Here is a 130391-nt window from a genome sequence, read left to right on the forward strand (position 1 = left end):
TTTCAAAGAACTAGCTCCTAGTTTTGTTGATTTGTTCTGTTGGTTTTTTGGTTTCTATTTCATTGATTTGTGCTCTGATCTTTATGATTTCTCTTCTCCTGCTGGGTTTAGGGATTATTTCTAGTTCTTTCTCTAGCTCCTTTATGTGTAGGGTTAGGTTGTGTACCTGAGACCTTTCTTGTTTTTTTTTTTTTTTTTTTTTTTAAGATTTTATTTATTTATTTATTTGACAGGCAGAGATCACAAGGAGGCAGAGAGGCAAGCAGAAAGAGGGAGAGAGAGGGAAGCAGGCTCCCTGTTGAGCAGAGAACCCGATGCGGGCCTCGATCCCAGGACCTTGAGATCATGACCTGAGCCGAAGGCAGAGGCTTAACCCACTGAGCCACCCAGGCGCCCCCTTTCTTGTTTCTTGAGAAAGGCTTGTACTGCTATATATTTTCCTCCCGGGACTGCCTTTGTTGTGTCCCACAGATTTTGAACCATTGTGTTTTCATTATCATTTCTTTCCATATATTTTTTTACATTCTTCTTTAATTTCTTGGTTGACCAATTCATTCTTTTTTTAAATTAAATTTATTAATTTCAGAAAAACAGTATTCATTATTTTTTCAACACACCCAGTGCTCCATGCAATCCGTGCCCTCTATAATACCCACCACCTGGTACCCCATCCTCCCACCCACCCCCACTTCAAACCCCTCAGATTGTTTTTCAGAGTCCATAGTTTCTCATGATTCACCTCCCCTTCCAATTTACCCCAACTCCCTTCTCCTCTCTAACACCCCTTGTCCTCTATGCTATTTCTTATGCTCCAAAAATAAGTGAAACCATATGATAATGGACTCTCTCTGCTTGACTGATTTCACTTAGCATAATCTCTTCCAGTCCCATCCATGTTGCTACAAAAGTTGGGTATTCGTCCTTTCTGATGGAGGCATAATACTCCATAGTGTATATGGACCACATCTTCCTTATCCATTCATCCGTTGAAGGGCATCTTGGTTCTTTCCATAGGTTGGCAACTGTGGCCATTGCTGCTATAAACATTGGGGTACAGATGGCTCTTCTTTTCACTACATCTGTATCTTTGGGGTAAATACCCAGGAGTGCAATGGCAGGGTCATAGGGAAGTTCTATTTTTAATTTCTTGAGGAATCTCCACACTGTTCTCCAAAGAGGCTGCACGAACTTGCATTCCCACCAACAGTGGAAGAGGGTTCCCCTTTCTCCACATCCTCTCCAACACATGTTGTTTCCTGTTTTGTTAACTTTGGCCATTCTAACTGGTGTGAGGTGATAGCTTGATGTGTCTACGGCCATACCACCCTGAACGTGTCCGATCTCATCTGACCCATTCATTATTTAGAAGGATGCTGTTTAGTCTCCATGTATTTGGGTTCTTTCCTCTTGTGGTTGAGTTCTAGCTTCAGAGCCTTGTGGTCTGAAAATATGCAGGGAATGATCCCAATCTTTTGATACCAGTTGAGACCTGATTTAGGACCGAGGGTGTGATCTATTCTGAAGAATGTTCCCTGTGCACTAGAGAAGAATGTGTTCTGTTGCTTTGGGATGTGATGTTCTGAATATACATGTGATGTCCATCTGGTCCAGGGTGTCATTTAAGGCCTTTATTTCCTTGTTGATCTTTTGCTTGGATGATCTGTCCATTTCAGTGAGGGGAGTGTTAAAGTCCCCCACTATTATTGTATTATTGTTGATGTGTTTCTTTGATTTTGTTATTAATTGGTTTATACAGTTGGCTGCTCCCACATTGGGGACATAGATATTTAAAATTGTAAGATCTTCTTGTTGGACAGATCCTTTGAGTATGATATAGTGTCCTTCCTCATCTCTTATTATAGTCTTTGGCTTAAAATCTAATGGCTCTGATGTAAGGATTGCCACTCCTGCTTTCTTCTGATGTCCTTTAGCATGGTAAATTCTTTTCCACACCCTCACTTTAAATCTGGAGGTGTCTTCAGGTTTAAAATGAGTTTCTTGTAGGCAACATACAGATGGGTTTTGTTTTTTTTTAATCCATTCTGATACCCTCTGTCTTTTGATTGGGGCATTTAGCCCATTCACATTCAGGGTAACTATTGAGAGATATGAATTTAGTGCCATTGTATTGCCTGTAAGGTGACTGTTAACTGTATATTGTCTCTGTTTCTTACTGATCTACCACTTGTAGGCACTCTCTTTGCTTAGAGGACACCTTTCAATATTTCCTGTACAGATGGTTTGTTGTTTGCAAATTCTTTCAGGTTTTGTTTGTCCTGGAAGCTTTTAATCTCTCCTTCTATATTCAATGATAGCCTAGCTGGATATAGTATTCTTGGCTGCATATTTTTCTTCTTTAGTGCTCTGAATTTATCATGCCAGGTCTTTCTGGTCTTCCAGGTCTCTGTGGAGAAGTATGCTGCCAATCTATTATTTTTACCATTGTATGTTACGGACTTCTTTCCCAGGCTGCTTTCAGGATTTTCTCTTTGTCACTGAGACTTGTACATTTTACTATTAGGTGATGGAGTGTGGACCTATTCTTATTGATTCTGAGGGGCGTTTTCTGCACCTCCTGGGTTTTGATGCTTGTTCCCTTTGCCATATTGGGGAAATTCTCTACAATAATTGTCTCCAGTATACCTTCTGCTCCTCTGTCTCTTTCTTCTTCTTCTGGAATCCCAATTATTCTAATGTTGTTTCATCTTATGGTGTCACTTATCTCTCGAATTCTCCTCTCATGGTCCTGTAGCTGTTTGTCCCTCTTTTGCTCAGCTTCTTTATTCTCTGTCATTTGGTCTTCTATATAGCTAATTCTTTCTTCTGCCTCATTTATCCTAGCAGTGAGAGCCTCCATTTTTTATTGCACCTCATTAATAGCTTTTTCATTTCAACTTGGTTAGATTTTAGTTCTTTTATTTCTCCAAATAGGGCTTTTATATCTCTCGAGAGGGTTTCTCTAATATCTTCTGTGCCTTTTTTGAGCCTGGCTAGAACCTTGAGAATCGTCATTCTGAACGCTAGATCTGACATATTACCAATATCTGTATTGATTAGGTCCCTAGCCTTCGGTACTGCCTCTTGTTATTCTTTTTTTTTTCTTTTTTTGTGGTGAATTTTTCCACCTTGTCCTTTTGTCCAGATAAGAATGTATGAAGGAGCAAGTAAAATACTAAAAGGGTGGCAACAACCCAAGGAAAATATGCTTTATCCAAATCAGAAGAGATCCCAAATCGTGAAGAGGGAGATAGCGGATAAAAAGAGGTTCAGAAAGAAAAAAAAAAAAGAAATGAAAGAAAGAAAGAAAGAAAGAAAGAAAACAATTATAAAAATAAAATGAATAAAGAAAAAAGATAAATATATATATATATATATATATATATATATATATATATATTAGATAAACTAGTTTAAAAATGTTAAAAAAGAAAAGGGTAAAAGTTAAAAACATTTTAGCAGAAGAGAAAAAAAATTGAAAAAGAAAAAAAATTAAATTAACTGCAAGACTAAAGAATCATGGGGAGAAAGTCATGAGTTCCGTGCTTTGCTTTCTCCTCCTCTGGAATTCCGCTGCTCTCCTTGGTATTGAAACTGCACTCCTTGGTATGTGAACTTGGTCTTGGCTGGATTTCTTGTTGATCTTCTGAGGGAGGGGCCCGTTGTAGTGACTCTCAAGTGTCTTTGCCCCAGGCGGAATTGCACCGCCCTTACCAGGGGCCTGGCTGAGTAATCCCCTCAAGGTTTCTTTCAGGAACTTTTTTTCCCTGAATGCTTTCCGTAGAGTTCTGGAGGACAGGAATGAAAATGGCGGCCTCCTGGTCTCTGCCCTGAGGAGCCGAGAGCCCGGGGCCCCACTCCTCAGTGCGCCCTCAGAGAACAGCACCCAATAACTCTGCCTGCCTGACTTCCGGCCGTGCTCCAAGCTCACCGAGCCTGTGACCAGTTCAAGGTAATCCTGAGCTGTGAGCTCACTCTTGGCTCTGTCTCTGTAGCTGGCTTCCCCGTTCTAATACCTGTAAGCTCTGTGACACTCAGACACCCCCCATCCTTCTTTGACCCTGTAGGACCTGAGGCCACGCTGACCCCGCATGGTCTTCACCCCGGTTTAGCCTCTGGAGCGATGTCCCTCAGCAGAACAGACTTTTAAAAGTCCTGATTTTGTGCTTTGTTGCTCCGCCGCTTGCCGGGATCCGGCCCCTCCCTCCGGAGTCTATCTTCCCATGGCTTTGGATTCAATTCTCCACTAGTCCTACCTTTTAGGAAGTAGTTGATTTTCTGTTTCTGGAATTGCTGTTCTTCTGCTCTTCGATATTCCATTGGTTTTGTACGTGTTTGCAATGTTTAGATAAGCTAGCTGATCTCCTGCTAGCTGATGTAGTCTCAGCCTGCTACTTCTCCGCCATTTTGACTCCTCCTAAAACAGCTTTTTAAATGCCTTTTTATGTCTAGCACATGGCCTGTGTGGTCTTGAATCAATTCAAGTTGAATTGAAACTGAGACTGGGGTTCTCTTGAGTGAAAATAGAAAGAGGAAAGGAAGGGCATTGGGGGTAATGTGCAAGGGCTGATTAAAAAGATGGGTTGTGGAAACCAAATAGGAGAAAAAAAGAAGGGAAGACTTGAGCCTTTATAGATAGTGACCAGATGGTGGGGTCTTTGGGTTCAGAACCTGGTAGGGTTGAAGAGTTGCTGGAATTAGCTTTCTAGATGGTGAGCAGGGACAAGGGGAAATGGCAGGTGACAGGACCCCCAGACATGAGGAGGTGAAAAACAGTGCCTGGGTCTAGGGTGTGGTTTGGGCATACCTGCATGGTGGGACAGGGTGTGGAGGACAGCCTCCTTGCAGTGTGGAAGTCAGGTATGACCTTTGCAAATGCTGAAATCAGTGCTAGTTACAAGAGAAAGAGTGAGTCAGGCCCTGAAATCTTCTGTGAGTATGCCGAGATGAGCGAAAGACTGTGTGCTGCTCGGGTGGGTGGGCTAGTTAGCATGCAGACTGGTTGTGTGACTAGCAGAGAAGCGTTGGTGTGCATGAGGGGAAGCACTGCCATGGTCTGGATATTGTAATGTGGAGCAGGGAGGATGCCGACCTCATCTTAGGTCTGGCAGTATGTGGGAATAATGAAAGACTTATCTGGCAGTCTACAGGGAAGCAATCCCCTCAAGGGACTCCATGTTTTAGGTGGAGCCAGAAGAGATTTGGAGCAGGAGAGGGGATTTGGTGAGCTTTATTGGATCTCGGGCGTGGACAGGTTGTGGTTAGGAAGCTGGGGTGAGATTAAGTGATGCCCAGAGCCATATGGAAGTGACAGTCAGAAACGCTGGTCATGTGGGAAGCTTGGATTTCTAGGAACATGGATGAAAACCAGTGAAAGACCAGAGAGGACATCCCTGCTGTGTGCCTAGTCTAATGGTTGTCTATTTATTGATTCTGGTGTCAAGCATCTTGTGGGGAGGTGAGGAATAGGGGCTGGGTTTCAGGCAGGAGAAAGGAGAACATCTCCTTATGTTGCCATGGGGTGCGGTAAGGGTTATCTTCAGTCCGTTATTGCTTAACTTCTGGATGACTCCAGGAATAATTCCGTGTCAAATATGTCCAGTGATGTTAATACCTAAAAGTGGATGTGGATGGAAAACATGGCACTTGAGAGAGTTTTTCTGAAATTTGAAGTCTCCATGGCATCAGAAAAAGTGTGCTTGCAGACTTTTTGAAAAGTCTGGACTCTTTTCTGTTCCAGACTCTTCTGGACTTTTCTCTTCGAGTTCTTAATGCTTTCCAGAACTTAACTAGAGATAATTTTACATGGTGGCATATTAGGTGGTATGTCACGCCAGGTGTCCTTCCATGCAAGCTGACTTTAGGGGATGACTAGTCCCGACACCTGATTACCCTTTTCCACCAGCCTTCTCCCACCATGTCCTTGACCACATCCCCTTTCACAGCACTGATGGACTGAGCTGAACCTTTCATCTGCTAGGTAGTTAGTATTTCATCCACATTAGAATTTTGTATTTGTATATAATCTGTATAAGGGACATTTTTAGGTCTGTAAATAGGTGCATTTTTCAAATGTATATTTCTCTTTCATAATAATGATGATAATAAAAGTGTTGATTTAGCATTGAAGCACAATCAGCATACCTGCTGTCTTATGATCTGATTACTCGCTGAGTCAAAAGGGCTTCCCTATGTGGATTTTACCTCCTTACCAGGTATGAAACTCCAGGTTGTTCATCTGCCCTTGGCATAGTATACTGCACACAAAGGAAGTTCTAAAATCTACTGGCCAGTGTCAGGAAAAGGAGTCTTTCCTGCACCCTGATTAGCATGGATTATTGTTGACAGAAAGTTTGTATCAGTGGGCAGCGTCTGTTATTCAGATTCATTTTTTTTTTCCTGCTTTTCATTACTGTGTTATCCTTGGGGTTATCTCTTTATGGGCTTGCTGACCTTCATGGCTGGTGAAGCTCCTTGGTGTGAGTTTCTTCTTCCCCGTTAACATTTCCACAGTAATGTTGAAAAACAGCTCCTCCCAAACCCCATGACTTACATAGGCCTTATGGCAACAAGTGTCTGTTTTTCTTCCTCACCAGTCTCCATTGGTTGGGGTAGTTCTGTCTCTGGCTGCTGGTTGCTTGGGGTGGGCTCCATGATGGGTTGGGTCCAGATCTGCTCCAGGAGTTTCCTTGTATCCCTTAGAGTAGAGACTGCCTGAGATTCTCCAGCCATAACTGGATCATATTTCTAAGGACTGCCTGCCCCAAATCATTTGTGGGCGTGTGTCATCCAAAGGTGTGGCTTCAGCTAAAGAAGAATTTGTGGCATTTTTACAAACTATCCCAAGAGGGAAAGAGGACAGGGACCAAGACAGTTGTTAGAAGGTGAAATCACCGGAGTCATATTAGCTTTTAAGTAATAACAGTGCATCACTAATGACATTTATCCTTGTCAGTGTTTTCTGTCTTATGTCTGACGAGGTTATTTTCCTTGTTCTCACTGTTCTATTTATGAAATTCAGTTTTATTTAAGTTGTCAAGTTCACCTTGAATGTTTATTTCCCCTTTTTCTGTATAGGCCTGTAATCTTGAGCTTTCATGATTTCATGCCATTGTCTAGGGAATTTGTGTAAGCTAGTAAATGACACCATCTTCATTTACACTTGGATGTGTAGGCAGGGCTGGGAAGGCTCTTAGTTCTCTGGTGTGGGGTGGGGTTGGCAGCAGGAGGGATGGAGGGATAGGAAGGACTGGGGGGTCATTTCCTAGTAGGGAAGAACCACACTGAGCTCCTTCTTCCTTTTGAGGGTTTCCACTGGGGCTCCCAAGTGGGATAAGGATCTTTCCACTTCCTTTGGTGTTTCCAGAAGCAGGTTTTGTGAGGCTCTGTTATGATCCTTTCAAGTAAAAAAGAGGGGAAATGGTATGAAAAGTATTATATGTGAGGAAATGGAGGGATAATCCCATTGCTTTCATAGGTTTGTTTATTGGTAGTGCTTATTGCTGTATTGGGATCAAGTGGCATTTAATAAGGCCAGTCTCAAACATTACTGAATTGTACCTGTGAAAAGAAGTTGGAGTCTGCTGTGGCTGGGCCAAGAAACAGGTGAGGCTCAGAGGACCTGAAGCAGTGTTAGATACAGTCCTTCATGGAGAAACCCACTGTGTGTTTTTGTAATTGGGGTGTCAGGACCTGATAATACAGTTGAGTAGATGTGAGTCAACAGGCAAGCTTCACACTCTGCAGTGGCCAGATTTAGGAAACCTTTGCTTGAGAAGCACCAACATCCATTCACAAGAACACACTCCTCCCAGCACATGCAGATATTTCAGATTAAGTTCCCCAGATTTCGATGGGGAACCTGCCCCTGGGAGAGAGGGAGTCTCCAGGGCAGTTGTGTAAACATTCTTCCCTCCCACTGTGTCCACCTTCATTCCTCACTCTTCACCTTCACCAGACCTGCCAAGTCCAAGACTGAAGGCCCTGGAATCCTGGCAAGCAGTCTGGACCCCAGAGTAAGACAAAGAGATGGTAGATCATTTGCTTTTAATTGAGAAAGGGCTTCCATGTGAATAAATAGAGGGCATGAGTGAATATTCACAAATGTGATTACTTATTAATATCATTACTTACAAGGGAGAGGAAAGCAAGCAGAAAAATTAATAAACACCATTGAGTTCGCAAATGATCATCTGTTTCTCAGCAGATAGCACTATTAAAAACTTGGCTCAATGAAAATATTGTAATGCATTTGAAATCTCAAAGACGGACTTAATTTCTGACTTAGGGCATCTCATTAAACCCGATGGTTTCCTACCACAAGCATGCACAGATGTGTGAAAACGTGCATGCGCATATACAGACACAAGTTCTGTTGTCATAGTGGCATTTAGAAAGCTTGTCTCATTTGATTTCCTTTGAAATATCTGCTTGCTGGAAATGCTGGCAAACGTTATCTGCTGACGGCCCAGAAGGGACAGCTGGAGCCTGGAGCCTTGACTTAGATGCCACTGTGGCCACGAGGCACTAAGCACCTGGACTGAGGTGCTGTGCTTGGTCCAGGAGATCACCGGGGCACATAGACCTCACAGTACCTGCTGAGGTAGAGCTGTTTTATCAATGAGAAAACACTGCACAGCGTGTCCAGGGTCTTCGGCTAGGAGGTGGCACAGCTGGGACTCAGACTTCTGTCTGTCCGTCTGCACGGCCTATGCTCTGGCACAACCCTTTTGGTGATAGGGATGATTCAGATGATTTTGCTAAAAATATCTCATTGCTAGAAATTATTTGGATTTTCTACTTTATAAAATTTTACTACAACTGCAATCTCTTCCACTGTGAATTCAGAGCCCTTTATACTTCTTTTTTTCCCATAAAGGAGTTTTTATGCTTTTACTTTTAATTTGTGGATTGAAAGATCACAAGAGTAACCGGAACTGGGTCCTGATTTCCTTCCAGTTTGGGCATTCGTAGACCTCTGCTTTCTCATTCCTGCCATGGGTATTTTCATCAAGCCAGGCATAAAGCATTTTTATCTCACCAGGAATTCGGAATTTGATGCTGTCCTTGGGGTCTGTGGACTTCTGTAGATAACAGGAGTGAGGGAGGGTCTGTTAAGCTCTGCTTTGAAAGCCAGCAGGGTGTTTGTGGACGCTGACAAGCAAGCGAATCCTAAAATGCATGCAGACATGCAGAGGACCGCACTGAAACGGTCTTGGAAAAGAACACTGTTGGGAGACTCGTGCTTCTGACTTCAGAACTTCCCACAGAGCTACAGTGATTGTGATAGTATAGGACTGGCCGAAGGCTAGACACACAGATGCATGAAAGTCCGGAAATAAATCCTTATATCTAAGTGCAGTTCATTTTCGGCAAGAGAGCCAGAACAACTTAATGAGGAAAGAATGGCTTTTTAATAAATGGTGCTGGGAGACTGGATATCCATGTGCAAAGGAGGAAAGTTGGTTCCTTACATCGTACACCAGAATTAACTCAAAGTAGATCCTAGGCCTAAACGTAAGAACTAAACTCTACAGCTCCTTTTTTTTTTCTTTAATTAATTTATTTATCTGAGAGAGCATGCATGCAGGGAGGGGCAGAGGGCAAGAAGCAGACTCTGCTAAACTCTGTGCCTTGTAGAAGAAAATACAGGAATAAATCTTCGTAAACTTGAGTCAGGCAAAGTCTTACTTGACACAACACGAAAGTAATTTTTGGTTTGGAAACTAACCTTTGTGGAAAAAACAGAGCTAGAGGGACTGGATTCAGGAATCCGCTTATTTTTAGGTTCAATAAATTAAAGACAGCATGAAACAGGCTAGTAATAACTTTTGATATGTGTTAACTTACAATAAGCATTGTCAAATTTCTTTCTGTAATCCTGTGCTTATTAGGAATTTGTCAAGGTCCTTCCCATAGTTTCAAGGAAAATAGGTGGTTTTGTTTTGCTTTCTTGCATGTCGTGTATAGGCACTTAGGGGCATTTTTTTCCTGCGTATGCCTGTGTCCAGAGAGTCACAGCTTCTCTGATGTCCTGGTGCCCAGGTTGTTGATTGGGAACTCTCAGGCCCTGCCGTGGCCCCTACAGACAGCACAGAGAAACTTGGATGCTTGAGATGGTCAGGGCCTTCATAATCTGTCTTTTACCACTCAGCTGTATTTCAGAGATAATATTCAGATATTTTCAGAGACCGGTTAAGCTTAGATTTTAATAAACATTTCCTGAGCTACCACCCTATTTCATCCGTGTGTCAGACACAGGATGAATGAAATGCCCTGGTCCCCATGGAAGTCAGGGTCTATGTGTCACCGAGTCACTGAGAGCCACCACGCTGGGCAGGGGCTCAGCTTTCCCTGGGCTTCCAATCATTCTCTGGAGGCCACAATGCGGAGGGGAGGGCAGACCAGCTTCCTACCTTGTTCTCTTCCTCGCCCAGTGCCCTCTCCTGGCCAGTCTCTTGGGAAGGACTTTCTGAAGAACCAGATCCTTGGTGGTTGACTACAAGATGGGTTGTGCATGCAGAGAAGGGCCCCTGGCAGGCCAGGTGGTGCTCTGCTCGCTCTTGAGTTCAAGAACTTGGCTTTGGAGTACAAGCGCGTCTGTAACTGAACACTGTCGACAGTTTCAAGTACACCTCTAACTGCTGTGATTCTCAGAAATCGTCTTAGGGAAATCAAAGGTGGTGGCGGCAGGGAATTAGCCAAATATTAATGTAGTTTTGCATTCATTAATTTTTAACATGAAAACATTCCCAAAATGTATCTTTCTCGATTGTTATTTTTTTCTGTGGAACCAAGGCTTGGAGAGTATCTGTGCGTATGGGATGCCCTGCCATGGCCTGGAGCCCTCAGCTCCCAGCGGTGGGGCAGGGGGTCACTTCCCCCTGGTGAGAGGGACGCGGCATGTCTCACCTCAGGCTGGGTACTGAGACTAGTTGCCGCCTGATTGTCATGTTGCCGATGGAGAGGACGGGGCATTTCCCGGGAGCACGGGATGGTGCCTTCGTGGCACGTGAGTGCTCCTCGGGGCTCCTCTTGATGACCTCTATAGCCCCACACCTGTGAAATCGCACCCCTCTGCCGGCTCCACGTCTCCTTCATAAATGTTGAGTTTCTGGAGGCAGTGAGGAGCTGCTGAGAAGGAAAGTGACCTCAGATGCCCCTCACCTGGGAGGCCTCCTTCTGAGGCACACAGTGAACTCCCAGACCCTGTGGGCGGAGCCAAGTCACCAAGGGCCACCACGCTGGGCAGGGGCTCAGCTTTCCCTGGGCTTCCAGGGAGCCTGGAAGGCAGAGGGTGTGGGCGGAGCCTGGTGTCCTGCTGAGGTCGGGGTTCAGGGAAGGGAACTAGTGGCTCATCTGCTCTCTTCTGCTGAAGCCACAAGCCCCGCAACAACCCTGCTGAGCTCCCACCACCGATGCTTGCCTGTCTCCCCCTTTCCTCCCTTCACATCTGCGTGCACGCTTCCTTGAATGCAAACAGCAGAAACAGACTTTGGATCATTTGAGCAAACACAGCAACAAAGAGCCTTGCGGTGTTTTCTTGTCAAGCTGGAGTCAAAGCTGATGGTCCTCATTTCAGTGAGACCAGAGCTGCCAGGGAGCGACAGGGTGAGGACAGGTGCACCCCGTCCTTGGACAGACGCATGGGGGGACAGCTATTGGCTGCTGAGCTCGCTCCTTTCAGGAGTCAGGTGCTCTGGATCTCCAGGGCCCAGCTCACACATGGGGACCACGAGCTAGTTTCCTAGACTGTGTGGTCTCCCTGGGAGAAGTCCCAGCACTCTTAGAGGAAGGCGAGTGGATGTGGGGGAACCATGGGGATAATGCCCCTGTGCCTCTCCCCATGGGACGGTCATCCAGCACCTGCCCTGTGCCAGGCGGGTGGGCTCACGGTGGTGGCTATGCAGTCGGCAGCGGGCTGGCCCATCTCCCTTCTCAGGGTCCGCCAGCTCTGACCCGTGGCTTCACAGATGTGCTCACTCATCTTCGCACGGCTCTTTGCCTGGGTCCTTCTCTGTCTGGGTGACCTTTGGGCATAGCCCGCATGGAAGCCTTTCGTCACCCCGCCTGCCCCGGCTCCCATGTGCCTCTCCAGACTTTCTGTCCTGGACCGTTGACTGTCGGTGTTCTCACTGGCCTTGTCTGTCCCACTCTTCTCTTCAGGCTCCTCATGAAGTCCTCCCTCTGTCCCTGGCTCCTTGCTCAGTTTCTAGTTGACGCTGCATCAGTGTTCAGTGGGTGAATGTTGGGGGGCTGCCCATTAGGAAGGCCATGGTGATAGCAGGAGTGTTGGCCCTGCCCTTACTTGGGGAGCCACCCCCCATCCAAAGCTCCAGGTGGTGTCTGAGCACTTTCCTTGTGCTCGTTGGGACTGCACTAGTAAAGAAGAGTAAAAACGGATCATGGGGTAGAGCTCGAATAGGCCCTTGGTTACTTTGTGTAAGAGCAGGAACTACAGAGAGTGCTCCCGGAGTCCAGAGACCAGGTTCGAGTGTGTACTGCGTCCCCAGCTGCCTCTGAGATCTCGGGATGTCCCCGCGCTTCCCGGGCCTAGCTTCCCCTTCCTGCACATGTGGAGTTGACCCGTGCCAGCGGCGCCTCACCACACTCGGTTTTTCTGAGTTCGTGGAGAGATGAGAACACTGGCCTTTGGGCCTTCTGTGAATCCGGGGTGTGACTCATGGTCGCGCTGCGGCCATTCTTGGTGGGCGCCTTGTAGGCGGCTCTCCTGGCTTCACTCAGGCACTTCCTTCTGTTCAGGTCTGATCACGCTGGGGCCGCTTCCCCTCTGCATTTCCATCATCCTTCCCAGAGCCCCAGCAGGGACTTGTGGTGAAAAGCACCCAACCTGCTTCCATGGTCCAAGCTGTCCCTTTGCAGAGACTGGGGCTGGGGTTCTGGCAGGCCTGTCCTGTCGGCAGACCGCCCTCCAGCTGGGCTGCCTCCCTCAGTCCCGAAACTCGCCGCACCCTCTCTGGGCTGTTCAGGCTCTTCCAGGAGAACACGGTCTAGCAGAGGAGTGAGGAAGAGAAAAGACTCTGAAGCCAGCTCTCCTGCTTCTTCCCACAGGTCACCAAGGAAAACAGAAACCATCTTTTGCCGGATATTGTCACATGTGCAGAGCGGCAGGAAGTGAAGACGGTTTGCGTCCCTGCGCTGTGCGCTTGAAGGAATGTGCTGGTTCACACAGAGCCTGGTGGGTGCTCCGCCTGTCAGAGATTTACGCCTTTGGGCTTACCAAACCTTGTGGGCTTTTCCAGAGAAAGCCCGACAGCTGTTTTCCATAAAATGTTTAAAAGCTCACATTAGCCTGAGTGCTGGATTGGCCCGATGAGGTGAGCCATCTGCTGTGGCTTGTTTTTGCTGAATGATTTCTGTTTATTTCCTCTTGCAGTTGTGCATACGACTTTGGCAAATTATGAAATGAGGAATGGTTTTCAGAGTATTAGATGGGACTCGCCCCCATTGAAGTTTGTAAGTGTGTTCCGGGGAAGGGGGAGAAGGGCGTTCACTACCTAATCAGTTTTTCCCGTTGTGAAAATTAACCCCCTTTCCAGGGGCAGCTTTGGCTCCCAGGCGTAGGAGTTAGTTTTTTTATTTTTTTAAATGGTTACTTCAGAGAAAAGCCATTTGGGATCCTTCCCATGCATCTCATTGTTCATGTGATTGCTTATTGCTTAATAAAAAGAAACGAAACACGGTGGTTGCAAACATGGGAGTCCGGTGTGGGAGGGGCACAGTGTCCTTGGAGATGCTGAGAGCTGCAGTGCCCCCATGGGCTGGGGCCTGTGGGTTCCGGTCAGAGCCCCCACTTCAGACACATCAACTTCGATGTGGCCTTAAACTCTTCTGTGCCCCATTTCCCTTCAGAAAAAGGAGGAGATGAGTGTCGTCAAAGGAAGGCAGGGCCACCGCATGGGAGGACCCATCATCAGCCGCCTGTGGGATCCCCTGGAGAGGGCCCTGTACCTCTACACCAAGAGTAGTGGTGGGGAAAGCTCAGGCTGAGCCCACAGCAGGGCAGCTTCAGGAACGCCAGAGTCCCCGAGGGGTAAGACTTGCCTTCCTGGTGGCTGGTGGTCACTGCAGTGATAAACCGCACATTCCTTTTAGGTCATTTCAGGTGAAGATCTATGAATTCCCAGGATATTTTAGCAATTAGCCTTAGCTCCAGTCCAGCTGGTGTTAATGCCAGGTGTGTCTCCATCTGTCACCGAGGCCCCATCTGGCCATGTGGAGCCTAGACTTGTGTGTCCTATGAGCCCCGCGCGGGGTGCACTGTGCCGGGAGCACTTGTGTCTCTGACCCAAGATGGTCAGGAGCCCGTGACGGGCTCTTTGGTCAGGATTCCTTCCTCAGCGCTTTCCACTAAGGGAGCCTCCTGAAGCTTGGTGTGGATTTGCTAAGCCTTTGAGGGCTCACATGTGAAGGGCCTCCTAGACTGCAAACTAATCTCATATGAAGCATGCCTTGCCCAGTGTGGGGAAGAGGGCACCTCTGTCCCACTGGTTGGGTTGTTCAGGGAATCCGAGCTCGTGCTGATAGGTGGATGTGACTTCTGCCAAGCCCTCGGGGACCGAAGGAGCGAGCACTGCATGCAGGTGTGGTCGGGCAGTTCGGCCTCTGGATCAGACCTACTCTCATCCAGCCCCGATGGTGCAGAGAAGCCCTCCTTAGCCTCAGGTGACCTGAGAAAGGGGACAGGCTGGGGAAGCGTCACCTGTGTACCCCTGAAGACGGAGCCAGCAGGGAGCCCATCAGATGGAGGCTTTCTTGGCCTCCAGGGGTGTGGGCTCATCAGAGCTCTCTGCCATGTGGAACAGACTCGGGGCTGCCCCCAGCATGCGTGTGGGACAAGGAGCCTCTGCACCCTCTATTTAATGGTAGAGAAATGTGCTTTTCGTGACAGATGGAGAGTTTGGGCTAAGTCCCTGTGGCTCCAAAGCCCATGCTCTTTTATTTTTTAAAGATTTTATCTATTTATTTGACAGAGATCACAAGTAGGCAGAGAGAGAGGAGGAAGCAGGCTCCCCGCCAAGCAGAGAGCCTGACGTGGAACTCGATCCCAGGACCCTGAGATCATAACCTGAGCAGAAGGCAGAGGTTTAACCCACTGAGCCACCCAGGCGCCTGCCCATGTTCTTTTTCTTCTTCCCATTGTTCTGGTGTTTTCTGTCCTTTTCTGTGCATCCCGTGCCCCCGATCTCGGCATTGAGGTGTAGCTGCGATCAGCTCTAGCGGCCGTCAGCTAGAGGATCTCTGGGTGCTCACTGTGGCAGAGTCCCTGTATGCCTCTGGCAGATGGAATGCTCAGGGGCGTATGTGAAAGTACCCAGTGCTGTCCCTGTCTTCTAAGAAATGAAGCCTAATAGAGGATACAGTTATGGTCTGAGTATTTGTGTCCCCCACAAATTCGTGTTGGGCTCTGATGCTCGGTGTGGTGGCATTAGGTGGGGCTTTGGGAGGGGCTGCGGTCATGAGGGAGCCCTCAGGAAGGGAATTAATGCCCTGATGAAAGACCCTGGACGACTCTCTCTCTTCCACCCCTGGAGGTCATGGCGAGAAGTGGCCATCTGTGAACCTGGAAGCACGCCCTCACCAGACTAATCTGCTGGAGTGTTCACCTTAGACTTGCCAGCCTCCAGCACCGTGAGCAGTAAGTGCTGTTTAAGCCCCCGTCTGTGGGACGGAAGAGGATGGAGTCACGGATATGTCCGACTCGGCTGCACACATGTAGCCGGTAGTAAAGGCTAAAGGGGGAAGAGGCGCCGAGGCGGAGCACCATCCCAGGCTGCTTGCCCAGCTGGCTCGGGCCCAGCGGAGGGGCTGACGCACACCCAGCCCTGTGGGTGCTGTTCCTGAGAGCAGGTGCACTCGGTCAGAGACCGGTGTGGGGCCGGGACAGGCTGGCGTCAGGAGTTCACATGTATTCTTGAGCTTGAAACGCCTGCCCTCCAGCCAGGCCCAGATGCTTCGCAGACACTTGGTCTGAGGCAGGACTCGAAGGAAGAATTCGTCTTGGAATGCACGCAATGGACGTCTGTGCTGCAGTGTGACGGACTGACGCTGGAGTAACATGGCTGGATAGACCAGAACAGAACCGATCTGGGAACGAGTTTATGAAATCCCCCTCCTCTCTTCCCCTGGAGCAGACCATTGCACCAGCTACTTACCACATACATTTAAAAAATGATTTCTTTTTACCTCTGAATAAGCACGCAGGCAGGGATGGAAAAGTTTTCAAAGGCACAGACTGTCCCCTGACGGCCAGCCTTCTGGTCAAGTGCAGGTGGGAGGGCAATGCGGCCCGGGAAACGTAGAACCGGCCAGACTCCTGTCTGTCTTTCTGGGAGTTCACGAGGGGGTGTCTGGGAAGGTCGCCCATGTGCGCACACGTGCGTGTGCAGGCGTGCTGGTGGCAGGTGCCACGTCCCTGGAGCATAATGATTTGGACAAAACCCTGAGGCAGCGGAGGGGGCTGACGGGGCTCAGGAGATGGGGGTCTGTTCATCGCCCACTTGATGGCCAAGGAGAAGCCAGAGCATCGTGTGATTTTAGAACAGTACTTGCCAGACAGATGGTCTCAGTGCACAGTGCAAAATTTAGAATCAATAATGCCCGATTAGCCCCATGATTTATATAAAACCAAGCACTACAGTTTTCAGATCATTTTTAAAGGAGAAACAATTTCGTTCAGTGTCCAAATGCAAAAAATAACCCTGTGGTTGTATGCCAACTGCACGTTGCAGGAGCCCCAGCCTGAGATGCCACCTTAGGAGCATTTCCTTTAAGTGCTGGCGAGTCCAGTCTTTTGCAAGGAATATCCTGGACAAACACCCGACTGGCTGAAGATCAGATTAACCAGCGTGTGCGTGTGCGTGCATGTGTGTGGTGGGGGGGGCACCTGTATGTCTCAGTCGGTTAAATGTCCGACTCGGCCTCAAATGGGGTCAGGATTTTGTGGGTGTGGGAGGTAACCCCGAGTTGGACTGTGCGCTCAGCGTGAGTCTGCTTCCACACCACGTGCACATGCACCCCTCGTCCCAGTTTTCCAGCTGTCAGGAGATCCATATTCTGCAGCACAAAGTGGCTTTCTGGGGTTTTTACTGCCAGATGCCCACAGGGGTGGTCAGCCCACAAGATGCCGACTTAATTTAAGGAGATGCCCGTTGTGGGAAGGCCATGTCCACAGCTCAGGGCCAGCCATTTAGTCCTTCGGGCTTGGCTGTAAGGTTGCCCAAGAGGATTTCAGGGACTGCCCGCCAAGTTAGGTCTGGCTGATTTCGATAAGTGCAGTGAGGTGCCAGCAGCCTCTCATTGGAGACACCTGCATTTCAGTCAGTTACCAACTTTGCATCTCTGGGGCTGGCTGGTTTGAGAATAATGCACTGTGTCTCTGATTACACAGACACCTGTTATTATTAATTGACGATTCTTTTCTTATTTTGGGGAAAAAATTACCATCTGCTTCCAGGAGGAAAGAAATTCTCTGCCATGCCCTCCCCTAGTCCCCACACTTCAAATCATAGATACCTTGAAGAAATAATCTCCAAAATGATATTTCTATGATCCCATTTCTATGTTTTCTATGAACCATCCCCAGAAGGGCTGGTTCAGTGATGCTATTCTTCACAGACTGTGTTTCAGAACCCCTTCACCCCCCCGTACATCCACAAGGAGTCAAGTTTCTGCTTTCCCCAGGTTCCACTCGGGGAAGTTCCCAGAATTTGCCCAAACACCGTTCTCCCAGTAGGGATGCAGCAGAGCTCATACAACCGGACATAGCAGTAACTATAAACATTTTAATTCCAAAAACACAGATGTGTGTGTGTGTGTGTGTGTGTGTGTGTGTGTGTGTGTTCTGTGACATGGGAAGGATGGCTTGGCTTGGAAAACAAGCGAACATTCCTGCGAGTGGACAGGTGAGCTGGGCAGCACAGGCCCGGCTTGTGGGAAATCACGTGAGTGCGTTCCAGCGTCCTGTGAATCTGAACGGCTTTCCGTGCTCTCGCAGGCCTCGATGTTTGCCCTCGGGTCACTAGTATCGCTGGGTCTTGCGCGGGATACTTTAGACACGACTGCATGCACTACCGTGCTTCAGTAAAGCTGGTTTGTACTTAACATCTGCGTAACGTGGTGGAAAAGGTGGGGTTTTCTCTATGCAGAGATGGATCCCTACCACGTCTGACTGGCACCTGGCAGGACGCGTGCTGCTGTCCATTTCTCGAACATGTTTAATGGGAATGTATGAAATGCCCATCGGTTCACATGCAGCTGTCGTATGTTTTGCAGGGCAGGAAAGGTCAGGCGCTCTACTTAGCCTAGCTGTTTTCAGAGATTACATGGCTGTGGTTAGAATGTTCAAAGCCTGGGAGTTGTGCATGCCCTGCCCGAGAGCTCCGCAGCTTGGAGCGGCGTCAGGGTGGGGGAGGGAGGTGTGCTGTCAAGTGCTTTATCATTGCGGGAGATTTCCTGTGCAAACCTGAGGTACAGTCGCTCTGCTCTCTAGAGCAGCACTCATGGCTGCAGAGCCGGGCCTCCGGCCAGCCCCGTCCCTACTGCTCATCGGAAGCGCTCTGCTGGGAGGCCGTGTTGTCCAGGCCCATGTTCTCCTGGCTGACTCTCCTGCACAGCAGCTCCCCGTTCTCTGCCATGGCCCCAGCCAGATGGCAGTCATGACGCTGCCCCTGCTCGGGCCTCACACGGCTCAGAGAAGTGCTGGAGAGAAAGGAGAGGCAGCAAACATGTAAGGGCGGTTCTGACCACAGCCCACTGCTGCAGGGGCTGACCTACCCTGCCCACGGGGTAGGGGACTGAGGGCAGGGGTGGGGGCCCAAGGGGTTGGCCTCCACCGAAAGGAAGGAAACCATGGGTCTGCCATGCCGGGGTGGGTTGGGGGCTCTGAACATGGGGACTTTCCCCCCGGTGATGTGGACGTGCTGGGCACATGGGCCCTCGGGTAAGAGGTCACTGTGTGTCTAGGCATCTTGGGTTCCAGCAGCTTGGTGCCCCAACATTGATGCCGGTACCCAGAGTGCCAGGGACCCTATTGTCCTGCAGGAAAGAGGGAGCGAGAACGTGCCAGAATCCCAGAAGCACACCCACAGATAGTATCTTAAACGGATTGGGCAGGTAGCAGGAAAGTACGATTTTTCTGAGGAAATGGAATCACAGAGGGAAGTTTGTTTACACGTGCCGTGACCTAACTAAACCTAGTTAAAGCTCCGGAAGTCAGCAGCTTCCCTTGCTTGCCCTTGGCCCCTGCCTGTGGGCCTCCCCCGTGGGTGTGGCCCCATCATCCACATCCATGTAACCAACCACGAACTGAAGCCAGGCAGGTGGTGACCCTCGTGCTCTATAGAGCGTGTGAGTCTCTGGCCCAAGAAGGTGTGAGCACACAGAAGGGGCACACGAGACCTCCAGTGTGACACCCGGGTCTGCCTGGGGCCTCCCGTTCTCCCTCCTGACCCCAGAATGGAAGGCAAGTGCTGGGGGTCTCTTTACTTCCTCCCCGCTCCCCGCCAACAAAGCTCCAGGGTGAGCTGACTTCAGCTGGCCTGGACTGTGAGCAAGTGCCCATGTCATTAGGGGAGTCCCTCAATCTCTCTTTTTCTGATGTTTGCATACATGGAAGTGGAAGCCCCCTCAGCAGCTGGGACGTGAGATCGGCATTCGGAATCAGTGGGGGTCTAACTGCAGTGCTGGCATGCCCTCTCCTCTCCCTCAGGCCCGAGTGATGTGAAGAGAGGCTGAAGTAGGACATGCCACGCTGTGGATGTGGGAGCACATGCCCACTCCCCTCGCTGGTTCAGGGCTCGGGATGACTGGTCTGTGGAGCAGGCTTCGGGCCCCCTTCAGTGCCACCCGCCATGACCTCATCACCTACAGGACGTGTGCTGTTGGTCTTGTCTGCCTCTGAGCACGGCCAGAACACCTCCTGTCTAGCACTGCCCGGCACCTGTCACTCTGGGAACCCCGTGGATGGGATGATGGGAGTCTACAGGCAGCTGGATGGGGGGCATCAGGCCAGGAACCTGCACGCCTGCTCTGGATGGTGGGCAGAACCCCTTACCCATGTGGCCTGGCTGGTGGCCCTGGCCAAGGTGCCCATGACGATGTTGATGCTGCTGGACGACTGGGTGTCGCTGGTGTTGTCCCCTTCCGCAGCAGAGAGTCCAGAAATGACCAGGGCACTCAAGAAGCTCCTCTTGCCCAACAGGAAGCTCAGGGTAGAGCTGGTGGATGAGCCCAGGCTGGAACAGATCAGCGCCTTGGCCCACTCTCAGACGCTCAGGTGGCCCATGGTGGTGACGGGTGGGGGCTGTGAGTGCTGGGATGCGGCCGAGGTGTGTAGGGAGAGCCGGCTGCCCGAGAGCCTCTGTGCCAACTCATGGACTGACGTGTATTTCTGCAGGAAGGCCTGGTGGCTTTCTACAATCGGGCCGGATGAGCTCAGCGTGTCTGGCGTTTGGCTTAAGGCTGCATGGGCCTGGACAGACTGACTCCTGCCTTTCCACCTGCCTTTAAAAGAAATAAGAACAGGTTGCCAGAGCATAGGGGCTTAACCTGCGTCAAGGTCCATGCGGCAGGGTGACAGCTTGGACCCCAGGCACCCAAGGTGGTCCACTATTGACAGGGCCAGGATGGCCCCATGGGGACCCCTGAGTATGGAAGAACTTGATCCCAGGGCACCTGGAAGTCCAAGGGCGCGTGAGAAGCACTGCCACAGGGAGCCCAGACCTTGGACCCCATATGCATGTGATCGGCAGTATAAAGAGAAAACATGCAGGCTCTTATCATTTTTAGTCGCCTTAAAAAATGTAAAAGGGCCTGGGCTGAGCCACATGCCGGTTGAACCTTTGTTTTCTGCCAAAGTTTTTCTTAAAATCAAGGTCTTAAAGTAAGAAGCCCTCACACAGGCCCCTCACAGACGTGACTGGCCAAGCCCAGGCCTGTGCCGACACACGCCCCAGCCCCCTCTTGCCAGCCACCGCTCCCTGCAGGGCCCCTCCTGTCCCCAGCCTGTGTCCAGGCTTGTCGAAACAGAAGGGTTTGGGCTGCCCCAAGGACCAGTCCTGTCCATGTCTCGGGGAGAAGGAGCCTGCCCATGCAGCCTTACGGAGAAGCGGGGGAGGAAAACGTGTGCTCCTGACTTAAGCCTCAGGAATCACTGGGCACTAATGTCCAGCTGTCACTTTGAAGGGAGCGGTCAGTGAGGTCACAGTTCTACCAGCTGCCTTATCCACGTGTCCCAAAGCTTCTACAGTTAGGCAGACAATCGATAAGAAAAGAAGTGAACAGGTGGGCCTCCCTGAGGTCCGTCCCATGCATTTTCTCACGTTAAGCCTCACCCGATAGGACTGATTGTGCACCTGGTGATTCCAATATACTTATGTGTGTCTAGAGGAGGTCCTGAAAAGTGACCTCCAAGCGGCTTCTTAGCGGGAAGTGCCCTCTGCCTCACATGGACATTAGTGCTGTGTGGACACTGGGATGGTGGGGTGCCCATTCCCCACAGGGGTCCTACCCAGTCTCTCCTGCCTCTTGCCCACTGGTCAGGACTATGGTGTGTGTGGGGGGATGCCCCCCATGGTGCATCTCGCAGCCCCGCAGGATGAGTGTGGGCAGCCTGGGGCACGTGGGCTCTCCCAGGGAGCGGGGGCGCATCTGGCCAATCCCTGCTGCAGAGCTGAGTGAGTTACTCTTATGGAGGGAAAGCGGGAGAAAAGGGACCCTGCCGGTCAGAACTAGCAGAGCCTGTGGTCTGTTAGTCTGTTCATTCTGACAAGGCTGAGCATCTGTGCATGATTTACCCAGTCCTGCTGACTGCTGTCCAGAAACACTCCACATCTACCCGCAAGTCCGTGGTTTCAATGCTGGATCACAGACCGCCCGTACATGATCGGGGAGCTTCCCAGCTAATTCCAGGAACAAGGGGACAAAGACTCATCTACGTGTCCGAGGGGAATGGTCTATGCTCGAGGCAAGACAGGGGTACCTCCCCCCCATTTCCTTGCTTCAGACTTTTTTGTTCTCTCTGTTGCTGCTGTGGTTCTTGATGTTTTCTGAATTAATTTTGCAAGTGGAACAAGTAAGCAAACCATGCAGGGGCACGTGTGCTGCCCAGGATCGTCATCTGATCATCGAACTTCCTTTGCCAATTATATCAGTATCAGATCATGAGTGTTTCCCCAGAAAATCTCCTCAGAACCTGGGTTTTGAAATAACCAGACAAATTCTCTCTCGTGGTTCACTAGCCAGCGCCATTCTCTCATCTCGGCTGGTTTACTGGAAGGTGGTGGTTCACATCCTCGCCAGCTGAAGGCTAGTGTCTTCCTCGCCAGTCTGGGATTCAGACTAGCTGGGAATTCCTGACTGCCCTCCACAAGGAGGTCACTAGCCTCCCCCACGGGGACCAGCCCCCTCCCAGCTGGGACGTCTACTTCGTAGCGAGGCAAGAAAGATGGCAGGCTGTTGGGCCAAAGTGAGGACGTATGGGGAGTGCTGGGGAGTGCAGACGCACAGGGCGGTGGGCTGGGGACAGGGCTCCTGCCCGAGTGGGACCCCAGGCCTCTGGGAGTCTGGCAAGAGCCCAGGATGGGGACGCTTGGCTGGGAACTGACGGAAGGAGCAGTTGGGTCCCCAGGTACGGAGTTGAGCTTGGACACCATGAAACAAGATCCTTTCTTCGAATTTGGTTCATAGTCACGCTCCAGACTGTTGCATCACTGCTACTCGGCTTCTCGGTCATGCCCTTTCAGAGAGTATGGTCCCCACCGAGACCCCGGGGCCTCCCTCCCACATGGCGCTTAGCACGTGGTGGTCACTGTCTGCTTTGTGGCAGTGTGTGGTACAGGCCACCACCCTCCCAGCCCCCTTGCAGTGACAATGACTGCATCATCCTTACAGGCTTGGTACATGGATTGGCAGTAAGGGACAGCAGGGACCAACTGCAAAACTGACTTATCCTTGGCTGTTAGAACTACTTGGGAAGCTTAGAAAATGCTGTGCCCGAGAGGCTGAGACCCCGGATGTGCACCTGCAGGCTGCCCCAGACCCTCACTGCACGGGAAGGCGTCCTCTGGGAGGGAAGCTGGGACAGGGATTTCCCTGTTGTTCCAGGGGCCAGAAAGATCCGGGCGCAGGAGGCACCAACCCTTGACTGGCAAACAGCCTAATGGCTGTCCTCGTGCTGGCTGGGCAGGCTCCTGACTCCTTTCTGGGAGCTGCACTCTCCAATCCTGTGGGTGCAGGAGAGTAAGGAAGCCAGAGCAGCCACAGCTCCACAGGAGGACCCTTGGGGACTGGGTATTGGGGAAATGCTGGCCTGCTGGGAACGGGAGCTGGGTGGCTTTCCACCACTGGCTATGCCTCATGGAATGTTCGCAGCAGCAGGTCGGAGTCCCCCAGGACAGGGCCAGCCAGCCACGTGGGGCTGCCCCTCCCCAAGGGTGACTCCTTCTTGGGGCCGCCTGTCCCTGCGACCCTGGAGCTACTGCACACATGGCCTCAGAGTGGAAAACATTGTGCCCTGAGCCAGAAACCTTCCCTGGGTGCCCATGCCATTAGCCAAGGAGAAGGTGGGTAGAAGGGGTCCCGGCAAGTTCTCGGAGGGCCAGCTGGGTGTGGCTTCCCCCAACACCGTAGGCCCTTCCTGGTCCTTGCTGTTTACCAGGTGCTAAGGGTACATAGCATGGGAGCCTCAGGAAGCTCTCACCATCCTGTGCATTGGTGCTCCAGGTCCTGGGGCTCCGACATGCTGCTTACAAGATAGCACGTGTTTCTAACTGCTGAGGGATGGGGAGAGAAGAGTCGAGGGTCCCATCCTTGTACTGCCCACAGGGAGAGAGCAGGTGCAAAGGACCTCACTGGAAGGTGGCAGATATCCCTGTATGGCTTCAACCATGGTGGTAGGAAAAAGAAATTGACATTGAACTTTTCTAGGGGGCAGGAGGCACAGAAAGGTGTCTGCATCTTTAGTGGGAGAAACATGTTGTCCCCTCTTGTGTACCCATTTTGGGCCTTCCTGGATTTCTTTTGGGGGATCTGCTATGCCAGTATGTCTCCAGATTTCCCTGTATCAGCCAGAGATCATCTGGGGAGGGGGTTAAGGGGTGATCCCTGCCATTTCTTGTCTGTGACCCAGGACCCCCAGCTTCCCTCAGTTCCCTGGGCCCCCTTGGGGGTGCTACTCCAGATGGTTGGAAAGGGTGGCCCCTTGCATAACTTGGACCTTTCTGCAGACTAGCTGGGGAACCTGGATGCCTCCAGAACCATAGCCTGGATGTCCTGGGGGTGGCAGCAGTCTGCGGGAGACCAGGGATCTGGTCCTCAGCTGCCCTGTGGAGTCTGCCTTCCTAGGACTGTGCCAGCCCTGTGCGGCCAGGGACATGCATCACCAGGAGTGTGTTCACAACTAGATTTCCTGGAGAACTTCCGAAAAATGTGAAGCTGGGCCCTGGTGGGATTCTGGTGGGGCCTTGGGGCACCAAGGACGAGCCAACAGGATCAGCAGCTCCCGGTGCTGCTGCTCAGGGCTGTGAAGAGCAGATGCTGCCTACAGATGAGGTCCTGCTTGGGAAGAGGACTCAGGGTCTAGCCCTAAGGGAAGCCTCAGTGAGTGGCAGAACTCAGCTGTCAGAGTTTAGGGTGGGGGGAGGGAACCACCCTGCTGAGCGCGGGGCCACCGCAGACCTGAGCGGCCAACTAGCCACCATTTTAGAGGGCCCCCCTCAGGTCCTCCTCCCGCACGCCTCCCCCCACAGGACCAGAGAGCCATAGAAAAAACAGACAAGCTGACCACTCCCACTGAGAGCCCTTGCCAGCCTGGGGACAGAACAAGCTCGGGCCTGGCAGGGACCCAGCCTGCGGCACAGATGGAGCTGGGCCAGGTGCAGGATGGTGGCTCCATTGGCTGGATCCTGGGCTTGGGGACAAGGTAGTGCTCAGTGAGGGGACTCAACGTCCCTGGGCTAGAGTGACGGGACCATGCACGGTGGTTAGGATGGCAGGTCCTAGGCTCATTTTCACCTGGGTATGTCTGAATGGCTCTGCTGGGTGACTGTGCAGTGACTTCTCTGTGCCCGTCTCCTCAGCAGCAAGATGAGGACAGGGAGGGCCTCTCTCTTTGGGTCACGGGGAGGACCAGTGACCCTGCACTTGGAAAGCACGTAGGACAGCACAGTACAGTTGTGAGGGTTGGGGCTGGGGGGCTGTTAATACTATGCTTTGTCACTGCTGCAGGGGTGGGCCTGTGGGCAGGAGTATAGCAGGAGGGGACAATAGTAAGCCAGGTGACTTCAAAGCCACTGGTGCTTGGCCGTGGGCTCTGTCAAGCCAGTGAACAGGATGACAGCAGGTCTCCGAGCCTGAAGCGGACTTGGGCTACAGGTAGGGACTGATGGTCACACGGGCTGGGAGCCCAAGGCCCGTGGGTGATGTCCCCAGCCTGTCTTGGTACCTTGTAGAGCAGAGAAAGCGAGGAGTGGCCTTGGTAGGAGCAGTTCTAAGAACCAGTGATGACAAACTAACAGCTGGCTGGGACTCTGGAGGATCCTACTCCCAACATCTGCCACAAAAATCCTGTGTTCCCAGCTGCAGGCCTCTGGCTGCGAATGGGAAGCAGAGTCACTCTCCAGGGTGTCCGGGTCCTGGGCAGAGGGAGGGACACTAACGTCTGCCTGGCCAAGCAGCATTTCTACTCGTGGCGTCTCACGGAGTCTCAGGCTCGGCCAGCGCTGCCGCCTCCATCTCTTCGAGAGCTCGGGTGCCTCCGACCAATCCCACCCTCCACCCCAGACTCTAGACTTTCACTGGGGCAGACAAGTCACCCAGACAGATGTGCCGAGCACACAGGCCCGTCTCCATTTTGAAGCCACCTTGCATTTTTCCATCTGGAAAATCGCTTCAGTGATTCTGAAACCTAACATCGCTCATGCCGTAAAACACGTGCTAACAAAGCAGGAAGATCGTTCCCTCGTGGGGGCCTCGGGCTGGTAGGGGCTCTGCTCCGCGCTCAGGGCAGGTGGATCCAGGCAGGAAGAGCTGACAGCAGGCACTCTGCCTCACCGCCCGTCTCCGTCTCCCTCTCTCCTTGCCTCCTCCTTTCCTTCCTCTCTAGCTCCTGGCATTCCATCTCGGTCTCATCTCGCTGTTCGTCCATTAGTCACCTGTGTCTCCATCTCCCTATGTATCTGCATTATTCTACCATCTGTCTGTCTGTCTTTATCTTTCTATCTATCTGCCCTTCTGTCTATCATCTATCTACTGTTTTGCCCGTGTTTTATGTAAATCCGGTTGCAGTGAAATCCTCACCCTTGTTGGGGCATTTCCAGGAGGCGGGGACTGTTCCCTGCTAACTCGCTGGGTACAGAGTTGGCCTGTGGGACAGCCACACAGAGTCACTTAACGAAGGCTTCTGGATGGTGAGGAAGCACACAGGCCAAAAGACCAAATCCCTCCCAGGTTGTGAAGGAAGAAGCCCAGTGCCAAGATGCTGGCAGGAATCAGGACAGAGCACCTGCTTCTCCCATGTCCATCCACCTTGTATGTCCTCTGCGAGCCCTCAGTGCCCCATTTCCAAACCCCATCCCCCTCCCAGTGGCATGGATTCTAGAACTTCATCCATCTGGTTGAGCCTAACTAGGTGGGCATGAGTTGAAAGCAGTTTTAGACTTTAAACTCATCCCAGACGTGGACCAGTGTGCCGCCTCTATCCCGTGTGCTGGTGCCCCTCCCTGCTGTTGTTATGCTCTGAATGTTAGGTGTACAGGGGGAGGTGGGAGCCAGAGAGGAGCCGGAATGGGGGAGTAGGAGTCCTGTCTGCATCCCACAGGTTTAGAGAGGGACGAGGCACTCTGGGGGATGCTCACAGCAGGCTGGATCGGTAGTTACGGATCCTCCAGACACAAGACACACGATACAGTGGCCACCGGACGAGAGAGATGTAGGAGGGGAGGGTGTTGCCAGTGGACAGATGGACAGATGGACAAATGGCTGTCTAGGGTAACAGACAAGAGAAGGATAAAGGATAAAACCACAGTCTAGGGCACCTGGGTGGCTCAGCGGGTGAAAGCCTCTGCCTTCAGCTCAGCTCATGATCTCAGGGTTCTGGGATCGAGCCCCGCATCAGGCTCTCTGCTCAGTGGGGATCCTGCTCCCCCCTCTCTCTGCCTGCCTCTCTGCCTAAGTGTGATCTCTGTCTCTCTGTCAAATAAATAAATAAAATCTTTAAAAATAAATGAATAAAAAACACAGTCTAAGAGTTTTTTTTGTTGTTGTTGTTTTGTTTTTTGTTTTTTTTTTTTTTTTTTTTTTTTTTTTGCAAGTAGAGTCAGTAACTTTGGGGCATCCTTTGGCCTAATACTGATTTTTTTTTCTTTTTTGTAAGAAGGAGGTGTTACGCATTAGGAGGACAGCATCACTAGGACCCAAGGAGGTTCGATCAGTACCTATGAGGCCCTGCTGCACCCACCTGTCTTCTGTGTCCCTTCGTGGGGCGACCAGTGGCGGGTCCCACCATTTCTGGTCTGTTCCATGCTGCTATCCTGGCTTTTGCCACCGGGAGCATGGCTGCCGCCTGCAGAGGGGGCAGCCCTCCTGTCTGCGTCTTCAATGTTACCGGTACCTGGCTGGCCGGAATCACAGCCCTTCCGCACCCTGTGAGGGGAGAGGGGCCTCAAGCACTCTCTGTGGACAGTTCTGCCCCATCCTGTGCCCCACTGCACCCATGTCAAGGTCAGGGTGGGAGACCATGCTCCATCGATGAGCAGTGCACCGGGGAGGTGGGCAGAGGGCGCTCCTGCTCCCAGACTCAAGTGTCCTGGGATGAGTGAGCTATAGCCCTGACCTTCCAGAAGCACCCCAGGCTCTGAGGCCTGAGCTAAGCCGCTCGGCCACCCTCCGGCCACTCCTCCTTCCGTTCTGGCTCACCAGAGACCTTATGAGCAGGCAGAGGGCTCATGGGACGAGAGCCTCATTTTGTGGGGGCAGGGCTCAGGCCCGGTCTCCCTGACAGCTGTGCTCTGTGACCCCCAGCGACCCACAGCCTCGGCTGCTCTGCAGGAACACGAGAGGACCCCAGGCCTGGCAAGCGTGAGGAACAGTCGTATCTGTGTGAGTTTCCCGGGTGTGAGTTTCCCACCATTGGAAACCACTCGCAGAAACAAATGATCTGCTGGGCCGCTGGGGGAGAGTAGTTTTCATTGAACGTGGAAATGCTGGTCAACAGTGAAACTCTAACCAGACATCGGGGAGCTCTCCATACCACACTGCCCTCCACCCCCCAGGGCCCCCCTCCCCAGCATCTGGATGAAGGTCTGGGGGGAAAGACCTACCTTAGCCACTTGGTCAGGAACCACGTCCTGATGCTGTCCAGAGGGACCGGGCCACTCCAGACACTCTGCAGCTGCCTGTGGGTCCCGAGGTAGGACGTGGTCAGTGGGGACACATACATGGGGTACCCCAGAGGCTGGTCGCAGGAGGAATTGATAAAGTTTCGGAGGACCTCTTATTGTTCTGGATGCTTCCACGCTCTGGTTTGTGGTTCCGAAGGAATATGAGCTCTTGCTGCTGTCCGGCCCAGAGGCCGTGGACACATTCTTTGTTAACCTGCGGGTTGGGGAAGGAACAGGGAGGAGAGTGGATGACAGCGCGTGTTTTCAGTCCGCTGGTTTTACGCTCCAGACCGTGAGGAGGGCTGCGGGCCAGAACATTGGGGACCACACCGCTCGGGCCTGAAGCTATTTGCACGGTCAGGCCGGAGGAGCAGTCCTAGAAGATGCGGGTCTCCCCACTTTTGTGGGGAAATGGGGTGAAGAGAAAGCTGTTGTTTTGGTCCAGTAGTTGCAAGTGATATGAAGAGAAGAAATACTGAATAGAAAGCCTTCAGGTCCAGGACTAGGCTACTAGAGATCTGAAAGTTTGGAGAACTAGAAGGTGTTTACAAATAAGCCAGATCCTGACCCTCACCTACATGGGCATCTGCCAGGACTTCTGCCCAAACCCCATGAATGACCCTGGCCTCCCAGCCCACCGCTGCTCCTCTAAGACCATGTTCCTGCACGAGAGGCCGGTGCAGGGACGCGAGCACCAATGCCAATCGGCAGGTGGGGCCACTGTACCTTCTTGACCTTGAAGCTCAGGAAGCCCCTGTGCAGCATGATGACCTTGTACTCATCCGTGCCCTCGTCCACCACGTGCTGCAGGGTGAGCAGCTCCTCCTTGTTGGACAGCATGGTGCCTCTCCAGGCCGGGCCACCCTCCTGGCAGATCACGACTTTCTTCTCAAAGGATTGGATGGCCTCATAGAGGGCCCCTGGGTCTTCATACTCGTCAGGGCAGGTGAACTGGTCCTGGGGGAAAGAAGTCTGACTGTGGGCTCAGTGTGGACCAGAGAGCTGACTGCAGTGACGGCAGGGGGCGGCGGGGGTTGCAGTGGAGGTGAGTGTCCAGACAGCGACCAGCTGATGACCCCAAGTGCCAAGTCCACATCTGTGTGGACTGTCTTCCCACTCTCCTCCTGCATCCCGAGCGGCAGGAGAACGTGCCCAGGGAAACAGCTTTGTGGCTTGGGCTCAGGCACCCGAGAGGTCATTTTCTCTGGCCATTTCCTTTTCTGTCCTAGCAGAGTATCACCACCTCCTAGCCACTCTCGAGGACCAGTGGCCACTGGCTGATGTCAAGGATACCTGGGTGGCCTCAGTGTTTAGATTCCAAGTGACACACCCACTCACATAGGTCATGCCGTGAAAAGGGACCTACCTGAAAGGTCTTGTTTGCCCCTTGAGAAAGGATTTTTCAAAACTTCTTTTTAAAAAATAGATTTATTATTATCTTTTTAATTTTTTTTTTTTTTTTTAACCTGGTGAAGCTTCAGGGACATCCAGATGGCCCAAGCGACGACCTTATGCAGAAGGTCCATGTCGGCAAAGACCCACTCGTCTCGTGCTGTGATCCTGAAGTCACCTTTGAAGAGGGCATGAAGGCCATACAGGAAGTAATCCAGGCTGCAAAGTAGAGTCCTACTTACCATTCGCTCACCCTGAACCGCGTTCGGAAGCCTGCCTTTGGGAGCCAGATCTGAGGCTCCCATTTGCGCTGTCAGGAATGACCTTCATGCCTCTCAAAGGTGGACCGAGGCAGAGCCCACGCATGCCTGGCCACAGCCCGCGTCCACACTCTCCCGACACCCAGCGTCATGGCCAGCCTCAGTACCATGGGAGGCCCCAAGCCCTTTGTGCTGAGCTCCAAGAGTGACGGTGCAGGTCCTGGTCACCGCGTCTCCGCATGCAGGGGGCCTGTTCCAGGACCCCCAGTGGAGCCCTCCTTGGTGGGGGGGCAGGGGGAGCTGACAGGGCCCCCTGAGGACAGCCCAGAGCTTGTGGTGTTCTCAGCATCCATGGCAGGCTGCGTTACTCTGTAATGCAAACTGGATTCTACCATGGCGTGGAAAGGAAACAAAACCCAGTGGGATCTCAGATGGGTCATCCGGACCCTCCGAGCACGTCCACTTCCCAGCCGCAGCCTTCGGTGAACGGGTGTGTAAGAGGCATCATGGGGCGGGGGGTGGGGGTGTTTAAAATGAAAGACTGGGGGTGCCTGGGTGGCTCAGTGGGTTAAATCCTCTGCCTTCAGCTCAGGTCATGATCTCAGGGTCCTGGGATCAAGCCCCGCATTGCGCTCCCTGCTCAGCGGGGAGCTTGCTTCCTCCTCTCTCTCTCTGCCTGCCTCTCTGCATACTTGTGATCTCTGTCTGTCCAATAAATAAGAAAAATCTTTAAAAAATAAAATAAAATAACATAAAATAAAATAAAATAAAATAAAATGAATGATGAAGGGTTTTCTGGGTTTTCACATTCCGAGGTCTTTCCTGCCCTGCCTCCATTCCCTGCACATAATTGAGCACCGCCTGGATCGCAAACACGAGCATCCTCCCAAGGGAAATTGTCCATGTTCTGGACACTTTACAGTTGGGATGACGGTCAGGCACCCAGGTTTGGGAAGGCAATGGATCCTGTATAATGGGAACAGGAAGAGGGTTCTTCTTTATTTCTGCTGCTAGACTCCGTCCAACAGCCCTGGCCTCTCGGATCCCTGAGTGGCAGTTAGGAGGCGAGTACAAGCAGCAGCAGCCCTGATAGGGCTGAACCTGGACAGAATGAGCTGGAAAACGTGTGAGAAGCAGAGTGTCACAGGACGGCTACTCACAAGGACTTAACGAGCTGGCTCGCTGCACAGGACTTCTGATTCGGCGCAGCCCGTTAGACTGCACATCAGGGAAATCGCTCCACTGATTGCTATTTTAGCATTCCGTGGCAAAACGTACCACTATCATTAATTTCCTTCTGGAACTCTCTGGAGAGGAACGCCAAGGCTTTGAGTCAGAGCAGACTGTGGGAAACAGAAGCAGCTGAGGTCTAGGCAGGTGGGGCTCGGGGTGCTGTGGTCTGGCGGAGCCCGGAACTTTCCAGAAGGAGTTCCAGGAGGCAGCCTTTCCAAAGGGCTCTCCCCTCACAGAACAAAGACTTCCTGGGCTGTGAGCTTTAGTGACCACCTGGGAGGCACCTAGGAGAGAGTTACGGGACAGCAGGGCCGGGCTGCAGAGGGCGAATGCCAGTGGCGATGCTGTCAGCTGAAAACGTCCGAAAATGCCACTGTCGTCGGATGGAGGCTGAGCACTGTGAAGGGACAGCTAAGTTGCAGAACATGGGTGAGCTGTTCTGTAAAGGTTCAGAATGCCATCTTTATTGCATACACAGGAAGACAAAACACTGATCCAGACATAGGACGGGTTTGGTGGCAAAGGAACATTAAGGGACTTGGCAGATACCCAGAGGGGCCTCTGCAGACCAGAGGGCAAACAAGGAGTTCCGGGTGCCAGGCTCTCGTGCTCAGCGCAGGTGTCCAAAGGCTGCTTACTCATCAGGAGGGAAAACTCTCCTTCCTCAGGAAGTCCCCCAGCAACAGACACTTTACTTGTCATTTTGGGGGGAGAAAGTGACGCCGTCGCACTTAATGCTCTTCTTTTGAAATAATTCTCGGTGTAGGAAACAAAGCCTGAATCAGAATTCCACTGGACTGGCAGTATCATCCCTACCGCCTTAAAGGTAACGGCGTCCTGAAAGAAAGCTGTTTCCTCATCTTTAAGAGAATGAAGCTGAGGAAGGCAGAGGCGAGTGATGGGCTGGAAGAGACGCTGAGCGGCAGAGAGCTGGGCTCTGGGACACCTGCGGCAGGTTTCTGATTTGGAGCTTCATATTGCTCTGTCTTTTTAAGATTCCACTGAGAGAGGATGAGCTCCCACCCCCAGGCCAACAGCTGGAATGGGGAAAGACGACCATATCTGAGTCAATCAAGGTTGGCCTTCATGGGGATGAAACAGCCACCCCCTCGCCCCCACAGCCCTCCCTGACCTGACCTGGGATATTAGTGAAACAGGCTGTCATCCAGGCAGTCCCCCAGTGCAGAGGCAACTGCATCCATATGTGCGGGATGAGGTAGGGACCAAGGCAGACTGGGTTCCAGAAGGAACCTGACAGTAGGTATAATTGTGTGTTCAAGATGCATAACGAGGTGCCTGGGTGGCTCAGTGGGTTAAGCCTCTGCCTTCAGCTCAGGTCATGATCTCAGGGTCCTGGGATCGAGCCCCACATCAGGCTCTCTGCTCAGTGGGGAGCCTGCTTCCTCCTCCTCTCTCTGCCTACCTCTCTGCCTACTTATGATCTCTGTCTGTCAAATAAATAAATAAAATCTTTAAAAAAAAAAAGATGCATATCCACATGTGAGCACCAGATACCATGGTGCTGAGACAAGCCTGGGCTTCCAGGCACTAAACGCGGGCTCAGATGTCAACAAAAACAGCACTAGAAAAATATTACTTCTTAATATCACGATGAGCGGCTGGTGCTTGAGTGCACTTTTTAAGGGAAAAGCAACAGCACGCCGCCAGACCCGAGGACACACCCAGCATCCTGGCCCTTCAGCTGACTCCATTAGAGGTAGCGTGTCTGCACTGCTTCCCGCTTGGCCCTGGGCCCTGTCCTGCCAGCCTCCACCCACACTCCCCAGGCCAAGGACCAGAGCCACGATCTTGCCTTTTCCACAGCACGTGCATTTGTGCGTGCGCGTGTTACAACAGACGTGCCAGCCACCACCTCAGCATGACTCTGCAGCCCCACAGACACCAGCAGCCACAGAGCTGGGTCTCCACGGATTCTCTGATTGCCCGAACTCCCCCATGCTCGTCTTTCTAGTTCCTGACCCAGCTTCCTCTGAACGAAGACATAACTGCTGGTGATACATATAGATGAGAGAATGGGCTCGCTGGTTCTTAAGCACCCTTGCTCCCAGCCCCTCTAGAAAATGCTGTTTTCTGGCTTGAGGCTCTGGATGTCCCTTGCAGAACCAGCCCCTGCCAGTTTGCTAGCTTGTCCCTGGCCCGAAGTTTATGCTTTAACTAGTACTACTCATTTCAGCGCCTCCACCATCACCGTTCCTAGCAAGGACAGAATGAGGACAGCCAGTTGAAACAAAGGCTGTTTGTTTTCACCCTCTTGTAACTCCGCTTTCTTTATTTACATAAGGGTCCTCCTGGCTCCCTTCTGGCCCGAGGCTGCTTATGCCATCCCCCTAAGCCCCACTTTTGCTTGACATCACTGATAGGTTCAGCCTGCCCCTCACCTGAACCCTCTTCTCACTGGTTCTCAACTGCTGGCAATTTGGGCCCCCGGGAGACGTTTAGAGACCTTTTTGTATCTCACAATGAGGGCGGGGGGTGGCAGGAAGAAAGGAAATGGTGTGTTCTGGCACCTGGTGGGGTGAAGTCAGGCAGGTTAGAACATGGGCTGGCCCCCACAGCAGAGAGCCACGAAGCCTAAAGTTTTATCAGACCTCTGCTGAGAAGCTTGCTCTTTTTGAGAAAAAGCTCCACGGGAGGTTACAGATTTCCAGTTTTGGACAATGAAATCTTGGATCCAGCCTTAATGAATTTTAGGGTTGAGGGGGAAACAGCTTTATGGCGGGTAGTTTCTTTAGGAATCGCAGTGGGCTCCCCAGAACAATGACTGATTCGTTCCTTTTTTGCTCCTTTCCAAACAGGCCATAGACTGTGTGTTTACAGCTCAGCCCTGAGAAGAGCCTTCTGCCACTGAGCATCGCGTTAAAGGAGAGCTGGTAGACCATATGTGAACAATTAAGTGTGACTTGTGGGCTGGGCTTCCCCATGCTTACTGATTAGTAACAAAGCTGCAGAGGGAGCTCTGCCTATCCTCCTCAGTCGGGACTCCAGGCTCCGAGAGCACGTCTACCTCGGGACCCCAGCATGCCTTCGTGGGCTTTGCTCCCTCTGTGCAATTCAACAACTGCCCTGGTTTCGTGGCTAATTCCATCACTCCGGCCACACTCTCCTGCTAAAGAGTCCCTCCCCCAACACACACACTAATGAACAAGAATAGACCAGGTGACGAGCATCACCTCTAAGCAAGTGGGCAAGAGGCGGATAATTTTCCATCTTCCTGGTGGCTTGTGGATTACTAAGCACTTTCCATCCCATTAGCTCAACTCATTTGCATGGGTGCTTGCACTAGATGTATTATTGTAGCCTTTCCTTTAAGAGGAAACAGGCCAGGGGCACCTGGGTAGCTCAGTGGGTTAAAGCCTCTACCTTCGGCTCAGGTCATGATTCCAGGGTCCTGGGATCGAGCCCCACATCGGGATCTCTGCTCAGCAGGGAGCCTGCTTCCTCCTCTGTCTCTGCCTGTCTCTCTGCCTACTTATGATCACTGTCAAATAAATAAAATCTTAAAAAAAAAAAAAAAAAAAAGGAAACCGGCCAGAAAGGGATAAGAAAGAGGGTAAGCGAGGTGGGAACAAATACTCGTATCTCATCCCTCTGAAGACACATTGGAGCAAAGCCATGGCTGCCTTCTGGCTCCCCACCCATCCAGGAAACCTTGCTCTGAGAGCATGCAGCTGGAGCCGTCTTCTTACCGACCAGCCCAGAGGCTGTGTTAGAAAGAACCGGCTCTTGAAGTCAACCCCATCTCATCCTCCTGAGGTCAGCTGCCAGTCATTTTTGAAAGTTCAGTTTGGTGTATATACTCAGCACACACCCTGAATTGATATTGTATTAAGAATGCTTTCATGCACGCTTTACCTAGGAAGCTAGTCTATTGGCTCTAGGATCAAACCAGCCTGCGGTCTGGATCCCAGCGACCTGCCACCTGAAGGGCATGCTGACAACAATCAACGGAGTCCCTTGGGTAGGATCAAGGTACTTCACTCAGTTTCAGAGTTCAGGAACCACACGGCGAGGCAGCATATGGCCCAGAAGAACTGGAGGGATGGGAGCCAGAAACCTAAACCCAAGATTCAATTTTGGCTCTGATACTTGTTGATATTGGCAAGTCCCTCAACCTCACTATCATCTCTTTCTTTCTGTGTTCATCCTTAAAATGGAACTTGTCCAGGGAGATGTGAAGCCTGGGTGAGCGGCCAGCGAAGATCTCCTTATGCCAGGGACTGAGTGGACGCACACGTGTGGTTTGAGGACAAAGGACACATGTCAGTGCTGGGGAGGGAGCCAATCCACCCTGGTGTCCAGCATTCATCTGCTCCCTGGGACCCATGCCTGAATCCTGAAAAATGCAGAAGTCAAGTTCAAGAGAATGGGAGACTTGAGAGCGCAGGCAGAAGCAGCTCCCACTGGAGAGGGCCCAGCCAGCAGGACAGGGCAAGGTGCAGGCCAGAGGGTGAGGCATCCCTGAACACAGAGGGCCGCATGCCCGGGAGGCACGTCCACAGGCACCTTCAGCAGCTCTCAGCGGTACACACCATGGACAAGCCGTCCACGAAGGAAGCCTGGGTGTGTGGAAGGTGGGAACACAGGCCACAGGGATGAGGGCGCTCTGAGAATTTCCTACAGGACAGATGGGGTTCAGAGGGCACAGAGGTCAGGAGCAGGACTCTGGAGGCTGGGCGGGACCCCACTGTGGTGAAACACTGAGCCGGCCACTCGTCCTCATCCTGGGACTTCCAGCCAGTAACTACCTACCTCATCCTCTCTCAAGCCTCGACAGTGTATAAACTCACGTCGAGCATGGAGCACTGCCCCTGTATGTGTGCAGGGAGCACATCGTAAATGTTCCCTGCTACCTTTCGTCTCATTTCAGCGTAAGCTCCAGGTGTAAACAAAGGGATGTTTATGCTGCAGAATCCTGCCTCATGACTGGAGAGCAAGGGGGTGGCCTTCAGGGATGTTGTTTCAACTGAATCCCGAACAAATGATGAAACCGTAATTCCCAAGTAAGAAATCATTAAAAGGCAAGATTTGATGAAAAGCTTTTTAAAAATGCGTTTGACCTCATGATGTTTTTACACCAACGCTCTGTGCTCCTGAGCCTCCATATCGATGGGTCACTACCATTAGCCAGTGAAAGTGCTTCTTGAGGCCGCCCAGGGACCCCAGGGATCAGGTACATGGCAGCTGTTCAACGTCAAAAGTAGATTTTCTGACCCAGTTCCTGGAGATCCTCTGCTGGTGGTTTGTGAGGGGGCCTGGGGTCTATATTCTGACCAAGCTGCCCAGGGAATCCTGAGATAAGGGACCAGAGAATCTGGGTGTCTCCTAAAGATGTCCAGCCATGTCAGAGAAGAAAGGGAGTCAGGACCACAGAGTTTAACCCCTACACCAGGCCAAGGAAGAAGACCGTCCCACGTAGTATCACAACCCAAGATCCCAGAAATGCTTGCTCCTTTTTCTAACTTATAAACTTGCAGATTTTCTATACAATCCAACCCTCTGAGCTGAGCTGGATGGTCCTGATTTTAGTCAGGATCTTGCATTGTATTTATTTTGTCTCTTTCTTTTCTAGATTCTGGCTTCTGAGTTTCCAACCACAGTCGAGCAAGGGGACCTCAATCTTGTTCTGCAAGGTGATCCTGTAGGACGTCTGGAATTCCTGGAATTCTGAAGAACACTGTTTTCCTCTGTCCACTGGGGGTGAGAAGGGTGGGCATATGGCATATGTGACCTCAGACCACAAAGCGACCTGCCATAGGCCACGTGTCAGGGCTCCCTGTCTCCTGCATGGGGCTTGGCACAGCACATCTATGGCTGGCTTGTTTGTCTACCATTTTTCAAGACTGTTGACCTTGGGGTTCTCAATCCTCTTGGAACCCTAGTCTACTCCAAGAGCCAGTAAGATTTCTCCTTCGAGCAAACATGTTGCTACTATAAAATGCTGCCATCTTCTCACCTTTATCTCTATAAATGGCACATTGGCCAGGATCTGCTCTCCAACTTTCGTGTAATAGAAGGTAACAATCAAGCTATCTTTTAGCTTGGGGTCAGTGAAACTATTTTGACTTCCTGCTAAAGCATCTCTTTATGGATGTGTGCCTTTCTTCAGTCGCAGACACAGTTCTCCAGACCAAATGGGCCTTAAATTCCAAATCCAAAAAAATTATCAGTATTTGCTTGAGACATCCATATTAATCCATTCTGTCTCCAAAACATATCGATATTTTTTGTTAAGACATTGTAATATGTTTGTGCTCCTGGCTCGCTTGCATCCAGCATATCGTTTTAATTGATTCTCAATTTACTCTTTCTAGTTTTGCATGTACACGTTTTTATTTCTTGAGGATTTCCATCGTGCTGTGTTCCTGGTCGTAAGGTCAAAAATACTTCGCCAACAAATCCATCAAATAAAGCAGAGTCTATGACTTATGTTAAGCTGCTGTGTAAGACCCCTCTGGGAAGTCAGAGTTTGAAAATCCTCTGTTTACTCTTTAACATTAAATATGTGAGAATGACCTGTGAGACTTCATCAAGTACAGCTAAGGGCATATTCCTGATCTTAAAATGACATAATGGTAGATTGCCCACATGCGCACACACAGAGGTCACGGGCCACACATCCTTCAAACACAGAAGTAACTACACTAAATAAAATATTAGCAAGTTGTGGGGCACCTGGGTGATTCAGTTGGTTAAGAATCTTGACTCTTGATTTCAGCTCACATCATGATCTTGTGGTGGTGAGATCAAACCCCACAATGGGCTCTGTGCTGGGTGTGGGAGCCTGCTTAAGATTCTCTCTCTCCCTCTGCACTCCTCCCCCTCCCCCATTCAAAAAAAATTGGCAAGTTGAATTCATCACTGTATAAAAAGAATAATATAACATGACCAAATAGAGGTTATCTCAGAATTGTAAGGCTACTTCAACAATGAAGAACCCTATTAATGTAAGTCATTACATTAGTAGATTTAAGGAGAAGAATATCATTTGAATTTATGCTCCCACATTTTAAAATAACTTAGCATCCTTTCCTGATAAAAATTTCATTTAGCGAGCTAGGAAGGGGAGGAAACTCCCTGACTTGATAAGATGTCTATTACAAACCTAAAACAAACCTTACTTTTTAATCCTAAAGTGTTACTCTTATTCCCTGTAATACATGGATTAAGGCAAGGATGCTATGGTAGCAGAATAGCAGAATAAGGGGTCCCAAAGGTGTCCATATCCTAATTCCTGGAACCTGTGATCATGTTACCCTAAACAGCAGAAGGAATTTTTCAGATGTGATTAAGAATTCTGAGATGGGGAGATTGTCCAAGACTATCTGGGCAGACCCGATGTACTCATAAGGATCCTTGTGAGGGGAAGAAGGAAGCAGGAGAAGTCGAGTTTGAGTCAGACCGAAATCAGAAGATGTTGTCCTGCTGGCTGGAAAGATGGAATAAGAGGCAGCCTTTAGGACAGGGCATGGGCCCTTCCTCAGAGCCTCTAGAGGGAACGCCGCCCAACAGATATCCTGATGTTAGCCTAGTGAACCCCACTTTGGACTTCCAACCTCCTAAACTCTAAGATAATTAATTTATATTCCTTTAACCCACCAAGTCTGTGGTAATTAGTTCCCGAAGTAATAGGAAACAAACACAGATTCCCATTTCCAACACTGCCCTGGAGGTCATAGCCTAAGTAATAAGAAAAAGAACTGAAGATAAATATCGGGGAGAAAAAAAAAAAAGCCATAACCATCATTAATTGCTGATATGTCTTCCAACCAGAAAATCAAAGAGAATTAATTATAATATCATGTTTATAACAGAATTCATAGGTGTGCCACAAATGAGAGCAAATATAAAAAGAAATCACCTTCCCATATGCCAACAGTAACCAATTAAAAATGTGACAGGAAAGAAAAATTCTATGCCCAATTAAAATAAACCTACAAAATATCTAGAAATAACCCATTCAGAGATGAAAAACCTCAAAAAATGGTAAAAGTTTACTGAAAGACATTAAATAAATGGAATGATCTCAAAGATGCGCCATGTCACTGAATGACATTTGTGTTTTCTCAAGCAGCAAATTCAATACAGTCTCAATCAAAAAGCCAACAGAGCTTTTTATAAAATGTGAGTCTAAATTTCACCTGAGGAGAACATGAGCAAGAAGAGTCCCACCACAAAACAACAAGGAAAAAGCAAAAACAGGGGGTCTAGACTTCTCAGATATCAAAATGACGTTATCACTCTAGGAAACCAAACAGTATGTTATTGCTATAAGACAGACAGATTGATCACTTTAACAGACCTGTAAATCCAGAAGTGTACCCCCTATGAATGGGAATATAGACTATGGCAAAAGTGGTATTTCAAATGAGTGGTGTTTTTAACTCACTGACTGAATCACTAATGAGCTACTTAGCAAATGGTATTGGACTATTAGTTATCCTCTTGGGGGGAAAAATGGATCCCTCTCTCCCATCATGTATGGAAAATACATTCTAGTTGATTTGTTAGGAGCTGGTAGTCTAGTGGGCTCCTTCTCCAACAGATCCTACTGCTTTGCCCAGAATGCAAGATCCAGGCCATTGCCCAGGGCCAGGTTTCCAATGAAAATCCTTGAGGGATGAAATGGCATCTCTTTCTGCTACAAAATGGGTGGTTCCTTGAGCTAAATGCTCTTCTCCTGTCATGGAAAATAGTGCTCTCTGGGTCTTAGGGGCCAGGGGAAGAGAGCCAAACACTCTGAATCTTATGCTGCCCCTGTTTACGAGAAATAAAGTCCTTTGTCTCTGACCCACATGTCTCGCGTCCTCTGCTAGACTCCATGAAAATATAACAATGTAGGTAATTACCTAATAAGTAGATTATAATCAAAACCTAAGACCCGATAGGACTCAAAAACTAAATAGAAAGAAGTAAAAGTGTAGAATTATCAGAGGGAAATAGGGGCTATTATTTTTATGTCCTGGAGCTGAAAGAAAAACACTTCTAAGAAAGACACAAAATTTAGAAATTATAATTTTTTAAAAGGGGTAGTAGATAGAAGACAAGTGTAGCTTGATGGAAAATATTTTTAACATATATTAAGATCATAAGATGAGAATACCTCCTAAAAATCAGTAAGAGCCTAATAGAAACGGGTAATGCACATAAATAGGCAGGCAATTCACAGAAAAAATATGTCACCAATAAATATGTAAAATGATCTTTACCTTTGCTATTAATAATAGAAATGCAAATTCAAATGAGAATGAGATAATCTTTCACCCATGAGACTAGAAAAATTAAAGACCGAATCTCCAGCATTAGTAAGGATATGGCAAAACACTCTTGGTTAGACTATAAATTGGGGCAGCTTTTTTGGAAAGCCATTTAACTGTATCTATAAAAATTACATTAAAACATTTTTTTGAACTATGGACTTTTTTCTTTTTTTGCAAGCAAAACCATTTATTGAATTCTAGCATATAAAATGTAGAGCACAGCTGTTCGGCTAAAGTAGAGCTGGGGGTGCCGTCGTGCTCCATCCCCTGCCCCATGACACAACCAAGTCAGAACTCTGTGGGCACCAGGCCCCGGAACCACTGGGCCAGGCCCGTCTGTGAAATCTGTCACCTTTATTATTCCACGGCTAACATGGAAGTGTACTGTCAGACTTTGCTGTGCTGTGGGACCGCTCAGTAAAGGGAATCAGTCCCAGATAATCAGAGCTTTCCCCAGAGCACCGAGAATATTATTCCCAGATTTATCTCATCACTATGTTTGGAACGAGCAGAGGTGACATGGAGTATGAGAAACTGTTTGAGACAAAGAAAATCCCATCAATGTGAGGTTTATAAAAGCAGCTGGTGAGCCTGGTGCTTAATCAAGAAAAAAACAAATAAAGCTGACCTGGCAAGAAACCCCCCAATCAGGAATCATGGAACGAGTTCCTCAAGGAGCAAGAGAGAAGAAGTCTTCGCAAATGGTGCTCAGGTGGGAACTGAAAGAACAAATCCTCAAAGCATCTTATCTGCAATTTGTACAGAAAATTTGGAACTTTTTTTTTTTTTAAACCAGCTTCAGATGGATCAAACAAAACACCACCTGCCTGGATGCTAGGACTATCTGAAGACTCCAGAAGTCTTCAGAAGATTCCAGAATCCTCCAAAACCCTTGCCCAACTGTGTTCCTTCCTTATAGTTCCTCCCTACAGTTTCCTAAGGGGCTCCTGATGCAACCACATGATCCTGTTTCTGCAAAGCCTGCCCCGGAGCCTCCTGCTGGGCTTCCCATCATCAAATGAGGCCCTGGACAATGGACCACAGAGGGCACCGTCAGGGCCTTGCTGGAGGCTGAGTGCAGCGGGAGAAGCCCGTGAGCATCTCCCCGGGGTACTTCTTAGGACAGGGCTTCACTGAGCACTCACACGGGTAAGTCACTGAGCATTTCTCACCTTGAAGAAAATCATAAAATTCAGACATGTGGGCAATGAAAGAGTCACACGTTCTGACGTCCTAGGTGCTGACCTTCTACTCAGAGAAATGAGGAGATGTGCCAGCCACACCATTGCACCCCTGACGGATGCACGACCAGCAGTGGCCAAAGCCCACTGCCCACCCTGGGGAAGGGTCAGCGAGGCTGCCCGGGCTCACTGATCCGACGCCCAGGGCTTGAGAAGGTTGTTAAGCTAAAACGTGAGGGGGTTCTGCCCTTCAGAAGCTTATACTCCAGCCTAACAATGCGCACTTCAGTTGAGTCCCAAAGGGCCTGGTGTCAAGGACATGATACAGAAATCCTGAAGAACATGCAAAGCAGACGAGAAACCAGTGAAGGGAGCCTATGTGGAACTGATTTTGAGCTCCCCGGGTCTCTATGATGCTCAGCCTTGACCACACACTGACATCACTTGGGGGGGGGGTAATCCTCATGCTTGCCCCACCCCTTCAGGGTTCTGATGTCACTGGTCTGGACTAGGGGAGGGCATGGGCTACTATTTAAATATTTATAAGTCCCCCCAGGAGATGTTAATGTGCAGCCATCCAGGTGATCCTGACAGACAAGAGGAATCCAGAACACTTAGCCCCTGGTGCTAAGTGCCAAAGGAGAAGTCTGAAATGGCCAGTGATTGGGGGATGAGAACCTCATCTCACAACAGCCACTTCATGGGTGTAGCAGGAGTGGAAGGTCAAGTGGCAGTGGGGTGGTGGGGGCCACAGAGTTCAGTGTCATTGGTGACAGAAAGTTCTGGAGCTTGTGCGTGAATGCAAGAGAAGACCAGGTGACAGAGGGTGAAGGGTGAAAAAGGCAGGAGAGAATTTAACCTTGTTTTTGTTCTTTAAGAAGAGAAACTTGAAAATATTATTTATCCATAAGAAGGAGGAAATCCTACCATTTGTGACAACATGGATGGACCTTGAGGGCATTATGCTAAGTGAAGTCAGTCAGAGGAAAGCAAATACCATATGATCTTATATACATAAAATCTGAAAAACCAAGCTCATAGATACAAAGAACAGACTGGTGGGTGCTGGGGTGGGGGTGGGGGACATACAAAATGGGTGAGTGGACAAAAGTCACCAACTTCGTGGAGCCTCTTTGGAGAACAGTTTGGAGATTCCTCAAGAAATTAAAAATAGAACTTCCCTATGACCCTGCAATTGCACTACTGGGTATTTACCCCAAAGATACAGATGTAGTGAAAAGAAGAGCCATATGTACCCCAATGTTTATAGCAGCAATGGCCACGGTCGCCAAACTATGGAAAGAACCAAGATGCCCTTCAATGGATGAATGGATAGAGAAGATGTGGTCCATATACACTATGGAGTATTATGCCTCCATCAGAAAGGATGAATGCCCAACTTTTGTAGCAGCATAGACGGGACTGGAAGAGATTATGCTGAGTGAAATAAATCAAGCAGAGAGAGTCAACTATCATATGGTTTCACTTATTTGTGGAGCATAACAAATAGCATGGAGGACAAGGGGTGATAGAGAGGAGAAGGGAGTTTGGGAAAATTGGAAGGGGAGGTGAACCATGAGAGACTATGGACTCTGAAAAACAATCTGAGGGGATTGAAGTGGCAGGGGGTGGGAGGTCAGGGTACCAGGTGGTGGGTATTATAGAGGGCACAGATTGCATGGAGTACTGGGTGTGGTGCAAAAGTAATGAATACTGTTATGCTGAAAATAAATAAAAAATAAAGTTAAATAAATAAATTAAAAAAAAAGTCACCAACTTCCAGTCATAGATAAACAAGTCATGGGATGTAACGTAAGACATGTGACTCTAGCTAACAATACTGTATTGCTTACTTGCAAGGTGCTAAGAGAGAAGATCCTAAAAATTCCACCACAAAATAAAAGGTTTGTAACATAATAAAAATACATATGGGGATGCACATTAACTAAACTTACGGAGGCGATCATTTTGTAATATATACAAATACTGAATCATTATGAAAGTAATACAAAGTTATAGGTTAGTTATAGCTCAACTGTTTGAAAAAGGAGAGAAACTTGAGCTATGTACATACAGGACAGGAAGATCTGGGTAGAAAGAGAGCTTGAAAAACCAGCCAAAGGGACATCCAATTAATCAAAGTCCCACAGAGACAGGGAATGGTAGTCTAGACTAGAGTACAGATGTGCTGCTTTTCTCTTGTGTGGAAAAACACAAAAAGGGAATGAACCTTTATTTTTTAAGATTTGTTTATTTGAGAGAGAGAGAGGGTGTGTGAGTGCAAGCTTGAGGGCGGGGGAGGCAGAGGGAGAGAGAGAGACTATCTCCAGCAGACTCCATGCTGAGTGCAGAGCCAGGTGCGGGGCTCGATCTCATGACCCTGAGATCACAACCTGAGCCAAAAGCAAGAGTTGGATGCTCAACCGACGGAGCCACCCAGGAGCCCTGGGAACAGACCTTTATTAAGTATTCATTTTGCTAGAGACCAGGCTAGGTAGTTCTAATAAATGGTTTCATTTCATCTTTCCAGCAAACCCACCAGGACTCTTGTGACACAGAAGTTCCTGTGTCTAGAATCCCGGGGATTTAGCTGTTCTGTATTCGTGCTATTTCCAAATGTAGAGTTCCCAATGGTCACAAAGCCTCCTTATGGGCCCAGCACAATTTATTATGGCAAGAAATAGCTACATAAACCGTCCAACTTAAAAATAAAGAAAAACAACTGACAAAAATACAAAATCTTGGTGCCTGTACCAATGGTTTTCTCACATACCTGAGAGCCATGTTGTGGGTGGCCGTTCCCAGAGCTCTCCACCCCAGGATGCACAGGGCAAAGGACAGGGTCACTAAAGCAGAGTCCTTATCACTGTCCAGGTTCTTGGAGGGCTGGAAGAGCAAGGATGTTAATTCAGCTTTCCCAGGGATTCCATCACACAGCGACACAGAGTCATATCTCAGGGGGCTTTGTAAGTCAGCCATTGGGGTCACTTGGTCCCATAGCGTGACCCAGGGATGGGGGAACTCTCTGATTCCTGAAACACTCTCTCCTGTGGTTGGAGAGGGAAAAAATTGAAATGAGGGAGCTACTTTTGAGAAGCTGTCATTGTCCTTGGTTTCATTCCTAAGAGGCTGTGTTCATCTCCAAGTGTCCTCAGTGCGGGAACAATAATGTTATGAGACCCAACTGTGGGAGTGGGTTGAACCATCTTGATTGCTAAACAGATTGGTTCCCCGGTCCATGATTCAATACCCTGCATTTTGGCACAGATAATCCTTTTTATATGGAAATCTCAAAAAGCAGCTCTACACAAAGAGGTTTCCAGAGCTTCAAATCCATGCCAAAGGCTTAAAATTGCACTAACCCTGAGCACAGCATAGAGGGAAATATACCTTCCAAGTCTCCTTCGCTGGAGACAGGGTATATGGATTCTTCCTTTAAAATTCCGCTTACGTGTTAAACAAACACTTATCCAAACACCAATGTTCTTGCTGCCCTATTTGATCATTGTCTACCATACAGCCTAAGCAGGAATGGACTTTATAAAATGCTCCTCATGTTTCAAATTTAACCCAACGCCTCCAGCCCCGCTTCCCTGACCCACCTCCTGTCTCTTCCGTGCACAGTACTGAATCCATTCTAGATATACGTTGCAGAAGCTGGTGCGGGTTATCCCCTGGAGACACGGGAGGTAGTCATCATCCATGTTAATGTTGAAGATGGCAAGGTCACGCTCAATGTAATGCCACTTGGAAAAAGGCTGCAAGGACTTCAGAAGGGATTCGTTTTTGATCCAGGAGAGAAGTTTGGGGGACGTTACCATATATTAGATTATGCTCTGCAGAGAGAAAGCAAGATTATGAGCCCTTCTAGCCAGTCTAAAGACAGAATTTTTTATTTATTATATCTCATAAAATCAGTCAGTGTCAGAGATTGACATGTGGTGTCACTGTGTTTCCTGCTAGGTTTTTTGTAAAGATTTCTTTATTCATTTATTTGAGAGAGAGAGAGCACGTGAACAAGGATGAGTGGGGGGAGGGGCAGAGGGAGAGGGAGAAACAGACTTCCAGATGAGCAGGGAGCCAGGTGGGGCTCGATCCCAGGACCCTGGCATCACGACCTGAGCAGAAGGCAGAGGCTTAACTGACTGAGCCACATAGGTGCCCCTTTCCTGCTAGATGTAATGCGTAGAACTCACCTGAGACATTCTAAAATGTCCTCTCTTATGGGTCACCACAGGGATGAGGGAAGTGAGAACAGAACGCTAATGGAATGTGCCAGAACAGAAGTTCCAGAGTGAAGAAGAATGACAGCTAGCCTGATCCTTTCTGAGAGAGACACACAAAAGGGCCCTTGGGATACTGCAGGCTTCCTTGGATGCCCAGCTGTGTCTGATCCGACTGAAAGAGATGGAGGCAAACCCTCTTCCAGGACCCCAATCCAGGAGTGTTCAATGAACGAAAACACCAAAGTTCTTATGGAAAGTACTTATGACGAGGCACTGTCGAAACACACATGCACATGTAATCCCGGGTGCCCAGACAGTGGACATCTGCGATGCCTTCCAAAATAACCCGTGTTCTCCCACCATCAGACACGCCACTTAGGAATCCCAACTGGTGAAAATGCCACCCTCAGGCCTTCTCCTTCTGAGTCACAGCTTTATCGAAAGCCATCTTGTAGCTCATGAATGAACTCATCCTTCAGAAAGGCTAGCTCCAGGCCGGGAGAAGTCCAAGCACAGCAGAGAACGTGAAACTCCAGCTCCAGTACGGGTGCCTCTGCGTGGGTGGGAGCATACCCTCCCTGCAACCTTCTCTGTGCTCTATTACCATGGGCAAACGGACGTGGTGCTCACAGCACTGAGGCTGGGCTCCCCTCCCCCAGCAGCCACCTGCCCCCCCCCCCCCAGCCTGGCTCGTATCTCACCTGGGAATCACCAGCATGGGGGGGGGGGCGGTTGGTGCCAGGAGGCAGTGCTGCATGCTCTCGTGGCCCCAAACCCTTACCCAATGGCCTTATCTGATTGTACACACATGTTCCTCCAAAGGTAGGTGACAAACAGGAATGCACACAGCGTGGGCCTGGCCAGGGCATGGGGACTATCACCTGTGACCACAGTGGGAAGACACTTCCGGGCAGCCTCCTGCCCTCTCGCCTGCTCTTCCCTCCCCTGGGCTGGGATGTGGAATCTAGAGAACCAAGGTTGGAGGTTACTAAGGAGGGTCTGGTCTCAGGGTCTGAGGAGTCTGAGCAGGTGACGGGACAGACACGCGTGGTCCCCGGATTAGGGCCAAATCACCGCAAAGGCCTGACTCAGCCGTTCTCGGTTGTTGGGACTGCCGGCAGCCTGGACCCTGGGAAGGTCAACCCGTGGCTCATGACGTGTGGCCTTCCTCTGCAGCATATTCCCTACTAGGCTTCACAGCCCACCCGACCCCAATGGGGAGAACAGGGGACCCCAAATGACATCTGCGGTTCTCACTATCCCATTTCTGCAGCACTGCACCCAGGACAGCCCTGCTGGCCTGGATAAGTCCCTTCTGTGACTTTTCCCTAAGGAAAGAGGGACAGAGAGGGAGGGAAGAAGGCAGAGGCCCAGGAAGCTGAGAGTGGGAGGTGGGAAGGACAGAGCTGCAGCGGAGCCCAAGTCTCTTCATTATTTTGAGGCTTAAAATGAGTGAGTGTGCACAAAGGACTCAGCGCGAGGCCTGGTGTCTTTGCCTTACCCCCCAGGAGCTGAGGCGTGGGGAGGCCACAGTGGTCTGGAGCAGTGCCGAGGCCACGGATGACGTCAGGGGCCAGGAGACAGCTGAGTCTACGGTTCTCGAGCCAATCTACTTGCTGGCAGGATAATTTAGAGCCCATAGGAGGCAGGCAGTGCAAGCAGTTGACCCAAAGCTACAAGCAGGAGGGGACCCATGACCTTGGCCAGAGGCACGATGTCTCTGTCGATGGTGACAAAGGCCACAAAGAAACTGGGTCTGCGTGAACATCTGGCTCTAGAAACATCTGGTCTAGTTTTTCCCAGTATGTCCTAATCCATGTACCAGACAGGAACAACAAAAAAAAACTCAAAGAAGTTTACCTTTTCATCCACTTCTAGGGAGAGAATGGAAATCATCCCTCAGCCGAGGAAGTCAGAATAGTGAATGAGGACTTCGAATCCCAGAGGCTAAAACTTCCTCCCCCAGGTCTGGCAAAATCTTGCAGTGTCGACTTCCCAGCACACCCTGCAGCTTGGCTCCCCCTCCTCTGCCCCGGTCCCCCTCCCCTCCCTCCACCAGGGCATGAGGAGAATCGATTCCTCTCACCCAGAGAACACAGAACATGCCCAATCCTTGCAAACTATGCCCCGCTTCACTTGACGTAGGCAGAAATTCCGTGAGGGAGACAGAGTCAGTGAACAGTGTGAAATCCTTCAGAATCTGTCAGGATGGAATGGGTACAGCACTAAGTAAACCTGATAAGTGAGGATGGGGAAAATGAGTCGATGACAAGGAACCTGATCCATGTTGAAAGCAAAACCTCTTCTGAATGCGTTCACCATATCTGTCCTCCAGCAGGGATTCTCCCGGTTCCTCATTTTAATTGTAGAATCGACCTGTTCTATCAGACAATTGCCCTGTGCACATTCTAGGAGAGGGGCCCTGGCAGGAAGCTCCACGTGTCCGGGTTTCACGCTCCCCATTTTGCAAGGTAAGCGATAAGCCCCTCTCCTTTCTGAAAGGCCTGGACGGGAACAATGGCAGCGGGAAAACCCAGCCCTCATGGAAAGCTGATTTCTTGACTGCAAAGAGGGTTTTGAACACTAATAAACCGAGGGGAGGCGGAGGAGGCACCAGAGAAAACCTCCAGTCATCAGGAAGGAAATGATTTCAAATATATTCATAGAGGGTGGCAGAACTGACCCAGTTTATTAGGAGATTAAAAAAAAAATTCTTTTGTGTAATGGAATGATTCCAAGCTTTTCTTCCTTCTTGATTTGCCTACCCAATAGAAGTAATAATAGTCATGACACAAAGAAAGAAACTCTGAGCTCTTGAAACTTGAAGCAGCCCAGCACAACAAAGGTCATTTTGTTTACCACGTAACCAAGGCTATAGAAGAAAACACTCATTAGTTTTTACCCTAAAATGCTGCTTCTCCTGCCACTCAGCACTCCTGACACTTTCTTTAACTAACTCCACGGGGTGATAAGCCCAGGTTCTGAGCTACCCCTTACCAAAGGGCGGGCAAGCCCTGAGTGCCGTATTTAGAGAAAGCCTCACTGGAACAGTCCCGTCGGTGGTGACGTGAATTAACAGGACGTGCCAGGAGGACCCATATGCCCCCAAGTCTCAGCCCCTCCTGAGCACCGACTCGGAATTTAAGAGAAATCTGTTTCTATGGAGCACAAATATATCTGTAGTCACTCCCAAGCCTCATTGTGTATTAAATCACTTAGGAGAGTAATTTAAAAATACAGGTGCTAAGGCCCTTCCCCAGGCCCAGGGAATTGGAATTTCAGGGCAGGACATGCAAATCCATAATTAGCAGCATATTCAGGGAGTGGGTTGCCACAGGGCTGCCCCCGGCTCGTGAGGAGACCCCACAAGAGAATGCACCATCGCTCTGTGTGCCTCTCCCACCCCACCCGAAACTCTCATGTTGGCATCAGCCCCCTTTTTTGGAAAACAGAGTTAAGGACATTGTTCTCCCACAAACTAAATACTACCTGGCAGATTCCAAGGGTGGTCGGGGCTCCTTCAGCCTCGCCGTTTGCATATTATCCTGGACTTCTTTCTCAGATTTCAAATTGCCATTTTAGAAAACATACAGGAGGGCACCTGGGTGGCTCAGTGGGTTAAGCCGCTGCCTCCGGCTCAGGTTATGATCTCAGGGTCCTGGGATCAAGTCCGGCATTGGGCTCTCTGCTCAGTGGGGAGCCTGCTTCCTCCTCACCCTGCCAGCCTCTATGCCTACTTGGGATCTCTTTCTCTCTGTCAAGTAAATAAATAAAATCTTAAAATCTTTAAAAAAAAATGTAAGGAATTGGGAGACATGTTTCTTGGAGTTAGGAGAGGAGGGAAGTGAGTATCAATTTACTTACTAGTGCACAGGAGGGATTTATTAAGAAGCAGGCCCCGGAGGGTGCCCCCAAGGCCTCTGGAAAAGCCAAGAGGGTAAACCCAGAAAAAGTATATCCTTCCTTCTCCCTCACTCTTGGTGACTTGCTCTGTGGCCACCCACATGCCTGGCTCATGGGAAGGCTGTCTCTGGGGGGGTCCCAGTTCACAGAGATGTGGCTCAGTAGTGAACCCCATTCTCAACACGAAGACCTACAGTGGGCCGATCAGACTGTCACCAACATCTGAATCCCATCTGTGTAGACTGCTGTGGCCCAGACCCAGGACCCATGTTACCTTTGTTCATTTAGTCCAAAAAAATGCCCTGGACACCGCCCTATGCAAGTCATCACACTGAACCCTGGGGACCCAGAGAGGAGTCCGGTGCGTGCGGCTCCTGTGCTGAGGGAGCTGCTACAGGGTGAGTAGGAGAGATTTCAGAACAAGGCGAGGTGAATGTCTGCACAGCCCCAGGGGAGCTTGTGTGCAGAGGGGCAGTGGAGGTAGCTGGAGGATACCTGGCAGGGTGGGGGCAGGGACCACAGGGAATGTGTGTGCAAAGGCGGGGGTGGGGAGGATGGGGCAGAGTGGAAACCACCGCAAACAACACGGGGGCTCTGGGCAGTTTGTGTGGGTTCCAGGCTGCCCAGAATGCACATTCCCCACCCTGCTCAGCTGACATGGACAAGCTTCTAACCACCAGGATACAACAGGGACCTACTGTGGCAGCTGCCAGGAGCCTTTCTCGGGGACCACAGGTGCATGCCTGTGGATTTCCTTTCCATCCTTTTAAGCTTCCATCTAGGAGCACGAAGTCTCCAAAGTGGTGCAGCAGGTAGCAGAAGGAACCCAGGTGCCTAGGACTTCCCGGCATGGAGCTGCCACCCCCTTCCTCGTTCACTTGTGAAACAGACAGACTTCTCACAGGAGCGTACCACGGCTCTTTCAGGACCCACTGACAAATCCAGGTTTGGCTCTGGAAGAAAACGTCTTGCAGCCTAGTTCATAAAGCCGAGGGAGTGAACTGTGGGGTCAGAAGGCAGAAGATCACAGCTCCCCGATCTGCTTTCCAAATCTCCCCCCACGTATATGAGACTGGGTGAAACACTGATGGTTTGGGTGGGGTAGGATGGAAACTTGTGCATCAAGGTGGTGACCACGAGCCAAAGACCCTTTCTTACAGAGTCTGTGCAGGAGAGCATGTCACGAACATTTCTCATTGCAACTGCCTGGGGATGTGATAATTAACGAGTTACTTAACCTTCTGACTTTTTGCAACCTGTCTTTGATTTCCTGTAAACCTTAGTGGTACTGGTGCACGCGTGGGACCCTCCTCAGTAGCTATTCCAAGTCTCGAAATTTCTTCCTTTCCAGTTGGTGGAAACCCCCGAAGCTCCAAGCCCCCGTGTTCTCTTTCTGTTTCGCATTTCCTCATCTCTGCCGGACCCCCTCTTTCAGCCTCAGCGGGTGGGCATCTGGGATCGCAGACGGATGAGCATCTCCGTGGGAAAAGGCATTAAGATGTGGGCCCCTCTGAGGCCAGGCTGCAGGGCTCCCGCAGGCAAAGTGCTCCCACAGAGCAGGAGCCAACACAAAGACCTCCTCAGCCTTGGCTGCTCCCACCTGTCCCTCCCACTTTGGAAAATGCTGTCACCCCCCTGGCCCTTTGCACCCTCACTCAAAGCTCACACTCGTTCTCTGGGAGACTCAGCTGCAAACAGGGACATTTTCTGAGGTTGGAGCGGTGGTGCAGACATGGATCCTGAGCTACAGGCAAAGGATGCTCTTGTCTCCACCCAAGTGAGGATGAAAGGCTGTCGAAACTAATCCTAACTGGGCCATTTCGCTCTACTTTTGGGGCTTTCCTATTAATAGGCTCCTATTATAAAACCATTCTGGTTCTAGGGTTTTCCTATTAATAGGTTCCTATTATAAAACCATTCTGGTTCTAGAGTGGAAATGGCTGAGCATCTAAATCAATACTTGGGACACATAACCACGGAGGCCTGGAGATGTCTGGACACTGCCATTTACAATGCCCCCTCACCAGGACTCAGCTGGGTTAGAACAGACGAAACAGATCCGGGTAAGAAAAGGAACTCCCTGTGAGTGTCCAGACTTAGACAGTGACTCGGGCCATGAACCCCAAGCAAAACAAAAGCCCTAGAGGATTTTTCACAAAACCAGTGGTTCCCAAACCTAGCGGGGGCTCTGATTCAGAAGATACGGGGAAGCTTCAGAATCCAGCTTTTTGCAAAACATCTCAGGAGGCCCTTGACCCAGCCCAGAACTATTCCTCAGACAAGCATCCAGGGCCCAGGGCAGCAATACCTTGATGTAGTAGCGAATGAGGATCCTCCAGAGGTCGAACACCTGCAGCATGGTGGCTGCGCTGTTGTCTACGATGCTGCAGCCCTCCAGGATGTACTGAGTCCGTGTGATCTCCCAGGTGAGCCAGCGGAGGTGAAAGGACAGCAGGTGTGGCAGGTGGCCGGGCTGGCAGCAACAGCAGCCTCTGTCCTCCTCGTCGCCTTCCATGATGGCCTCGACCTCCCTCTGCTGGCAGTAGGTTCCTAGCAGAGGACAGACAGGATGGAAGTTATACAAGGAGTCATTGGGTCACGTCGGTTCAGAATGGACTTTCCCCTTGGACTCGTTAGAGGGGAAGATGCTAGAGAAAGTCTGGGAATCAGTGTTTAATTCTTTAATTTGCATGTGAGTTGCAAAGCTCATCGTCACTAATTCCTGTCTTCATTCGTATTCATTCTTATGGCCATCTCCTCCCCAATTTGTGTGTGTGTTAGAGGAGACAGGTTTCATGGTGCTCAAGACACCAATGGCTGAAATGTGGGATGGTTATGTCCTTGAGTTCCCCTTTCCAGAAACACACAGGTCGTAGCTGAGTGCGTAAGAGGTTACGTAAAGGTGGCAGGTGGAGATGTCTGAGAGTGCGTAGGAGCCTGCTCAAGAATTTTCAGGAAGGTATGCTTCCTCCTTGCTGCTTTCCCTAGAAGAACTCCATTGCCTAACTCTGCGGGCACACCACACATGCTACCCAGCCTCGAAAGTCACCTCACTTCACGTGTCTGAGGGCAGCATGTGGGGGCCCCCAGGTACACTACCAAAGGAATTCACTCCAAAAACAGGAGACGATTATGGGTGTCAACCACATCTGAAAAAGAGACAGCCTATCTTCCTCAACATCTCTGTCAATGATTTGAAGGGAAGCACACACAGTATGCCCATGACATGGTTCCTGGTACCACCTGCAAGGCAGAGCCGAAACCTAAAGTCATCTCTGCAGATGGGCGGGAGGACTGAAGGTGACCTCCTGAAAGTTAATAAAATACATGAGGTAGCCCGCATGTAGTTTCAAAAAACCAGCCACAGGGTTTGTGAATATCTAGTAGTGCATTTAACAAACACTTCAGTTGATTGTATGTATGAACCAGAAGTAGGAAAAGAGAAAGATCCTATGTGGAATGGGTTGAGAAGCCCTTGGATGTTTTTAGCTTAGGAGAAATGGAGTCTGATTTCTGTCAGAGGAGATCATGCTGGCTGCTGTTCAGAGAATGGGCTGGAGAGGGATGAGGGGTGGGAGCCGTGGCATCAGGGAGCTGCTAGCTAACACAGATGAGACAGCAGTGATTTGGACAAAGGCCGTTGGGGGAGGCAGGGAGAAGTGATTGGGTTCTGGATCTCTCTGAAGGTAGCCTGATAGCATTTGTGAAACAATTTGGATATGAGATGTTGAAAAGATAGACAAAGAATGGTGTGAGGGGTTCTGACCTGAACGAGGTGTAAAGTGAAATTATGCTTCACAGAAGAGGTAAGATTGCAGGGGTGGGGCAGGGGGAGCGGCCTCTGGACGGGCAGATGGAAAGACAGGGAATTTTCTTTTGTCTATGTGAAGTTTTAGCTGTTCACTATTAATCAAAACGGAGATGTGGGCAGACAGTTGGATGAAGAAATCCGAAGTTCAAGGGAAAGGTTCTGGCGGAGATTCATAACATCTGAGAGAATTATCAGGAGAGAGGGGCTATTTAAATTAACCTGTGGAGAGGGGAGAGGTCCTAGAGCTGAGCCCTGAGCATTCCACTCAGAGGCTGGGAGCATGAGGTGCTACCAAAAAAACGACTGAATAGAAGTGGCCTATGAGATCATAAGAAAACCAGAACATAGCAAAAGCAAGTTAACAAAGAAAATAAAGAGTTTCAAGGAAGAGGGAACATCAGCTATGCTAAATGATGCTTAGAGGTCAAATTACAAGAGGAATTAACTGTTAGATTTGACAATACAGAGGCGAACGATAATCTTTGCAAGAGGTTTCGGTGTCATGATGGGTGGGGGAGGGGATGGCCACTTGAGCAAACTCAAAACAGTGGGAGAGAAAAAAGCAAGGGCAGTTAGTGGAGGCAACACTTCTGAGTAGTTTAAAAATATGACTTTATTATATTTTTTACACGTATGTCGGATCGCTTGCTATTGTCCCAGAGATCACTGGTTTCTGTTCCTTTAAACTTTTTATTATTTGCATCAGTTTGAACAGTTTCTATTGCCTTGTCTTCAAGTCCACTGATCTTTTCTTTTATCCTCTAAATGTTTCACCTCAGACATTGCATTTTATTCACTTTTAGAATTTCTCTTTTTTCCTGCTGGTAGTCTCCATCAGATCATTCATTATGATCATTTTTCCTCTGACTTCCTAACAATATTAATAACTCTTTGAAACTTGTTTTCTTTTCCCTTCAACCTCTTTGGCTGTGTTTCTATTTATTGTTTTCTTTTCCTGGGATCACTTTTTTCAGCGTTTTTTCATATCTAGAAACTTATATTACACGCTGGATACTGTTGATGCTCTAGTATTGACTGTCTGGACTTTTCTGTTATGTTCTATTAAGTCGTTAGTTTGTTTGCACATCTGCTTGATTCTTCTGAAACTCCTACTTAATCTTGAGAGTTTCTAGAGTAGACGTCTAGCGCAACGATATCTCTACTCCTGCAGCTTGGTCTTTCCAAGGTCCCGGTTGAATTCCTGGGATGTTCGACAAGGTTTCTCCACTGCATGACTGGAAGTGCTACACCTCGGCTCTGTTCGACCTCTATATCCTCCAGTGAGCTCACACCTCCAGTGAGTTCACACCTCTCCAGTTACTATTCTCTGCCACAACTCGCCTCCAACTTTTAGCAGGTGAACATTTACCCAATCACTAACGAGGATCCCTGTACAGATCTCTGCAGGACCTTCTCTGTGAAATTTGCTCTTATCCACTCCTCTGACCCACAAAGTCCAGCTTTATTAGTGATCCAGAACTCAGATTCTGCCTCGCTAGCTCAGTCCAAGAACTGTATTCTGTTTGGATGCTGCCTCTCCCTTCTACACATAAGAAAGGGCCTCCAGGAGGAGAGCAAGGGTAATGTTAGGGAGATTTCAGTGTCTTCTTTCTCCCAGTTAACTGAATATATATTTTTTCCCCCAGTTTTGTAATTGTTTATGGCAAGAAGGATAATCCAGGACCTGTTAGTCAGTCATGGCTGAAAGGGCAACTCTCTGGATCCTTCGACATGTCTTCTGAGACAATTCTAACATGAGAACTCTCCCTATGTCCATTTCCATACCATTCACTTTTTCCAAGACCCCACAGTGCCTGGTACTTAGTGGGTGCTAACATCCCCTCAGGTGAGATGCCTGAATGAATGAATGACTGAATAAATGAAAGAGAGATGTGAATCCTGATCATTGCATGCACGGTATTGAAAAAATGCTCAGCAAATGGCATTATGCACGTGGCTGATAAATCCAGTGTCAGTACTAAGCTGCTCTACAGTACGAATGAGATGGTCCTGATGGGTCAGAGATGGAAAACTACAACCTTCAAATAATAACATACCCATGGAACTCTTAGGAAAATGGGCAATGAGATGGGAGTTGACCAGGAAAGGGACGGAGCAGGTTGTGTAACGCAAAGTGTAACAGTGAAGATCTGATCCCAGATCTTGTGACTCTGCTTGTCTTTCCCCAAGACTTAACTGCTTTTGGGTATTGGCTGAAAACACTCTTTTTAAAAACATTTCCAGGATCTCTTAGCTCATCTGCAATATCAAACTGGTAGAGATGTATATAAATACATCCCTGAACTATAAACAGTGAGTAAGTCCGACTGCATGCTCTGGGCCTTCCAGAATGAGCAACGACCATGGAGTCCTAACCAATCGTCCACCGGGCCCCTAGGACTGTGGCCACTAGACTCTGAGGATGGGGGATGTCTGGTCCCACCAAATGGCACACTGACCACCCTGGAGTTCTCCCAGCAAATCATATAATTCAGCAAGAAACTCTCGTTCCATGAAGAAGTGAGACTGTTCTTAGGCTACACAAGGAGGAAGCAGAGAGGAGGATTTTCACCTTGAATAGGTTAGCAAAACTGGTTAAATGCCATGTCCCCCCAGATCTGCATTTCTTTACAATTTCTCTCTCTGTGAGAGACTGGATGTCAGGGTTGGTTTTCTCTCCCCTTACATCAAACAAACTGGAGTGTGTGTGTGTGTGTGTGTGTGTGTGTGTGTGACAGTGCAATGCAGAGTTTAGACTTCCACCACGTGAATGAGGTAAGTAAAACCACACACCATGAAGAATGACACCGATAAAAGGACAGGTGGGGACACAGTGCGCCATGAAGGACCACCATCCACAGAGACATTGTAACTGCTGTGGGATTTTAATAAACACTCAGTTAAGGTAGGTCCCAGCACCTTCTCTTAGGAAACACCTTTTGTTCCTTTTACAGGATCGTACTGTAAAAGAAGAGGAAACTAAAAGACCCAGTATCTTCCATACGTGCACTAATTTGCTGCTCACGGGCAAGTCAGGACCCCAGTCTTCTCGGAGAGGCTCATGCGGTTCAGAGCGTGTCCCCTCCAAAGGGAGCACCAGAGGCCAACTGTCCCCACACTGTGACCTCTTGCACCATCCGTGTCAATGAATGACGAGTGGGCTGGCTGTTTCACTCTGCGTTTCCACTGAAACTGACTCCTCGCATTTTTTCTATCACAGTGTTCTCATGATCTAAGTCAGCGGGCCACAGGAAGGCATTCAGTAAATAATTTTTGAATTATTTTGACAGTGTCCTAGGGTCTTAGTTCTGATAGACAAGAATGCCTACTTAAAGCAGCAGGAATTAATGTTTTGAACTGAAAATATATCTAGTAGATCCCAGATATCTTGCCACACAGGCTATATATCCATTTCCTGAGTGTGGCCACAGTGTGAGGCAGCTGTTCCTGCCCAAAGACACTTTCTGCCTCTCTTTGATGGTTCCTCAGACAGCAAGCACTGCTCCCCTTTAAGTGCTGTCTGCCATATCTACCAGCGACAGGCTGGGTCTGACTTATTTTTTCACACTTATTTCCCAAAAGGAATGAAGTCAATTTAAGAAGACATATACGGTACAATGGAAAATGATACAATTTAGGTAAAAAGGGGGATAAGAAAAAAATAGACGAAGCCAGAATGATGTCGAGGGACACTAACTACATTCTGTGATACCCTATCTATTTACTGAAGGTGGGCCACAGATCACACCGGGGCTTTCTAGAAGCCAATGTACAAAGAGAACATGCATAGTTTCTTGTGTCTTTGAGACGACAACAAAATAATTCCTTGCAAGAGTCATAGCTATTTCTGGCAAAGACACCAAAAAGATAATATTCCCAGGACCCTAATAAAAGGAATATTTCAGAACACAGTGAACACCGTCCTTAATGGCATTGCCCAGAAAGTACAAACACCAGCTTCAGCGAGCTGTTCTAATACGGCCCAAGAGCCATAAAGAAAAATCATAAAATCACCTCTATGGGTGGCCAAAGAGTTCAGCCTTAAGTATGTGGTTCTTGCGTCTTCCAAGGGCAGATGTCAGGGACTCCTTAGGGACAGGAGAACTTCATCCTTTTGAGGAAATCCTTGCAATGGACGGTTTCTCTCCACCCAGTTCTGACAATTATTGTGTACTGAGTGGCAGTGGATTTTACTGTGTCCCCCCCAACAAGCCCAGAAATGTAGATATTCTGTGTAGCTGGTGAGAGCAAGAACCCTGCCCTCACTGTCAGCCAGACCAGAGGTAGAGCCGACATTCTCTTGGGAAAGTCGGAAAGCCAAAGTGAACAGTTGCCTGAACAGAAGGTCCCGTAACCAAAACTCAATTCGAAGCGTGCTCCATTCCATTCCAGACAGCCTCATGGGGGAAGGGCCATCCAGGCTGGGAAGGCAGGCCCAAGGAGAGAGGACTTGGGGAAAGGAAGTCAGCCACTTCCCCTGAGGGGAAGCAATGGGAATGGGGATTAGGGAACGGGCTGTTCACCAAGAGGTCAGAAGACATTAAGGAGATGCTGGGCCATTATGTGATGGGGACTTCAAAGGGACACATTAAAAATGGTTCCCTGCAGCCAGAAGGCTTCCCTGATAGAAAATGTCAGCTTGCAGTACGATTTTCTGGTGAGAACACGCAGGAAGAAGCCTAAATGCATGACAAATTGTACAGATCAGGCCTCTCGACCCTACAACTTTCCTTACCCGACGCATGTACTTTGAGAAACACCACTCAGGTGCCCCGAAGCGTCCAACGGGATTCCACAGAAAACCCCACGTGTTGTCCCTACTGCATGCAGCGCTCTCCAGGAACAGCGTTTCAAAGCAACTTCACTGGACATTGATCTGAGCTGCGCTTCCATACGGTCACTGCCTTCATGGGCCCAGCGTGCCAGACACCGGGCTAGAGTTTTACAGATGCTGAGCAACGAGGCCACCAGGAGGGGACTGACAGGAGAGAACCAGTCCCTGGCCACAGTGCACCGTAATTAGGCAAAGATCTGATTTAGTCCGTGCGTTTCAAGCTGCCAGGGGGACTCAGAGACACACACTTGGGGATGTGTGTGGATTTTATAAATGGTATTCTCTCTTTGGGTCACAGTAAAGATCCTTTCTGAATTGCCATGGCCACTAAGGAGGAGGCCACCAGATACAGTCAAAGCTAAGCTCAGAGCAGTTCACTTCCATGAACATTTGGACCTTACACGTGCATGTTACATGTGTGTGACAGAGCTCGGGCCCAGTCAGCTGCAGAAATGCCGCACCCCCCAACAGTGAGCTTCTCATGTGGTGCCAGACCCGTAATGATAGGCATGCTAACGGGGGAAACCTAAACCAGCATTGTCTCCTGTTAGCGGGTGATATCAAGGAGCTGTTATGTGACCGGGCAAAATAATATCAGAGAAGGCTTTTTAAGGTTTTTGAATTATGGTCAATTTCAGGAAAGTCACAGTGCGATTTGCCTACCCCACCCCACCCCCAGCCCCGCAAACCTCCTCTACAGTTTTAAAGTCACAGAGATGCCTTTCTCTGGCCCCCCTCAGCCCCACTGCTTCTCGGGGACAATGCTGGTCATCTATCCCCAGCTTCCTGCCCTGGGAGGAGCTCTCTGTATCTGCTAGCCTTCACCAGATTTAATTTCTGGGAAGAAATAATTATTCTAACAAAAATATGTATTTATATGCGAAACTATCCTATTACACATCCCGTCTCTTGCCGGCTACACATCCATCCGATAAGCACCCCCTTGAAATTAATCCGAACTTAATGATGGAGAAAAAGATGGCCAGGAATGTGTGCAACACAATGGAGGTCAGGAGCCGAAGTGAGTCAAGGGGTAGGACTGGTCTCCTGAGACACTGAATGAGTTTAGTTCTTTATTATTTTACTGGATAGTTTCTCCTCTAGTCCCAGGTTCCAGACCTTCAGCAGCATTGGACTTGGGCACCTTTTAAGTATCACAGGGAGAATCTGGAAGTGTATCAGGCCAGTGTGCAGTAGGGGGGAAATATGTTGGGTTAATTTATACACATTTGATTCTGTGGGCCCAGCAGAGATTTTTTTTAAAGATTTTATTTATTTATTTGTCATAGAGAGAGAAGTGAGAGAAAGCACAGGCAGACAGAGTGGCAGGCAGAGGCAGAGGGAGAAGCAGGCTCCCTGCCAAGCAAGGAGCAGGATGTGGGACTCGATCCCAGGACGCTGGGATCATGACCTGAGCCGAAGGCAGCCACTTAACCAACTGAGCCACCCAGGCGTCCCCCAGCAGATATTTTTATTGTAACTGTTTTATATTCTGAGGAGACTCAATTTGTTATAAGACATACCCACATGAATAAAAATTCTCTTGTGCTCTGTTCAGCAAGCAGGATTTTAAATGTGGTGAAATGCCTTCCAGGGAAACAGCATTGTTTTTTCTCAGAGACTTTGTATTTCAAAACCTCATCTATTTGTGTAATATTGTTTAAAGATTTTATTTATTTATTTGACACAGAGAGAGAGATCACAAGTACGCAGAGAGGCAGGCGGGGGGGGGGGGCGGGGAGGGGTGGGAAGGAGGCTTCCTGCTCAGCAGAGAGCCCGATGCAGGCCTTGATCTCAGGACCCTGAGATCATGACCTGAGCCAAAGGCAGAGGCTTGACCCACTGAGCCACACAGGTGCCCCTCTATTTGTGTAATATTAATCAACTTGAAAACTGGTGTCTCAGATAGCATCTCACTTCTCGCACACATTAAGCTGCTTATGCCGGCGTAATTTCTCCTTTCATAAATGAGGACTCTGGGTCTCAAAAGTGACTTCTCTGGTAGAAGGGTCTGATCTTTTGGATTTAAAGTCAGTTTTTCCCCCTTATCATACACTGTCTAGTAAGACTTCACAAATTATAAGCAAAAGTTCTCTGAATCTACTTTGTTCTACCAGCCCATAGGCGAACATGAAATGAACCAAGTCACTTTGTATACAGAGTAATTTATATTGGGCAAGTTTGAAGCACAGGCATAAGAAACAATGAAATATATAATAATCATATGTGAATATTTATATGTGAGTACTATGGTTTTTCTCCTATTCCGGCCCCACTCACAGATGAGAAAACCAACGCACTCAACTTTATACGGAAGAGTCAGATTCTTTCTCATTCATATTTAATTCCAAGTTGTCTTATTTTACTTTTTTCCAACAAACTTATTCTTGAGTGTTGTTAAAATAGGCAGATTCTGTGAATGTTCAACAGGAAAGCCCTTTCCTTCCCACACTGCCTATCTAGACAAGCGTGGCTTTGTCTCTCTCACTGACGTGTCACACAATTTGAAATGAAGAAGATTATGTGTGTAGGATTTCTGAATGGAGAACCCATTATTTTATGGGTGAACTTTGGACCCAAGGGATTTAACTGCTTATTCGAGCCGCGTAGACATAGGAACTCGGGGCTCGCTAATGACCTGAACGTTGTCATAGAGAAGAAAAAATTCTAGATAGTTTCAAGATTAGTGGGAAGCTACAGCTCTCCATGGACTTGCCAGTTAGTCAAAAGGTTTGGGTTAGATTAACTTGAGATAAGATTAGTGACACAGATATATTAAAAATGTCCCCACAGGCCGGTGATTATGGGGTGTTAGCCAAACTCAGAGATAGCTGAGACCATTCCACACAAACAGGCACATAAATCCCATTTTTTGATATTTTCCAGATCCACCGGTAATGTATGGCTACATCCTGATAACTGTACTTAGCTTCCCACACTCATTATGCAAGAGCCTTCCAGGTTTCACAGTTGCTCAGGCAGCTGATCATTCAAGAAATTGAGCTGTTATCAGTGGTGACACCATCTTAAGATTTAAGAGTACGTCAGGTTAAATTTCTGAGTTTCAACAACCTGAGAGATTATTTTTAAAAATGGTTACTTATTCTTTCCTTCCCCTTCCTTTTTCCCTTCCTTCCTTCCTTCCTACTTTCCTTTCTTTCTTCCTTCCTTCTTCCCTCCCTCCCCCCCACTCCAAGAAAGTGTGGCATACTGCAAAGGTCATGGACTTTGGGGACCTCCACATCCATATGCTTACCTCTCCTCCACTACTGGGGACTTTGAAGCCTGGAGCAACTTATTGAATCTCATTCCCCCAATTTCTTTATGTCTCAGATAGGAATAATAACATCTGCTCACTTATAATAACTCACAGTTATTATAGGGAATATTCTAGAATATTCTAAGAACTATAATTAAAGTGATTAGTACCTGGCAAAGAACTCATGCTCAGGAAACCTTAGATAGGTTCTGCTTTCTTCCTCAACCAGGATTTCTGGATCATCCTGCATGAGCCTGTCAACACACCAGGGAAGGGACACAAATAAGACAAAGGGTCTCGGCCTTTGAGAGCCTCCCAGTCTAACAGCAAGGGTATTTCACAGCCTGCAGGAATAAAGAACTGCATCTATAAGCTTTGCAAGAATACTGAAAATAAGCCTTGGTTTTAAAATTATGCATTGTGATTTTATTATCAAGAAACCTTTATTGACCACCTACCACATGTGGCCACATGACCAACACCATGGCCACATCCTGATCCCCAGGATTCATGATCTAGATACAACAAACAAAAGAAACCATAATTTTCATCATGACTTTGTTCTAAATAAGAAGACAAAGTAATATCTATTGGTTGTGGTTTCTTGTTTGAACTACTGTTATGAGCAAACACTGGAGGTATTTGATCCCATGGGAATGTATATATAAAACATAAAATATATATACAAATACAGTATCATTCATCCTAAAAAAATACTGAGAAAAGAATAAATCGACAGGAAACAAGAGTTAGACAACTAATAGAAAAGGTGAATGTCCACATAACATTGTGCATTTCTGACACGGGGTTCCAAAACGCCACTTGATCAAATGACTCCTTAAGATTTCATAAGCTCTCCCCTAAGAAGATTTCTGGAAAACTGATCTTGCTATGATAAAAACGTAGTGGTCCCGTCTGTATTAATGAGGCTAATGGAAGCTGCATGCGTAACTAAAGTCCATCTCAGCAGCCCCAGAACTTCCCTGCATTTGGCCCTGCTGCATGTGGCCCTGCTGCGTGTGACCCGGCCTTAGATGATAGGATCCGCTTCATCACCCTGGAGAGAACACTGCTTTATGGCAGTTCACGTCATCTGCCAAGAGGAGCCCAGGACCCCTATAGCGTAATTTCCATAGCACTGGATAAACCACGTTTTCTAACCCGAATTTAACCCGACTTCCACCCAGGCCACAAACTCTTGAGATCCTTTCACCGTGCCATCAGAGACTCATGATCCATTCCTCAACTTACTGTCATGTTCTTCTCCTCTCCTTGGTGCCCTTTTTGAAAGCTGCCTCTCCCTGTCCCTTCTGCAGCTCTCTGGAGTGGGGCTCATTGTTTTCCTACACTCCTCGGGTACCCCAGACAGAGGAGGTTGGAATATGTCCTCTTGCTTCTCAGGGATGCTCTCAGGCCATTCTCTCTGTCTACTTATAATAACTCACAGTTACCATACTCACTGCACCATTCTCCCTTGTTGCCTCCTTCCAGGACCTTCTAGGTAATTCCAAGTCCATGGAGATTCTGGCCCAGGATAACTGGCACTCTCCATCATATCTCTGGCCACCTCTTTTGGAGATTTCAGGATCACAGAGAAGCTCCTTCCAGGATCCTGAGCCCCGACTCCCACTCATCTCATGATCTCATCTTCCACTCAACCTCAGACATTCATCTCCATGGCCAATAACCTAAGCTGTGATTACCAAAGACTGTGTCCCCCTGTGAGTGTTAGTTTCAAAGCTACTGCTCTCCAGCAACCACCTCCTGTCTTTCTAGCTCATTCCCTCTAACACTACAACTTCAACAGTGCTGACGTACATTTCCTGGATCCAGAAAGTCCACCACCAGGTCCTGTTCCTTACTTCCCCCCACCCCAGGTGGCATTCCATGGATGGCCATTGCTGTCATCATCACACCCTTGCACACGTTGTCAGTTTCCTTGTCCTTGGTTTACCTTATGGCACTCAGTCAACTCCGTCTCAATCCCGCTTAAGCCTAGCTCTGCCATTCTCTACCTGCACCCATGAGGCTGCATGTGGCTTAGGGAGAAACACGAGCAACCTTAACATGTCTTCCTTTAAAATCATGATACCTAATCTCTAGTGGCCTCTTCATACTGGCCGACTGGATTGCTGCCACTCCATCGATTCTTCCATCCTCACGCCCATCTCTTAACTGCGCCTGGGCCATATGTTCCCCCTCCTCTCCTGTTACTGTCAATGAGCTACTATGGATTCCATTCTCCCAGCCCTTGGGATTCTATCACTCACCATCACAGCAAGCCTCCTCTTCCCTTTGCCTGAAATCCTTCCACTCTGCTTCACTGCGCAGGCCCATCATCATCTGGTGCACTGATGCTCCAGGGTGCTGACCTTCCCTGTGTGGCACCGTATTAGCAGGAAGTTCACAGCCATGGTCTCAAGACTGGGATGTCCACCAATAACACCTACTCCCTGTGAGAGAATTATACTTCAGGCCTGGCAGAGAGGACACATTTAACTTTCCTGCAAGTGCATCATATGGTGGAAGTATTTTATACCTCCTGACCTGATGGCTTGTCGAGCCGGAAATATACTAGGAACTTAGAGATCACACTGAGGTTCCAATGATGAGTCCAGAATCTGAGAGGTCAAGTCACCTGTGATGCTCTGTTAAGTAGCTTGATGTCTTAAATACCTTTTGGTTGCCTTTTATTGGGGGGGAGGGGCTACTAGAAAAATAAGGTGGAACTTCTGAAAGGATGTGCCAGTGACTGAAGGCATTTTACCCAGTTACTTAGTGTTTGCACACTAAATAAGCATTACAATACAAATCCAAACAAATATCCAAAAGGAGAAAGGAAGGAAGAAGGTAAAATGGTAATATGGAAAGAGAAATTCTGGTTAAGAGCTAGAGAGTCACATGGGTTTGCCTAGTCCCAGCACTAAGTAGCTGTGAGCCGGCCTAGTTCCAGCACTAACTAGATGTGAGCCTGCAGAATGTATTCACCTCCTGGCTCCTCACTCTCCCACGTGTTAACTGGGACGAAGTGATGGGACTGTGGTGGTTCTGACCATAGGTGTCATCTTCACAGGCTGGTGCTCTCTCCTTAGCTCAGAGTTCACATTCATGTCATAAGAGACTCCCTCAAGTGCCTCTTACTTTTGGCTCCTACTCTTGGTTCTCTCCCTCTTTATTTCAAGTATTTTCCAGTAGCCTGGCTTCTCTTGTTCACAGCACCATGAGTCCTCAGTCGTCTCCCCTTCTAACAGGAATGGATGAACCCATCAGCCTGGGTCACTTGGTTGACTAAAGGAGAACAAAAATGTATTGAACAGATAATCAACTCTCACTTTTCCATGTTTCTATATCCACCTACAGTGATGGTTAAATGGACATAAAATCCAATAGATTCCATTTCTTTTGAAAAACCTTGAACTTGGTGCCCCTCATACTGTGGACCTTCTAAAGTGTGTTATCTGTTACCTTGACTTTGATTTAAAGCCAATGATTAATCTATCAAGTCTTGAATGGTTTCCTGAGAGGCTCCTTGGTGAGGCAGATGCAAGTAATACTCATAAACCCAAGAGCAGCAAAGGTACCACAATACCTATATATTAACAAATATAGAATTTATTTCTATTCTAGGATGTGTGAGCCAAAAGGAGTAGGAGAGAAAAGTGCAGCTTCCTTATTTGTATTTTTGGTTTGAACTGGTTTCAATTGTTCCCTACAGTACCAGTCCAAAAATAAATAAATTAATTAAAGATGTGTCATGGACCTTAATCATTTTCTGGGCTATCCAAGATCTAAATCTCTACTGCATATTTGGAAAATTACCCAGAAGCCAAACCAGCCAATTGTTCATGAACTTTTTACTTTTACTCTTTCTCCTGGGTACTCATCTAGACAACATCTCCTAGTTTCTCTTACAGCCAGCTATGTCATTTCTAAATAATAGGAAGAGTAGATGATGTATTACAGGTACAGGTCTGTCCCAAAGTAACCCTTTAGGCAAGTCTCCACTCCCTGCCACCTTGATGCTGAAGCTCAGAGTGACCTCAAAAGCACTGTGTAGGGACTAAGCAAAGCTTCCATTGGCCAGGACCCTTGACGGTGTGGAAGGGAACCATCCCTGACCTCCACCACTCTTCTCACTGATCAGATTCTACGTGAGTACAAAAATAAGCCTCTGTTGTGCCAGTCATGGAGATTTGAGACTTAATCATGACAGCAGCTAGCATGACTTCAACCAATGTACTCATATGGTGAGTCCTGGAAAGAGGCAGTGGTCATCTCCTGCTCTGGGAACTGAGAATTGTGTTTGGGAAAGACACCCTCTTTCCCAGCCTTCCTTGCATCTAGAGCATAGGCATGTGGTCTCTGCTTCATCCATGAGCTGCACCCCAGACTTTGACTAATGTGCTGCTGACAAAAAGAAGCAGGTTTTGGGGACATATTCTGTAAGGGGGGTGATGGCAGCAGAGGCTCTTCACCCAGATTCAGGGGGTAGCAGGGGCAGCAGCAGCATCCAGGATCATGGTGTCAATAAAATGAGGGAAGTGCCCATGTCCCCCCTCCTCCCTGCCAAGATGTGACCGCTTCATGGGATCAGTGCTACAGTGTGATTTTAGACATGGCTCTTGACTTAGAATTACCAAGCCTGCTTTTCCAGCCTTCTCAGGAAGTCTGTGCCCTGTGCAATGTCTTCCAATAAACCCTCCTCCTGGTTAAGTTCATTAGAGTTGATTTCTGCTGCTTACAGTTAAAAACTACAATGGATACAGCTGCATCCCTTACAGTGAGAAATGGACAGGTGGGCTTCCTGCTCCCCAGTCATGGGAGGTTGTCTTCCCTCTTCCTCCGGCGTGTGCTGTTCATTTCCTAGACTCGGTCTGTGCTATGAGCGGTGCACTCTTCCACTGACAGCTTCAGTGTGCTTCAGAAAAGGAGCACAGCTGGATTTGGACTGCCCCAGGTCATAATGAAGTAGGTCACATTTGACCGAAGAAAAGAAACCTATTTGGGAATATAGGAAACTGGAGAAAAAAGTGAAACACTGAAGGGATAGCTTGGGAAAATACTCCAGGAGGAGAAAGAAAACAAGATCTTCCCTGGGAATACTGTAATAAATATTGCGAAAAGATATAAAAAGGAAGAGTCCTTTTAGGTCCCCTGGATCCTGCCTGCAAATACAACATAACTTGGGTTTTTGTCCTGCTCTGTTAAATAGCATCATGTTCCAGTCTACAGTAGAATTAGGTCAAAGAAAACGTATTGTACAGGAGTGAGCGGTATCGGGCAGGTTAACTGATGTTTTGTTCCCAAGACATCATTAATAGGCTTAGGCCATTCTTATAGGTAGGTTCCATTTCTCCTGTAATTGTCAGGAGGAAGAAAAACCACGTAGGAGACCCTCCTGGGCGGTCTCACCGAACACAACAGTTGGTGTGTTGGTTCTGAGCCATGTTCTGGGTTTCACCTGAGGCAGCTTCGGGAGCCTGGTGTGTAGTTCCAAGACTGGCCCCCAGTGACTCATGCTGTATGACAGGGCTACTTTCCACCACACGAATTGGAGCCGTCCTTGGGGATGACTGGCCAACAGGACATGATGGGAGTGACACGGTGCCTGTCTCAGAGACTGGGCCATAAAGGGCCTCACGGTGGCCACATTCCCCTCTTTGGAACACCAAGACGACCCAGACCACACCTAGTACAGCCCACTAGACACTGAGCAGCACGGGGAGGACAGCCACAGGCCCGAGTTGGCAGCCAGCTCTGGATGTGGCCCTCAGACCTTCCAGCCTGGTTCATCTCCCAGCTGAATGTAGCCGCCCAAGAAACCCAGGGTGAGCCCAGCAGAAGAACCACCAGCCACCCCCACGGCAGTGAAGAAGAAACATCCTTGTTGTGCTAAACCATTATGTTTTTGATGGTTGGTTACACCCTCCAAAATGGTATGAGGCAAAGCCCTAACGCTCAGGGTGACGGGTTAAGAAGAACGCCTGTTTATGGTGTGCAGAGATCACAGGTAAGGTTCTGCATGCTTCCAACATCCAGGTAACTTGGAAGTCTGGAAACTCAAGGGTCAGTTATTTCACCAGCAGAATGGAAGCCCCATGGCACTTGTGATAGAAGCTCTAACTCAGGGTCAATCGGGCTCACTTTAAAAATTCTCCTTTGAATTCCAGGAAAACTTAAAAGCTCTCAAAATGGACAAGGCTGTTGCATTATTGCACCACCTCCTGTGGCATTTTCTGGCATTTGAGCATAATTTCAGGGAAACACAGCTTCTCTGCTCATTGTGAAGAGTTGGATCCCTACTCCCTTGGCCCAGTGACGTTTTCCAAAGTAAGTTCCCTGAATTCGATTCTTAAAATTTGTAAGGATGCATAGAATTACATGCTTAAACCAGAGAACCCACCATTCTAAAATATATCTATCTATATGTGTGTGTGTGTGTATTTACATACATGCACACATGTGCACACGTTCACACATATATATGGTACAAAGTTATTTAGGAATTCTAATAAAAGTAATGGATTTTCACAAGACTAAAGCTTAGAACCAAAATGCTTGGTTAAAATTTTAGGAAACTGTGTTAAAGATATAAAATGATGGCAATTTGTTCTTGGCTAAAAGGTGTGTTTTCGTCACTGTGAGGGTCTGGAGGGTGATGACCCGGCTCTTACTCATCTTTCCAACATTTTCTGGGACTCCTTTCTCCCAAGCCACCTGGAAACCCCAAATGGCTGTTTGGCCCTTTTATCATCACGTGCCCACTCTCCCCTCCAGTTGCAGCCTCTCCTCTGCCGAGCTGACCCAGAGCCTAGTCTGATGCCTCGTCTCTGGTCCCCATGGCGCCCCATGCATGGCACTGCCGTGATGCTCATTGCTCAGTATGTGTCTCTTGTCAGCAAGGCTCCAAGCTCCTTAAGGTGGGGCCCCTGCACGTCTGCACTCACAGCACCCAGCCCAGTGCTTGCTAAATGTCTTCTGAGTGAATATATGGCCCTTAAGTCCAATTAGCCACTTGACAGATCCACTTATATGAGTCAACAGCATTTTTTTTTTAAGATTTTATTTATCAGAGAGAGAGAGAGAGAGAGCACAGGCAGGCAGAGTGGCAGCAGAGGCAGAGGGAGAAGCAGACTCCCTGCTGAGCAAGGAGCCTGATGTAGGACTCGATCCCAGGACACTGGGATCATGACCTGAGCTGAAGGCAGCTGATTAACCAACTGAGCCACCCAGGTGTCCCGTGAGTCGACAGCATTTAAAAGTCCATTTAAATAACCAACATGGAGCCCTTGGTTACATTACCAAACCCAAAAGTGCTGTTCGCCTCCAGGCTTCCCAGTCTCAGTAAAGGCACCTCTGTCCACCCACATGCCCAACCTGGAAACCGGGGAGCATGCCGAGCCTCCTCTCTCCCGCACCCACCAAAGCTGTTGATCCCAGCCCTGTCCACATCCAAATCTCCCTGAACTCCTCTGCCTCCCCCTTCCTCCCCTGTTTGGGTGACTCTGAGACCCCCCTAAACGGCTCCCCATTATGCAGAGAATGAATGCAGCCCCTCATCCCGGTTGGGAGGCCCCACGTGTCTGGGCTCCCACCCCCTCCCATGCCAGCCTGCGGAAGGCCTGCTGGTTTGCTCTAGTCACGTCAGGGCTCCCCGCTCATCCACAGAAGCTCCCAGCCTGCACCATCCTTCTCCGTGGCTGCCTTCCCTGGCCGCCCCATCTAATGTAGCAGCCCCCAACCACGTCCTCTGTGGTGATCACGGTCACAGACACATGATTTACTTCTTTTTCATAGAACTTTCCACCATTGTGTTCGTTTGCTCATTTGTTTATTGTTTTCCACATGTCCCACTGAAGGTCAATGCCACAAGGGTAATAGTCTGTAGTCACGTGCCCATGGCACCGCCGCAATTAGAACTTGGACAGACAAGAGGAGGTGTTGGAAAAACATGAACCAAATGAGGGAATAACCAAAGAACACAGGAGAAGGGCCCCTGAGCACATATGTTGCCCTAATCCCCGCCCACTCCCCACTCGGCCCTGGGGGGCAGAATAACGGGAAAACTGGGGTCACGCTTTCAAGATTCGGGTCAACTCCGTGACCGCAAACCAATAAGCATCCCCACCGTGCCCGCAAACACATGATCTCATCTAAGTCATGCAACTTTAAGAGGCCGCCATTCTCCTCTTCTCATCGTACAGTTGAAGACAAAAGGCTCAGACACAGAAAGATGACCCCATGCAGGCCTCAACACCTGAAACCCCAGAAGCAGCTTCTGTTTCAGGTCTGGCTGACCCCAGGTGGAGCCTGTGCATGCTCCATGTCCTCCTGGCACATCTGAGTTTTTTCTAGAAGGATTAAACCAAAGTTCTGACTTGCCATGCCAAAGGTTTTCACCAGAGGGTACGGTTCACCTCATTACTCCCTCAGATGGCCGGGATGGGTCTACACCAGAATACATAAATGAGGGCGGTTGTAAGCAGCTCCCCCTCCCCCCACAATCTATTCTTCCCCTCACGGAGACTTCTCATGAAAGCTTTGCAGGATAACTAATTTAGGCAACCGGCCTCCAACAACTTCCACAATGAAGAGATTCTTACCTGAAAATTTCGGTCCTCGAAGCTGAAAGGTGACAAGACCATTTCCAATTTCAATCAGGTGAACGAAAGCATTGAGGTAGTCGGAGGCCAAAATAAAGCAATCGCCAGAGGTGTAGTTACCCCATTGACCAAGAACTAAGTCTCCACACAGGGACTCCTGCAGAGCCTGTGTCAGGTGCTCATAAAAGATGGAATTAAGATTGTTGTCATCACTCCCTAAAGACAGAACAAGAAATACAATCAGTGGGTACTTACCCCTATGCACTAAGATCTGTGAAATGAGGTGTTGTCATTTGATCAAGGGTAAATCAGGATTTGTAGATACTTTGCCCATTTTTGTTGACTTTGTGAAACCCTCTTATTTTTTTACCTTTATCTTTTTCCTGGGCAGTCTCGTCTACACAAATGGATTAAATTATTGTCTTAATGCAGATGACTTACAAATTCATACCTCTGAGGTCTCTTGTCTAAACTCTAGACCTGTGTACCTACCTGTTTACTTAACATCTGCTCTGGTATGTCCCAAATTCTCCTCACCTCCAACGTGCCTGGGTCTAGCCCCCCTTCTGTTGCCCATTTCAGGAAATGGCACCAGTACCCAAACAACCATAACCCAGGATCTCTGTTCCCACTCCTTCACATGTTGGCCTCTCAATTTTACTTTCTTCAATATCTTTTGCATCTTTCTACCCTTCCTCATTTGCATTACATCTACCTTATTGCAAGCTGAATTATTTCTCAAGTGGACAGCCACACTAGTCCTATGACTCCCTGGTGTATCTTTACAGGGACCCCTGTTGCCTCAACTACTTCCTACACCACAGCCGGAATGAGCTTTTTGACTTCAGAAGTTGAATGCTCTCTCTAGGACCTCTCAGCCCCATTATTTCTAGTCCCTAGTGGTTTTTCAATGCTCTTAAAATAGAAACAAGGCCTCTTCACATCACCTATAAAAGGATCCCATATAATTTATTATTCCCGGGTATAAGCTGGAACAGCTGTAGGTATAAGCTAGGAGCAAACCTCGGATATATGGAAACACAAGAGGCAGGTGGGATCTGCTCCCTATTCCAATCTCCGTCCTCTCTTCACGCAAATATCCTCCTCCCTTCTCACTTAACGCTCAGCAGAGAACTTCTTCCAGTGGAGGGACTCATGAGCCCTTCTCACGCAGACCTTTGTAGACACCAATCTTTCTGCCCGGGTTGCTCTTCCACTCCTCTCTGGCTTTTGCACACTTTCTGTTCTTCAGATCTCATCTTAATGGCTACTTCAGGGAAGCCTCCACTGACCACTTTGCTGGGCCAAATCCCCTATTACAGGTTCACAGCACTGTGATCCTCTACTCTAAAGCACCTGCTACAGTTAGAATCTGACTTTTGGTTTTTGTGTATATCTGGGTATTCGATTTGCATTTGATTTCTCCAATCCAGTGGAGAAAATGAAGCGCAGAAGACAAGACATGAAGGAAGACAGATCTGCATCTGAATCTGCTTACTTCTCTGTCCCAACCCTGGTGGAAGTCCTAACACACAAAAGGAACTAACTGAATGTCTGTTGAATCATGGATAACACCATAGGTTCTACAGCTTCTTTAAGAAAATTCTGTTTTTAAGGACACACCTGTCAAGTAACTCCCAGGGCTTTGTGAAATCAAAGTCAATGAGGCATAGAGACAATAAACAGCATCAATTCGTAAGTGTGTGTGTGTGCACACACATGCGTGTGCATATGTGTGGACACACACATATGTGCTACATATAAATATAAGTGATTACTGCTAGTATTATGTATTATAGACAAATTCAGGTTTTTATATATTATATACACATAGATATATAGATGTCATTTACTGCTTCTAAATTATATATATAATTTAGATTTTTGGAGGGATAATTTATGTGGAGTAAACGTTATCTTTTTTAATGTGCAATCCTATGAGTTTAATAAATGCATCTTCACATAACCACTGATTAGAAAGATGCATTTGAGATTTGCGCATGTGGCTGTACCCAGCAGTCTGCTCCGTTTCAGTGCTGCATAGTATTCCGTGGTATGCATGCACTAGACCTTGTTTATCCATTTATCCGCTGGAGGAAATTTGGGTTGGTTCCAGTTTTAGTGATTAGGAGGAAATCCGCCAAAAAATATTTATAAGCGGAAGTTTATAGGAACGTAAGTTTGGGTTTCTCTTGCATAAATACCTAGGAGTGGGGCTGCCGTTCTCCAAAGTGGCTGTACCACGTTTGCTTCCCCTCCAGCTGCATGACTGAGAGTTCTAGCTCTTCCTCATCTTTACCAAGACTCGGCATTATCAGCAGCTGCCTGCTTGCTTGTTTAGTTATAGCTGTTCTGACTGGGTGAATGGTAATACCGAGAGAGTAGTGAAGGAGGGGTACAGGAAAGGAGATGGAAGGTTGGGGGGCATGGGATTGGGGGTTATGGTATCTTTCCTTTAATCCCCCTTCCATTCCCTCTATCAGATCTGTCACAGTGAAGGACAAAACACACTTTAAAGAGAAGACTGGATAAACCTGGATGTCCTCCTGCTCGGTGGTCTCATGCGTGGAGGAAGTGTCAGGAGGGTCTGAGGGAAAAGTTTACATTCAGTACTCTTATTTTAGGGGCCTCTTATGTTTGGGAGTGAACTTCTGGCTCTGGAAAGTCAGAGAAGCAGAGCCGCCCCAAGGAAGAAATCCTTCTAGATGGGTCTATTGGAGTGGAGGCAACGTCGGGGGAGGTCCAGGTAAGGGCTGCATGTCTGAGTAGAGCCGCCCCTGGTCCAGACTTTAGGGAAAGGGAGCATGACTGGGGGTGCATGAAGGTGAAAACTAGCCCCTTCCTATGTAAGGAAGAGCACTGGTCCACCTGTAAGAAATCTAAGATGATGCCATCAACTATGACTATCCTCGCTGAGCACCCACAGCAGTTGAAGACGGAATTGAAATTAGTGCACTTATAGCCTGATTGTGATTAACGGGGAGAAACAGACGGTTCTATGGGCTGAGTCATGTCACGCAGTCTTCTGAAGTACCAGCACGCTCAGTCTTCTGTGCAGAAGAAGCCTGCCTGACCCGCCCTTTGATGCGTGTCCGATGGTGAATCTATACGCATCCCGAGATCCTAATCTGAGATTACTTCGGAGTCTCTGCCACTTTTAAAGGGAAGGCCTGGATGAGAGAATTTTTGCTTAATTCTCCAAACTGTTCGATATTTAACTAAAACAAAAACAATTTCAACCACCAAAGTGGAGTCTTTGTAGAAAGAACACCTTGACCATGGAGCCACATGAATAACTGGAGGGAAGACGCACTCGTGTCTCTGTCCGTACGCCTTGTGTCGGCGGCCCTGCAATGTCACAGAGTCCCAGGGCTGCGCATCAGAGACACTCGTAGCCTATCAGCCCCCCCGTGCCCCCACATTGTACCAATGAGTTGAACTTTAGTTCAACAAAAAATAAGCCTGTCTCTCCAGGTATTTTACCATTTCTAATTATGAGTTCAAAGTAATCGTGTACATGCAATTCAGATGTAGATAGTGACATGATACCACTCCTCCTAGACAAAACCTTTGGCACAGCCGAGAGTGAGGTGGATAAAAATAGAGATGGGTTAACTCTGCATTCTGATATGAGGAAAAAAGGTAGAATAGTTAAAAATGTAACAGAATGGAGAAAGCAAAAAGTAAGATGATTTCCTAGCAGGTAAGTCCTTCCACAGCTTAATGTTGAATGAAGTTTCTGAAGACTACAGGACCCTACATGCAGGAATGGTTTGCTGTTGAGAACATTGTAAGACTGATGACAATTTTTTTTTTTTTTTTGCTACAAGACCAGTAACAAGGTTTAGAATCCATATTTGCCTTTTGCCACACACAAACTAAGATGTCCTCATTGACAGTCACTTTAAACTGAACAGGGACCATAACAAGTCTAGGTAACAGAGAAGAGTATTTCCAAACCCAGTCAGGAGGCTTGCTCTGTCTATCTGTATCATTTCTTTTTTCTGGCCAGCATATTCATTACCCAGACATATTTCCAGTGACTAAAAAGAGTGATCCCCCGTTTGGATTGAAGGAAGCCATCTATACAAGGGAATTAATAAGGAATTTAAAGAGTAAGAAAGAAGGTATTTGCTTACCTGACCACCAGTCTCGTGTTGGAATTATCCATACCTCATGTACTAGAAGGGGACACAGAGGGTAGAAGGTCACAAGTAGAACACTACAGAGGAGAGAGAGTTGGTTTGCGGAACTGGCTGTGTTGTGGAGAAGGCAGGGGACGTGGAGCTCACCAATGAGGGGGATCACTCCTATAGGACATGCTGCAGGAAGGGAGAGGGGTCTCACGATAAGGAAAAGAGGGAAAATTACAAGAAACCCAGGGAGGGGAGAGATGATGACATCTCAGGATTGGGAGACCGGCCTTGTGCCTTATCAAGTTAGAGCACCAGGTCCATAAAATGAAAGCAAGCACTTGGATTGCCGATGGAATGTCACTCACCTTCTGATTTTAAAAGCGGTACCCACACAGGCATCTTTCTCTTCCACCTGATCCCAGAAAACTGGTGAGCGATCAGCATCACCACCACTTGCTTTGGAGCAGTGGGCGCATTCCTCCAGGCCTCTCTTCCGTTGAAGCCCAAGAATGAAATTGGGTCTTACCAACTAGAAGGTGACAGATTGTCTGCAGCCATGGTGACAAACAGCCATCAGAACCAGTTTTAAATCTCTCCGATTATGACAACTCACCTCCGTTCAGAGTCTCAAGTACACCAGTCAACCCATGTGGCCCCTTGCTTCTGAAGACAGCCAGTGTGGGCGGACTCACTCCGGAATTCTGAGGGGTGACTGATCAATGGTGTGTCCCCAAGGAACTGTCTGTGCCCATGCTATCAACCCGCTTCTGCCCTAATACTTCAGCCATCCTTGACCTTCATGTGTCCCAGAAACACTTTATAAGTGCAATAGCTCTGCTTAGAGACTGTGCCTGACCTGCTTTGTCCTTTTATTTATATTTTTAATCCATTAAAGATTTTTAAAAAGATTTTATTTATTTATTAGACAGAGATCACAAGTAGGCAGACAGGCAGGCAGAGAGAGAGAGTGGAGGAAGCAGGCTCCTCCCCGATGTGGGGCTCGATCCCAGGACCCCGAGATCTTGACCTGAGCCGAAGGTAGAGGCTTTAACCCACCGAGCCACCCAGGTGCCCCTAAAGATTTTTTTAATTCATTCATTTGAGAGAGGGAGCTAGAGAGAGCACAAGCAGAGGGAGAGACAGATGGAGAAGCAGAGGGAGAAGGAGAGGGAGAAGCACATTCCCCACTAAGCTGGGAGCCCAGCGTGGGGCTCAACCCCAAGACCCCAGGATCATGACCTGAGCTGAAGGCAGATGCTTAACCATGGAGCTGCCCAGGCATTCTGTGTCTTTTTGTTTCAGATCTTCAGTGGTGGTCTCAACACCCTTTGAAGGATGAAATAGGAGATTGACTTCAACCACATGACCTTGAATATTTAACTGTTCATGATGTACAAAGATGGCAATTTCACACGGTTAAACTGACTGAAGCCATTAAGAAAGGGCTTTCACTAGAAATATACCATCGAATACCGGCTTACATACAAATCTGAACAATAATGAATGTCCTCTTCACATTTGTGAAAAAAACTGATCTTTTGCATGTCTGGCCCCTGCCTTTCCTTTCTCTGCTCCAACCACGCTAGCCTTTTTCTACATCTGTAGCTTGCCCTGACCTCCTATTCCTGTCACCCTGCCTTCCCTGGCATCCTTTGTGACTCTGGCGTCCTCCCTCTAGTTGGAGTCCTTTCTACCCCGTCTGCCTTCCTGACAGACTCCTCTAGTGCTTCAAGTCTGGCCCCAGTATTGCTCTCAGGGAAGCCTTTCTGACCCCTGCTCTAGGTGAGACTCATGTCATATGCTCCTTCACACATTGCACCTCTCCTGTGGGGAGCCTGTCATAGTTAATATTACTAATAGTGATGACAGCTAATAGTCCTGTAACACGTCTCTATGTAAGTACTCCACGTGAGCTAACTCATCATATCCTTACAACTACCTTCATAGGTAGGTATTATTATTATACCCATTCCCTCCGAGTAGGAACTTGAGCCACAGTGAAATTAACTACAGTTCCCAAACCACACATAAATGTGGAGTCAGGATTTGAACCTGGTGGGCTGACTCTACCATGTCGTATATTTCTTTTTGTGATTATTTGATTATATCTGCCTCTCACTCCAGACCCTGAGTAACATTAAGACCCACCTTTGCTCACAACTAGCATGAATAAATGAAGGACCCCAAATAATGCTGTTTCTAATGTTAATTCTTCTCTCATGTCTAAGAAGAAAAGAGTCTAGCCTCCACCAACTTCCAACTTAGAGTTAAAGGTGATCATTGACATCCTGAGTGTGATTTAATAAATGACAAGCACTCCTTAGTAGATATGGATCTTTATAAAAAATCTCAGAATACAGGATTCTGTTGTGAACTTGTCTCTTGGGAATCAGAGAGATTAAAAAAAAAAAAAAAATAGGGGAGCCTGGGTGGCTCAGTAGGTTAAAGCCTCTGCCTTCAACTCAGGTCATGATCTCAGGGTCCTGGGATCGAGCCCCACATCGGGCTCTCTGCTCAGTGGGGAGCCTGCTTCCTCCTCTCTCTCTGCCTGCCTCTCTGCCTACTTATGATCTCTGTCAAATAAATAAATAAAATATTTAAAAATATATATTTATATGGAGCTAAGAAAAAAAGTATTCTCCTTTTCCATCTGTTTCAGATACTTGAGAAGCATCTAGGTGAGATCCTGTTTGAGCTTTGTGGGACTGGAGAGGAGAACTATTTGGCTGCATCTCAAAAACGCTGTTAGCCCCACCACTCTGTTCTATTATTGCTTCAGTTTTCCTTCCAAATACCCTCGGATCAGCTTTGAAAATAAAAGAGCCCAGGGTGGCGAAAAATACAGCAAACAACAAAATTCTTTCTAATGAAGGCCGAAATCCCATGTTGGCATAAGAAGTCCCTAAATGGAATTTTAATTTCACCTGAAGACCTAGGATGAATGGAATTTTTAGCAGCAGAATAAACAATTTTTAAAGTGGGGCTGAGCCAAAAGAAATTCATTTACTATATTCCTCGGGGAATTAAAACATTTTCTAAAATTATGTTAACTGGAAAACTATCTTTTCAAAAGGCTATTGGGTTCAGAGTGCTAAATTTGATCAGCAATAACTAAGCCAAGCTGCCTGGGTACCCCAGGACCTCTGGCTCTCCACCAGACTCTCTAAGAAGGTGAACTGTCAGCCATACCGGGTCATTTGAGCTTTTCTCCAGTGTTTTCCTCCCCTACATTTGGTGCTTATCACTCAAAGGTGCTAATTAGCTCAGTAATTGGATTTCTGCCTTAACTGTCCGATTGCATAAACATCAATTCTGTTTGCTCAGAGAGAAAATGGGGGCTTGTATCTCACACCTCAGTCTCCAGGGGGGTACAGAATGCTGGTACATGTTAGGTGTATGTCTCTCTGCACATACTCTTCCCAGCACCTGCCTGGCAAGTCCTTGTTCATTGCTAGGCAACATTGTCCTGAGGGCCACAGACCAACAGTCTAGCCATAGGCCTTTCCAGATAGACTGACTTACTCCAAAGTATCTTCCCTTATGTTAATGTGGAATGCAAATAACTACACTAGTTTCTGCCCTTCAAATTTTGCTTTCTCACCTCCTGATATGTCTCCCTAAGTCAAGCACCTTCTCTCTTACACGGTTTCACCGGAGGCACTTAAATAATTGAACAACAATTTAATTATACTGCTTCAAATTCCCATTTGTCAGCACACACAGACTATTTATGGGAGAATTATTCCTGTTTTTCTTTCGGTGGGGAAGTGTGACTGGCTGGAATCAGAAGTTTGATGGGTGTCTGTTAATACAGCAAACTCAGAATGGAGTTATGGATGGACTGTTGTTCGATTCATGCGACAGGATGGCCTTAGAAAAATCTAGACAAAAGAAGGTAGCCAGAGCTGAAATAGAAGGACACTGTCACCTCTTTAATTGGATACAGACACAAGGTTCCTTCAGGTTTGTTTCGCATCTTTAATTTTTGCTGCCACTGACATACTGGTTCTCTCTAAGCCAGCGCTGCTCTTCTGGCAGCTGGGTCACCATGTGCCTCACATGACTTGGCAGGAGAGAAACTTCTTGAGGGCATAGGGTTGTACAGCTGGCATCATGGGCTCTGCCTGAGGACAGACATTCACGAACTGCCAACCTTGCTACCATCTGGGAGGTATGGTCTAGTTCTGGTTCCCAGTACCTTAGGGATTAGCTGTTTGGGATCCCAAACTAAAGGTGGGAGGTCTTTTGGGTGGCTGGGTAGCACAGTCGGGTAAGCATCCAGCTCTTGCTTTTGGTGCAAGCCATGATCTCAGGGCTATGAGATGGAGCCCTGTGGGGCTGCTTGGGATTCTTTCTCCCCCTGCCCCTCCCACTTGTGCACTCTCTCTCTCTCACATAAAAAAAAAAAAAAAAAGGTGGGAGGGTCTTTGTCAATACAGCCACCTTTGATGGCCTGGGCTTTGATTTCTAACCCCACCTGAAGGTAACAAAGCAATGCTGAGTAGTGTCAGTGAAAGCCAGTTAAGACATAAGGCTGAAATAATATCCAGAATCTCATAACATAGTACCCAGAATCTTGTCCAGATTTTAATAGAAAATTACTTGTCATAATGCAAAGCAAGAAGATCTCAGAGTAAAAAATGACAATTAATAGATGCCACACTGAGATAACAGAAATGAGGGAATTATCTGACAAAGATTTGGAATTCGTGTTCATAAAATTCTTCAATAAGCAACTAAGAATACTTTTGGAACAAAGGAAAAAATAGAATCTCAACAAAAAAAATAGAAAGTCAGAAAGGAAATAGATACAAGAAGAACCAAATAGAAATTTTCTAAGTAAAAATATACAATAGAAGCAAATACAAAACAATGCAAAATATATGTGCAAAATAAAAAACTCAAAGGAAGGACTCAGTTTCAAAATGACAGAGATAGAGAAACGAATTAATGAACTGGAAGACAGAACAATAGATAAATAATATGAATAAAGGAGAGAAAATAGATTGAAATAGCATAAACAGTCTCAGACACTTGTGGGATTATGACAAAAGATTTAAGATTCTGGTCATCAGAGTTCAATAAGAAGAGGAGAAATTGGTGATAAACTCAAGGAAGTTCACACCAAGATACATCACAGTCAAGCATATACCAATAGAGAACATAACTGGGAACATAAAATTATCTCAACAAATTTTTAAAAACTGAAATAATACCAAGTGTATTTTCCAGCCATAATGAACTCCAACTAGAAATCAATAACTGAAAGATAACAAGAAAATATTCAAATGGTTGCAAACTAAACAATACAATTTTTTTAAGATTAATTTGTTTATTTTAGAGAGAGACCACATGCAACCATGAAGTAAAAGGACAGAGGGAGAGGGAAGGAGAATCCAAGAAGTCTCCATGCTGAGCACAAAGTCCGAGGTGAGGCTCAATACCACGACCCTGGGATCATGACCTGAGTAGAAACCAGGATTGGATGCTCAACTGACTTCACCATCAAGTGTCCCAAACAACACAATTCTAAATAGCCAATTTCAATGATAAAGTTTCAGTGGCAATGAAAATGAATTAAATTGAAAGAAAATGAAAACAGAACATATCAATACTGGTGAGACACAGCTAAATCAGTGGCGAAAATTCACTAAGTACATACATAACCGAAGAGGAAAAGTCTCAAATTAATCTAATTTTCCACCTCAAGAATCTAGAAAAACAGTAGCAAAAGAAACCCAAAGAAAGCATAAGGAAAAAAATAAGGAATAAAAATCAGTTAAATTGAAAACAAAATAAAAAATTGAGAAAAACATAGAGAACCAGTTTTTTGAAAATGTCAATTAAGTTGACAAATCTCTAGCAAGCTTGACCTGCACACGACCTTCCAAAAAAGAGAGAAAGAGAGAGAGAGAGAGAGAACACAAGTTACCAATATATTGCCAACACTGCAGATATCAAAGGGATAAAGGAAACTACAAATAATTTTGTATGCATAAATTTTATAATGTAGATGAAATGGACCAATTCCTCAAAAATCACTAGCTGCTACAACTTATCTCTTAGGAAATAGATCATTTGAATAGCCCTCTACCTATTAAGGAAATTCAATTGGTAATCTAAAAACTCCTCAAGTAAAACAATAAAATAAATAAATAAATAAATAAATAAATAAACAAACAAAATAAATGAATAAAAAATAAAACAAATACTCAAACACTGATGCTTTTACTAGAGAATTCTAACACATGTTTAAAAAAGAACAAAAACCTGTTATACACATTCATCTCCAGAAATTGCAAGAGGAAGAGACAATTCCCAATTTATTTTATGAAACTAGCATTACCCTGATACCAAAGCCTGGCAAAGATAGAATAAAGAAACAGTAGAACTACAGAGAAATTCCAGGAGTTTAAGTCTGGTTTAGCATATGAAAATCAGTCAATGTAATCCATCATACTGACAGGCTAAAGAAGAAAAAAAAATCACATGATTATGTCAATTTGTGCAGAAAAAAGTAGTTGACTGACTCACAACTAAAAAAAAAAAGTATTAAGAAAAATGGGAATAGAAAGGAACTTCTTCACTTGATAAAGACCATCTACTAAAGAGTTGTAGCTAACATCACACTTAATAGTGAAAGACTGAATGCTTCCCCCATATGACTGAGAAGAATACAAATATGTCCACTTTAATAACTCTTATTCAACACAGTGCTAAAGTTCTCGCCAGGGCACTGAGATAAGTAAAGCAAGTAAAAGGCATACGGTTTTGAAAGAAATAAATAAAACAAAACAGTACATATTTGCTGATGACATAATTGACATAGAAATTCCAAAGAATCTACAAAAAGAACACAAAACAAAACAAAAACTAGACCAGTAAGTGGGCTCAGTTTGGTTTCAGGGTACAAGATAAGTGTACAAAAATGAAATGTATTTCTATGTACTAACAATGGACACCAAAATTTTTAAAAAATATATTTATAATCACTCAAAAAAAAGAGGAAATACTTAGGCTTTGTTAAATCTAACAAAACATATATGGGCTTGTATGCTGAGTACAAGTATGCTGATGAAAGTAATAAAAGGAGCTCTAATCAAATGGAGAGATGTACCATATTCATGGATTGGAAGACTCAGTATAGTAAAAATGCCAGTTCTTTCCAAACTGACATAAAGGTTTCGCACGATTTCTGTCAAAATTCGACAATATTTTTTTTGTAGATATTTAAGGAAGAACACCAATGAAGCAATCTTTTCCAAACATTAGAAAAGTAGGTTACTTCCCAGTTCATTTTATGAGGGTAGCATTATTCTGTTAACAAAACTAAGGACAGTACAAGAAAGAGAAGAGAAGAAAGAGAAGGAAAGAAGGAAGGAAGGGATGAAGAGAACAGGAGGGAGAGAGGAGAAAGCTTCAGAAAATTCCCCAAGAACTTAGATGCAAAAATATACATTTATAAATAGAAACTATTCTAAAAAATATATGGAAGGACAGAAAAATAATGATAGCTAAAACAATCTTGAAACAAAAAGAAGTGGGAATTTACTCAATTTCAAGGCTTATTATGTAACTTCACTGATGAAGGTTGTATAGGATTGGTGGAGGGAATTACATATAGATCAATGAAACAGAACAGAGAACCAAAAATAGACCCACACAAACTTATCCTACTTTTTTCTTTTAAAAATATTTAGGTAAAATTTGTTTAACATAAAATTCATAATTTGACATTTCAAAGCAACAATGTATTGGCTTTTGATACTCTCACAATGTTGTGTGACCGTCACCACTACCTAATTCTGGAATACTTTTATTACTCCCCAAAGAAACCTTATACCCATTAAGCATTAACTCCCTGTTTATCCCTTTCTCCAGCCCCTGAGAACCACCAATCTGTTTTTTGTTTCCATGGATTTGCCTATTCCAACCATTTCATATAAATGGAATCACACTATATGCAGCATTTCATGTCCGGTTTCTTTAGTTTTTCATAATGTTTTCAAAGTTCATCTATGTTGTAGCATGTAGCATGCTTTTTAATGGCTAAATAACATTCCATTGTATAATGTATGACATTTTGTCAATTCATCAGATAATGACATTTGGGTTGTTTCCACTTTTTGGCTAGTATGAATAATGATTCTAGGAACACGAACTCCATGCACAAGTTTCTGTTTGAAAACCTTCTTTGAAATGTCCTTGGACATATACTTCAGAGTGGAATTGTCTCTTTTTGATCATGTTCTTCAGTGTAAAAAGGTTTTAATTTCAATGATCTAATTTTTCTTTTGTTGCTTGTGACTTTGGTGTTTAAGAATTCATTGCAAATCCAAGAATTTCACAGTGTCATCTTTTCACACTCAAGTCTGAGTCATTTTGATTTATTTTTTATTTATGGTGTGATGTAAGGGTTCAACTGCATTCTTTGGCAAGGGGATATCCAGTTGTCCCAGCATTATTTTTTGAAAAGACTGTCCTTTCCCCCACTGAATGGTCTTGGCACTCTCGTGGAAAGTCAATTGACTACAGATGTACAAATTTATTCTTGGACTCTCGAGTCTACTCTATTAATCTATATGTTCACCCTTGTACCTGCAACACATTGTTTTGTAGTAACATTGTAAACTTACAGTAAGTTTTGAAATTGGGAAGTGTGAGTCCTCCAACTTCTGTTTCTAAAAATTGTTCTGGCTATTTCAGGGTCCCTTGAAATTTCACAGGAATTTTAGGAAATTTGTCTTTTTACACAAAAAAGGCAGTTGTAATTTTTGACAGGAATTAATTGAATCTGTAGACCAATCAGAGGAATACCACATTCTTAAGTCTTTAAATTGCTGAACATGGGATGTCTTTCCATTTATTTGTCTTCTTTCAATGATGTTTCTCATTTTTGGTGTTCATGTTTTCCACTTCTAGCTCATCGAGGCTAATCTGTTTGCATACAGTAGTTTATAGAATGCTCTTGTAATCCTATTATTTATGTAAGGTTCGTAGTATTGTCCTCACTTTTATTTGTGATTATAGTAATTTGCCTTCTCTCATTTTTTCTTGGTCATTCAAGATAAAGATTTGTCAATGTTATTGATATTTTCAAAGAACCATTTTTTGTGTCACCTATTCTCCCTATTGTTTATCTACTCTCCATTTCATTTGTTCCCATGGTAATCTTCATCATTTTCTGTTGTCTGTTTGCTTTGGGTTTACTTTGTTTTTCTTTTTCTACTCATTTAAGGTGGAAGGTTAGGTGAATGACTTGAGATTTTTCTAATTTTTTTAATGTAAATATTTATAGGTCTGAATTTCCCTCTGACCACTGCTTTTTCTACATCCCATGAATTTTCATATGTCATGTTTCCATTTTCTTCCATCAAAAAATAAATATTTTTTAAATTTTCTCTTGTCACTTCCTCCTTGACCCATTGGTTGTTTAAGACTTAAGACTGTTTTATTTGACACATATTTGGGGATTTTCCAAATTTTCTTTTCTGTTGATTTATAATTTCATTCCATTGTGGTTGGAGAACATATTTTGTACAATTTCAATCTTTTTACATTTACTGAGGTTTGTTTTATGGTCTAGCACTGGATCTATCATGGAGAAGAGTCCATGCGTCCTTGACAGGAAAGTCTTTTCAAAAACTTTTTCCTGAAAAATACTCTGTTAGGTGGATAAAAAGCATGGTACCTGGAGAAATTATATTCAAGCCACATATCCCCAAACTACTAGTATCTAGAATATATAAAGAACTCTCAAAAAAATAGAAAACAAGAACAAGACTTGACAAACTGTTCCCTGAAGAGATAATACCAATGGCAAACATGCTCAGAAGATGTTCAACACCATAAGTCATTAAGGAAATATAAACAAAAACCACTATGAGAGATCAGTATATACCTGTCAGAATAGCTAAAAGTAAGAAGAGTAAAAACACCTGCCAAAGATCTGGTGAGACTGGATTTTTCAGACATTGCTGGGGGAGTAGGTAAAATGGCATACAGCTCCCCTTAGAAAGTTTGGCAGTTTCTTAAAACACTATCATATGACAATTGCAGTCCTAGGCAATTATCCCAGAGAAGTGAAAACTTGGGTTCACTTTCCCAGAGAAATGAAAATTTGTGTTCACTCGAAATGTCCATAGCAGCTATATTCATTATAGCTCCAAACTGAAAACACCACAGATGTCTGTCCCTCAACAGGTGAGTTTGATAAAGAGACTGTGGTATATCCATACACTCGGTATTAAAAAGGGGAAACTACTGACACATACAATGATTTGAATGACATGCACTGAACTATGGGGAGTGAAAACAACTAATCCAGGGCATGGGTGGCTCAGTCAGTTAAGTGGCCAGCTCTTGATTTTGGCTCAGGTCAGGATCTCAGGGTCTTGAGATTGAGCCCCACATTCAACTTCAGAGGGAAGTCTGCTTGAGATTCCCTTCCCTCTCCCTCTGCCCTCCCCACTCTGTCTCTCCCTCTCTCTCTCCCTCTGTCTCCCTCTCTTTCTCTCACACTTCTCTCTCGAAAAAAATAAATAGGTCTTAAAAAAAAAAAAAAAGAAAACAGCTAACCCCACAAGGATAAATACTGTATGATTCCAGTCATGTAACATTCTTGAAATGACAAGATTACAGAGTTGGAAAATGGATTAATATTTGATAGGATGTCACCTGGGTGGCTCAGTGGGTTAAAGCCTCTGCCTTCGGCTCAGGTCATGTGATTCGAGGGTTCTGGAATTGAGTCCCACATTGAGCTCTCTGCTCAGCAGGGAGTCTGCTTCCCTCCACCCTCCACCATGCCTGCTTCTCTGCCTACTTGTGATCTCTGTCTGTCAAATAAATAAATAAATAAATAAAATCTTTTTAAAAATAGTTGATAGGAATTAAGAAGGTGGTAGCGGCAACAAGGACGAGCATGAGCATATGAAAGGGACAACAGGAGAGATCTTTGTGGTGGTAGGAAAACTCTGTATCTTGAGTTTATCAACACCAATATTCTGATTGTGACAGTTCTGCAAGAAGTTAACATCTGTAAACTGGGTGAAGGTTATACAGGAGATCTCTCTGTATTATTTCTTTCAACTGTACATGAATCAATATAGAGAAAGAGCCTAAATTTTTTAAATAAAAAAATGTCATAGCTAACAGCAGGCTTGAATTTTGTCACTGTAATATTAATCCACATATGCAATTTTCATTTCTGATCCAAACTTGCTTACATTTCCAATTAAGATCGCTTCTCCCATTTCAGACAGAAGAATTCAAGATTATCCAACATTTCAAATACAGGATATGAAATCCAACTACTCATTCACTGGAAGGTCATAAATATTTAGGGGGTGAAAAGTGTTTCTTTTCTTTCTGCAAATGCAACTAATAAAAACAGTAATAAAAACATTTGTGTTGCATACAGTAGGGCAAAGAGTCAGCCAAAGGGAGACTTGAATAAAGAAAGATGCAGAGGACTATAATGGATTCATAAAAATTAAATTATCAGGGAGGTGCTGGTTTTTCCCCAGGTTTAACATGCTTGATGGAAGGTTTTGACTTCTCGGTGCTATATCCTTCCAGTAGCAAGAAGTCTGTTGTCATTTATGCAACAGTGTTTTAGAGTTGTGGGTGAAATTTCTCCTGGGAATGAAGACACATGGGGTTTGTTTTGTTTTGTTTTGTTTTCATTAGTGACCAGTGGAATGCACAGGATTTGGATTAAGATGAGCCCCCTGCCCAGCAAAAAGGACACGGTCATCCTTGGCAAGGAGCAGTCCCATCTGTGCAGGGGCGCACGCAGCCCTATGACTTCTCTGAGGTCCTCCTGATGGCATGGCTGCTTGTGTCCAGAGAGGCAGCAACGTGAAGAAGACACCCTCTCTCAACACGCAGCCATGAGCACACGGAGTCGTTTTGTCACTGAGGGAGGTAGCACTTAATAAAAGCCTGCCCACGCACTCACCGCTGAGACGGACTTCGCTTTTCCTTTGCCGTTCTCGTCCCTTCCAGATCATGGCGTGGTCCTCTGCTCACGTTCCATACCCCCAACACTGAAACTGGAATTTTAAGTGAATAAAACTGGATTTCTGTTTCTAACTTGGTTAATGACTTATTAACCTGTGTGAGGGGTGTAAAGGGGAGCATTGCTTGATTTTTCTGATCCCCTGGTGTCTCAGTGAATACAATGGCAACTAAACATTGCACAAGACTTGAGGTAGGAAATTAAAATGCAGAGCTGCACTGGTGACCACCAACCTACGCAAAAATGAAACAAAGAATCCCTTTAACTTTGTAATGGGCCATTCACCCCAGGTAATGGTGAGAGAACAGAAAAGGCTCTTGATTTCCCTGCATCAGTATATTCGGGGATGGATTTTTCTGTAACAGGGAAAAAGGAATAGTCAATTTTACCCTGAAAATGTTTTCCATATTGATTTTTCGAATACTGAAATAGTTTGTGTCCAGTCTTGGCTCCGGAGCTCAAAGACAACATGGAGCAGATAAAATCAGTTCATTCCTCCCTCCCAGTTGTCCTGCATTTGCCCCAGCTTTTCCCCAAGTTATTTTTAAAAATTTATTACTGAAGTACGTTGACCCACAATGTTATTTTGGTTTCAGGTGGACGACACAGTGATTCGACAATGCTCTACATCACACAATGCTCCCCACACAGCATTATTACATTATTAACTTACTGACTATAGTCCTGTACTTATGACTAAATGCTGTACTTTAAATCCCTGCAGCTTATTTATTTTATCACTGTATTTTTGTACCTGTGAATTCCCTTCACCTCTTTCACCCCTTTCCCCACATCTAGCTCTTTTCTGGAAAACACCAGTTTGTTTTCTGCGTTTATGAGACTCTATTTTTTATTTGTTTTTTTATTTCCTTATTTCCTCATTTGTTTTGCTGTTTAGAGTGCACATATACGTGAAATCATATGATAGTTCTCTTTCTATGACTTATTTTACTTAGCATAATACCCTCTAGGCCCATCCATGTCATTGCAAGCACCAAGAGTCCATTCTTTTTTATGGTTGAGTAATATTCCACGATATGTATTTAGATCTAGATATATTAAGTAGAATATATATCTTCTTTATCCATTCATATATCAAAAGACACTTGGGTTGCTTCCATATCTATTATAATAACTATTATAAATAACACTGTAAACATAAGGGTGCACAAATCTCTTCAATATACTGCCAAAACAGGTTCTTTGGCAATGTTAAGAAAACCTTCTCCCTGCTGGCTGTTCTTTACCCATGATAACTCTACACAGAATGCTAGTATTCTATCATTTTGGACTTCTCTTAAAAACTGCTTTTTAAAAACTTCATTTCTTATCCAATTTTCTTTAAAACCCACTACGAACCTTCTCTTCTTCCTCTTCCCCAAACTTCAAAGTATATCTCTCTCCAAAGCCTTCCCTGACACTAGGAAGTAAAATTTCTGCTCTATAACCTCTTAAACAAACTCCTTTCTTCAATGTAACATAAGAAGGCATCACAAATGGAAAAGGGATGTGATACATTAAACTAGCCTTGTTTTTATCAGATAATAGTTGTTTTTTTTTTTTTTTCCGTAATTCTCCTTGCATGTGACTATTTTTCCATCATTGGTCATTTTTCATCTAACTATCTTGAAGGCGAGCATCAATCTACTTAAATGTTTACAGAGAGAAGCAAACATAGCAAGCCAGACATGACAAAGTGTCATAAACCCTGTGAGCAGTGATGATGACAGAACGTTCCCAAAGGGACAAGAAAAAAAAAAAAAAAAAAAAGAAAAGAAGAAAAGAGTATGATTTCCATGTCTACGTAATGTACTAATTTCATTAATCAGTTGGTACCACTGTGTACCAGGAAGCAGCAGCCATATGTGAAGCCTGGGCCAGGTCTCTCGGCTCTCAGTAAAGTAGGATTAAAGTCAATCATGGAAATACACTCTGGAAATAAGACTAAAGGAGCACCGCCTGATCACTAGAAGGCTAAGAAATGAGTTTCTGCCTAGAGCCTCAAATGCACACATTCCCCACGGCCCAAAGCGGCCTGCCCACAGCCAACTCCACTCATCACAGGGAGAAGAGAACCCACTGACCATGGCTGGCAACATCCATTTTGAGCATTGGCCTATCACAGGAAAGACCTAAAGTGCTCGAGGTTCTTGGGTTCTTGGGGGTTAAACTTCCATTAGACAGAGGTCTTGATCTACACAATAAACCCCCTGCACTATTGTATATGCGATCCAATGCAATAAAAGAGTCTGCAGATTTAATGTGGATTTAAGAGCTATTTTCTGCCTTCCTTTGTTTGAAAGAAATCAGCCCGATCTCCAACACTTCCCTAAAAGCTGGAGAAGGAGACCCCCTGCCCTCACTTGCTGCAGTGAAGAGGGTTCTGCTGTTATTGACTTACACCCCCCAACACTATCCATCAACCTGACTCGGTCACAAAGCCTCGCTCCTGCATGACCTTGAAGTGTAGAGTCAGCAGCCCCAGACAGCTGGGAAGCAGGTGGGCATGTTGGACTCCTTCCTGCAGGCACATGGTCAACTTCACTACTCTGCACTTTTCTCATTCTTTAACCGCTCAGCAAAATGTAACAGGACCCTGAGCAAAATCATGCAACACAGCATAATGAATAATAAGCTCAAACCGGGGCTACTTGAGAAATTCGCCTCCCTGGAGTTCCTCAAAAGCGTCATCCTTCTGGAATATATTTGCATAATACCTCATCGCCACACCTGAAGTGTCAAATCTTACCCCTGGGTATGTGCGTGAGAGCTTTCTCAACCGTCAGCAAAACAGCATGATGGGGCTGAGTTTGTCATTTAGTTTCTTAGACACAACAGCTTTCAAACAGACCAGAAATTCTGGTTGAGAAAAATCTGAGGTAGAGAAGGGACATGGAAAACGAGCATCAGACACGGGGCATGTGAGCTGTGGAACCAGGAAAGGCTCAAAACTCCCCATCTACCCCTCAGTCCTGGAGGCACCCCATGGGATGCCCAGAACCTTCTCTGGCTTTAATCCTAGTTAGAACCATAGCGTCTGGTGATAAAGGTCTGACCTTCATGCTGTCACTCCCCCAAAATAAAAGGTGGAGAGGAAGATTCCCTTTGATAAAAGCCTTCCCTTGCTTTTATGATTGATTTCAAGTGGCAGAATACCCAACTGAAAATGACTTAAGCAAAATACAGAATTGGCTGGCTTACACAGCCCAAAGCTCCACTAGGCCCAGAGGGACCCCAGGGTCGAGGGTACGTCATCAGAAATCAGTCTCCAAGTCCCGTGCCCTGCATTCCTCTGTGTTTGCAGAATTATCAGGCCAGTCTTGCTTTGTGGGAGTGAGAAGGCTGCCAAGGGGCCTTAGGCCTGCACCTCCCACCACCACTGAGGCGGAGGGAAAGAAAGGGTCAGCCTGACTGGCACAGCTCCCTGCCCCTGGGGCCCCAGAACTCACTGGGGCAGGCAGAAACAACAGATCTCTGGGACTCTGGAGTGAACTCTGTCTTTCCATTGCCCGGGGCCTTTGGCCATCATGTCACTTGCTTGTCTGTTTTTTACCTGAGGCCTAAAGTCTGGAGACTTTATGCGGAGATTGTATTCAGAGCTAAGTTCAGAGGGAAGAGAAACCCGAGGTCGGCCCAGCACGGCTGCACATTCTCGGTCAGCCCCAAGTCCCAGCCGTTTGGCAGAGCTTCATGGACAATGGACTCTTGAGCAATTTGGCTTCTCAGTCAGCCTTGACACTTTCCTTTTACCATCCATGAATAAGAACGTTCCCTGCTCGTATCTCTTTACTTCTTTCCTTCTGGGAAGTTTAGGACATGGTCCATATTCCTACCCTGGCTTCCCCGGGAGTCCCGTACCCACTGTTTCCCCAGACGTGGCCCTGAGCTGGCTGAGCAGTGTTAGCCCCAAACACGTCTCTGTCATCAGTCTCACGGGGATTCCTAAGCATTTTTAAATCTCTTAAAATTCTCGAACTTATATGTGCATCCAGACAAGCTTGCATTGTCCTTTCTGTGGAGGGAGATTCCCGAAGACCTACACTGAGCTCCTGGGGGAACTGAGGGCCTGTTTTCATGCCTTTCACAGTTGTCTGGAGTTACTGAACAGCCTCGAAAATGAAGGGCAAGTGATGGCCTCCAAGAGGAATTTTTCAGATCAGCCATTTAAAAAGAAAATTCACATCTTGAATGAGTTAGACCCCCTTTCTGGGCCTGAGATTTGATTCAGGACTGCAGGTGGTAACTTGGTGCCCAGGAAGGGCCCAGAAGTCGCATTTCTGCTCTAACCTCATGGCTCCAGTCCTGGAAAGGAGGCTTATGGTGGTCAGTGATCACAGATTTCCCTGTGTGGGAGATCCCATGCTCACACCTCCTGGCTGGGGCTCTGGAGCTTCTGAGAGCCCGCTGGGCCAATGACGAGGGCCCGGGACGGAGGCATCCCTGCTGAGAGCCACCCGCCATGCCCCCGGACTAAAAGAAGCCACTTCTGGAGTCAGGCCAGCTCAGGGAAAGGACGTCGGGGCCTGGGCAGCACTGCCTGTCCTTCCGGCCCGGCTCCTCCTCTGAGCAGTGCTTTTGTGATGGCCCCTTTCCAATCCCATGTGAACCCTCTAATGGATGTTCAATGAATCGTCTATAGTGTGGGAGGCATTTGAGAGGTTTGGCGACATAACAGAGAGCGTTCAAACTTAGACTCACACCAGACCTGGTTTTTGTTTTGTTTTGTTTTTTTTTTTTTTAAAGATTTTATTTATTTATTTGACAGAGAGAGATTACAAGTAGGCAGAGAGGCAGGCAGAGAGAGAGGAGGAAGCAGGCTCCCTGCTGAGCAGAGAGCCCGATGCGGGACTCGGTCCCAGGACCCTGAGATCATGACCTGAGCCGAAGGCAGTGGCTTAACCCACTGAGCCACCCAGGCGCCCCCAGACCTGGTTTTGAAAGACCCCCTCTCCCCTTGCTAAAGGCTTGTTTAAGTAACCTGATGTCCCCACAGCACCCCCTATCCCCTTGCTGAAAGCTTGATTGTTCCCATAGCCGGATGGCAACACATACCAGGATGTCTATTGTCTGTGATCACCCGGTCTGTCAAAAGCAAAGACAAATGAGGAATAGAGTGTACCTGGGACTTTCCAGAGTGCTGAGCCAAGGCCCACCAGAACAAACCGTTGTGTCCTTGCCTTAAACCCAGTGCCTGACAATGCTTGATTTAAGTTAACCAATCAGATCCCTGTAACCAAGCATCTGCTTCTGTAAGCTCGCTTCCCGCCACCCCAACCCTGCCCTATATAATCTGCTCCCCAACTTAGCCCGGCGCGTTCAGCCCACAAAGGCTGATGTGTCCACAGGCACCTGTGTAACCAATAAACCTCTTGCAACTTGCATCCAGTGGAGGCTTGGTGTCTGCTTCTTGGGTGTGGAACGAGGGTCTTTCAGTTTAAAGTCTTGGCTCAGCCACCGACTTTTCCTGTGACCTTGGGCAAGTCATTTAACTTCCCACCTTTCCCTTTTCTGATCTGTGAAATGAGAAAAATGAAATTTGACTTCCAGAATAGGTATACAGGCAAAAATGCATATATTTGGGAAGGTGCGCAGCAATTTAGTAAATACAAAATGAGGACTAGTGCTGTGCTACTCCACTACCTGTGTAAGCACCAGTAGTAATGTCTTGGAGCCCAACACTTGCCTAGGCATGGCTCCGAGTCTAATAGCCCTAAGACATCTGAAAAAGGAGCCTCAAGGCTTTTATCGCAGTATGTCCAGGCACTTTGTAAACATATCCAAATAAATTGAGGGGTAGCTTAATTGCAAGCTGAGATATGTAAATCCTACCCTGCATAATTGCAAATTTTAATTTTAGTGCTCCATTTTACCATTAACCCATAAGCCGAATAAGCTTGCTGCTTTGCATTTGAGAAAAAAATTGCCTTTTGAGAAACTCCATGCTTTGCACAAAGATCTTACAAACCATGCTTAAAATAGCTCAGTGGGTAGAGAGCATCCAGAAAAATCTTCCCCATGGTGAAAAGGTAAAAAATAAAATGCGTGTTGAAAAGTTCTTTCTTTGACTGCCTTGCCCAAGTCAGGCACACATGGCTTTGAGCATCCTCAGTAAGAAACCATGAGTGAGACAGAGATGCTGGTGGGTCTGCAGAGAATGCAAGGGAGGGGCTGGAGAGATGATAAACGGTGTCATTGAAAAGGACCTCTATGCAGGTTCCTGGGTGGCTCAGTGGGTTAAGTGTCCACCTTTAGTTCAGGTCGTGATCCCAGGGTCCTGGGATCAAGCCCCACATTGGGCTCCCTGCTCAGCGGGGAGCCAGCTTCTCCCTCTCTTCCCCACCTGTGCTCCCTGTCACTCTCTCTGTCTCTCAAACAATTAAAATCTTAGAAAAAGAAGAAGAAGAAGAAGAAGAAGAAGAAGAAGAAGGAGAAAGAGAAGGAGAAGGAGAAGGAGAAGGAGAAGGAGAAGAAGAAGAAGAAGAGGAAGAAAGAAATGGACCTCTATGGGCTGGAATATGAAAGCCAATGATGGATCAAGAGTTGATAAAAGAAATGTAAATTTTTTTGAGATTTCATTTATTTATTTGAAAGAGAGAACAAGCAAGCACACGCATGCAGAGGCAGAGGAAGAAGAAGAAAGAGACTCACTGCTAAGCAGGGAGCCCAATGTGGGGCTCAATCCCAGGACTCCGGAATAATCACCTGAGACAAAGGCACACACCTAAACGACTGAACCACCCAGATGCCCTGGAATTGTAAATTCCTGATTTTCACTAAACTGCACACATAAGATTGGCATGATGAAGGCCTGGCTTCGCACCACTTTAGTAAAATAATTGAGAGGTTTTAGATTTTAGAAGGCAAAAATGAGAGCAGAAAATATCTGGCTCACAGGAGGTCACATCTGTTGCGACCTGAGTAGACGGCATCTGGAATAGGCTAGAGGGGAGGGTTAGAGGCCGTCCAGCAGACCTCTGGATGAGGGCAGTGAGGCCTTGCCAGGTCTGCACCATTTAAAACGCAGGTGGGGGGACATCTGGGTGGCTCAATTGTTAATCCCCTGCCTTGGGCTCAGGTCATGATCCCAGGGTCCTGGGTTTGAGTTCTGCATCAGGCTCCCTGCTCCTCAGGAAGCCTGCTTCTCCCTCTCCCACTCCCCCTGCTTGTGTTCTTGCTATTGCTCTCTCTCTCTCTGTCAAATAAATAAAATCTTAAAACACACACACACACACACACACACACACACACAAATAGGAAGGGCTGTTGAGCCTGAGAGAGAGGGCAGTGAGTGGAGAGCACAGTCTTCCAAGCAGTGAAGGGTGGGATATGCAGGAGGCACGAGGATGCTAGTTGCTCTGGCAACAGCAGGTGCATCCAGGTGACTGTGGCATCCAGGTGAGGACATAAGGAACAGACCCTGCACAGGGGAGAGCCTGCAGCCATGGCAGATGGAGCTCACCCAGGGCTGCCTAAGAAGGCACAAGGGCTGCTCCACCCAGAGTAGAAGAGGGTGGAAGACTCCCTTCCATGTGCAGCACGAGGGGATTCTCTAATTCCAATGGCCCATGCTAGCCTTGCTTCTGTATTCCAAACCCACGAGGACACTGGGAAGTAACACAGTAAGATTCACAGGAGCCCACAGAGACTAGTTGAAATATTTTGATCACATAGTCTGTCTTTTGATAAACCACAAAATAATGATGCTTTAGAGATGTTTTTCAACTCAGGCAACTCTGCTGCTCAAAGCACAGCTCAAAAGCTCTGTGATGGGGTAAGACATCAAAAGAAACACAGCACTTAAAGGCGAAGACAAATATTTAAGGGGCATGTAACAGCGTGCTGTCTGTGGACTTGAGGTCACACGGTCTACACGTGTGTCTTTTCACCAGTTGGTAGGATGGTGCTCTGCCATTTCAGAAAGGATTTCTGATCGGCTGCAAGGACGTATAAAATATGTCTTGACATAACTGAATTAAAAGTATAATGAGAGAAGATAAAAATATAGGGAAGGGGAACAAAATGGGACAGGATTAAGGATAAAATCGCGGTACATAGAAATGACCTGCGCATTTACCACAGTGAACCAAGTCTTATTTGGAATTTATGACTTCTGGAGGGGTGGAGAGCCAGCCACCCCATTTCACAGATGATTTAACCGAGGTTCACAGACTGACTAATTTCCCAAACACTTAACCAGGCATATGAGCCGGGACTTCAATCGAGATCTGGGACAAAAAAGCTCAAACATTCTGACAAATGACCACTGCTGCGGGGAGAGCTGAGGATTAAGTAATGCTGATTATCTTCTCACTAACTAGACTGGGACCAAGGACATGGGAACAGAGAGGATGCTTCTGCAGAGCAATCGCAGAGTGACTCCTGTTAATTAAAGCCTAGCACAGCCCTCACATAGATACCTGGTGCTCATTTGTGGAGGATGATGCCCAGAATTATTTAACATTTTATTTCTAAAGATTTTATTCATCTGAGAGAGAAAGAGAAAGCACGAGCCAGGACGGGTGCAGGGAGACAGAACGAGAAGGAGAGAGATGAGCAGATTCTCTGCTGAGTGCAGAGCCAGACACAGGACTCAATCCTGGGATCCCGGGATCATGACCTGAGCTGAAGGCAGACCCTTCACCAACTGAGCCACCCAGGCGCCCTGTGATTAATTTTTTTACTGAGTGGTAATTGACGTACTAGTTTCAGGAGTACAGCATAGTGAGTGGGTATCATAGCTGTTACACAGCGAACCTAACAAGCCCGGTTGCTATCTCACTACGTGGTTATGATGTTTCTTCTTGGACTAACTTTCAAGGTCCGCTCTAACTGCCTTCTGATGTGCAGCACACTGTTATTACATGTGGTCAGCATGCTGTACGGGGTCCCCAGGACTTAGTCATTGCGTAACTGGAAATGTGTAACTTTGACCCCTTGCACGTGGTTCACCCACTCCCCATCCCCACCTCAGGCGACCACCGTCTGCTCTCTGTACCCATGCTGGGGTTTTCTCTGCATGCTCCGAGATTCCACATACGCGAGATCATAAGCGTTTATCTTTTTTTTTTTTTAAGATTTTATTTATTTATTTGACAGAGAGAAATTACAAGTACACTGAGAGGCAGGCAGAGAGAGAGAGAAGGAAGCAGGCTCCCTGCTGAGCACAGAGCCTGATGCGGGACTCGATCCCAGGACCCTGAGATCATGACCTGAGCAGCGGCTTAACCCACTGAGCCACCCAGGTGCCCCTGTAAGTGTTTATCTTATCCTGACTTATTTCACTCAGCATAATGTCCTCAAGTTTTATCCATGTTGTTGCAAATGGCAGGATTTGGGTGTGTGTGTGTGTTTGTTTTTTGGTGGATGAGTAATATTCCAGTGTAGTTTCTTATCCTTTCACCCACTGACGGACTTTTGGGTTGTTTCTATCTCTTGGCTCTTGTAAATAATGCTGCAGTGAACACGAGGGTGATCGCTCACTGTAGTTTTGATTTGTATTTCCCTGATGGTGAGCGACGTTGAGCATCTTTTCATGTACCTGTTGGCAATTTATAGGTCTTTGGGAAAAATGTCTGTTTGGGTCATTTGCCTATTTTTTAATTGGATTATATTTTTCCGTTGAGTTGTAGGAGTTCTTCATATATTTTGCATATTTACCCTTTATCAGATACATGATTTGCAAACATCTCCTAGTCAGTCTGCTACCTTTTCATTTTGTTTATGGTTTCCTTTGCTGTGTGGAAGCTTTTTCATTTGATGTGGCTTTACGTATTTATTTATTTATTTATTTATTTATTTATTTATTTATTTATTGCTTTTGTTGCCTTTACTTTGGGTGTCAAATCTAAATCATCATCCCCAGTACTGACATCAGGGAGCTTACCCCCTGTGTTTTCGTTTAGGGATTTTATGGTTTCAGTTCTTACATTCAAGTGTTTAATCCATGTTGAGTTAATGTTTGTGTGTGGTATAAGAAGACAGTGGTCCAGTTTCATTCTTTTCCATGTGGCTGTCCAGTTTTCCCAACACTCTTTATTGAAAGACTTGTTGTTTCCCCCATTATATAGTCATGGCTGCTTTGTTGTGAAACACTTGACCATGTAAGTGTGGATTTCTTTCAGGGCACTCTGTTCTTCCATTGATATGTGTGTCTGTTTTTATGCCAGTATCATACTATTTGGATGGCTGTAGCTTTATAATATTGTTCAAATCTGGGAGCATGATGCCTCCAGCTGTGTTCTTCTTTTTCAAGATTCTCTGACTCTTCAGGGTTACACTGATAAATTATTGAGGACCTACAAAAGGTCTTGTTTGGAGAGGAGTGTGCATGTGTATAAAATTAAAAAAAAAATCTCTATAAATAATAAACCCATTATATGTTACCATAAAAATTTTTTTCTGAAAAAGAACATTTTTCCAAAACAAAGTAGGAGAGTAACATTGTTTGTAAAATTCTCAGAATTTTTTCATATCCAATTTAATAGAAAACAACTGGGTTCTGTCTGCTTCTGCATTCAGTCTGTTGTGATACTTTGTTTTGGTGGAGTACGTGAGGAAAATCCAGCGTTACAGAAATACATATTTGCAATAAAGTAGAGTAATTTAATACCCTTTAGCATAATTGTGAATATTTTTCTTTGAAGTACATCAAAAGTGAACAAGTTGTGGTTTCCTAACAGTCAGTTGCACTGCGGACTCTAAAACCATAGCAGTAAACTCCTCAGACTGTGTCAACACTAACGTCCCTCAGTTTATCTTGCATTTTGAATGGATCTTATACCCACGCACGGCCTTTTATATTGGTCACTTGGAAAATATTGACGTACTGAGTTACGCAGATCTTTCAGGCATTAAAATTCACTCACTAAATACCACCATTGATCATTTCAGGAGAATCTTTGAAGTCCTGGGATGCCCTGCAGCTCGAGGTGGGGGATACCAGTGTTCCAAAGCTTTTTCATTGTTGCTTAAAAGCTTATATTTGATCAGTGATAAATACTGTCTACCTGACTTCAGATACTTTCGAGACAGGGTCTGCCAGACACTCATGTCTGAAAAAGCCTGGTTTGTAAGAGTTGTGAAGTGGCATGAAGAAATGTAGCTACAACCCAAACAGTTGCACGAGGTCTTTCCCTGAAAACAGCTTCTGCACAGTAGATGCACTGTGTGCGTACTTCCTGTCTTGTCACGTAACCTATTAAAAACACAGAGAATGAGATTTAATATAACTAATAATATTTAGGGCTTTATTACAGCTGGGGTTTTTTTTAAAGATTTATTTATTTTTGAGAGAGAGAGTGTATGCAGGCAGGTGGTGGGCAGGAGTAGAGAAGGAGGGAGCAAGAGTCTAAGCGGATTCCCCACCAAGTGTGGAGCCCTGTGCAGGGCTCGATCTCATGACCTTGAGGTTACAACCTGAGTTGAAACCAAGTCAGACACGTAACTGACAGCACCAGCCAGGCACCCCTAGCAAAGGCATTCTCCAGGAAAATGGCCACTAACTGATGTTGTAGCTGTGGCAATCCAGGATCGGCCGGGGCAGTTGGTGCCACCGTTGCAGAACAGCCGGAGCGGCAGGCTGGCACACTATCCACACTGGTGTTGAGACCATGGAAAGGGCAAGTCACGTCTTAATCCACTAATCACAAAAATAGTTACAGCCTTGCAGGTGCCAGAACAGGACAGAACTGAGACTAAGCCCCCATGGACAGTAGCTTAGTAGTGAATTAAAATGATTCTCTATGCCCTGAACAATGTTTTCTCCTGATTTACCACAAGGAAGTGACTTCAGTAGGAGGGAGGAATAATCCTAAATAGAAAAACATTTTCCCTCTTCTACTCAGGAAGGAACTCTCATTAGCAGAGTGGGTGGGCTTGGGGTGTTCGTGAAACCTCCTTAGGCGAGTCTCCCGGAGGGAAGGCCATCTGGTCACGTAGAGTTTGGTCAAGTGAGCCAGGCATGGTGGAGTGCTTCCATGTGCCAGGCATGGTGCAGAATGGCACTTTAGATATATTCCGTGTTCTAATGCTCACACTCAGCCTCTGAGCTGGAAACCATTATCACACTCAGATGAAGTAACGGGTTCCAGATCACGGGGCTTGTTGGAGGCAGAGCTGGGATCGCTCCACAGCAATCTGGCTCCTGAGTCCATAAGGATAATTACTGGGCTGTGCTGTGGCTTTCCTTGGTGTAAGGTCTGGAGAAACTAATTTGCTGCTGTGTGTGACTCGACAATAGTCTTTCCACTATCTGTAATTCCTGTGATTGGAGAAAAAACAGTCTGATATTCCTCTGCGTGGGTGGGTGGGGCGATTTCTAACCCAACTCCTGTTTCTGGACTTTATTTTTTTTAAAGATTTTATTTGTTTATTTGACAGACAGAGATCACAAGTAGACAGAGAGGCAGGCAGACAGAGAGAGAGGGAAGCAGGCTCCCCGCTGAGCAGTGAACCCAATGCAGGACTCGATCCCAGGACCCTGAGATCATGACCTGAGCTGAAGGCAGTGGCTTATCCCACTGAGTCACCCAGGTGCCCCTGTTCCTGGACTTTAAAAGAGCCCATTGCAGGTGGGGACTTTCTTCAGCTGTGATCAACCGTCTGGATGTGCAGTGCAGTCGCTGTGAACACGCCTCTCCCCTGGCAGCCAAGCCCAGCGTGACCATATTCAGAGCGTGGCTCTCTGCCAGCCACATCACATTCCTGGGGGCCCTTGGGGTCAGGGCAGATTCCTAGGTCAGAATCTCTGGGGCAGGTTCTGGGAATCCACGTTTTAAATATGAAGAAGTCCCGGTGATTTAAGTGTGCTGTGAAGTTTGAGAATCTCCCTGGGTTTGTTGTTCTTGCTTAAACAGCTTTACCAGGATAGAATTCCCGTCCTGTACAACAGTCCCATGTCTTGTGTGAAGCTCAGTGGCTTGGGCTGTTTTCAGCAGTTTTGATAACAATCTTTATCATCTCAAAGGAAACCTCTTCCCATTAGCTGTCACTCCCCTCCCCGGCCCCAGGCACCTGCTTGTCTGTCTGTGGACTTCTCTGCTGGAATTCCATGCGCATGGGCCGTACACTGTGTGGTTTCCTGTGACTGCCTCCTTGCGCAGGGTTCATGTGTGTTGTAGTGCGTATTAGTACCTTATTCCTTTTTATGGCTGAATAATACTTCGTCGTATGGCAGTTTCACATCTTGTTTCCAGTTCTTTACTCCTAGGAACAGTGCTGCTCTAGATATCCATGTGTAGGTTTCTGTGTGCACATGTCGTCCAAGGCACCTGGGGGCTCAGCTAAGCATTGGACTCTGGGTTTAGGCTCAGGTAATGGTCTCAGGGTCCCAGAGTCAAGCCCCACATCAGGCTCCCTGCTCAGCGTGGCGTCTGTTGGGAGTTTCTCTCTCTCCCTCACGTTGCCCCTCCCCTCAGCTCCCCAGGCACACTTTCTCTCTCTCTCTGTCTCTCAAATAAATCAAACTTAAAATAAAATGTCTCTTAGGTATATATCTAGGAGTGCAGTTGGCAGTTGCTAGGTCATATGGTAACTCTATATTGAAAATTTTTTTTTTTTAATTCTAGTGTAATTAACATGCACATGGTGGACGGTACAGTGACTCCGTTCTTCCACACATCCTTCACAGCTCATCAGGACAAGTGGCTCCCACTTCTCCTGACGAAGCTCCGCATGCCCCACCAGCCTCGCTTCTGGTGACCCTTTGTTTGTTCCCTGTAGATAAGAGCCTGGTTTTTGGGTTGTTCTTTTTTTTTTTTTCTTTTTCTCATTTGTTTTGTTTCTTAAATTCTATATGAGTGAAATCATGTGGTATTTATCTTTCTTGGACTTATTTTGCTTAGGATTATACTCTCTAGCTCCATCCATGCGGGTGCACATGTCAAGATTTCATTCTTTTTATGGCTGAGGAATGCTCCTTTGTATACGTACACCACGTCGTCTTCATCTGCTCATCCATCAGTGACACTTGGGCTGCTTCCACAGTTTGGCTATTGTAGATAATGTTGCTATGAACATAGGGGTGCAAGTATCCCTTCAAATTAGTGATTCTGTATTATTCTGGTAAATACCCAGTAGTGAAATTACTGGATTTGTAGAGTAGTTCTGTTCTTAATTTTTTGAGGAACCTCCACTCTGTTCTCCACAGTGGCTGTACCAACTGTCCCAACAGTGTAGGAGGGTCCCCCTTTCTCCGCATCCTTGCCAGCATCTGTTGTTTCTTGTGTTGTTGGTTTTAGACACTCCGACAGGTGTGAGGTGATCTCTCATCATGGTTGCAATCTGCATTTCCCCGAGGATGAGTGATGTTGAGTATCTTCTCATGCATCTGTTGGCCATCTGTTGGTCTTTTTTGGAGAAATGTCTGTTCATGTCTAATGTCAACTTTTTAATTGGATTGTTTTTTGGGATGTTGAGTTGTATAAATTATTTATATGTTTTAGATGGTAACCCATTATCAGATGTGTCATTTGTGAATAGCTTTGCCCACTCAGTAGGTTGTCTTTTAGTTTTGTTGGTCTCCTTTGCTGTGCAGAAGCTTTGTATTTTGATGAAGTCCCTGTAGTTTAGTTTTGCTTTTCTTTCCCTTACCAAAGGAGACATGTCTAGAAAAATGTTGCTCTGGCTGGTGTCAGAGAAATGACTGCGTGTGCTCTCTTAAAGGATTTTTACGGTTTCATGTCTCATATTTACGCCTTTAATCCATTTTGAGCTTATCTTGTGTATGGTGTAAGAAAGTGGTTCGGTTTTCCTAATACCATTTGTTGAAGAGAATTTTTCTTATTGCATCTTCTTACCTTCTTTGTTGGAGATTAATTGACCATATAATTTAATTGTGGGTTTATTTCTGGATTTTCTGTTCTGTTGATTTCTGTTTGTTTTTTGGGGGTTTTTTTGTTTTGTTTTTTTTGTTTTTTGTTTTTTGAGAGAGGGAGAAGAGAGAAGAGAGGGTGAACACCTGTACACTGGGGGAGGAGCAGAAATGGAGGGAGAGAAAGGGGAAGAATGTAAAGCAGACTCCGTGCTGATGGCAGAGCCTGATGTGGGGTTCGATGCTGCAGCTCTGAGATCATGACCGAGCTGAAACCAGGAGTCAGATGCATAACCAACGGAGCCACCCGAGTGCCCCAACATATGTGTATTTTGTGCCAGTCCCATAGTTTTGATTACTACAACTTTGTTATCGAACTTCGAGTCTGGAATTGGGATACCTACAGTTTTTCTTTTCCAAGATTGCGTTGACTGTTTGGGGTCATTGGTGGTTCCATTCAAATTATAGGAGTGTTTGTACTCTTGGCTGCAGACTTTCCTCTTTCAGTACTTTGAGTATGTCATGCCACTCCCTTCTGGTGGACAAAGTTTGTGCTAAAAAATCAGCTGATAGTGTTATGGGATTTACCTTATATGTAATGGTCTTTTTTTCTCTTGCTGCTTTAAAAAATGTTTTAGCAGTATATTTTGCCATTGTAATTACCATGTGTCATGGTGTGGACCTCCTTGGGTTAATTTGTTTTGAAGGGTCTCTGTGCCGCCCGGATCTGGATCTCTGTTCTTCCCTCAGAGTGGGAAGGTTTCAGCTATTCTTTCTTCAAATAAATTTTCTGCTCCCTTTTCTCTTCTTGTTCTCCTGGGATCCCTGTAGTGCCATGGTTATTACTATGCCTGATGGAGTCACCGAGCTTCAGAATCTGTTCTGATTTTCCGTGTTTGTTCCTCACCCGCTCAGCTTGCTTTCCATTTCTCTGCCTCTGGGTCATCACACTTCCTCTAGCCTGTGACCTGTTACACCAGGTGTGTTTTAAGTGTCGTGTATTTTTGCCAACTGGTTCTTTTTTATCTCTGTGTTATGGGTCTCACTGATGTCCTCCTCTCTTTTCTCAAGTCTAGTGAGTCTCTCTACGATGTTACTTTAAGTTCCTATTGGTCATACTACTGATATGTTTCACTTAGGTCTTTTGTTGGTTTTTTTCCTTTCATTTGGGACATAATCCTCTGCTCATTTTATGTAATTCTTGGTGTCTGTCTCTGTGCAGATAGTCTGTGACCTCTCCAGATCTTGAAGGTAGTAGGTGGTGTGCACACTTTCAGCAAGGTGGCCCTGTCCTCCTACAGAGGGGCGGCGCCCCTGCTGCCAAGCCCGGGCCACTCCACAAAGTGTGCGAGTGGGATGGGCAGTGCCCGCTCTGCGCGCTGGCACTCTGCCAGGGCTGCCCACAGCTCCGAGGAGACAGGCTGGCCAGGGCCACTCTGCAGGGCACACGCAGGGTGTGCATTTTTAACAGGGATCGAGCGTCCTCCAGGGAAGGTGACCCACGGCTGTTGCTGGGACTGAGGCCCTGTAAAACCCTCAGCAGGGACGCGGCATGTTGGCAAGGTTTGCATGGTCTTCTGGGGAGGGGACCTGCCACACCAGGGCTGAGGCAGGCCCAGCTGTGAGGGGGCAGCAGGGTACCACATGAGCAGGTTACGTACTGGATGCTGGCCCCATCCAGGCTCTGCGTGGGGGCCGAACGGGGTAGTGGTGCGCCTGCCAGCTCCTTTGTTCCTGGAGGAGTCTCCAAGGGAAGTCCGTCCCTCTGGTCTGGGCTCTGAGATCAGTGAGGAACTCGATCTCCCGTCCGCCCCAGTCCTCTCTCAAACCACCCTTGCTGCTTTTCTGCTCTCCCTCCAGCCTCTCCAGAATGGAGCCTGTTGGTTTTTAAAGTTCCAGGCTTTAAGTTCCAAGTAGTTGTAGGAACTTGCGGAATTTGGCCCCCCTGGTTTGCAGAGACAAATGTTATGGGAACTCGGGCCCTGCAGGCTCCCAGGCGTGAGGATCTGTCATCTCCCCTCCCTGCACATTCTGGTCCTTCCTGGCTGCAAGTGGCCTTGGCCCTTAAGCTCCCAAGCACATGTCCACTCTCCCCACCCGCCCTCACGTGTCCTCTTCTCTCCATGGTGCTGTGGTCCTTGGGTCATTTTCTGGGCGATTTAAGTGAACGTGTTATCCTGTGTCCATATGCCGAGGTGTGCGAAGGGCCCTTCTCTGCCATCTTCCCGGAAGTCAGGGATGCACTTTTTAAAAAAACCTTCCAGACTGTTTCCTACAGTGGGTGTGCCGTGTGCCATCTGCTCCTGGTTCCTCCTTCTCTTCCCCAGCACTTGTTATGGAGGTTTTGATTCTAGATGTCCTGGATGGCTGTACCTTTTGCCCTGATCGCTAATGAGGTCAAGCATCTTTTCATGTACTTATTGAACATTTATATCTGTATCCAGATCTTTTGCCCATTTTTAATTGAGTTGTCTTGTATTGTTTTAAGTGTTCTTTATGTATTTTAGATCTAAGTCCCTTGTCATATATGATTCTGAAAATATTTTTCCCCTTCTTGTGGCGGTTTTTTCATTCTCCGGATGGTGTCTTTTGAAGTTTTTAATTTTGGTGAATTTTATATTCGTTGTTTATGCTTTTGGTGTCTATTCAAGAATCCTTTGCCAAATTCTGGGACATGATTTGTCCCTATATTTTTCTTCCCAGAATTTTATAGTTTTTACTCTTACATTTAGGTTTTTGATCTATTTCGAGTTACTTTTTGTATAGGTGTAATGAGGTTAGGATCCAACTTCTTTCTTTTACGTGGATATTCTTGAACTGCTGCAAATCCTAAATTTTCAGGCATACCACCTTATCTAGGTTATATTTTGTTTCCTGTATTTGGCTAGATTAGTCTTAGAAAAGGAGGAGTTTCTGTATCAATACTCATGGTATAGTGAGCACCTTGTTTCATACCCTTGTTTAACTTTAAAATAGACCACTGATGATAGGTCCAAGGACCTCAAACAACTTCTGGATTTTATGCCAGCTTTGATTTGCCTTATAAGACAGTTCTGATCTTCTGCTTACTTGAAACCATTTGAAAATTTTTGAATGGTGAACGCAGCTTGAGGACAGAAATGGGGGAAATGATTATAGAAGCAGGAAATGGAATCTTATTTGATCATTATGATCATTTCATTATTTTAGCTAGTAAATATCCACATTACTATATGGTTTTATAGCTAATTTGGGACTATCTAATTTGGTTAATTTGGGCATCGCCTTGTGTTTCAGTAAGGGATTAAAACGATGGTAATTCATGGCTGCACGTGGAACTCTGAAAGAAGACTTTGTCCATCCTGAGAAAAGAAAAAGATAACACCACTCAAATATAAACGCAACTGAAACGAGCACTGTAGCGGAACAGGTCCATCCTCCTTTGAGACGAGAACAGCATCTGCAGTCTCCTACAAGAGAGATCTTGTTTATCTTTGTCTCGAGCACACTGAACAATTAATTGTCTTTCTAGAGCAACCCTGGAATGGTCCCCAGCCACGGATTCAGTCCCAGATCTTACTTCTTTGACAACCCTCGAAGATATGATAGTGATGATGACCTTGCCTGAACATTGCCCCTCAAGGACTTCAAGGAAGGTAAGACCCTGGTTCGTGGTAGAGAGGAACGGTGAGGAGGCTGAGTACAGCACCCATGAAGTCGGTTCAGTCAAAGAAAAAATTCTGGAGTCGGAGGGAGGGTGAGGCACACAGGAAATGGAGGGGAAGCCCCTGAGAATGAGACAAAGTGTCACCAGAGAAGTGCCCCACTCCCAGGATTCTGCTTCCATAGGTGTGTGGCATACAGGAGGGGTGGGAGCTGCTGGGGTTCCCTCCACTCTCCTGTGACACTTCAGCCACCCTCCATGGCCCAGTCGTCATGATGTCCCCTCCTCCTGCCTGTGAAGCTGGGCCTTCAGGGTGAGAAGAGCAGAGAGAAGCAACAAGGGCTGAGCCAGGGCTCCCTGAGCTCCCTCCGCTCTCTGCTTGTGCTCCCAGGATCTGGTACAGTTCATTGGAAAGTTCATATAACTTAAATAATAATGCTAAAATATATACTAGGGTATTTTGAAAATGTTATTGTAATATATGTTTGTAGTTTGCACAGACTTTTATGCATAATCCAATTTAAAAGTCCATAGTACACGGTCTGATGGTTGTTTCAGGCTTTCAGACTAACCTATCTTCAGATTCTTACCTCTTCAGGCCATGCAGGGGCTGAGCCAGATAGATTAGAAACCCAGCTGACATTTAGAAAGTCAGTTTCGACTCCAGTGTTAAGTTATACTGTAGCAGATTATCAACAGACTACAGACAAGGTAATTGGCTCCTTCCTTCGAGTTCTTTAAGGTCCAGATGGTTGTTGTCTCAAAAAATCTAAATTTTGACAAAAATGTGGTACTCCTTTGAGCAGGGCCCTAATGTGTACCCTTAAGCCATAAGTGGATCCCTTAGAAGGATGGATAGAGCTAACCCACTGCTAAGCCTCCTCTGCTGTATTCAGAACCTTTGCCTAGTTTTTCAGCCCAGGGAAATCTAGGCTCCATTACCTCAGTCCTTCCCAAGACATCACCTTTCCCAAATCACGGACCATTCATTCCAGTCCAGGAGCACAGGAGAGGTTCTCCGCCCTCCATCCGGCAGGCTGTATGCAGTCCTCAGTCTTCCTGCACTTTCCCACATATTTAAAATAATGGCCTACATTTCTAAGTAGCTCTGAAATCAGGCTACTGGCAATAGCAGCTTTAAAACAGGAGTTGCTCCCTGGTACCCAGGAGCACGATTCCTGTACCTCGGCCATGTGAAGAGGCACGTTCCAGACAATGGCTTCAGTGAACTCAGCTGGGACTCCAGCCCGGTGCAAGTCTAAAACCTCCAAGATCTATCTAGGGACTACTGCCTATGATGGGAAACTGTGTCAGGGAGGTTAAATGCTCGGATTTTCCGTAAAACAGAAGGTCCTGGAGGAAGGATGGTTACCAGCGAGATGTGACTTGCTCTGCCTAGGAAATCTCACCTCTCGGGACAGGAGGTGGAGGAGCAGATGGACAGACAGTCATGCTCTGCCTTCAGGATGAAGCCCATTGCCAGTATCTCTTATTTCTCATTATGGTCTTCAGAAAGTATTTCTCTCTGGGCATTTATTTCACAGAGATAAAGTCTACTTCTCTTGATGGTGATTAAAGTTGCCATCTCAAGTTGTAAAAAATGGCTTGTGACTGGGTTTTTCATTTGTACAGAATACCTTTGTCCTGCGTCATCCAACACAGTAGCGTTGATATATGTGACCACCTACGAAACCTAATTAGGCTAGATCCATAATTTATACCCTACACTGTGGGACATACTCCAGAGGGATCAAAACTTAGATCAAAAAAACCATGAAAGCTCTAAAAGAAACTGTAGGTAAATTACTGCTATGTGAGGAAGGTGTTCGAACTATGACTCAAAGTCCGGAAGACACTGAGAAACTGAGAAATTTTTTTTAAAAAATTGCATAACAAAAACCATCATAAGCCAAGTCAAAAGACAGACACCAAACTGAAAAAAAAAAAAAATTAGAGCTCCTCACAAAGGATTACCATCTGTAAGCAGTACTCCTAGAAACTGATAAAAGATCAACAATGCAGTAGAAAAATGTGCAACATTATAAACACAAGTAACTACAAGTGGATCTTAAACATGTTGAAGGAAGTCACTCTCATTTGTAAGAAAAACAGAAACTAAATCACAATGATATGTAATTTTGTATTGATCAGAATGGCAAACATCAAACCCATGTCTACAGAGGTAAGGGGGTGGTTTAGCAGGTGTGGTCTTTAATTGCAGGTGGATATGAGGACCAGTAACTGCCTCTAGGGAGGTAAATATTCTACTATCATGGTCTGTGACCCCAAAATTCTATTTTGGGGACTTTATTTTACAAGTACATATTTATGTGTGAAATGACATATACAAAGGTCTGGAAACAATCCAATGCCCATTCATAGGGGATTGGTTAATTAAACAATTATACATTCATAGAATGGAATACCAAGCAGTTGCTAAGAAAACTTTAAGTAAGCTATCTAGGGAGGTGGGAAGACTACCATGAAAACTAAAGTGAGTAAAAGCAAATGGTATGAATAGGGTTCAACTCTGGGTAAAAATGAGAGGGAAAAACTAAGACTTTACATTTGTATTTGTTTGTATATGCCTTAAAATGTATGGATGGAAGCATAAGGAACCAAGAACCAAGTCACAGGGCGAGGGGTTGGGGGAGATATGCAGTATGGATGAGGGGCCGAGGACAGGAAGACATTCCACTGTATAGCCTTTCCTATTTCTTGGTCTTTGAACCATGGAAATGTATTACCTATTTGAAAAATAAAGGAGATTTAAAAGCCTTATGACTCTGCACACATCAGAAGATACTAAAAGTCCCCAGTTTTTAGTGGTATAGTAATAAGCCAACTTATGTAGTAACACAGATACAGGACATGCTAGCTAAGGACCTGGGGTCAGACTTTTTGGTTTCTGTTTTAAGATTTTATTTATTTATTTGACAGAGACACAGCGAGAGAGGGAACACAAGCAGGGGGAGTGGGAGAGGGGGAAGCAGGGATGTGGGGCTCGATCCCAGGACTCTGGGATCATGACCTGTGCTGAAGGCAGATGCTAACAACTGAGCCACGCAGGCGCCCCAGACTTTCTGGCTTTAAACTCTAGCCCCACAACCTAGAATTTGTGACTACAAACGAGTTAGCCACTACTGTCCTGTTTTCTTATAAAGCAGGCTAGTAATTGTACCTGCCAACTAGTCCCACTAGCGCAGCTGTGAGGATTAAGGAACCCATAGAAAGCCCTTCGGACAGTGGCTGCTGATGCCTGCCACGGTAAGAAACAAGTCCACACTCCTTATGTACTTCCTCCATTCTCCACAAGTTATAATCAAATCCTCAGCTCCTGAGGGAGATCATTTCAAAGGGGGGAGGGGGACAAGAAAGAAAAATTGCAGAAGCGTTTATTTAACTCACATTTGCTACAGTCTGGTGGGCACAACAACAAATTAGTTGAAGAAATGGAGTTCAGAATCAAACGCGCACCTGTCGACATTAAACGAGAACACTTGCCCACCTGTGTGTGTGTCTGCGTGTGTGATTTTGTTTTACCAGAAAATTTCCATGACACCACATGACCGGTCTGTGTTCTTGTGTGAAGAGCTACAGTTTCTGCAGGTACTTCACTCTGCATTCTGCTGAAAGGTTTACTGTAAACTCTTCCCAGACTTCCAGCTGAAGGCAGTGCTGATGAAGATAAAACAGCTGTCCTTTTGGGGCGCCTGGGTGGATCAGTGGGTTAAGCCTTTGCCTTTGGCTCAGGTCATGATCTCAGGGTCCTGGGATCAAGCCCCACGTTGGGCTCTCTGCTCAGCAGGGAGCCTGCTTCCCCCTCTTTCTCTGCCTGCCTCTCCACCTGTGATCTCTGTTTGTCAAATAAATAAATAAAATCTTAAAAAATAGCTTATTTTTTTAAGAAAAAATATTTCTTATTTACACTGGCACCTGGGTAAAGTTGGAGAATATGGCAGTGTTTCATGGACATACAGAGACTACAAGTAAATTCACTATTCGAGTAAATTCACTATGTTACAATGTCTCAGCATTCGACTTAATCAAATTCCAAAGCTGGGAAAACTTTTACTATTTTGTCTCTTTGTAATCTAAGAATCAACACAGAAGAAACATTCAAATTTCACCAATTTTAATACATAATATTTCTAACTTACATAGATGCCACTTAAGGGAAAAAAAAAAACTCATGCCATTGAAGGAAGGAATTCTTTTCCTTCATTTTCATGACTCTGTCAGCTGGTACAATCATTTCTGTCAGTTATATTATCAAGTGCTGGACTTTGAAATTAGGTGATGAGATAAAGACAAAATGAGAGAGGAATTACCAGCCAAGCGTTTGTACAAGGCAGTCAGTCCTCTAGTGTCTCTGCATGACAAAAGGTCTGGGACATAGAAAAACAGGTTATATCACAAAGATCATACAGTACCACCAGGCTACAAAACAGTCCTACACCTATACAATCATTTAAGAAATACACACAGACACAAAAATGTAGGCTTCCCCCCCCCCCCACAATCCAATTTGTGGTAAAATCAAGTTAATCAAATTTCAGCTTAAGAATACTTCATTTGTTTATTTTCTCAGAGGTGCAAAAATTCATTAAACACTTGAGAAGAACTTTAAATATTAACCTTTTAGTTTCCTAGAACTCATTCTAATATACATTTTTTTCCTAAGCTTGAAACAAATCACAGTAAAGAAAAAACAAAACAAACAAACAAACAATATAAAATCCAACAGTCATTGGAAATGACCAAGGATTTTCTCTGGTTAACAGAATTTAAATAATAGCTTTTGACTGAGGGAACAATGAAGTAACACTACCAAAAAGATTTTTAAACTTACAGTAATAATAGACAAAGTGCAAAGCTTTCACATTTTATTAAACTCTGAATGAACACTAAGAATAATTATTTTTAATTTATGAGCAAGATTACTTATTCACTTTTTAGACAAGTTTACCTTAAGGTTCCCCTCTACTACACACAATATTTACATCCCTAAAAATGAAGAAATGGAGAAGGCTCCAATCAAGCCTGTTTTATTCAACTTAACAAACAAACAAAAAGTCACCACCATCAACAACAACAACAAAAAAACCTGGGTCTATAAAGGTTGAAATTGGGCAAGAAAATAATTAGTGAGACTTTACACGTTTCAAACATAAACCTCCAAGGGATGACCAGATATTTTTAAAAGAGGGTTGAGCCGACTAAAGACAGTTTAAAATACACCACTAAGTCATGGCATAACACGCTTCAGACTCTGGCAGGGAAGGTGTGGGTTTAAGAGCACTTACTTCATAAAAGACTGAAGAGTCGAAAGAGAAATGAGGTTTGGTACCCGCGTTACTTCTCCAAAGATGGCTCCTTCCAAATTAATCACATTCTATCTCTAAACAGCTTTTAAAAGAATATTTTAAATATTGGAGGATATTTAAATCGCAGCTTTAGAAAATGAGCTTAGGACATGAAGGTCATCTGTTGGTACAAGTCACACAAAGTCCATTTATATAAGATGAACCAAAATGAAAAGAAAGGTAGGGAGAGGGGAAGCTTCACGAGCCCTGAACTCCTCTACCTGTTAAAATAACTGCCGAAGAAATTCAGGTTGAGAGAAGATTAAATAGATTGTATTCTAAAATAAAACCCTTAAAAAATAACCCAAGCACTTAAAAAGGTAAATTTTATGTATACTGTTTTAAAATGGCATTATAAGTCCATATATTCATTCAAATTTTATCAAAGTGAAACTTACATATTTATGCAAATTTTTTTGTCAAACTAAACAAAAATTTTCTAAAATTGGAGACAGGGCAAAGAAATGCAAAATCAAAAGAAATGGATACATAGCATGGGTTTTAAATAAAGAACCCTCTGGAGCAGCCCACAACACACATGGGCTGTCTGGCTGGGCAGCTAAGGGAAGGGACAGTACACATTCGCCTTTACTGAAGCAGGGCCTTTAGACCAAAACAAAATAGCAAGAAGAGCAGCAACTAAAAATCTTAACTGAAAACCCATGAAACTGAAGTTGAAGTCCTAGGGATTCTTTAGTCCCTCCATAACCACACACTGAAAGGACCGTTCACCACACTGACACTTCTGCCTTCAGAAGGTGGCATCAGGCAAGGCTAAGAACACAAAAGTCACTGAGAAATTTTTATCACTGGTCCTAATCCGAAGCCATATTTGTTCTCTAGCTCTCCTTTTCCATAACAGACTGCTAACAGTGTTTATTAGGATGGTAATTTAAGTCTGACAACTGGAAGTAAAGAACAGAATAAGAAAATAACAATTCTAAACAAACAGAACAGCAGAATATTCAACAGATGGAAACATGAAATTAAACACAGAATTAGTATAACTTACATGTTTTAAAAGTATATACTTCATTTATAAATATCTCTAATTGACAATCTATTAAAAATCATAAATATTCAAGTGAATATTTGAATTTTCTCTTTAAGAGTTCAGAATTCCTTCTTCAAGTCTTTGAAGATTAGTCTCCTTCTGCTGAATGTCCAAGACCAAAAGGCTTCACACAGTCAGATTATGTCTCTAATTAGACATAGAAAAGCCTTGTTGCAGTAAGACTTTGAAATTCTGTAACTCTCTTATACTTGTAGAAAGCCTATAGAGGAAAAAAAGAATGTATCAGTATAGTTCATATGTGTAAATATTTCAAATAAGATACTATTCTATGAGCCATAATTTGAAATCAAAATTCAAAATAAAAGAATATATACAACACTGACCAATGAAATTTCCATTTTTAAATGCATGTTCTGTGGTTACTTATTAAAGACTGACGAAACACCCAGCTGCAGTTCTTCACTCTTGGGTTAGAAGGGGCAGAGGGAGCCAGGTACTTGTTATCAGTAGATTCTAGATTAATGATGGCAACAGTGATACGAATAACTCATTACAATAAAGAATCTCTAATCATTTACAAATGGTCTTATAAGTTCGTTCTGCACATTCCTCTCCAAATGTCCACTCCTTCCTTGTTGTCCCCCAAACACCCTACACATAACCCTTGAACACTATGGGTTTGAACTGTGTGGGGCACTTACAAAGATTTTTTTTCAATAAAGATAGGACTATAAATGTATTTTCTCTCTCTTTTTTAAAGATTTTATGTATTCATTTAACAGGCAGAGATCACAAGTAGGCAGAGAGAGAGGAGGAAGCAGGCTACCTGCTGAGCAGAGAGCCCGATGTGGGGCTTGATTGATTTCAGGACCCTGGGATCATGACCCGAGCCAAAGGCAGAGGCTTAACCCACTGAGCCACCCAGGTGCCCAAAATGTATTTTCTCTTGTGGTTTTCTTAACACTTCCTTTTCCCCAGCTTACTTTGTTTTAGGAATATAGCATATAATACATACAACATATGAAATATGTGCTAAAGGACGGTATTATCAGTAAGGCTTTTCCGATCAACAGTAGGCTAATTATCATTAAGTTCTCGGGGAATCAAAGTTGCATGGAGTTTTGACCAAATGGAGGGTAATGTTAGCTCCACAGGGGTAATGACTATTTATTTTATCTACTGCTGAATACCTGTGCCCTACATCCACCACTGTTTACAGTGTTAATAATAAGTAATTATTGAACGAGTAAATGAATGCTTCCATGCTTTGGGGCCCAGGCCCAAAAGTAAAACTCTGGAATGGGAATAATAAAAAAACAATTCTATAAACTCAGTTTAATGATAACATACAATTCAAGGTTGATAATGATAAAAATCTAATGTTTTTCTTTCTAGGACATAAGATGACATAGTACACAGTATTAAGCTTCTTTCTTTAGTCTAAGTACTTAATAAATAACAACTTCTCTTATACCAAGAGATTAGTATGTCAGGCAATGTCCTGAACATATCACACACATATTCTCAATCATTATAAAAAAATTCTAGGTATATGTTGAGGGGGGACACGATGGCGGGGGAGTAGAAGGAGGCGCCTTTTCAGCTGGTAGCCCAAAGTGAGCTGATTACCTACCAAAGAACTCCGATCACCCATGAAATCAGCCTGAGATCATAATTATACACGTCTGGATCTCTACAGGGGCAGAGGACGCCAGTGGGCAGGTAAATCAGAGTGGGAATGGCAGACTGATATCAGAAGATAAACAAAAGTGGGAGGGAGCCACCATAGGCGACCAGTTGGAAAGTAATACCCCAATATGAGTGAGAGTGCCCTGCGTCGAGGGACCAGCATTAACTTGGAGACTGGTTGAAAGCACTCCGAAGTAGCAAAGGATGGGGGGACAATTGTGGGAATCGGGGCAGCTAGGGACAGGGGCTTAAGTCCCTGGTCCCAGGACAGCCTCCCCAGCGCTGAGGCAGAGAGAGTGTGGCGGAGAAACCAGTTCTTGGTCACTAAGCCTCCAGCACGCCCCAGAATGCGTGGGTTCTAGCTCCTGTGAGGGGATGGGAGCCAGGTCGCCAGAACGCGCGGGCCCTACCACAAAGCTTGAGATATGTGCGCATGTCCCTCATGCTCCCCTGAGTTACAAAGGCCCAGCCGGCACTCTTTGACCCGCACCATTGTTTCAAAGCCTAAGACACACACCCCAAACTCTCCCCTGACAGAGGTGCACAAAAGCCCAGCCTGGTGCTTACAGACCTATGCCTCGTTCTCAGTGCCTGAGACGCGCACAGGATCCATAGCTGCCTCTGAAAGAGGTGTGTGCAAGCCGGGCACTCTTAGACCCAGCAAGACCAGGCACTCCCAGCCCGGGCCAGCAGCAAAATGTCAGTGTGCCATCACTGCTTGGAACCTCTCTGGGGTCGGGAGCTCCCAGACAGCCACCACTGCCTTGGCTTTGGGTACAAGCAAAAGATCCTGTGCCCCCAGGGTCTGCAACTTGGAACCTGCTCTGCCAGCGGCCAAGGGGGAACTTATTTAGGCTCTGCACCCAGACTGAGGCTTCTCTCTGAGAGGGAGTGTGGTTTGTTTTCCTCTATAACTACAAAAAACATCAAAGGTGGTCAAGGTGAGAGAAAAAAAAAGTGAACAAGCATAAAAACTGCCAGAGAACAAAAGCCTGAAAAAAAAAAAAAAAGTTTCCTCAGAGCCCACCCCCTTGCGGGGGGCAGGAGGACTTAACTCAGGAAACATCAATAACTGACAACCCACGTGGCAGGCCCCTCCCCCAGAAAACAAACCAAGAAAGAAAAAGAAAAAGAGAGAAAAAAAAGGACTACAACCACTACTTCATAGGAAAACTTGTATTGTTCACTCATTCCCACTATTCCAGTTTTATTTTTTTTTTTTTACACATAGGTATTATTTTAACCTATTTACCATCACAGCAAGCTGTACAGTACATCAAATTCCATAATACCTTTCTAACCTGAACTTTTTGATACATACACCTATGTTTTTCTTTTGCATTTCTGTTTTTTGAATTCTTTTTTAAATTTTAGTTTAGTTTAGTCTAGTTTATTCCTTTTTTATTTTTATCCTCTAGTATTCATATAGAGTTAAACTTCAAAGTAATCCCCTTTACCCAATCAATACTACCCCTAGAGGTAAACCAATTTTTAATCCCCTTTATCTTAGGAAAGTTGAGTCCTTTAACAAAGATATCAAGATACATCCAGGAAGAATCAAAACAACCTTCCTCGCACACACTGAGAATTTATAAGAACTCTCCCATCTCCTTCCACCAGTGTTTCTGTGTTTTTTGGGTTGGTCCTGATAGCATATAAATTTTACACTTGGGGTACTTATTGACGAGGTTCTTTCTTTATTTGCATATATATATATTTTTTTTTTCTCTTGTCATATACTTGTATCAGTCTTTTTATCTCTTTTTGTTTGTCTACTTCATAAATCTTACCTTGGGGCCCATCTGGGCTGAACCTTCTTTTTCATCTTCCCTTTCTTTCCTGTCTCTTCTCTCTCTCTCTCTCTCTCTCTCTTCTTTTTCTTTTTTCTTTTTCTTTTCTTTTGTCTCTCATTTGGGTGGGGAATCCTGATTGCTCAGAAGTGTTCCAGGGTGCACCTTGACTGCGCCACAGTTGATACCTCCAGCTACATCTGTTCAGTCATCTCCCACCAAAATGACTAGGAGGAGGAATGCACAACAGAAGAAAAATACAGAGGATGGACCTTCTGCAACAGAGCTAACGACTACCAACATAGACAGTATGTCGGAAAGAGAATTCAGGCTAACAATTATCCATGCAATAGCTAGGTTGGAGAAAGCCATGAATGACCAAACGGAATTGATTAGGGCTGAACTGAAAGCGACCAGACAGGATGTTCACAATGTTAGGGCGGAGCTTAAAGCTACCAGGGAGGATGTTCACAATGCTCTCAATGAGTTCCAATCTAATCTAAACTCTCTCAAAGCTAGGGTAACTGAGACAGAAGATAGAATTAGTGATCTGGAGGACAAACAGATAGAGAGAAAGGATCAGGAGTAAGCCTGGAACAAACAGCTTAGAAACCACGAAAACAGAATCAGAGAAATAAATGATGCCATGAAGCATTCCAACGTCAGAATTATTGGAATCCCTGAAGGGGAGGAGAAAGAAAGAAGTCTAGAAGATATAATGGAACAAGTCCTTCATGAAAATTTTCCCAATCTCGCAAATGGAACTAGCATTCATGTACTAGAGGCTGAACGGTCTCCACCAAAGATTATACATTCAAAAAATAATAATAATAATAACGATACCTGATAGTCAAATTGAGGAATTATAATTGTAGGTATAATCTCTTGAGTGCTGCCAGGGCAAAGAGGCTCCTTACTTACAGAGGGAAGCCCATCAGAATAACATCAGACCTATCCACAGAGACCTGGCAAGCCAGAAAAGGCTGGCAAGATATATTCAGAGCACTAAATGAGAAGAACATGCAGCCAAGAATACTTTATCCAGCAAGACTGACATTCAAAATGGATGGAGAGATAAAGAGTTTCCAAGACTGGCAAGCCTTAAAAGACTATGCATCCACCAAGCCGACACTGCAGGAAATATTAAGGGGGGGTTCTATAAAAGAGGAAAAATCCCAAGAATAGCATTGAACAGAAATATAGAGACAGTCTACAGAAAGAAAGACTTCAAAGGTAACTCGAGGTCAATAAAAACGTATCTATCAATAATCACTCTCAATGTGAATGGCCTAAATGCACCCATAAAACGACACAGGGTTGTAGATTGGACAAAATGACAGGACCCATCCTTCTTTTCTACAAGAGACCCATTTTGAACCTAAAGATACACGCAGACTGAAAGTGAAGGGATGGAGAAGCATCTTTCATGCCAGTGGGCCTCAAAAGAAGGCTGGGGTAGCGATTTTCACATCAGATAAATTAGACTTTAAACTAAAGACTGTAGTCAGAGATACAGAAGGACACTACATAACCCTTAAAGGGACTATTCAACAAGGTGATCTAACAATTGTAAATATCTATGCTCCCAATATGGGGGCAGCCAATTACTTAAGAATTAAGTAAGAATTAAGAATTAAGTTAATCAAGATAAAGAGTCATATTGATATGAATACACTAATCGTAGGAGATCTTAACACACCTCTCTCAGAAATAGACAGATCATCGAAGCAGAAAATCAGTAAAGAAACAAGAGCATTGAATGACACATTGGACCAGATGGACCTCATAGATATATACAGAACATTCAACCCTAACAACAGAATACTCATTCTTCTCAAGTGCAAACGGAACCTTCTCCAGAATAGACCACATACTGGGTCACAAATCAGGACTCAACCGATACCAAAAGACTGAGATTATTCCCTGCATATTCTCAGATCATAATGCTTTGAAACTGGAGCTCAATCACAAGGAAAAGTTCAGAAGGAACGCAAACAACTGGAAGCTAAATACCACCTTGGTTAAGAATGCTTGAGCAACCAGGAGATCAAAGAAGAACTGAAACAATTCATGGAAACCAATGAGAATGAAGACACTTCTGTCCAAAACCTATGGGATACAGCAAAGGCAGTCCTAAGGGGGAAATACATAGCCATCCAAGCCTCCCTCAAAAAAATTGAAAAATCCAGAATACACCAGCTGTCTCTACACCTTAAAGAACTAGAGAATCAACAAGTCAAACCAACTCCACACATAAGAAGGGAAATCATCAAGATTAGAGCTGAGATTAATGAGGCAGAAACCAGAGATACAGTAGAACGTATCAATGAAACTAGAATCTGGTTTTTTGAAAGAATTGATAAGATCGATAAACCATTGGCCACACTAATCCAAAAGAAAAGAGAGAAAGCCCAAATTCATAAAATTATGAATGAAAAGGGAGAGATCACAACGAACACCAAGGAAGTAGGAACAATCATCAGAAGTTATTATCAACAGTTATATGCCAATAAGCTTAGCAACTTAGATGAAATGGATGCATTCCTGGAAAACTATAAACTACCAAAATTGAACCAGGAAGAAATCGACAACCTGAATAGACTGATATCTAATAACGAGATTGAAGCAGTGATCAAAAACCTCCAAAAAACAAGAGCCCAGGACCTGATGGATTCCCTGGGGAATTCTACCAAACATTCAAAGAAGAAATAACACCTATTCTCCTGAAGCTTTTTCAGAAATTGAAGCGGAAGAAACACTTCCAGACTCTTTCTCTGAAGCCAGCATTACCCTGATCCCCAAACCAGGCAAAGACCCTACCAAAAAAGAGAATTTTAGACCAATATCACTGATGAATATGGATGCTAAGATTCTCAACAAGATCCTAGCCAACAGGATCCAACAGCACATTAAAAAGATTATCTACCATGATCAGGTGGGACTCATCCCTGGGCTACAAGGATGGTTCAACATTTGCAAATCAATCAATGTGATACAACAAATTAATATGAGAAGAGAAAAGAACTACATGGTCCTCTCAATTGATGCAGAAAAAGCATTTTACAAAATTCAGCATCTGTTCTTGATTAAAACGCTTCAAAGTCTAGGGATAGAGGGAACATTCCTGAACCTCATCAAATCTATCTATGAAAGACACAAAGCAAATATCATCCTCAATGGGAAAAAGCTTGCAGACTTCCTGTTGAGATCAGGAACAAGACAAGGATGCCCATTTTCACCACTCTTGTTCAACACAGTATTAGAAGTCCTACAAACAACAATAAGACATCAGAGAAATAAAAGGTATCAAAATTGGTAATGAAGAAGTCAAACTCTCTCTCTTTGCAAATGAGATGATTCTTTATATGGAAAACCCAAAAGACTCCACCCCCAAACGACTAGAACTCATACAGCAATTCAGCAACGTGGCAGGATACAAAGTCAATGTGCAGAAATCAGTGGCTTTCTTATCCACTAACAATGAAAATACAGAAAGGGAAATTAGAGAATCGAATCCATTTGCTATAGCACCAAGAACCATAAGATACCTGGGAATAAACGTAACCAAAGAGGTAAAGGATCTGTACTCGAGGAACTACAGAACACTCATAAAAGAAATTCAAGAAGACACAAAAAGATGGAAGACCGTTCCATGCTCTTGGATCGGAAGAATAAACATTGTTAAAATGTCTATACTGCCTAGTGCAATATATACTTTTAATGCCATTCTGATCAAAATTCCACCAGTATTCTTCAAAGCACTGGAGCAAATAATCCTAAAATTTGTATGGAATCAGAAGAGACCCCGAATCGCTAAGGAAATGTTGAAAAACAAAAATAAAGCTGGGGGCATCACAGTACCTGATTGCAAGCTTTATTACAAAGCTGTGATCACCAAGACCGCATGGAACTAGCATAAAACAGACACATAGACCAGTGGAACAGAGTAGAGATCCCAGATATAGACCCTCAACTCTATGGTCAATTAATCTTGGGCAAAACAGGAAAAAATATACAGTGGAAAAAAGACAGTCTTTTCAATAAACGGTGCTGGGAAAACTGGACAGCTATATGTAGAAGAATGAAACTCGACCATTCTCTTACACCGTACACAAAGATAAACTCAAAATGGATAAAAGACCTCAACGTGAGACAGGAATCCATCAGAATCCTAGAGGAGAACATAGCCAGTAATCTCTTCGATATCAGCCACAGCAACTTCTTTCAAGATATGTCTCCAAAGGCAAAGGAAACAAAAGCGAAAATAAACTTCTGGGACTTCATCGAAATCAAAAGCTTCTGCACAGCAAAGGAAACAGTCAAAAAAACAAAGAGGCAACCCACGGAATGGGAGAAGATATTTGCAAATGACAGTACAGACAAAAGGTTGATATCCAGGATCTATAATGAACTGCTCAAACCCAACACACACGAAACAGGCAAACACATCAAAAAATGGGCAGAAGATATGAATAGACACTTCTCCAATCAAGACATACAAATGGCTATCAGACACATGAAAAAATGTTCATCATCATTAGCCCTCAGGGAGATTCAAATTAAAACCACATTGAGATATCACCTTACACCAGTTAGAATGGCCAAAATTAACAAAACAGGAAAAAACATGTGTTGGAGAGGATGTGGAGAAAGGGGAACCCTCTTACACTGTTGGTGGGAATGCAAGTTGGTACAGCCTCTTTGGAGAACAGTGTGGAGATTCCTAAAGAAATTAAAAATAGAACTTTCCTACGACCCTGCCATTGCACTCCTGGGTATTTAACCCAAATATACAGATGTCGTAAAAAGAACGGCCATCTGTACCCCAGTGTTTATAGCAGCAATGGCCACGGTCACCAAACTATGGAAAGAACCAAGATGCCCTTCAACGGATGAATGGATAAGGAAGACGTGGTCCATATTATGGCACCATCAGAAAGGATGAATACCCAACTTTTGTAGCAACATGGACGGGACTGGAAGAGATTATGCTGAGTGAAATAAGTCAAGCAGAGAGAGTCAACTATCATATGGTTTCACTTATTTGTGGAGCATAACAAATATCATGGAGGACAAGGGGTGTTAGAGAGGAGAAGGGAGTTGGGGTAAATTGGAAGGGGAGGTGAATCATGAGAGACTATGGACTCTGAAAAACAATCTGAGGGGTTTGAAGCGGCGGGGGTTGGGTGGGAGGTTGGGGTACCAGGTAGTGGGTATTATAGAGGGCATGGATTGCATGGAGCACTGGATGTGGTAAAAAAAATAATGAATACTGTTTTTCTGAAAATAAATAAATTGAAAAATTTTTTAAAAAATCTACAAAGTAGATAAAATTAACCCTGATGTTCCAATTTGATTTAAACTGAGACTGAAATAAATTAAGTAATTTTTCAGGGTCACCAGTTTATCCTGTCTCATGATTATATAACCTCTCAAAAAGTCCGTGCTCTGTAGAGTTTCAACATTTTCTTTTTACTCTTGCAATTTGGAATTAGCAGAATATGAATTCTTACTCTAATCCTCAGAATATCAAAGGATCCAGACAGTTTTTAATTAGGAAAAACAACAGAATATGATTATTAAACAAATTAAATATGTAAAATCATATGCTGAACCTTAAAGTACCTATTTAAAAAAACAAAACTGTCAAATATATATGAAGGTACGGTAAAAAGACCAAGGCCTAAAACTTAAAAAAAAAAAAAAAAAAAAAAAAAAAGAGAGAGAGAGAGAGAGAGCCCAGGTAAGCAGCAGAAGGTGTGTTCAGAATGAAAAAGTACACTCAAATTCTGACTTAGACACCAATGGGAGACGATCAGAGAAGTCAAAGTTGACAGGCAAATTAAGGACAGGAGGACTGATAATCAGGTAGAAGATAAAATGAAAAGATCCCATTAACAATTATTAAGAAAAACTATAATATTCTCTAAGGAAAAAGTAGATGTACAGAATCCATATAAATTAAAAAGTAGGGCTCAACTAAGATTAAAAGGAGAGTTGCTAAGTAAATTGTGGTATGTCCTTGTAACAGAATATTGGCATATAGTGAAAAAAGAGAGTGACAAACCAAGAAACAGACACTTAACTACAGAGAACAAACTGATGGTTCCCAGAGGGGAGCTCAGGGGGGTATGGGGGGAAACAGGTGATGGGGATGAAGGCAGGCACTTCTGAGGGGCACTGGGTCTTTTGGGGAACTGCTGAATCCCTATATTGCACAACTGAATCTAGTATTACACTCCATGTTAACTATACCAGAATTTAAAACTTAATAAAAAATAAAATAATGCTTATGTATTTGGAAGTTGCTAAGAAAGTAAACCTTAAAGCTCATCACAAGAAAAATAATTTTATAGCTGTGTGATAGGGATATTAACTAGTCTTACTGTGGTGAAAGTTCCACAATATATATACAAGTATCAATTCATTATGTTGTGCACCTAAAACTAATATGGTACAGTTTCTTCTCAAAAAACAAAATGATGCTTATGAAAAAAAATTAATAATATCAGGAAATGATTATAATACAATGCCAAGTAAAACAGGAGAGTACACAAAAAAAAATTGCTTTCAACTCTGTTAACACATACATATATAAATATACACATACAAACACCTAAATATTTTACTTACAAGTTGAGGGAAAATACACATTAAAAATACATCGAATGCGTGGTGTAAGGAAATGGTCCAATTTCATTTTTATGCATGTGGCTGTCCAATTTTCCCAGCACCATTTATTGAAGAGGCTGTCTTTTTTCCATTGGACATTCTTTCCTGCTTTCTCGAAGATTAGTTGACTGAGTAGAGAAGAATAAATGAAACAAAATGGGATTTGGAGGGAGACAAACCATAAGTGACTCTTAATCTCACAAAACAAACTGAGGGTTGCTGGGGGGAAGGGGTTTGGGAGAAGGGGGTGGGATTATGGACATTGGGGAGTGTATGTGCTTTGGTGAGTGCTGTGAAGTGTGTAAACCTGGTGATTCACATACCTGTACCCCTGGGGATAAAAATATATGTTTATAAAAAATAAAAAAATTAAAAAAAAATACATCGAATGCTGAAACAGTCCTGGGTGGTGGGGATAGCAGTGATTGTTAATTATTTTTAAATTACACTTTCATACGTTTTTCCAAACTTTTATGATGACCTTGAACTATTTTTATAACTGGGGGGAACAGGGAAAGAGGATTACTTTAAGAACTTTAATTAGTACATGGATAAACTGGTGTTTGTTTTTCCCTGGAGGGAAAAAGGAGATTAAATTAGGCTGTACACTTACTTGTGTAAGCATCCCACTCCAAGTGTCACTGCCCTTAGGATAAGAACAGTTTTCACAGACAGTATCTTAAGCACTGAAAAACAAGAGCACCAGCCATCCAGGGGTTTGTAAAGCAGCATCACAGCCCCAGCTGCCATCTTGTAGTTTGGAAAGTGCAGTTACATTGAAACTCGGGTCATTCTCATGTTAACCCTGGAGATGGCTTTCTTTCTTTCTTTCTTTTTTTTTTTTTTTTTTGATTTGATCCTTATTTATAATGGTTAGCATATAAAACATAAACATCAAACCATAAAAAAGTTTAAAATAATGGATTTTATAATCTAACCTCCAATCCTGGTCCCCTTTTATTTTTTATTTTTTTGTTTTGTTTTGTTTTGTTTTGTTTTGTTTTATAATTTTTTATTTTTTATAAACATATATTTTTATCCCCAGGGGTACAGGTCTGTGAATCACCAGGTTTACACACTTCACAGCACTCACCAAAGCACATACCCTCCCCAATGTCCATAATCCCACCCCCTTCTCCCAAACCCCCTCCCCCCAGCAACCCTCAGTTTGTTTTGTGAGATTAAGAGTCACTTATGGTTTGTCTCCCTCCCAATCCCATCTTGTTTCATTTATTCTTCTCCTACCCACTTAAGCCCCCATGTTGCATCACCACTTCCTCATATCAGGGAGATCATATGATAGTTGTCTTTATCTGCTTGAATTATTTCACTAAGCATGATACGCTCTAGTTCCATCCATGTTGTCGCAAATGGCAAGATTTCATTTTTGATGGCCGCATAGTATTCCATTGTGTATATATACCACATCTTCTGGATCCATTCATCTGTTGATGGACATCTAGGTTTTTTCCATAGTTTGGCTATTGTGGACATTGCTGCTATAAACATTCGGGGGCATGTGCCCCTTTGGATCACTACGTTTGTATCTTTGGGGTAAATACCCAATAGTGCAATTGCTGGGTCATAGGGCATTTCTATTTTCAACATTCTGAGGAACCTCCATGCTGTTTTCCAGAGTGGCTGCACCAGCTTGCATTCCCACCAACAGTGTAGGAGGGTTCCCCTTTCTCCGCATCCTCGCCAGCATCTGTCATTTCCTGACTTGTTGATTTTAGCCATTCTGACTGGTGTGAGGTGATATCTCATTGTGGTTTTGATTTGTATTTCCCTGATGCCGAGTGATATGGAGCACTTTTTCATGTGTCTGTTGGCCATCTGGATGTCTTCTTTGCAGAAATGTCTGTTCATGTCCTCTGCACATTTCTTGATTGGATTACTTGTTCTTTGGGTGTTGAGTTTGCTAAGTTCTTTATAGATTCTGGACACTAGTCCTTTATCTGATATGTCGTTTGCAAATATCTTCTCCCATTCTGTCAGTTGTCTTTTGGTTTGTTAACTGTTTCCTTTGCTGTGCAAAAGCTTTTGATCTTGATGAAATCCCAATAGTTCATTTTTGCCCTTGCTTCCCTTGCCTTTGGCATTGTTCCTAGGAAGATGTTGCTGCGGCTGAGGTCAAAGAGGTTGCTGCCTGTGTTCTCCTCAAGGATTTTGATGGATTCCTTTTGCACATTGAGGTCCTTCATCCATTTTGAGTCTATTTTGTGTGTGTGGTGTAAGGAAATGGTCCAATTTCATTTTTCTGCATGTGGCTGTCCAATTTTCCCAGCACCATTTATTTAAGAGGCTGTCTTTTTTCCATTGGACATTCTTTCCTGCTTTGTCGAAGATTAGTTGACTGTAGAGTTGAGGGTCATTTCTGGGCTCTCTATTCTGTTCCATTGATCTATTTGTCTGTTTTTGTGCCAGTACCATGCTGTCTTGATGATGACAGCTTTGTAATAGAGCTTGAAGTCCGGAATTGTGATGCCACCAACGTTGGCTTTCTTTTTCAATATCCCTTTGGCTATTTGAGGTCTTTTCTGGTTCCATATAAATTTTAGAATTATTTGTTCCATTTCTTTGAAAAAGATGGATGGTACTTTGATAGGAATTGCATTAAATGTGTAGATTGCTTTAGGTAGCATAGACATTTTCACAATATTTATTCTTCCAATCCAGGAGCATGGAACATTTTTCCATTTCTTTGTGTCTTCCTCAATTTCTTTCATGAGTACTTTATAGTTTTCTGAGTATAGATTCTGTGCCTCTTTGGTTAAGTTTATTCCTAGGTATCTTATGGTTTGGAGTACAATTGTAAATGGGATTGACTCCTTCATTTCTCTTTCTTCTGTCTTGCTGTTGGTGTAGAGAAATTCAACTGATTTCTGTGCATTGATTTTATATCCTGACACTACTGAATTCCTGTATAAATTCTAGCAGTTTTGGAGTTGAGTCTTTTGGGTTTTCCACATATAGTATCATATCATCTGCGAAGAGTGATAATTTGACTTCTTCTTTGCTGATTTGGATGCTTATAATTTCCTTTTGTTGTCTGATTACTGAGGCTAGGACCTCTAGTACTATGTTGAATAGTAGTGGTGATAATGGACATCCCTGCTGTGTTCCTGACCTCAGTGGAAAAGCTTTCAGTTTTTCTCCATTGAGAATAATATTTGCGGTGGGTTTTTCATAGATGGCTTTGATGATATTGAGGTATGTGCCCTCTATCCCTACACTTTGAAGAGTTTTGATCATGAAGGGATGCTTTACTTTGTCAAATGCTTTTTCAGCATCAATTGAGAGTATCATATGGTTCTTGTTCTTTCTTTTATTGATGTGTTGTATAACATTGGCTGATTTGCGGATGTTGAACCAACCTTGCAGCCCTGGAATAAATCCCATTTGGTCGTGGTGAATAATCCTTTTAATGTACTGTTTAATCCTTTTGGCTAGTATTTTGGTGAGTATTTTTGCATCTGTGTTCATCAAGGATATTGGTCTGTAGCTCTCTTTTTTGATGGGATCCTTGTCTGGTTTTGGGATCAAGGTGATGCTGGCCTCATAAAATGAGTTTGGAAGTTTTCCTTCCATTTCTATTTTTTGGAACAGTTTCAGGAGAATAGAAATTAGTTCTTCTTTAAATGTTTGGTAGAATTTCCCCGGGAAGCCGTCTGGCCCTGGGCTTTTGTTTGTTTAGAGATTTTTAATGACTGTTTCAATCTCCTTACTGGTTATGGGTCTGTTCAGGCTTTCTATTTCTTCCTGGTTCATTTGTGGTAGTTTATATGTTTCTAGGAATGCATCCATTTCTTCCAGATTGTCAAATTTATTGGCATAGAGTTGCTCATAGTATGTTCTTATAATAGTTTGTATTTCTTGGTTGTTAGTTGTGATCTCTCCTCTTTCATTCACGATTTTATTTATTTGGGTCCTTTCTCTTTTCTTTTTGATAAGTCGGGCCAGGGGTTTATCAATTTTATTAATTCTTTCAAAGAACCAGCTCCTAGTTTCGTTGATTTGCTCTATTGTTTTTTTTTGTTTTGTTTTGTTTTTTTTTTGGTTTCTATTTCATTGATTTCTGCTCTGATCTTTATGATTTCTCTTCTCCTGCTGGGCTTAGGGTTTCTTTCTTGTTCTTTCTCCAGCTCCTTTAGGTGTAGGGTTAGGTTGTGTACCTGAGACCTTTCTTGTTTCTTGAGAAAGGCTTGTACCACTATATATTTTCCTCACAGGACTGCCTTTGTTGTGTCCCACAGATTTTGAACCGTTGTATTTTCATTATCATTTGTTTCCATGATTTTTTTCAATTCTTCTTTAACTTCCCGGTTGACCCATTCATTCTTTAGAAGGATGCTGTTTAGTCTCCATGTATTTGGGTTCTTTTCAAACTTCCTCTTGTGGTTGAGTTCTAGCTTTAGAGCATTGTGGTCTGAAAATATGCAGGGAATGATCCCAATCTTTTGATACCGGTTGAGTCCTGATTTAGGACCGAGGATGTGATCTATTCTGGAGAATGTTCCATGTGCACTAGAGAAGAATGTGTATTCTGTTGCTTTGGGATGAAATGTTCTGAATATATCTGTGATGTCCATCTGGTCCAGTGTGTCGTTTAAGGCCTTTATTTCCTTGCTGATATATTGCTTGGATGATCTGTCCATTTCAGTGAGGGGAGTTTTAAAGTCCCCTACTATTATTGTATTATTGTTGATGTGTTTCTTTGATTTTGTTATTAATTGGTTTATATAGTTGGCTGCTCCCACGTTGGGGGCATAGATATTTAAAATTGTTAAATCTTCTTGTTGGACAGACCCTTTGAGTATGATATAGTGTTCTTCCTCATCTCTTATTATAGTCTTTGGCTTAAAATCTCATTGATCTGATATAAGGATTGCCACTCCTGCTTTCTTCTGATGTCCATTAGCATGGTAAATCCTTTTTCACCCCTCACTTTAAATCTGGAGGTGTCTTCGGGCTCAAAATGAGTTTCTTGGAGGCAACATATAGATTTTTTTTTTTAATCCATTTTGATACCCTGTGTCTTTTGACAGGGGCATTTAGCCCATTATCATTCAGGGTAACTATTGAGAGATATGAATTTAGTGCCATTGTTTTGCCTGTAAGGTGACTGTTACTCTATATGGTCTCTGTTCCTTTCTGATCTACCACTTGTAGGCTCTCTCTTTGCTTAGAGGACCCTTTCAATATTTCCTGTAGAGCTGGTTTGGTGTTTGCAAATTATTTCAGTTTTTGTTTGTCCTGGAAGCTTTTAATCTCTCCTTCTATTTTCAATGATAGCCTAGCTGGATATAGTATTCTTGGCTGCATGTTTTTCTCGTTTAGTGCTCTGAAAATATCATGCCAGCTCTTTCTGGCCTGCCAGGTCTCTGTGGATAAGTCAGCTGCCAATCTAATATTTTTACCATTGTATGTTACAGACTTCTTTTCCCGGGCTGCTTTCAGGATTTTCTCTTTGTCACTGAGACTTGTAAATTTTACTATTAGGTGACGGCGTGTGGGCCTATTCTTATTGATGTTGAGGGGCATTCTCTGAACCTCCTGAATTTTGATGCTCGTTCCCTTTGCCATATTGGGGAAATTCTCCCCAATAATTCTCTCCATTATTCCTTCTGCTCCCCTCTCTCTTTCTTCTTCTTCTGGAATCCCAATTATTTTAATGTTGTTTCGTCTTATGGTGTCACTTATCTCTCGAATTCTCCCCTCGTGGTCCAGTAGCTGTTTATGGCTCTTTTGCTCAGCTTCTTTATTCACTGTCATTTGGTCTTCTATATCACTAATTCTTTCGTCTGTCTCATTTATCCTAGCAGTGAGAGCCTCCATTTTTTATTGCACCTCATTAATAGCTTTTTTGATTTCAACTTGGCTAGATTTTAGTTCTTTTATTTCTCCAGAAAGGGCTTTTATATCTCTCGAGAGGGTTTCTCTTATATCTTCCATGCCTTTTTTGAGCCTGGCTAGAACCTTGAGAATTGTCATTCTGAACTCTAGATCTGACATATTACCAATGTCTGTATTGATTAGGTCCCTAGCCTTCGGTACTGCCTCTTGTTCTTTTTTTTGTGTTGAATTTTTCCGTCTTGTCATTTTGTCCAGATAAGAGTATATGAAGGAGCAAGGAAAATACTAAAAGGGTGGCAACAACCCCAGGAAAATATGCTTTAACCAAATTAGAAGAGATCCCAAATCGTGAGGGTGGAGAAAGGGGATTAAAAATAGATTCAAAAAGGAAGCAAGAAAAAAAAGAAAAAAGAAAAAAAAAGAAAAGAAAAGAATTTAAAAAAAGAAAACAAATAAGAAAAATATAAAAAAGAAAAAATATGTATTAGATAAACTGTTTAAAAAACGTTAAAAAAGAAAAAGGTAAAAGTTAAAAAAAAATTTTTACCAGAAGGTGAGAAAAAAAAACAAAAAATGAAAAAGAAAAAAATTAAATTAACTGCAAGACTAAAAAAAAATCACAAGGAAAAAGCCATGAATTCCGTGCTTTGCTTTCTCCTCCTCTGGAATTGTGCTGCTCTCCTTGGTATTGAAACCGCACTCCTTGGTATGTGAACTTGGTCTCGGCTGGATTTCTTGTTGATCTTCTGGGGGAGGGGCCTGTTGTAGTGATTCTCAAGTGTCTTTGGCCCAGGCGGAATTGCACCGCCCTTACCAGGGGCCGGGGTGAGTATCCGCTTGGGTTTGCTTTCAGGAGCTTTTGTTCCCTGTGCGCTTTCCGTAGACTTCCGGAGGACGGGAATACAAATGGCGGCTTCCTGGTCTCCGGCCTGGAGGAGCCGAGAGCCCAGGGCCGCACTCCTCAGTGCGCACTCAGAGAACCGCGCCAGTTACTCCCGTCTGCCTGACCTTGGGCCGCGCTCCGAGCTCACCGAGCCTGTGACAGGTTCAAGGTAACCCCGAGCTGTGAGCTTACTGTTGACTCTGTCTCTGTAGCCGGTTTTCCCGTTCCAATACCCGCAAGCTCTGCGACACTCAGACACTCCCGATCCTTCTGTGACCCTGCGGGACCTGAGGCCATGCTGACTCCGCGTGGGCTTCGCCCCGGTTTAGACTTGGAGCGATGTCCCTCACTGGAACAGACTTTTAAAAGTCCTGATTTTGTGCTCCGTTGCTCCGCCGCTTGCCGGGAGCCGGCCCCTCCCCCCCGTGGTCTATCTTCCTGTTGCTTTGGATTCACTTCTCTGCCGGTCCTACCTTTCAGAAAGTGGTTGTTTTTCTGTTTCCAGAATTGCTGTTCTTCTTCTCTTCGATCTGCCGATGGATTTTCAGGTGTTTGCAATCTTTAGATAAGCTATCTAGCTGATCTCTGGCCAGCTGAAGTAGTCTCAGCCTGCTACTTCTCCGCCATCTTGACTCCGCCTCCTTGGAGAAGGCTTTCTATTGCCCTCACTTAACAGTGCATGGAAGGCAGCCGGGAGAGTGGAGTGACCCGCCCAAGCCTGTGTGGGCAGCCCACAGCAGGCCCAGACCTGCACAACTCCAGCACGGCTGGCTTGGAGCCCAGTTCTCTGCACTTTACTTCAGCAGAATGAAATACCAGACTCTAGATGGAGACCTGAAGCCGATGAAGTTGCCTTTATAGATGTTTTCTTTGAGACTCAGAGACATTCTGAGGAAGTCAACATCAGTTTTTTTTCTTAATTTAATTTTTATTTATTTTTTAATTAATTTATTTATTTTCAGAAAAACAGTATTATTTTTTCACCACACCCAGTGCTCCATGCAATCCATGCCCTCTATAATACCCACTACCTGGTACCCCAACCTCCCACCCAACCCCTGCCATTTCAAACCCCTCAGATTGTTTTTCAGAGTCCATAGTCTCTCATGATTCACCTCCCCTTCCAATTTACCCCAACTCCCTTCTCCTCTCTAACACCCCTTGTCCTCCTTGATATTTGTTATGCTCCACAAATAAGTGAAACCATATGATAGTTGACTCTCTCTGCTTGACTTATTTCACTCAGCATAATCTCTTCCAGTCCCGTCCATGTTGCTACAAAAGTTGGGTATTCATCCTTTCTGATGGTGCCATAATATGGACCACGTCTTCCTTATCCATTCATCCGTTGAAGGGCATCTTGGTTCTTTCCATAGTTTGGTGACCGTGGCCATTGCTGCTATAAACACTGGGGTACAGATGGCCGTTCTTTTTACGACATCTGTATATTTGGGTTAAATACCCAGGAGTGCAATGGCAGGGTCGTAGGAAAGTTCTATTTTTAATTTCTTTAGGAATCTCCACACTGTTCTCCAAAGAGGCTGTACCAACTTGCATTCCCACCAACAGTGTAAGAGGGTTCCCCTTTCTCCACATCCTCTCCAACACATGTTTTTTCCTGTTTTGTTAATTTTGGCCATTCTAACTGGTGTAAGGTGATATCTCAATGTGGTTTTAATTTGAATCTCCCTGAGGGCTAATGATGATGAACATTTTTTCATGTGTCTGATAGCCATTTGTATGTCTTGATTGGAGAAGTGTCTGTTCATATCTTCTTCCCATTTTTTGATATGTTTGCCTGTTTTGTGTGTGTTGGGTATGAGCAGTTCATTATAGATCCTGGATATCAACCTTTTGTCTGTACTGTCATTTGCAAATATCTTCTCCCTTTCCATGAGTTGCCTCTTTGATTTTTGACTGTTTCCTTTGCTGTGCAGAAGCTTTTGATTGTGATGAAGTCCCAAAAGTTTATTTTCGTTTTTGTTTCCTTTGCCTTTGGAGACATATCCTGAAAGAAGTTGCTGTGGCTGATATCGAAGAGATTACTGGCTATTTTCACCTCTAGTATTCTGATGGATTCCTGTCTCACGTTGAGGTCTTTTATCCATTTTGAGTTTATCTTTGTGTACGGTGTAAGAG

At 45.4% G+C, this 130391-nt stretch overlaps 1 protein-coding gene and 1 long non-coding RNA gene across 2 annotated transcripts; both read right to left on the reverse strand.

Moving 5' to 3' along the window:
• Positions 1–18554: 18554 nt before the first annotated feature.
• Positions 18555–86521, reverse strand: LOC131830137 (pecanex-like protein 2). Its single transcript, XM_059172514.1, is given in 13 exon segments — positions 18555–18696; positions 18698–18717; positions 20072–20520; positions 27473–27657; positions 28335–28506; positions 28509–28608; positions 29121–29351; positions 29861–30005; positions 44512–44624; positions 45341–45574; positions 52176–52417; positions 70375–70590; positions 86470–86521. Coding segments are annotated over 13 exon segments (2301 nt in total).
• Positions 86522–109099: 22578 nt separating this feature from the next.
• Positions 109100–117988, reverse strand: LOC131829001 (uncharacterized). Its single transcript, XR_009352659.1, has 2 exons — positions 114842–117988; positions 109100–111621 (listed from the first exon to the last, which is right to left on the reverse strand). It is a non-coding gene; the product is annotated as an uncharacterized LOC131829001 (long non-coding RNA).
• Between the last annotated feature and the right edge of the window lie 12403 nt (positions 117989–130391).

Source organism: Mustela lutreola, chromosome 4, assembly GCF_030435805.1.
Source record: "Mustela lutreola isolate mMusLut2 chromosome 4, mMusLut2.pri, whole genome shotgun sequence".
Classification (NCBI taxonomy): Eukaryota; Metazoa; Chordata; class Mammalia; order Carnivora; family Mustelidae; genus Mustela; species Mustela lutreola.